The 144,179-nt window shown below is 40.8% G+C and overlaps 1 protein-coding gene across 12 annotated transcripts; it reads right to left on the bottom strand.

Annotated features, from left to right (window-relative positions):
* Positions 1-74,163: 74,163 nt before the first annotated feature.
* Positions 74,164-129,761, bottom strand: LOC116268653 (semaphorin-6D). 12 transcript variants are annotated; one of them, XM_031662011.1, is made up of 20 exons: positions 129,428-129,761; positions 126,072-126,201; positions 87,989-88,151; positions 87,476-87,587; positions 86,857-86,917; positions 86,672-86,734; positions 86,461-86,562; positions 86,141-86,231; positions 85,567-85,686; positions 84,779-84,867; positions 83,812-84,029; positions 83,574-83,705; positions 83,075-83,230; positions 82,812-82,985; positions 81,853-81,993; positions 81,680-81,757; positions 81,161-81,261; positions 80,745-80,801; positions 79,089-79,256; positions 74,164-77,331 (listed from the first exon to the last, which is right to left on the bottom strand). In XM_031662011.1, exons 3-20 carry the CDS (start codon positions 88,095-88,097, stop codon positions 76,043-76,045), a joined length of 3,261 nt encoding a protein of 1,086 aa, XP_031517871.1. In that variant the 5' UTR covers positions 88,098-88,151; positions 126,072-126,201; positions 129,428-129,761; the 3' UTR covers positions 74,164-76,042. The 12 variants fall into 12 exon arrangements, with proteins under 12 accessions (XP_031517871.1, XP_031517872.1, XP_031517873.1 ...); XM_031662012.1 differs by lacking the exon at positions 129,428-129,761 and adding an exon at positions 128,303-128,849; XM_031662013.1 differs by lacking the exon at positions 129,428-129,761 and adding an exon at positions 128,076-128,293.
* Positions 129,762-144,179: the final 14,418 nt, after the last annotated feature.

Genomic DNA, 144,179 nt, shown 5'->3' with positions numbered 1-144,179 from the left:
GCCTTTAGCTCTATGCCCAAAGAGTAGTTTAAAGCCATGGAAGAATCTATCCTTGTCTTATTTAGAAAGGATTTCTCTCAGATGAAAATGGAGGGCTCTTTCTTTCTTTAACTTTATTGTTTAATACACTCGCTCATGCATGTAAGCATTGATTCATCCAGTAAATGTTATTTCTGCACACCTACTTTATGCCAGCCTATGAGGAGAGTAAACCCCATACTATGTCCTTACTTAGCTCACAAAGCAGCAAGGGATACATTCATCAAAACACTAACTTCATGACAACATGACAAATTAGGTAGTGGACAAGTGTGCTCAGTGTCAGGGGTGGGCGTGCTGAAGAGGGAGTGACGAGCTCTGCCTGCCTCCCAGAAGAGATGGTATTTGAGCCAGGCCTTCAGGAATGCTGTGCACTTCTAGAACTTGGCAGAGGGTGAGGGGCTACAGCCTAGGAGAGGGAACAAAGAAGGAAAGCACAGAGAATGTGTGGGAGCGACAGGTGGTATGAAGTGACTGGAGCTGAACTCAAGGTTGCAAAAGCCAAGAGTGGGCAGGTTGTGAGGAACATAAGGGCTGGGTCTGTCCTGGGAATTTGCCTACTTCTTTCTTGACCTTCAGGATATTTTTAAATTCTAAGTATAAAGATGGAGATTAGAAAGTCTTCTGCAATGTTGGATTAGAAAATATGAGAAACAATCAGGCTACATTTTGGTGGTGGTAGCCACAATAATGACGACCTCCTCCTCCTCCTCTTTCTCTTTCTCCTCCTCCTCCTCCTCTTCCTTCTCCTCCTCCTCCTCCTTCTCTTTCCTCCTCTTCTTCTTCCCCTACTCCTTCTTCTCCTCAATTATCTTCCTCCTCCTTGTCCTCCTTCTCCTGTTATAAAATAGTAGGAATGCATGATTTTGTTGTAATTTTGCAAACAATGGTGCATAGAATGCCTGGACATGGGGAAATTTGGGTGCCACTCTGTACTAGTTTTCTATTCAGAAACAAGATGCAGTTATCTCATACACATAAAATGTTAATGAGTTGAGGCTCTGTGCCCACTGTGAACTACCCATGGCCTGGATCTGCTGTGGAGAACTCTGGAGATTGCTGGGTAGAATGTCAGAATTCAAGTGCCCTCAAAGCCCTATTGTGACCAAATGGCTCTTGGTATGAATAGGGATGTTCACACTCAGGCCTGTGACCACAAAGTAGCCAGCCCACCATCCCTAGATGATTTTGCAGTCTTTGCACACCAGAATGGCCATAGGCTTGTTTTCTTCTGGACTAAGCCTGCAGATCCTATGAGCGAGTAGAAAAATCTAATGTGAAAATATGTGCCTTGCACAGGTTGTGATATCCAAAAAGTTACCACAGGGGAAAACGACTAATTAACCTTGTTGAGTCTGGAGAGCCAGTACTTAGATCCTAAGAGCCAAGACCATGTTAGTTTGCCAGGCAGGTTAGACTAATCAGAGTTGGCCAGGATACTTTGCGCATTCAGACACAGCCTGGATCCCCACAATAGTTTCTTGGCCTGACTTTCGAAAAGCATTCCCTGTACATAGGGTTACTTCTGAACCTCCATTGTTGACCTAAGCAGGTTACTACTCCAGCCTCTAAAGGACCAGTGCAGCAGACATCCAGCCTTGCAAGCTCACAGTCATAAACATTTTTCTGAGCTCACATAAGCCCATCCCAGAAACACCTTCATGCATTTCATAAAAGGATATAAAGGATCAATGAATTGAATTTTGGCAAACCTAAGCTTCTTATACTTTAACTATTTTCTCTAAACTCTGTCTCAGCTTTCTGCATTCATCTATGACAACTCTTCATCTATCATCAGATTTCTCATTATTGATCCCCACTCCACCCCTACCACTCAAACAAGTTTGTTACTTTCTCTGTATGTGCTCAATCAACTTCTTTTTTCTTACCTAAATTTATCTCCCTCCAGCTCTTGTGGCTCTGGCTTACTTTTTATATTCTCCATAACACTTTCCCCAGTAACCTCTAGAAAACACAAATATCTTCCCTTTTTTCATTTGCATTTTAGTAAATATTTATTGAATGTATATTTTATGTCATTATTATGTGCTATGAAGAATATAAGGGCAAGTTAGGATATTTATGCTCAAAGAGCTTATGGTTTAAAGAAAAAACTAGTTAGATAGACAAGGGAAAAGGTGACTAACAGTGACTAGAGGGATGAGACTGCAAAAGAAATTGCATTTGAACAGAGCCTTGGTGAATGTGAATTATCGTTGATTTCTGACTGTGTTTACCACATGTTGTATCTTGTACTATGGCATGTAATTACACCTAATGTGACCATCCTTTAAAACATACAATTTATTTCATGCCCAATTTTGTCAACTGTGGGTGGGATTGGTCTCCCTGGAAGAGAGTAAACTCCTTTAGTGCAAGCCCTGTCATCTTTTTCTCTTGTATTCTTCAGGCATACGTCCTGTGCTTCATTAGTCCTAGCTGGATCATGGACATATTACCATCATTACAAATATCAATAGCTTGTGATTACTTCAAACAATCTGAAGTTGAAGGACCCCAGATATCCTTTAAAACAGGGTGTGTTGTACAGAATTATAATAGTCTTGGTAATGACTGAGGTCAGGAAACTTTGGCTTCCTGATTGATGATTTCCCCCAGGAGTTTTTATAGCCAATCTTCTTGCTTGTTGGAATGGCTGGGAAGTAGGGATTACCATTTGTGAGCAACCCAAATAGTGATGCATTTCAAAATACTGCTGTCCTTCTTAAAGCTACTGTACCACTAGAGTCTGCCTAATGCCTCCAAAGGATCCTCTACAGGGGCCTCATTAGAAACATTGAGATCTTGAAACCTAAATTTAGAACTAAAGTAATCTGATGTTGGTGGCCACATATCAATCTCTCCTAGAGCACAGTTAACTCTGCCATATGGCCTAGCATAATCAAAGAGGAGGAGCCTTCACACCAAGCTGATAGGGCCCACATGGGAAATGTTGGCCTTTCATTTCTGTTTTTCCCCATAAACTCGGTATTTAAAAAATGCTTGTACTGTTACCTGGTGGCAGTTCATGGCCTTAGGAAACTCTGGTTTCTTGATTGATGATTTTCCCCAGGAGTTTTTATAGCCAATCTTCTTGCTGGTTGGAATTGCTGGGAAGTAGGGATTACCATTTGTGAGCAACCCAATACACGAGGCAGTGACTTCACATTTGGGGTGTCAGGGTTACCCATTACTTTCCTGCTGGAAGCAACATTCTTCTCAGGTGGTTCCGTTCCTGTGTCACCTCCTTCAAGCTTTAGAAGTCAGCAAAGCCAAAATATTGGTTTATCAGACATCAACATATGCTTATTCCTCCTGCCTCTCCCCCTTACCCAAGAAGACAGAATCGAGGGCTAACCACTTGAATGTCTCTGTGTGGCACTGCTTTCAAGATTTCAGCTATCACAGTCATGCAGCAATACCTTTTGGATCAGGAAAGCCTCACTGTCTAAGGACTTGATTTTCTGGACTGTTAGCTTGTGTTCAAGGATGTTAGTTTCCCAAGCATGGCACTTAGCAGTTTTAGGAAATGCTGATACAACTGTAGCAATTTTCCCCAATTTGTTCCTGACGAAGAAGTCTCTTCAAAATTGAGTTGGCTTCTTTTCTTTTATTCAAAAATGCTGGTAAACACAATTAGCCTCATTAACCTCAGTTTCTGTTTCATAACCGAAAATTAGCCTACAATCACTGGTTTGCTGGAAAGCACAGTTGTAATTAGTCTTTAACTGACTGATATGAAAAATCTGTCTCTTCTTTAATTTCTCTGACATCTCAGTGAATATGAAAACATGTCTGAACTCTCCCACATTGGCACTGGGGACAGGAATAAAAATAAATCAGAGATTTAAATCAAGGATCTCAAGCTGAGACATGAAAACCGATATTCTTGTACGTAGAAATTGGAGACAAGGGGGCGTTCGTTGGGGAGGTGATAAGCAGAAGGTAGAAACTATGAAGTCTATTCTCAACACCATTTCTAACATGTCCAAAGGAGGTTACTGGGACACTGACTTCTATAGGCAAAGTTAAATGATGGTCTGTAAAAAAAAAGACAGGGAAAAAAGTACTTGCTCTCTTGGCACAGGTGAAAAATCACTATCTCAGCCCTTGAAATCAATTTTGTTGACCGGCTTTAACAACAATGCCTTTTTTGTGAGCAAGATAAGAAAGTCACATTTCCTGAGCAATCTTGACATGTGCGTCGTTCTCAGGCTAGCACTTAAAGATGCGACTTTTAGGTCTTGTGACCAGAAGAGCTGAGATCATGAGTTTAATCAAGAAACCCTATGGTCATCATTCCTCCAGTGGCTGGTACCCCCAGAGAAAATGTCCAGTGCAGGAAAGATGAGGATGTTCATTTCCTTTAGCTCAACTGTTAATCTGCTAAGGCAAAGAGAAAGTAATATGAAGTAGTTCAACTAGGTGTTTAGGTCTGAGTTTAACAGAGTGTGGCCTGGGGAGCCATGCAGTGACTGGTGTCCATTTGGTGAAGTTCATAAATCTGGGTTAGTCACTGAGTAGTCTTAGTCCATTCAGGCTGCTATAATAGAATATCATAGACTGGGGAGCTTATAAACAGCCTATGATATTCTATTACAGCAGCCTGAATGGACTAAGACAAAGATCAAGGCAGATTTGGTGTCTAGGGAGGGCCTGCTTCTTAGTTCCTAGATGGCAGTCTCCTTGCGCAGTTCTTGCTCAAACATGGTGGAAGGGGTGAGGGAGCTCTCTGGGATCCCTTTTATGAGAGCACTAACCCCAATCATGAAGGCCCTGCCTTCTTGCTCTAATCACCTTTACAAAGACCCCACCTCCTACTACTGTCATCTTGGGCTTAGGATTTCAACACATGAATTTTGGGAAGATGCAAGCATTCAACTTACAGCACTGAGATGGCTAATTAAGCATGCACACTGAAGTGTGCCCTTTCACACCCTCTGCTCTTAGAAAGATGGCATGATAGGGATGAATATCTCAAGTATGAGAGTCCTTAACGCAGACATAATCCCTTTCTTTGCCACTTCATCCCCTCCCACACTGCTTTGTTCTCTTAACTCTCAGTGAAAGGTTTTAATTTCCAAGTTGTTTCTCTATAGATTTGGATGGTGATCCCTGACATGCACCCCCTCAAGGCCTCTGAACTGCCTCACTGTCAGTGTGGACTCTGGTTTGAGGGCTGTGAAATTGAGTCGAGTCGTTCTGTCTCGGTGCCCAAACTGCAAATGAGACATCTTATAATTCAAATTGAAGTTCTCCTGCGTCATTCCCTGCACCTCTTATCAAGCCTCATAAGAGTGAAATAAAATAGTCACTAAATCAGAAAACAATCCAGGGCAGTAAAATAGCTTTTATTAGGCACAAAAGGCATTAGGTACAAATAAAATAATGAGGGAAGACATTAATATTACTTCCTCTGTGCTTGTTGGAGAAAGTGGTGTGTGACACTTGACTGAGTAGCAATACCTATGAAGCATCTTTCTTTCTCTCTTCAGCATTGTTTATATCAGAGGTTCTGTCTATGCAATAGCCAGGTTGGGAATAGCCATACAGTTGGGCAAGGAAACTGGATCTAATTATTCAGAGTCCCCGATGGAAGTGTCTGAGTTCTGTTTTAAGAGAATTCTGTTTTAAGAATTCCCAGGAATGTGCCATTTAGGAACCACTGTATTCCAAAGAATGACACAGAGACTTTTACTTGGAGAAACATGTTTGTGCTTAGTTGTCCCCCACTGTGCTCCGCTTTCTCTGGCCTTACAGCCATATGCTTTCTCCATTTTATTTTCTGTTTATTTCAAACAAGCATCGCTCATCCTACACAGAGAAGAAAGAGCATGGGGGTGGTTATTCTGATAAGACATTCAGGGATAGAGAATGCTCTTTTCCCCTGGCATTCATTTCTTGTGTGTTTCTTTTGAGTAATTAAACACAGAAAGGTCACCTAGCATCCTGGCAATAACAGGAAATGGGAGGGGGGAACGTAAAGTAAAAGCAAACAATCAATATGAGGAAGTCAACACTGTGTTTTTGTTTTCCTTCCAGTTTCTCTAAAAAGGGTTTAGCTATGTATCGATTATTCATATGCCACCTACTTCCCCAAAGATTTTTGAGGCAGTCCAATTTGATAGCACCTCAGTAACACCTGCAAGTTCCTAGATTTAATTTCTTGGCAGAACAACAAGCCGATACAAAAATCTGATTTGAATGCTTCTAAATTTCAGTGAAATAAAAAATTGGTCTCAGCTAAAACACCTGTATTCACTCGTTCCAGTTCTCCGTTCCACCATCCAATCATGTTATTTTCATTTCAAGAAACTATTTCCTTTCTTGCCCTGCTCAGAAGCATGTGTTAAAACAGGAGCAATTACAAGATTTGACTCTTTCCATTTCTTGCACTTATTGGCCCAGTCCAGTGAGGAGTGCAATCTGTATCTCCATAGCCCCAGCACTTAGGGGGCCCAGTGTCAGAACGAACCCTCTTTCAATAGAGCAGCTTATCTAGAGAATGACCACTCTCTGGATCACTTCCTCTACTTGATACCATGATAGGAGTCATTTTCAAATACTGAACACTTTTCATTAAACTGGGTTGTTGCCATTCTGTGAAAATACCTTCAGCTTTCTCACTCTATGGTATTATTGATGTTATTTTGGCCTGGACCTCTATTTAAACTCCCTGATACAATCTTCCTCATTCTTCATGGCTTTGCTCAAAGATGCTTGTCTCATCAAGCCTTGGGTATCGGTTATCAATTGTCGCAATAAAGCTGCATAACAAATAACCACGTTTTAATAACATACAGCAATTAACATTTATTTATTTATTTTTTGCCTACAAGGTAACTGCATGGTTCTTACGATCTCAGTTGGTTTCACCCATGGATCTGAAGACAGCTGTGTGATGGCAGGAAGGTCTCTTGATCTTGGCTTGGCTCTCTCACATGTAAGGGGTTGGTTGGCTGTGAGGTGGCCTAGGATGGCCTTAGCTGGGACGACTATGCTTTTTTCACATGACCTGTCATCCTGTAGTGGGTTAACTTAGGATCGGTCTCATGGTGGAGACAGGTTTGTGAAAGAAGGAATGGCCTTGCCATTTCCTTGAGGCTTAGGCTGACAGGTGGCACACCATCACTTCTGCTGCATTCTGTGGCCCAAAGCAAGTCACAAGGCCAACTCAAGGCTTAGGGAATTTGACTCTACCATTCTATGGGAGAAACTGCAAAGTTACATCACAAAGGGTGGGGAGAAATGAATAAAAACTTGGAAAAATGTTTGCAATCATTCTACTACAACTTTTGTGATTACCTGTCTGGAGTAGTTTTCTGTTGTCCTTCATTTTTACTTTTTTTGAAAGCAATTTAAAAATAGGATGTCATTTGGGCCCTTGTTTTATCTCCATCTATGACTCCTTTAAAATCAGAGGCTGTGATTCATTTATTGTTTGGTCCTCAAGTTGCTTAATGCAGTTAAACAGGCATATGTCAGATTAGAAACATTCTAAAAATAAGGCAAAATAGAAAACATAAGCACACAGAATTTAAAATCTGGAGTAACTTCAAAAGTTTATCTAGTGCATTACCCTGTGTTGCAGTAAGTAAGCCACCCAAAATGAAAGGCCAACAACAAAAAAATTGCCTCAAAATGCAAAGAAGGTCCTTCTCTAATCAATGCTGATTGCAAAGCAAACACTATTCATGCACACCAATACTCCAACTTTAATTTTTAAATTTCTTAGCAGACAGGGAAAAGCCATTTTTCTGTCTTCATCTTAGCCTTCACTGTCTGCCTTCCTCTTCTCACTGTGATTCAGCTACACACTTCATCAGTGACAATGACATCTGCTTAGCGTTCAAAGATTGGAACAGTGCCTGAGCACCAAGAATAGTGCTTTGCTCAGTAACTGCTTGTTGAGAACAGAGATGCAGGAGGGAATTCCTTCCACCTTAGTGTCTCGTGGTCCTGTCTAATAAAGGATTTTCCTGGAGGGCCACCATGTGATCCTGCAAAGGATTTTGGCTTCTCTGATGTCTTTTCTCATCTCCCTTCCATCCATGGCTCCCCAAGAAGTCAGTCCACCTCAGAACTTCAGAGCAGGCTGAGGCACCATCTGCTCAGCAGCTTCCATCCAGTCTTTTGGTCAGAGCTGTATTTTAGGACAACAAAGCCAGTCCAGTCTAAGGAGCGAATTCTGCTCCGAAAGAGAAAGGGAAGATTGGGTTCTCTATTGCTTCATTCATGTTGAGAGCTCTCCACTTTACTGAGTGAATTCAATTAATATTTTAGGTTTTTAATGAAACTTGTTCTCACAGTGGCTTTTCTTGTCACCATTTATTTGAGTCCTGCATTTCTAGAAGTTTTGTAATCAGTATATGCCAGCATGGTTCTCCAGATTTGGTTTAACTCCCCTGTCAAATCACTGAGAAAGAAGAGGCTGATTTTGTTTCACTTGGAAAACAGTTTTTAAGGAAAGACACATTTAGCCTATAATCCTGTGCCCTTTATTGTTATAGTCTAGTATGTTCTTAACCTCAGATTATAATACAGTGTATCTTTCAGATTCATCCTGAATGATTTTCTTTGCATCATTCGCTTATCATGCTATGACGATGGCTTTGTGACTTTAGGACAATCTGATCTCTAGTTCCGTGTAGTCATTTAACCTCAATTTCCAGTGTTTCCCCATTAACAAGGTAGTCTAACTGATAGCCCTGACAGCCTCCTTGCTTCTCAGGATGGTCAACTCTTCTCCATGACTGTCAAGATTCTGTCTTTCCTAAATTTGAGCCTTCCCTGAAAGTCTTTTTTATCAGAAGGGCATAGCTTTTTATTTTGCCTTTACAAAAAGGAAAAAAAAAACTTTCTCTACAAAATCATTTATTTTCTTCTCTGTAGTCAGAGTCTATTTGAAAATTCATAAAGTACTCTCTTAAGAGTGGCTAGAAATGGGTACGAGACCCGCAGATTTATAGCCTGCTTCAGCCAGACAGATTGGGTTTCACATAATCCTTTTGAATAAAAGAGATCAAACCCCAACTCTACTTCAGGCAAAAACGGAGAGGGACAGTCGGATGCAGGGACCTGATCATCATCAGGTATCCCCCCCTCCCAGATAAATATAAATACATAGAATAGGCTGAACTCAGTACAGATGAAGTAGGAAGAAGCTTTATTCTTCTTCATCACTCTCTTGCAAAACCGCTCTGTTGACAGTTATCCCCTCTAGTCAAATCTTCTGCAGGATCCAGAGCTTTTGCTATTCCTTTCAAGTAATAAAATGTCCAGCTCAGCCTAATAACAAAACCCTAAACCTTCATCCAAATTAAAATGTTTCCCCATCTCGAGCTGAAACACGTACAAGGGCAGGGAGGGCATGCAGTTCTTTTTGTCTTCCTCTTCCCCCTCCTCCTCCTTGAAAGGACTGAGCCCAAGGAGCAAAGACTGTAACAGGAAAAAGTGCACCATGCCCTTGGTCCCTAGGGTTTGTATTTTCTGAGTGTGGCCAATGTGAATGTACTGATTCTTTTGCTTGTAGGATATGTCTGTGGTTTCCTCAGGTACTTTTCCCATGAGGCCTCTGACTACAATTCCCTGAAGTGCTGTCTCCCACTGGACACTGACAGCACCCCATCAACCCAAGGCTTTCAGGAGTCCAGGCTGCACCGTCCACTCCTGAGTAGAGCCAGGAACTGGGGCAAGGAGTTGGTGGAGCCGGGGGCACATGGCACATGGTCTAACACTCTCCTCACTTTCAGACCATGCTCCTGGAACCCAATCTCCTGCCCAGTGTTCCTGAACCTGCTTCTAAGGCTTGAGCAAGCTTCTCCCTGTGTCCCTCTTCCCGAAGGCAGACTGCTTCTGGTGTCCATTCGCCTGATCCAGTGGGTGGCTCTTTGTGGGCATGGAATGGAGCTTAGACATGCAGTGGGGGTAGCTACAAGTGTTGTCATAATGAGGGATGGAGTCAGCTGGGGGAGAAGAGGAGAAGAACTACATGGCTCTTCATCATGGCCAAGAGACCAAAAATGAAGAGCTTGGGCTCTCTGCACATCACTTTCTAGTATAGGATACAGTGATGACTGAAGAGTCTAAATGCAAACCTAGATTTCAAGATACTGATGAAGGCATATCTGTCAAGATAAGGGGATGGAACCCATTTTACTTATGTTAATTAGCTTTATGTATAAATTTTATTTATTTATTTATTTTTATATAGAGATGGGATCTCACCATATTGCCCAGGCTGGTCTTGAACTCCTGGGCTCAGGCAATCTTCCTGCCTTGGCCTCCCAAAGTGCTGGGTTTACAGGCATGAGCCACTGTGCCAGGCCCAATTTTTAATGTTTAGAGTTATATACTGTGGGCCTCAAGGCCTCAAAATTGTTAGGGGCAGATAGCATATAGAGCCTGTTGGGTTATGTCGCCCTACAGTATTTATCTGTATAGTTCCTGCAAGATGACCTAGTCTGGCTCCTTTCTCTAGAGTCCTTATCTGGACCACAAGAAATACTCATTTACCTACCTTTGGTGGAGACACATCCATCTCCTATGCAGGCCTCTTCTCTCTTTCTTCTGCCCCCTTAGGCTGATGGAGCATTCAGAAGTTTTTAGGTGTAGGTTAGGTGCCATCCTCTTCATCTCTCAAATTCCAGAGGACGTATATCAGATTTTCTGAGTGGGTCCTTTCAAGCCCTTCTCACTTAGCTGAAAAAGAGGGGGGTGTACCTCTGTCCTCAGAGAGGAGGTTATGAGGGAATATATGGCACATAAACTGTCTCTCAAAATATCTGTACTAGCACTTTTACAGCTTCATTGAAGCATAATTGATGTACAAAACAACTGCACATACTTAAGATGTATAATTTGACGGATTTATCATACACAAACACACATGACCAAAACTACAATCATGATAACGACATATCCATCACACCAAAAGTTTTCTCATGCCACTCTGTGCTCCATGCCTCCCTGACCCCTGTCCTTGGGCAACCACTGATCTGCTTCCTCACTTTGTGTTTCCTAGATTTTTGTGTCAATGAAATCAGTCTGGTTTGCTTTTCTGTTTTTCGGGGGTGGGAGGGTTGACTTGTCTTCTTTCATTTAGAATAATTATTTTGAGATTCGTCCAGGTTATTTCGTGTTTGGAAAGTTTGTACCTTTCTACTGCTGAGTAGTATTCCATTGTACGGGTGATGGGTGTACCACACTTACATTTAGGTTGCTTCCAGGTTGAGGTTATTACATATAAAGCCGCTGTCAGAATTCACATACAAGTCTTTGTGTGAACATATGCTTTCATTTCTTCTGGATGAATACCTAGAGATGGAATGGTTGGGTTGCATGATGCCTATATAGTTAACATCTTAAGAAATTGCTGAACTGTTTTCCAAAGTGGTCGTACTGTTTCACATCCCTTCCATCAGTGTTTAGGAGTCCCAGATGCTGCACATCGTCACCAGCACTTTAACTTGAGTTGCTCTAGTGGGTGTGTAGTGGTGGCTCATTAAGGCACTACAACTTTTGGAACCCTCAATGCATTATTCGCCTTCCTCCCTATACAACTTATATTTGGCAAAATGTGTTTTAAATCTCCTGAGCTGAGGAACTCAATAAAATGGGGTTGGAGGAGGGTTTCTGACATCTGTTTTATTAAAATTGAGCCTTGGGGTCTCTAGTGAAACTTAGAGAAATAGGGGAAGTAACCCCTCACTTCCTACTGATCTTGCTGAGAATGTATAATGTAATACACCTGAGTGGGCATACAAATTCATTCACCCCTACCAGCTGATATGGTTTGGCTCTGTGTCCCCACCCAAACCTCATCTTGAATTATAATCCCCATAATTCCCTTGTGTCGAAGGAGGGACCTGGTGGGAGGTAATTGGACTATGGGGGTGGTTTCCCCCATGCTGTTCTTGTGATAGTGAGTTCTCACAAGGTCTGATGGTTTTACATGTTTGACAGTTCATCCTTTACATGCTCGCTTTCTCTTGCTTGCTGCCATGTAAGACATGCCTGCTTCCCCTTCTGCCATGATTGTAAGCTTCCTGGGACCTCCCCAGCCATGTGGAACTCTGAGCCAAGTAAACCTCTTTCCTTTATAAATTACCCAGTCTCAGGTAGTTCTTTACAGCAGTATGAAAATGGACTGATACACCAGCTTTCTCTGCCAAACTGGAACCCTGATTATCACCAGCAACTATTCTCATTTTCCCAGATTCTCCAACAAGAAGAGGCTTTATTCCCTTAGCTCTAATCTGAAAACATTCAAGGCAGGACTGTGATTGCCCTTGTTTAGGTTACATTCTCATCCTTGATGTCTTAGTTTGGTTCTCCCCCAAAGCAGATTATGATATAAGGGTTTGAATGCAAGTCGTTAATTTGGGAGCATTGTCCCAGAGAGCACTGTGAAGCAGTGGAGCGGTGAGGCAGGAAGAGGATCAGTACAGAATTTGGTAATGACATTGGCATCCACAGCTCAACCATGCTGAGGACCCTCTGAGTCTGTGAGAAGTACATCTCAGAATTGCCCCCAGCGGAGGGTGTAGACACTGGGCTATTAAGCCATCATCTTCCATTCTCACTGGTTGAACGTTTCTCTCTAGGGACACTACCGCTCAAGCATTCCGCTGCCTGGGCACTGTGGCTGGACCTGTTCTGCAGCCAGACTCTTGCTTAGGCAGGGACTACAGCAGGCAGTCAGTGTGAAGGGCAACTGTCTGCAGGAGTCTTTGGAGTAGGCTGAGCAGTTGCAGGTGGGCTACCACTAGCGATGCTACATCTGGATATCCCAGTAGTATGACTTCCAGCCTAAGCTAGGACCACCTGACTCAAGTGGGTGGAGGGGGAAAGAGACCAGGGAAATGCATTTCACAGAAGAATGTGTAGGAGTTGTTCTGGGTACTTTCATTGGTATCTTCTAGGAGTTTTACAGGAACCATTTATGGTGGTAAATTGCTGATTAAAATCTTTGCAAGTTTGTTTCAAAATGTTTTAAAATGAAATCCTAAAAGGTAGCCTTAATGTAACTGTTTACTCCATAATTATTTATTCCTGGTACTCTCCCAGAGATCTCAACTAATAATAGACTCTTCCCTTTTTTCTTTATTTGCTTTTATCCTTTGGGGGGAAACTTTCAATCTTCAGATAGTGACAAAAAACGTATTGAGCAACTACCATGTGACTGGCTCTTGTATCAGGTACTAAGGATGCTAAGACGAATGCCCTCAGGCTGTGGAGGTAAATTCTGTGTGTCTTCCCACCAGTCAGATCAGAAGACTGAGGTTCCCGACTAGGAATGTCAGATGAGACTTTCCCTCTTTCTTCTTACTTCCTCTGATTCCAGAATGATGTTTTGAGCACAGCATGTTCATCTCTTTACAGAGTAAGAACAGCTTCTTGTCTTTAGGATGCAATTTTAAAGAGAAGTGTCGCTATTTTTTCCCTGCCAATTTTGAACACTAGGCTATGATTTCTCCAAATTTGATGCTTTATCACATTCCAGGTAGTATAATCTTTATATTATCAACATGTGCACTCCCTTGCTTTTTCTAGCTGTGCTTTTTTTTTTCTTCCTGGAATTTATATTTCTGTCTCCCATCTGCCAGCCTTTCCCATAAACTCTCAGGCACAGAATTTATTTCAGTTTTCTGTAATCTCACTTTCTAACACCAATAAATAATCCACCTATCTCTGAGGCCCTGCTGACCTTTTGCTTCTTATCAGCTTGATATATTTTTACTTTTTGTCTTTCGTTTTTACATATTTTCGCTTTGGTTCTCTGATCTGGCCTGCTTTCCCCCAGTTTTATACCCTGGCTATCTGGTGGTGGCCTCCCAGCCCTTACCTTGTCCTTCTTTTCCTTTGCAGGGATCCCCAGCTGCAAGCTCTTACACTACCCACTGATGTGTCCTCTGTGCTCCTGCTTTTCTCACTAGGGCTGCTGTCTGCTTAGCGGTTTGGATTGCAGCTTCTCTTGGACTCTGGTTCATTCGCCTGCTGTGCCCTTCTCCTCTTGCTTCCCTGGCCTGTACTCACTGAATTCCCTTATCTTATCTGACTCTTCCAAATGGGGAATTTGCAGAAATTGGAAAGCATCTTTACCCAGCCAGCAAGACTGTTAGTGCCCATCACCCACTCACTGCAATGGAACAGTGGAAGTTCACAAGAGGGTTGATTTTGTTGGGTGATACTGTGAGAAATGCTGACGATGCCTCAAGGCCTCTCTTCTGGCACAGTGCCCCCCTCTGCTCCACTGGACCCTCCCTCCTCTAGTGGCTGCTGTGAACCTATTGTGCCGTGCTAAGAGATTTGTTTAATATTTTATTTTGACAGTTCCAAATTAGAGAAAAGTTGCAAAAAGTGTACAAAACCCTCCCATGTGCTCTTGTTCCTTAGTCTTCCCTGACCTCCATGACCCTGACATTTTTGAAGATTGTAGACTAGTCATTTTGTTGAATGTTCTTCAATTTGAATTTTCCAAAGTTTCCTCATGATTAGACATCAATGACATGTTTTGGCCGGGCGCGGTGGCTCAAGCTTGTAATCCCAGCACTTTGGGAGGCCGAGACGGGCGGATCACGAGGTCAGGCGATCGAGACCATCCTGGCTAACACGATGAAACCCCGTCTCTACTAAAAGATACAAAAAACTAGCCGGGCGTGGTGGCGGGCGCCTGTAGTCCCAGCTACTCCGGAGGCTGAGGCAGGAGAATGGCGTGAACCCGGGAGGCGGAGCTTGCAGTGAGCCGAGATCGGGCCACTGCAATCCAGCCTGGGCGACAGAGCGAGACTCCGTCTCAAAAAAAAAAAAAAAAAAAAAAAAAACAAGACATGTTTTATGGAGGAAATACCACAAATGCTGTGATCTTTGCAATGCTTTCTCTCAAGTGGCACACGATATCTGTCATGTTACTGGTGGTGTTAAGGTTGATCACTTGATTGAAATGGTGCCTGCCAGATTTCTTCACTGTAAAATTACTCTTTGTTATTAATAAATATAATATGGGTTGTACTTTGACACAATGTAAAATCCCATTCCTCATTTAGCTTTTACCCATGTTTCTTTTTTTTTTTTTTTTAAGTTCCCAGCCAAGGTTTATTTTATTTTTATTTTAAGTTCTGAGGTATGTGTGCAGGTTTGTTACATGGGTAAACATTTGCCATGGTGGTTTCTTGTACCTATCAACCCATCACCTAAGTATTAAGCCCAGCATGCATTAGCTACTTTTCCTGATGTTCTCCCTTTCCCCGCCCCTTCCCAACAGGCCTCAGTGTGTTGTTCCCCTTTCTGTGTCCACGTGTTCTCATTGTTCAGGCCCCACTTATGAGTGAGAACATGAAGTGTTTGGTTTCCTTTCCTGCATTAGTTTACTGAGGATAACGGCTTCCAACTCCATCCATGTCCCTGCAAAGGACATGATATTGTTTCTTTTTATGGCTGCATAGTATTCCATGATGTGTATGTACCATATTTTCTTTATCCAGTCTATCATTGATAGGCATTTGGGTTGATTTTATGTCTTTGCTATTGTGAAGAGTGCTGCAATGAATGTACATGCTCATGAATCTTTATAATAGAATGATTTATATTCCTTTGGGTATATGACTAGGAATGTGATTGCTGGGTCATATGGTATTTCTGCTCCTACGTCTTTGAGGGATCACCAGACTGTCTTCCACAATGGTTGAACTAATTTATGTTCCCACCAATAGTGTAAAAGCATTCCTTTCTCTCCACAGCCTCACCATTTGTGATTTCTTGACTTTTTCATAATCACCATTCTGGTTGGTGTGAGATGGTATCTCATTGTGGTTTTGATTTGTGTTTTTCTAATGATCAGTGATGTTGAGCTTTTTTCATATGTTTGTTGGCTGTACAAATGTCTTCTTTTGAGAAGTGTCTATTGATGTCCTTTGCCCACTTTTTAATGGGGTTGTTTGCTTTTTTCTTGTAAATTTAAGTTCTTCGTAAACTGTAAATACTAGACCTTTGTCAGATAGATAGGTTGCAAAAATTTTCTCCCATTCTGTAGGTTGTCTGTTTGCTCTGATGATAGTTTCCTTTGCTCTGCAGAAGCCGTTTAGTTTAATTTGATCCCATTTGTCAATTTTTGCTTTTGTTGCCATTGTTTTTGATGTTGTTGTCATGAAATCTTTGCCTGTGCCTATGTCCTGAACAGTATTGCCTAGATTTTCTCTAAGGTTTTTATAGCTCTGGGTTTTACATTTAAGTCTTTAATCCATCTTGAGTTAATATTTGTATAAGGTGTAAGGAATGGATCCAGTTTCAATTTCCTACATATGGATAGACAGTTCTCCCAGCACCATTTGTTAAATAGGGAATGCTTTCCTCGTTGCTTGTTTTTGTCAGGTTTATCAAATATTAGATGGTTGTAGATGTGAGGGTTTATTTCTGTGTTCTCTGCTCTGTTCCATTTGTCTTTATGTCTGTTTCTGTACTAATACCATGCTGTTTTGGTTACTGTAGCCTTGTAGTATAGTTTGAAGTCAATAACCACATGTTTTTGCACTCATCAATATGTTTCTTGTCCAAATTAATGATTATTGTGATGGTTGCTAAATGGTTATTTTCCAATACTGTCATTCCTTCTACATTTATTAGTTGGCTTCCTGTCATAAGGAAGAATTTTCCCTTTTCACTGATGAATTTATTCATTTCTTTATTCATATCAGTCTAGACTCTTGGCTTTCTAGTTAATTCAATGGATTATAAATAATTCTTATTATTTATTTTGATGCTCAAGTTGCCCAAGTTTGGTCAATAAAAGACCCTATGTATGTGAACTCCGGGCATTTCCTCATCGTTCTTTGACCATTTCCTTACTTTCTGTCCCAAAAAGTTTTCCAGACTCACTTTCAGACATATCCTGTTCTTCCCCTGACACCTGAGGATCAGTCGTGTGTGTGTGTGTGTGTCTATGTAGATAGTATTCATTCTTTCATTCTTTACTTTTCAACTGCAGTGAAAATCATGAATTCTCACTGTTACTTCCAATTCCAATCCAATACCACAGGGTCTATTTTAAATTTTCTCCTTTTCATATTTGTACTTCTCTTCCTTGACAGTGAGAAAGCTGTCACCCAGTGTTCCCACTACCTAAGTCTTCCGGTATGTAATCAATCTCTTGACCCCACCTGGCTGCCCCCCTCCTTGCTTGCAAGCCCAACCCCTACTTGAGCCTGCTTACTTCAGATCACCTACATATTTGGGTCTGCCTTAATGGCTTTTTGATACAGGAAGGAAGGAAACCAATTTACATTTTTTAAAGAAGAGAAGAGGAAGAGAAAGCAAAAAAGTAGTGCCTAGGAGATTTTTTCCAAACCACATTTGTTATTTCCATCTCTTTTTGAGTTTACACAATTACTTCTGTATCACTTATAAAGTTATTCTAGACAAATAAAACATATATTTTTGACTATTCTGCTCTGATATTTTTATTTTTTGTACAGTATATGGACTGTTTATACAAGTAGTCACTACTCAATTATTTTTGGATGTGAATAGAAATATCAGATACACATTTTAGTGCTGTGAAGAAAATAAGTTCTGTTTTGATCAAAATGGGTTAGGTTAGACTTTACAAACATCCCTGAAATCTCAGTGTCTTAGCCCAATGGAGCTTATTTTTTGTTCGTGCTATATTATTGCCCAAAGCAGGTGAATGGATGGGATTCTCAAAGGCCGAGGCTTATGGAGGTTTCATTCTAGATGTGTTCCCACAATGACCATGATTGTAGAAAGAGACTGTTACTAATTGTACACCAGCTTTTAAGTTTCTATCAGAAAGTAAAACACATTATTTATGCTGCTATTTCATTGGCCAAGGCACATCACATGACCACACTTCCCAGGAAGTGGAAAAGTATATTCCTACCATGTGTCTTGAAAGAGGAAACTCTGAAGTAGTTGGAGAAGAGTACTGACTCCCAGAGTGCTTTGGCAAGGGACACCAAGGCTCCGAATTTGGCTCTCACTTTTAGTACTAGTCTTATCTTGTAACATTTTTATTTCTTTCTCTGCAAGACAGGAAAAGCTAGTTCATGAGATTATAAAGAAAAAATAGTACAAGTGTTTCATAAAATGCAAAATACTATAGGAAGATGAGAGCATCATGACTATCATTTCTAATAGTCATGTCACCAAATGGCAGATAAACTTCCTGGGAGCTGTGTTCATTTCCCCGGTGGATTCCATATTCCAAGTGGTGATACAGATAATCTTTTCCAGTTATAATAGTAATAGATGCTCAATGTTGATAATTTTCCCAATACAAAAAATATATATAAATAAGAAAATACAAAGATCTATTATCTTAAAATAGAACAATATTTAACTTTTGATATACATACTTGGCAGTTGTTTTCTACATAAATTTAAGTAGCTGAAATTATATGTAATATTTTTCTAAATTTTTACATAACCTTCAACTATATGTTTTCTCATATAATTGCAGATTCTTTTAAATATTATTTTTAAAGGCCACATAATATTTTATAACCAATTAACCATTTACCTGTCGTTGGCCACTTAAGTTGTTTCCATATACATGATATTCATGATTATTTCACTCTGCTGACAAAGAGAGAAGAATGCCTTGCATCTACACTGTACCAGTCCTGGACCTTAGATTCATTTCTTTCCTTTCTCTGCTCTTCTCCACATTATCGTACTTAGGGTCAATTGGCTTCTGGCTGAATTTACCTAGTGGAAGACACTAACAGGAAAATTGCAGAATGGGGAAAGGAAGAAGTCCAGAAGTATTTCTCCCCTCACACTGTGCCATGGATGGTTTCTTTGGCAGTAGCTATGCCTCTGTCTTGGTTCCATCTCTCACCAGACAGGCCCTTCATGGTTCCAGAACCCCAACCCCCAACAAAACCCAAACCTTTGGTTCCAGTAACACCCCCTGCTCTCTTTGTCCCTCTAGACTAGGTGTGATAGTGACTTCCTGCTGTTGCTAAACTCTGGGTTTCTCATCATCTTCTGACTGGTGCTCAGCTCCCTTATCACGTGGGTTACCAGCTTCCTGCATTAAATCCTCTCTGTTGGAAATGCTCGAAGATGTTGATGTTTTCCTGGCTAGACTCTCATGTATTCTCACATTGGGCCACTGTAGCTTCTATCAGAATTTTCTTTCTCCTCAAGCCAACATGAGCTTGTCTTTATCAGAGAAACTTAGTTCCTAAGAAACAGAACCTCATTAAAACTTTTCAAACAAAAATGTAAAAAAGATACAGTCATTGAAAAGATAAAAAAGCAGCACACATTACCAATAAGCAAGAAGTACAACTAGGAATCATGAGGGAGTTAGACTAGAAAGTCCCTCCCCTTCATCCTTCCTCTCTGCAGAAGAGAGTAAATATGAGAGAAAGCAGTACCCTCAGCCCCAGTCCTACATAACTTCTTAAACCCAGTAGCCAAGATGAGCTACTTAGATCTCCATTTTCCTATTATCAAGTCCTGCTTGTTTCAGGTGTCTAAGCTTCATGTAATCAGCTGTAAACAGGAGTGGGGTGTGCATTAGGTCAAGGCTCTGCAGCTTGCTGTGCTGGAGAGGGTGGGGCAGCTTCTCTGAGAAAGAGCACGTGGGTGGGGGCACCTTGATGAGCAGATCCCCTACAAGCCTATTATTTAGTGATCCTAAAAATATACAGACTTCCTGTTTCTAAAAATTTGACACACTAGTGTGAAAGAAATATCTCTTAATATAGGACACATAAAACTGTGGGATAAATTATAAAACAACAACAACATCTTTTTAGTTCATGACTGAGCAGATAGTAGAGTTAGGAAAACCACTGGGGCCTGAAATGAAGAAAAGTTTCCTCTATGAATGGAGGGAAGTGGGGAAACTGGATCAAGGGATGAATATCAAGTACTGGCACTAGGGAAGTTTTATTATACAGCTGTTCCTTGGTATTCCATGAAGGATTCATTCCTTGTGGATACCAAAATCCCCCATACTCAAGTCCCTTATATAAAATGGCACAGAACTTGCATAACCTATGCACATCCTCCCATATACTTTAAATCATCTCTAGAATACCTAATACAATGTAAATGCTATGAAAATAGTTCTTGTACTATTTTTAAATTTTGAATTTTGTAATTTTTAATTGTTTTTTAAAAAATATTTGTAATCTGTGGATTGCAGAATCTGCAGGCAGATACTGAACCCATGAATACAGAAGGACAACTATATAAGCTCGTTAGTGAGTATAAGTGGATTCATTTTGTTACGATTTAAACTAAGTTAAATATAAATATATGTATATATATGCACATATAGTATATTTCATAAAATAACTTTATTTAAACTGGAAATGCGTCCAAATCTGTCTATAATTGGTCAAAGCTTAGTTTTAAAAGAATATAGGTTTTTCAAAATATGTTCCCTGCTCCCTATTTCTGTTATTGCTGCTACAGAGAACCATATGCAGCTGTAAATCTCTAGGCTTTCCCCACTCTAATATGAAAATTCGTTGCAGAATGATTGCTGTGAAACGCCTCTTTTTCTTTACTACCATGGTAGGAGATTACTATGAATTTTCTTATCTTTTTGATGGAAAGAAAGTAATGTATGAGACTCTTCCTTATTACTCAAAGGTGTTTTGAGCCCACGGTCCTTTCTTGTGGTGTAACGTCAGCGTGTCCCTCGCCACAGCAGGGGTGGATGATACATATCCACTTACCTTCTCACTGGCGTTTGTGGTTTAACGTTCAATTCCTACTCCGGGTGAACTTACTAGTAGAAGATACATCCGTGGGTCCCGAGGCTTCCTGAGTCGTTCCCTGTCGGTCTCTACTCTGCTCCCTTTGTCTGCAGTGTCAGTGTCTATTCTCTTGCCCCAGCCTATGAGGTCCTCCAGTTTCCCATACAGTTTCCTTTTAGAATTTTCAGGTGATAGTTGCCTCTTCATCTTATCAGTAATTGGAGTATCAGCAGACCCTCTACTCTTAAACTAATTTACCAGGACAGTGGGTTTATCATTTTCAGTGTTGAATTTTTGGCTTTCCCATCACTCTGATCTGCACTTCTGTGTATATGAACCATAGCTGGAAGTCAGATCTGACTCTGAGGTCAGTCATGGTCACTGTTGCTCCAATTTGGGTGACCAAGTGTCTCTCAAAACATGGCATCTTTCTAGTGTTCCTGGAAACAATGTTTCCCTAAGGGTTTATCTTTGGCCACATGTTTTCATGTGACATTTGCAGTGGTGTGCTGGAGGGGCTCATAATAGCTAATGAGAGCCCACTGTCAAATATTCAGGAATTTTGTGAGCCAGTTTTTAAATCACAGTTTAAAATCAGCCATGGTGGCAGTATGCACACCATGGAAATTGACAAATACTATAAATCAGGGCTTCCCCTGCCCAACCTGAAATCAGTTTACCAGCACACCACTGCATTTGGGCAACTAAAATTAAAATAATAAAAATAAAGAGATATATTTAAAATCATAGGTAATCTGGCATTTTTATTATTGAGAACACTTCTTAAATTTTTTGTTTAAGATTCAGCGGAAAAACCACTCAAACAGGTAAGTGAAGATTGCCTAGAGGAAATGAAGAAATGCTACATATAAAAGAAAAAAGTTGATAAACTAGACTTTGTCAAAACTAAAAAATTCTCATTAAAAAGTACTGTTAAGAAAATAAATAGGTAAGCCACAGACTGGAGAACATAGTAGGACTTTATCTAGAATGTGTAAATACATCTATAAATAACCATAACATAAAAAGATAATAGCTCAACAATGAAATGGAAAAAAATTTGCATAGAGATTTCTCAAAACAAAATATGCAAATAGCCAATAATCACATGGAAATAGGATCAACATCATCATAAGGGAAATAAAAATTAAGTCTGTAATTGTGTTAGTCCATTTTGTGTTGCTGTAAAAGAACATCTGAGGCTAGCCAGGTAATTTATAAAGAAAAGGGGTTTATTTCGGCTCACAGTTCTGCAGACTGTACAAAAAGCGTGGTGCTGGCATCTGCTTCTAGTGAGGTCTCAGGAAGCTTACAATCATGGTGGATGGTGAAGGCGGGGCAGGCGTATCATATGGTGAGGGAGAGAGCAAGAGAGAGAGGGAGGAGGAGATGCCAAACTCTTTCAACCAGCTAGCTCTCACATTAGCTAATAGAGTTAGAACTCATTCTTTACTGCAAGTAGGGCACCGAGCCATTCATGAGGGATCTGCCGCCATGACCAAGGCACCTCCACTAAGCCTCACCTCCAACACCAGGGATCATGTTTCAACATGAAATTTGGAGGGGACAAACATCCAAACTACATCAACAACGAAATGTCATTTCACATCTACTAGAATGGCTACCATCAAAGAAGGCATCAAGGATGTGGAACAACCAGAGCTCTCATATTGTGCTGGTAGAAATGAAAAACGTTGTGAGTACTTTGGAAAACTGTTTGGCAGTTCCTTTTAATGTTAAACATACGTCTACTCTTTGATCTTGCAATTCTACTCCTACCCAAGACAAATGAAAACATACCTACAAAAAGACTTGCATAAGAACCTTTATAGCAGCTTTTAATCACAATAGTTCCAAACTGGAAACTCCCCAAATGTCCGTCAACAGTAGGATGAATATACACATTGTGTTACATGTATATAATGGAATAGGACTCAGCAATAAAAATGAACAAATCATTGGGGCATACACCAACATGAATGAATATTAAAAACCTGTGAGGCAAAGGAATCAGACACCAAAGACTACATACAGTATGCTCCTGTTTATATGAAGTTCGGCAACAGACTGAACTAACCTTTGAAATGGAAACAGTGGTGACCTTGCAGGGGATGGCTTTGGTTAGGAGTAACTGGAAAGGAACATAAGGCCACTTTCTGGGATGATGGAGATACTCTATGCCTTGATTAGGGTAGTGGTTTCACGGGTGAATATATTTTTCTAAGCTCATTATTTATATGTACATTTAATTCAGTAATAATAAATTTTAAAAATAGAAATAAGCGCCCACCCCCACTCCCCCCCCCCAAAAAATAACAACTTAAAGAACCAAAATAAAGTATTTACTCAAATCTCAGGACAATGAGGAAGTAACATTTTATGTGGTTTAATGATAATATCATACAGAGTGTTAGACTGTAAGACAAAAAGAACAGATAGCAGAAAGCAATTTAACCTTGTGCTATTATACATTTAGCATGATATTACATTAAAGCTCTCCACCAATCATTTTATTTTATATTAATGATTTCCAGGGAGAAGTAGTTTCACTTCTGGTTTTTAAAAAGTAGTTTGGCCTGTTTACTCATATTAGTAGAAACAATAAATTCAATAAATCATCACAGTCTCCCACACTCCTTGGCTGGCACAAAGCTGCTGACTGACGGTGTAGCCGCCAGGCTCTGCAGGACCTGCACCGCCAGGCTTGCTAATTGCTACACAGCCAGGGAGATGTGAGGAGAAGATTACAGGAGAGGAGGCAGGGAGATGAGGAAGTGGGCCAGGAATTATGGAAGACGGGAGGGACAGCCGAATCAGCATTTCTGAAACTAGGTGTTTGTCTATCCTGGTGTGCACGTGGGCACCATTGTGCTCACAGAACAACATGGTTTCTATGTTTTTCATCAATATGAGCAGTGTCTGTGGCCACGTGACACAGTCTTCCCAATTCCCAGCCTTCTGGGTTCACTTTGGCTTAATTATTAAAGTAAGATAGCTTCAGCTCATTCCTCATTTTGATGACCATGCTTTTGACTGTTTTGGGGGACATTTCTGAGAATTCCTAGATGGTCCCCATGTGTCCTGGTATCACCTGACAGCATTCTCCCAACCTGGCTCACTTTCTCAGTCCTCTCTGGCCTCTGGGTCCCCGTGACCTGCAGTGTGAGCACAGTGTACCCAAAGCAGCCTCGTCACCAGGTGGATCCTAAACTTAATGGCTCTTCAAGCTCTTTTTAAGGTGTGAGGAAAGCCGGAGAGTGATTGTAGCATTTGTTGTCTTAGTCTGTTCAGGCTGCTGTAACAAAAATACCATAAACTCAGGGGCTTGTACGCAACAGATATTTACCTCTCACAATCCTGGAGGCCGAGACATTCAAGATCAAGGCAGATTTGGTGTCTAGGGAGGACCCACTTCCTAGTTCATAGATGGCCATCTTCTTGCTGAGACCTCACATGGTGGAAGGGGTAAGGGAGCTTTCTGGGGTCTCTTTTATAAGGGCACTAACTCTATTCATCAGGGCTCTGCCCCGTGATTTAATCACCTCCCCAAAGGTACCACCTCCCAATACCATCCCAGCGGGGTTGGGATTTCAACACATGAATTTGGGGGAACACACATTCAAACCACAGCAGTTATGCAACGTCATAGTTGCTGAGTTCTCAGTATTGGCACATCCCCATCATCCTGTCCTGAGAGCACCTTCCTTGGGCCCTGGCTTCCTCATCTTACTGCTGGGACCTATGCTTTCCTCATTGAATCTCCTGTCCACTCTTCTCTTCCCTACCCTGTTACTGAGACTGGAACAGAGGAAACGAAAACCTCATTTCACATGACAGCAAGTTCTTGTTATTATTGCCTTACTGTGCACAGTAATTTAGGTTCTCTTGTCTTAAGAATCCCATTCTTGGCCATACCCTTACCTCCCTAACCAGGAATCCTTTAAATAAAAGTGTGCTACCTGCCCTCACTCTTAATCTTTGCACACATAGACACCCTACTCATTATACTCAAAAAGCTGCCTTCAGTTTCAGAAAATAGTATTTTGGGCTCCCTTTTAATTCATTTTTTATGAAATTTGACTTTGTTTTCCTAATACAGGGGATATTTAGGTTAGATGTTTGTGGAAGTTCAGCATTCTATAGAACATAGTTTAGCCTACAATAAGAAAAAAAGGAGAGTACACAGCTCAGAGCCATCCTGTCTTCATTTGCTTCTTGCCTGGCTGTGTCGCCATTTTTTGTTTTTCTTTTTTTATTTTTCAGGTGTTACTTTAATTTTTCTCTATTATGGGCACTGAGGTTGGATAAGCATGGGTCTGCCTCTGTCACTGCTTCCTCCAGGCCAGCAAGGCCCATGCAATCAAACTGAGCTAACAGACAGCAGTTCTGGCCACAAAGATGACCCCACTCAGCAGCCAGCCCATGATGAGCCCGCACATTCATATTCAACACTTTACCGCTGGCTGCTTGCTTTTACACCAGCTCTCCTATCTGATCCCAGATGAAGAGGCTGGTGGAGGAATCAAAGTTCTCTGTACCACTAAGTTTAGCCTTATCCAGTGTTTCCTGACCACTGTTTTTTGAACCCTGATCTCCCCGCAAAATAGGCCTTGCCAATTTTTTCATATCAAATAAGAAAACTCCAAGGCCACTTGCTCTTAGCTCTGGCCTCCACTGCCTTGGTTTTATAATGTAGCAAACCCTTCTTCCACAAGACGCCTGACCCCTGGGTGAAGCTGTTTTCAAGGAACAGGGTCACACATGGCTGCTCGGCCTGGCAGGCCTGCAGGCTTGCTGGCTGAGGCCAACTATAACAAACCTGGATTCGCATTTTTAAACAGGTTTCACCAAAAGGATAACTATTTGTCATAGAAGAAAATACTACTGACTGGAGCGCACTCAGACTGCCTTTAGACATTCTCCCACGCCTGTGTCCTACTTTCCTGGGGCAGTATTACAATATTTACCATAAAGCTGAGCATGAGTGTGGGGCCTGGGAAGTTCTGAGTTTCCTGGCCTACTGTCTTTCTTCCACTGCAAGGGATGAAGAAACTGGAGCTGAAAATGAAAATGTTCACTCACATTTGCTACACCAGAGGAGACAGCAATAGATTCTTCCTTTTTTTAAAAAAAGTAAATACATAGCACAAAGAATTGCAGACAGCCAGCTCAGCTTGGACCAGCTTTAAAAGTCCACCACCAGACCCCCACCAAGATAAGCAGCCCCCACACGGAGGAGACCCACCATCATCTCCGAGAGATAACTAGGAAAAAAAGGAGGATGCTTTTACAAAAATAACATAATTTGGCTCCTGGAGAAAAGGAAGGTCAAAATGCAGGTGGTGTTCCTTCTTCTCCCCTTGCTGGCTTCCCCAGGTACAAGCATTAATAGGCTTAGGGCTTATTAAGGTGAAATCAAAAGGAGAGAAAGACAGAGAAACTGTATTAACAATGGTGCCAGAGACTCAGGGTTTCCAGCAGGCTCATTTGTTTCAAGGAGGAAGATTTAGGGAGGGGTGGATCCCCCTCTGTCTTCATTCAGCTTCAAATGGAAGAAGAAAAGCAGGAAGTACACAGTTGATGTAGAAGGTATGATCCAAAATGATGAAAACAATTCCACCCTTTCTTGCATAAACATTTCTTGAATGCGTATTACGTGGCCAGCACTGTAATTGACATGGGTGATATTAATAAGATTCAATCATCGAGATTATCTTTGTGAACTGTGGAGACCGCCTCTGACGATTCGAATGGATCAGATGCTAGCCACAGTTCAGATGTCCTGTTGTGGACCATTTCTGAGCCTCTGTAATGGAGTTGCTGCAGTGATTTCAGAATCAAGCCAACCCACTCAAATTTTGGAAGCATTTATCTTTGCCTTTTTTCCCCCCACTTTCTAACATCTGAATTGTTTGCACCACACTGATATCACTTATGTGAAACGCTAACTAAATTTCTTTCCCACATTCGACCTCAGTTTCTCCATATGTGTTGTTATAAAATCATCTGGTTCTGAGTCATTCAGTCTCTTGGCAGATGCTCAGTGCACTTGAAGCTAGTACGTGCTTGTTTGAAGTCCTTATGGTTCAGGCCTCCCTGTCTGTCAGTCAAGTGTATCTGCTTAGTATCTCTATATGTTATGTCTATAAACATGCCTGTTGAAAAAAGAATCTCCTGAAATACCAAGCTGATAGTATCTTTTCCAGCTATTGGGCATCGTTTTCTGTTTAATGAATAAAAAGTTTTCAGAAATGTGCATTTTAATTTAAGTCCAGGACAGACTGCTGTCAGAAAGATCTGCTGGAATGCTTTCCTTTGAGAAAGAAGCTGGCAATGTAATACAACAAGCAGCTGTAGGTGGCCACATTATCTGCATTGTCTTTTTCAAGCCTAGCCATGGGGTGTGTGTGTGTGTGTGTGTGTGTGTGTGTGTGTGTGTGTGTGTGTTGAAAAGTTGGAATGGAAATGAAACGAGGTATTTTTGCAGAAATTAAGCAAATTACTATTTGCTGATGTAATGTCAATTCATAAGTGACCTCTGAACAACAACAAAGCACATTACTTGAAAATTAAAAAATGACCCATTCACTGAGCAAGCAGATGTCTTTGTTTAGGTGAAGCATCCAAGAGTTTCCTGACCCCTCCCGCTAACCCGGACTGCAAAAGATGGGGCCCCATGTGCCCATCGGCCCGAGGAAGGACTCTGAAAGCTCTATCGCCTACAGCCCGTGGGTTCTGACAGCAAAGTGAATCACTTCTGGGGAAGACAATGACTTGTTTACTTTTCACTGAATTGAAAATTGAAGATATTTCATAATAGGATCTGGGAAAATTTACCAGATGTTTCATCGCACTGTGTTCTTCTGTCAGGTCCATAAGATATAATGCTGAGAAAGGCTAATAAATCAAGGTGGGTATGAAAAGCTTAGCGATAAAATTCATAAAAACGTGAATTGCAGGAGGACACCTTTTCTCTAGCTGCTAAAATATGAAATTTCGTGACTTTTTTGGTGCTTCATAGACAAGCTAATGTAAACTATACTTCTCATTTTTACTCGTTTCTCCCCGCTTTCCTTCTCTTCCTTTCTGCTCCAATTTAGCCAGTCTAACGTCTAAATACAGAATAGAAAAACATGTCTTCTAATTTACTTTAAAATGATGACTGGATGAACATGTAACCACTGCTTTGAATACAGCGTCAACTGGAAGACTTTTTCACATGACCCAGGGAAAGGCACAAAGAAACAAACCTTGTGATGCTCTAAAATAACAAATTCATTTGGCCAATACCATGCACAGACCAGAAAGCTTTTGCCTCATTTTTCTTCCACACCCCCTGCATCGCCGCCTTCAGATTTTCAAAGTGTTTTATAAAAGCTAGTGCTAATAAACTGTGGCATTAACTAGAGAACACTGTGGTGCAGACTTTACTCTGGTCATCTGTTACTTACTTCGGGCCACTGTCTGTGTGATAGGAACTACAATCCCAGTTGTCTTAGTTATCTTAGTTGTTGCATAACAAATCATCCCAAAACAAGAAATACATATTATCTCACGCTTACTTTCTGTGGGTTAGGAATTTGGAAGCAGCATAACTGGGAGATCTGGCTCAGGATCTCTTGTGAGGCTGCAGTCGGATGCTGACAAGGGCTGCAGCAAATGACGCCTGACAGGCTGGAGGATCTGATTCCAAGATGGTGCACTAACATGGCTGTTGTTGGCAGGAGGCCTCAGTTCCTTACAGAGCGGGTCTGTCCACAGGCTGCCCAAGGGTCCTCATGCCATGGCAGCTGGCTTCTCCCAAAATGAGTGCTCCAAGTGAGAGAGTGAAAGAAAACTAGCAGGAATCCACAATAAGCTTTGTTACCTAGTCTTTAAAGTCACACACTGTCACGTCTGCTTTATTCTATTTGTTAGAAACAAGTAATGAAGTCCAGCCCACATTCAAGCAGAGGAGAATTAGTCTCCAACTCTCATAAAGGGAAGAATATCAAATAATTTGTGGACGTATCTTAAAATTAGTCCACGGGTTGAATAGAATTTTTATTTGATGCAGTTGACAGTGAGATCTCAATCAATACCATATATTGAAGAAAAGGAAGAAGAAGAAGAAAAGAAAGTAAAAGAAAAGCACAGCTTTTTTCAGGCCACTCCTTATCCTGCCTCACGAAGTTCCATCTCAAGTCCCACCACAGATCTGATTTCATTCTGACACTGCTCGTGGCGTTCACTAACTTCTCCCTAACTCCAGTTGTTGATTTGTCATTAGTAAATCTCAAGAACATTCCCAACCTGTCAGGAAAAAATGAATAAATAAAAATAAGGCAGAGGCTCAGGTACCCCTGAAGCCCGGAGTCATAAGTAAACTAAAAATCTATGAGTTCAGAGGACAGGGGTAAAGTGTGTATGGAAAGAGGAGAGAAATTCTCCACAGATGGGAATCTTTTATCGGATGCATCCCAGAGCTCTGGGAGGTGTTGCTAAGGCACACCCAGAGGTTTCTCTTGGCTCCTCCTAATGCCAGGGTAGGCAGCTCAGCTGTCCTGTGTGTGTCCAGCCTAGTGGATTTCTCACTGGTCACTCCCCTGCAGCTCCACTGGGCTTCCTGGGCCCAATGCGTGTAGCCTCTGTTCAGAAGTAATCATGATACTAAATCACTCTCTGCCCATTGTCATCCAGAGTCTGTCCATGGACAGCTTTATCTCCCACCAGGAAGTCTGTTCTGATCAGCCTTTCACCGACTTCCTTTCATGCTTACAAGGGGCAAGAAAAGTGGCTTCGGGGACTACTAGCTCACAGGGCGCAGTCAGTCCTAATGGTCTTCTCACTCGGCTACCTGCTCCTTCTTCCCAAAGGGAGCACCAGTTAGTGTATCTGAGCCAGAGAGTCTGGCTGAACCATCCTATTACTGTTTTATATAAAGCACTTACAGAATTCCTCGAGGGGAGAGAAGTCTCCAAGGGGAACTTGTCTCATTAAACTGCGGCCTGCTTTCCAAGCAGCCAGAGAGGCTCTGAGTTGGGAGATGTGACCTTTGGAGCTTGGTCATGCTAATGCACTAACCTCTGGGCACACGGACAGCATAATGGGGGAATCGCTTCAGAGGAGAAAATGGGAAATGTGCTTTTCTCCTTTGCCCCATTTAATGGTATAGATGCTTCTAGGTTCCTATATCTAAAAACTCTTTATGATTTGTTCTATTCTTTCTTTATTTTTTTCTGGAAAATTCTCCTCTATCTCTGCTCTATATTATTCTTTACTTAGCCCTAGATAGATTTTTTAAAAATGGCTTCTGAAGATGTGGTCTTTTAAAAGGTTGGAGAAGAAAGACCAAAAATTTATTTAAAAGGCCTCTGGCCACAATGTCTTTCGTCTTTGATTTATAGGAACCATTCAAAGGAACTCTCTGGAAAATAGCTTTTTGGTTTTTGCTAAGAAAGCACCACAGAAAACAAGCCAACTCCCAGGTTGACAGGATGCTCTCTGCAGAGGATTTGGGGATTGCATTTGCAAAGCCTTCCAGAGCAGGCTGATGAATCTGGAGATGATGTATTCTGGATGCCAAATCATTAGGGAGTTCACCTCTACTGGCAGGGTTCAGTTTCAGAAACAGGAGATGTAAACCTTCAGCACAGTGGGTGATATGTCAGGGTATGACTTCTGAATACCATCCTGCCCCACAATGGGGCTGGCAGGCTTCTACTTCTGCCCTATCCAAGCTGCTTAGCCCAGAGAGGAAGAGCTCCATTTGCCTCTCTCTTAGATGGGGATTTTAGACAAGTGTTTACACATTTACACTAGGTGGCCTGAGTCAGGGGCAGAGCAGGTGGTAGTGTGTCATGCACCTGTGGCACACCACCTTCCAATATTAGAGAACATCTGGATAGCTACAGCGACCTCAGAGAGGGCAAGCTGTACTCGGCAAAACTGCTCTACTGACCGTCTTTCCCAGGATAGGTTCTTCCTTTAGTGACAGTGCATAGAGCCCCAGTCATTAGAGCTGTAAGCAAATATTCTGCTCCTCCTTCTTTAGGACTTCTGGTAGAACTATTTCTTTCCCCACCTCCTTTGAAATAAGGTGTGGCCATCTGACTATCTGACTTGCTTTGCTCACTAAAATGTGGGAAGAAATGATTATGTCACTTCTGTGTTGAAGCTTTAAGAGTTATTACATAATTCACACTTCTTTTACCTGCCAAGGTGACTGGCGATGGTTTCGGTGATTGCTGCTGCCAAAGGGAGGATGACTTGGATTACAGGCCCTGCCAACCCTTGATGGACATGTAGGGAGAGTGAGAAATAAGCTCCTACTGTTATAAGCCACTAATATAATTGGCTTGTTTGTTACTGCAGCACAGCTTGTTCTGTTTTTCCTGATTCTCACAATCGCCTCTGGGAAGACAGGGATTTTCCTTGCCAATGGAAGTGCATTTCATGGAAATAATCTATGTTTATAGGAACATCTGTCCAGATGAGGGTTTGAAAAGGTCTCATCTCCAGTCCAGGGAACTATGGATTATCTAGGCCCCAGGAAAGAATCAAGTTTTATACAAATTTAGTTTTATATGATTGTGCCAGAAAAGGATAGGGAATTAACCACTTTTTTCAATTGCTTTATTAAAATGTATGATTAGATGAATCTGTCTTTCTTCCTAGGTTTGTGTGCAATCTATAACCTCTATAATATAGCACATATACTATTCCCCCTCTTTATCTGAATACATTTTATCCCTTGAATAGGATTGGGGTAGAAAATCATGAGCTAGTCCTACTTAAACAGTAAGAAATCCGGCAGCATTCTTGTCTAGAGCATAATTATTTTCTTAATGAGCACTTACATCTATCATCCACAGAAAAGACTTTGAAATAGATCTACTTTAGCACCAATAAGAATAAACAATGTGTTACAGGCAGTGGCTTATCACAATTTTATTTTCATGCAGGGGGCAGTGGGAGGTATTGTCTTTTAACAGTTTGTATAGTAAGGTTCGGTATACATGAGCTATGATTATGATAACTTTACAAACAGAGAAAACTCTTGGAAATGTATGGAATCGTTAGCCTGAGTTCCCCAGAACAGAGCTTAAGGAAGAGTTTGAATGTTAATGCTTCCTTGGGAGATACAAGTCCAGGGCATAAAGAGTTAGTCAAGGGAAGTTGACACAGTAAGTCAAAGGTGGTGGTTTCTGAGCCAGCCATAGCTACACACACACACACACACACACAGCCACTTGCTTGGAGGGCTCTGGAGGTAGCACGAGGAACCACTGCACCTCAGAACTACCTGTCAGCAGGAGGATAGGAGTAGAGTTTTCCTGTTGGCTTCTTTCTGCCTCCTACCTCTTACTAGTCAGGACTCTCACTGAGGTAATTACCCCCTCCTCCCCTCTGTTGGCAGCCTGTGTTACTCAACCTGTTTGGGAGAAGGCTAATCCCCAGCTCCATGGTTGGTTTCATTCACTTCCCCAAAATAAGGAGGTCCCAGGCTTTCATGGATCCAGTAAGGTCTGTATAGGATGCCTGAGCTGCTGCCAGTGGTGATAGGAAATGGGGAGACCGTAGCCAGGGATCTCCACTGAGCAAAATCCAAGACCTAGGGACAAGTAGGGCAGAGTGATCTGGGGAAGTATTAATACATAATCTGAATCCAACAAAGGTACTTGGTTTCGAATTGTGAGAGGTATATGTCTATGTGGAGGAGATAATTGCAGTCTTTGAAATTTTATTATATATGGGCAATTAAGTGCTTGTAATTATAGATGGATGTCAATCTGTTTTGGAGAGCTGTAGAGATTTTCAGAAAAAAAAGAGCTTGAATAAGTCTTAAGTTTAAGACCAAGAGATTACAGGCTGTGTCAGAACTGCTATACCTTGAATATTTAGATTGTTGGAAGTCACAAGGCCCCGTTAGCCTGCTGAAAACTTTGAGAGGGTTTGAGATTTGAATTAGTTCTACAGGAGAGTGATCAGTATGTTCTTTATGGCAACCTTTTCAAAGCCAAAGGACTAGAGATGACACTCCTCACACTGCAACAAGTAGGGTTGTCAGCATTCATGCATACACAAACATGCAAACAAAACCAAGCTATTAGATTACTGATCACTGAAATAGTTGCAATAGCAGACTATGCCTACTTGGTCCGAGAAATCATCCAAATATCCAAACTGTGGGTATCATATACACCAGTGAGTCTGCCTTATTGGAATGCTTTCCAAGATGCAAGGTGATCTGGGAATAAAGGGAGGTGTGGTCCAGTATGTTTGGAAATCCTAAATGCAATGCCTAATCTTGGAACACTTCAGCAGCATCCAAGGCTCCAAGATGTCTCATTGTAAAGAAGCCTGCTTACTGCAGCATTTCCCAAACTTAGGCCATGGGAAACCATTCATTTTTCTATAACAATTATCCCCCCGCCTTGAAAACTTCCTGTGCACAATTCTTAAGAAACACTGAGGAAAACTCTAGACCATTTTGAAGGACAGTGTGATGTGGTAGGAATTCAGGCAGCTGAGAGCCTAAACAGGGTGCTCTGGGCCTGCTTTGATGTTAACTCTCGGTCACTTAAAAATCAAGTCATACAACCACACTTTGCCTCAGTTTCCTTCCAAATACAAATGATAGTGTGTTATGATGCTGCCAGAAGGACCAGATGAAGAAGGAAATGTGAAAGCATTTCGAAAAGTTAAAAGGAAAGGAAGAGCAAGTGAAGTCTCCACTCTTCAAATGAACAATGTGGTCTATGATTGATTCAGTGAGCACTTTCGTTTTTACAAATGAGTCCTGCACTGATCTGAGCAGGTTTTGTCTTTTGCAACAGACGCTGACATAGTTTTATGAATGCAAACAGCCAAGGAGAGCAGATGTTGAGTGGTTGCCAAAGTGAAATGAGGAAGCCCTGCTGCCAGCTTCCCACCAAAAAGCAGGTGCTTAAACCATTTTATTTAAAACCAGCTCTTTGAATGCACTATGTGCTGAATAAATATCACTAAAGTATGTGTGTGGCTTTTCTGCTTTGGAGATAGGAAACAGATAATTGAGTTTAGGGTCCACTCTGTCCACATGTACCCTTCCCGCATAAGGGCATGTCTTTCTGCATGTTCCTTCTGGATGAAAATGGAGAGAAGAATATGAATCTTAAAGTCCTAGAATACCCAGCAGAACATAAAGAGACTTTAGGCTTCATCTCTGCCCTCTCTCCACTTGACAGAGAAGTCAACTGTGACCCAAGATATACATCAACTGACTCCTGGTCAAAATGACCCTTGAGAGTAGAGCTGGACTCAGTTCCCTTCAATGCCAAGGCATACTCTTTCTACTAGTCTATGCTGCCTCAGGTTCCTCCTCCCAGTGATCTACAGATGTTACTACCAGAAACCCACTAGCCCTTTAAATATAAATTAACCACAGACAAATATTAATAGGATTACACAAAACCTCCAAAGGGCAGCTGTGCAGCAAAGCAGTCTGCCTGCCAGTGAAAATAGCTTTTCTACAAGGGGGTTCTATGGAATCACAGACTGAAGAGAGATGAGCTAAATTAGGTTGGGTTCCTTAGAAGCAGAGCCTGACACAGCAGAGGGCAGTGGGAGAAGCATAGCAAGGATCTGGTCTTGGGTGAGGCCGAGTCTTAATCTGATCCATGGGAGGAAAGTTCTGGAGCCCACACCACACAGAACAGCTATCTCCTTATAAGAGTTTGGCCTTTATATCCCATGTCCCTTAGGCATTGGCTGTGGGCATTGGGGGAATGATGCTGGCAAGATGGCTCCTGTCCTCTGAAGGCAGTTATCTGGAGAAGGGGGAAGCTGTGAGCCAGTAGCACTTACCCCTCACAGCAGGTAAAGTCAAGTCACCAGCCAGTTAAAGGGATTTGGGTCTGGCATCTACAGAGTCTACCCCAGGCACAGAGCATGGGTGCAAAAGCTGAAAAAGGTTTAGCAGTAGAGACAACAAATGTCAGGCCTCTTATTGTCTTAAAAATGGGTGTTTGCTCAGACCCATCAGGGCTGGACAGAATAGGCAACGATGTGAAACCATCAGAGGAATGTGTTTGTGCTTATCACTTTCTGTGGTCACGGTGAGAGAGCTGTGTCCTTCTCAGCTTCACATTTCCTTTAGGGTTTCTCTTGCATTTCAATTGTAATGATAAGCAAAGACATCCAGGAGAAAGGCAGGTATGATGACACCTGATGACTTGTAGTCATCCTTGACCCCATGCTGTTCAGAGAATCATCCAGAACTTTCCTATTCTGCAGAGGGGGAGGCTGACCTTGCCTAAGACTCATGGAGTAAAAATAGGTGTGGTGCTCCTACCTTGATAAATTCCCCTTCTCATCCCCCTTCTCAGTTCTCTTTGGTATGTGAACTTGCGTTCCAGGCCATATGAGTCAGTAGAGATGGGAATGTTCATTGATTTGTACAAACATGTGTAAATAGTACTCTTAAAAACAAACTCACTCTTCTTATCATACTGTGAAGAAAATATGAATTCTTCACTTTAGAGAGATTGGGACATGAAGTCCAACCTCTTGCATTGCGTTTCATTGTTTGGAAAGGCCTTACGAATACCCTTGTCCAATTTCCTCATGTTAAAATGGAGGACCCTGAGGCCCAGAGAAATGGGAATGATTTGACTAAGAGCACACAGCTAATTAATGGCAGAAACTGTAAGTATTGATTTAAAAAAATAAAAACCAACAAAAACACCTATGAGACTTCTATTAGGTGCCTAGATGGAGTGCAATTTCTGAAGCAAAGTCACAAAAGACGGTGTGGTTTCTAGCTTGTGTGCTTGGATCACTGGCACTGGGGACAGTGTTAAAGCTCATACTGGGAGCCAAGTATACCAAGCTGAGCAGGAGCAACGGTGCACGGTGACCTCCCCCTCTCGGAAGCTTGTGCTCCATTGAAGCCTTCAAAGGGTATGGTGTCGGGGAAGGGGGTGTTGGGAGGAGATACTGGAAGGTAGATGTCATGAGATTGGCCTGGGAGAATTTGAGGAAGTCTTTATAGATGAGGATGTTTATGTTGGAAGTTAGAAGATGGATCAAATTTTGAAATTCAGGGAAGGGAGGAAGAAAGATGAGGAAGGCACCACTGGAATAAAAGCAGAGAGATAGGAAGGAGAGGCATTTCTCAGGGCAAGGCACAAATGGATGTGAGTAGCTGTCCAGGAGAGCTGGAACAGACTCTGGAGGAGAAATGGTATGTGAGCTCTGGGTTTGGAAATCAAGCTGTGAATAAGGACATAGGAGACAAAGGGATGAAGATTAAGCTCCCAAAGCAAATTATATCAGTGGCCAGTGACTGGAAAAGCAATGATTAGGGCCTCTTAACTACGAAATCTCTCTCTTGTCCTATCTAGTACCCTTTTCAGCCTTGATGCTTAAAATTCACTGTTTAGGATGTATTCCTTTGGGTATTGAATACATCTTTGCCTTAAATATGCCTTATTAAAATGTAATGCCTCTGAGTGAGTTAAGTGTGTATAATCTATCAGGTAATGCCTCCAGGAAATTTGTTGACAGTTAAATGACAGCTAGCTGAAAACAAGATCTGTGAAAAAAGAAAACAGAAAAGGCACCTGGGAGGGCAGGGAGTTGGGTGCCGAGGGAGGGGAAGGTGCTGAGAGGGGAGGTTTCCACAGGGTGTTTGTGGCTGTCCCTGCCTGTGGATGGTATGTGCAGGCCAGATATGGGGTCAAAAGGAACTTTATCTGGAAGCTGATGGGTGGTGTTCAGGCCTCCAGTTTTGAAGGGAAACACAACATGTGTTTAGACAGGGAATTGTCCCTTCAGCCAGCAGCCTCCAGTAGGTAGGATCACACATTAGAACTTGATTTGAAAGGAGAAAGAGGGAATGCTGACTCAAGTGAGACTCTAGTTTCTCTTCTGCTTATGGGGAAATATGATGGATGTGACTCCAAACTTGGATACTCTCAGTCTCTGCTAGGGACCTGCTTCTGCATGTGGCATGCCTACAGACTGGTGCAGGTTTTACATGAAACTTGTTTTAGTCCTCTCCAGGATATGCACTGCATTTATCTCCAAATTTTGATATATTGTCTGCCCATTCTATAATAACAAAAAGAGCTACTAAGTGACTGAGAAAAGCCTTGAAGCTGTTTCTGTTATTAAACCATGAGGACTATCTGCCTGTGGTGGGCGGCCTCTGAGCTGGCCCAGGATTCATACCCTTGTTAGCATCCTCTCCCACATGGAATAGGGCTGACTTCTGTAACCAAAAGGATACTGCAGAAAGGATGGAGTGCAACTTCTGAAGCAAAGCCATAAAAGACAGTGTGGTTTCTAGCTTGTGTGCTTGGATCACTGGCACTGGGGACAGCCAGTTGCCCTGGCATGAGGACTGAGGCAGCCTATGGGTAGGCTAGGGTGGTGAAGGTCTAAGATCTCCTGCCAACAGCCTTGGGAGTGAATCGTATTGGAAGTGGATGCTTCAGCTCCATCAGGCCTTCAAATGACAGCCCTTTCAGCAGGTACCTTGACACAAGATAAAGACCCTTTGCCACTCCCAAACTTCTGACTCCCCAAAACTATGCATAATAAATATTTATTGTTTTTTGCCTCTAAGTTTTGGGGCAATTTTTTACAAGGGACAGACACCTAGTACACTATACAATGAAGTTTGTGATAAAATGTGAGAGAGCACTAAAAACCAATATATGGTACTCTAAACTATAGGAAGGATATGCATTTCTGTTTGTTTTTTTGAGACAGAGTCTCACTCGATTGTCCAGGCTGAAGTGCAGTGGTGCAGTCTCAGCTCACTGCAACCTCCGGCTCCTGGGTTCAAGCGATTCTCATGCCTCAGCCTTCTGAGTAGCTGGGATTACAGGTGTGCACCACCATATTCGGCTAATTTTTGTGTTTTTTTATAGAGACAGGGTTTCATCATGTTGGCCAGGCTGGTCTTGAATTCCTGACCTCAAGTGATCTGCCTGCCTCGGCCTCCCAAATGCCGGGATTACAGGTGTGAACCATCATGCCTGGCTGGATATGCATCTAAGCAATGTCACAATCCTAAAAGGTTTGCTCAACAATCTAGGGGCCTGGATGGGTCATCAGAATAGTGAGGAAATGTATCAATATGGATTAATTCCTCATCAACGTGATAGGTAGATATAAAGGAAAAAGTGCTCAGGCCCACGCAAGGGTCTGTTATGAAAGGCAGACTGCAAGAAATATGCTCAGATGACAGAGAAAGGGAAGCAATAATCACACACTGGGTCTTTGAGATTTGGGTGCCTTACCGTGAACTTCACTGACTTCTTGTGTTCTCAGAAGGTGGAATTACTGAAAACAGAAGAATGACTTACCTCTGGGGAGGTGTAGCAAATTCAGTGAGAGAATCATCAAGATAGCACATTCCGACTAAAACCATGAACTTGGCCAATTCACTCGTCCTCCGCTTCTAGGTGATATTCCAGCTGACCTCAGTAGAGACAGCTTCATTCAAAGATTGTCATTAAACAGAAGAGAACCCATGTAGAACGTAGGCATTGATTCTTGTGGTGAAAAACCAGGGAAGAAACATAAGCAAAGGAACACAGTCAACATGTTCCTTCTCCTAAATTTACTGGTAGTACCCACTTTTTGAGCTGGGAACTAACCCACTCTCATTTCATGTGACTCCAATCCCTTTCCCCTACTTTTCCAGCCAGAAGTATGTAACCCAAATCTGACCAATCAAAACAACCATTTGCCTAGTCAGACGATACCTTCAAGAATGGGCATGTGACAAAATCTGGGCCAAGCAGAGTCTTCCCTGGAATTTCTCTATCAGTGCTCTGAGAAAAGATGCTTTTTTCTTAACTGGGTTGCTAAGCAGTAGAATGTGAGTCTTGGGTTGAGAGCAACCATCATGGCTACCACTTGTAAAGAGCTTAAGAAACAGTGGAGATCTCAGATGTTTCCAAAGCTACATTGCCTTAGGACTTTTCAGTGCAATGAGCAAATGCAAACCCCTTTACACTTAGTTACTTTGAGTAGAGTATCTAACATAAGTACAAGTCAATTTATTATCACAGAAAGCAGAAGAGTTCACCAACTAGTGCCCTAGAGTCTTAGAAAAATGAAAGATGGCATGGACTTTCTGAAGTTAAAGAAGCTCAAAAAGAAAAGAAATGGGAATATCAAAGAAAAGATGGGGTAAGACTGCTTAAAAAGTTGAAAACTGAGCTGGAAGAGCATAGAAAAGAAATGGAAGAGAGAATAGAACTATTGCAAAGAGGAAGGTCACATAAACAAAAAGTAGAAAAAACATTGGATATAAGCATTGTCAGAGCCATTGCTTACACACTTGACGAAATTATCTTAAGTAACAATAAAAATTTAATTTTAATGTTGAATTTAAAAAATAAAGTAATAGCAACAAAATGATAAATATGGAAGGCAGACACATATACGTGATATATATGACTTATCTTATGTATCCTACTCCTTATAAGAACCCTATGAAAGTAGGTCTCCATTTCATAGGTGAGGAAAACAAGGCACAAGGAGGTTCGGTAACTTATCCAAGATCACATTGAGATAAGTGGCAGAGCTGAGATTTGAAACCAATGATCTGGCTTCAGGGTCCATATTCTAAACTTCTGTGTTATACTGCCTCTCCTACGTGATACAAAACAAAAGGAGTCTTAAAATACTCAAATAGAGAGCCGGGCGCGGTGGCTCACGCCTGTAATCCCAGCACTTTGGAAGGCTGAGGCGGGCAGATCACGAAGTCAGGAGATTGAGACCATCCTGGCCAACATGGTGAAATCCCATCTTTACTAAAAATTCAAAAATTAGCCCGGCGTGGTGGTGGGCATCTGTAATCCCAGCTACTCGGGAGGCTGAGGCAGGAGAATGGTGTGAACCCAGGTGGCGGAGTTTGCAGTGAGCCGAGATCGTGCCACTGCACTCCAACCCGGGCGACAGAGAGAGACTCTGTCTCAAAAAAAAAAAAAAAAAAAAAGTTCATATATAATCAAAGAAAAGCTTATGGAGATGTTAGTAGTTTAGTAGTAATAATAAGATATTATGTGGCACTTATTGTCTGGCTATGCAAAACTCTATGTCAGCCAAAAACAGATACGAAATTTTCTATATCCAAGTAACTCACACTACAAGGCAAGAATCTTATGGCATTCAAGCAAATCATAACTACAAGAAAAAAATATCTAAGTGACAGCATTCAACGATAAACCACAACTGACAACTCAGGGGAAAATCCATATGAAAAATAATTTTGATTTTTAATTTATATGTCTACTTTAATTTACACTTTGGTTTTAAACATATTCATGTATTATATGAAAATTACATTTTATTTTGAATGCTTTGGTTTATTACTGCCAGTAGAAAACAAATTATGTTAAAATCTCAATTATAAAAACATAATATGTGATTTTTCTAAAGTACAAAAAATAAATACGTAATACTTGGTAAATTATGTATATCTTCATTTTATTACTGAAACATTGAAATACATCGGTAGGATTAAAAATAATTATATTCGCTTCTCTACAATATTTCCCAACTTTTAACCATGTTAAAAAAACTATCATTTTACGCATACACGTGTTTTTCAGTTTTGTAATTATAAAGGTATATTTGTCAAGGTAGGAGGATAAAGTGTATTTCATTTAACAGTTAGCATTTATAACATTTAAATGTTAAGGCATAGGGAAAGTAAGTTTTCATTTTACCGTTGCTACAACCTCACAAATGTTAAAGCCAGACCGTAGAGCATAGAACCAATAATAATCATCAGATGGAGAGAGCTGTGTGTTAATTGCCTTATAATTTATTGCAAGGATCAATAATCACTGCCTAAGTCAAAATAGGGATTTTTTTTTTTTTTTTTTTTTTGCAAGACAGTCTTTCTCTGTCATCTGAGATCAAGTGATTCTCCTGCCTCAGCCTTGCAGGTAGCTGGGATTACAGGCTTGTGCCATCATGCACAGTTAATTTTTGTATTTTTAGTAGAGACAGGTTTCATCATGTTGGTCAGGCTGGTCTCGAACTCCTGACCTCAAGCGATCTGCCCACCTTCGCCTCTCAAAGTGCTGGGATTACAGGCATGAGCCACAGCACCCGGCCAGAATAGGGAATTTACAAAAAAATTATTCTGTCTCTTAATGTTGTCCATAATCTTCTCTTTCAAACTGTAGGCATCTTTTAGAAACTTAAAACACTTTTATGTGAAGACCATTATACTTTATCTTACTTTATTTGCTTATACATTATTAACATTTAGATAAATGAAGCTTAATATATTTTCATAAAAATAGTTTGCACAGTAACTTCATTTTTTGTGAAAATGCTTCCTGACCTCCTTCCTTTCGTCTGTGTATAGCTAGCCAGAATCATGGTCCCTAAAGTTTCCTAAAGCCTCTGTGACAGGCTCTTTAGCTGGGATGCCTCCCCATGATTTCCTTTCTTTGCTCTGTACTCCTTATTGCATGAATTTTTTTCCATAATCAGCTATCGTTTTTACAAATATATAAAAGTGAATGTGTCTATGTGGGAAAACAAAGAAAATCATATCAGCTTCACTTACCAGGGGCTAGTGATTATTTGGCAGTTTGTTTAATTGAGGTTTCCCGGCTTGATGGTATCAGCCAATGTCATCCCGTTCAGGTTCCACTTGAGGTGATTTGCAGCATCCTTACTTATTTGCATAGCACCATATGCTGCCCTGATGGAATCTTTGCACAGTATGAAATAATTCCTTTTGACAGGATAACCGCTATTACAGCAGGTAGGCCAAACTGAGGGAAGATAGTAATCAAATTAAGGAAACAGTAAGTAGGCAATTATGTGTACCCACCACCAAATGCTGGCACTAATCTGTTCAGGATGTCTGTAGAGCATTTGGCTGGGAACGGCTTGAGGGCCACTTAGAATGTTACTGCAGTGTGAATGTGGGACCTCCTGAATGAACTGATTCATAAACTCTTTAGGACTTACTGATGGCTTTAAGTCCTGGGTTTTGCCATATTTTGAAAAACGCACATGTCAGTCCATGCCTCAAAACCCAAAGGTATAGCCCCAGGACCAAGAATGCAACTACAAATAGGCTTTCCTGTTTAGCCTGATGGCCTCATACATTAGTTTAATAGTCATGTTTTTAAATTTTAGTGTCAAAAGTTAATGTTTAATTATCTGACAGAGAATACAGCTGCAGAGTCTGGAATGTAGTGCTCAGAGGATCCTCCCTACCCTCTGACCTGCCACCTCCTCTGTCTCCCTTCTTTGCTGCCAATGAGCAACCCACTTCAATAAGTTGCAAAGCAAGGATGTGATTTTACAAAGTATCTCATAGAGAGATCTGCTGAAGTGAGCTGGCCACGAGGCACTAGGAACCTCTTTACATTCTGAAACCTCACCCTTTCCTTGATCGGCATGAAGGAGTTGACTTCTAGATGCCCTAGAAAATTGCTGCTTTTTTTCTCCTCCCTAATGTGTGATCCTGAACAGAGCAAAGATACCCCCCTCTTACCCCCCGCAAGTCAAGCTGAAATGTCTGAGATGAAAAAGTCACTCTGGAAATAACGGGATGTGAGAGGGCAGAGTTCTATTGGACAGCTCCTCTGGGAATGAACACAGCTTTGTTCTTAAGGAGGTCAAATGATTCCAAAGGATGCCACTGAGGCAGGAATGCTTTTTACCATCTCCTGAAGTTCCAAAGTAAAAACGCTTAAAGTGTAATTGTGGAGTCTGATGGCGTTTTTATAGCCTGGGTCTTTAGGAACAGTCAATTAAAGTTTACCTGCTGGAGCATTTTGCAAAACAAATCAATATCTCATTTATTAAAAATTAAGAACCCATAAGCTTCTAATACATGACCAAAAAAGCAGGGAAATAGTGTGTCAGGGAAAGATTGCAAGATTGGGGGAAAAAAAACGCAACATACATTTCTGATTTTAAATCTACCACAAAGTTTGGCTGTTGTCATGCTGCACTGCATGGTATTAGCATAATCAAGTTTGCTTACTTTTAGTTTGTGAGCTGAAGACCGCAATGAAGCTTGATTTGCACTGTTTCTTCTAAACCACAGGCTCCAGTCCTGAACGCAGGCGAGTTTCTAAAGAAGTGGCTCACAGAGGCTGGAGACAGTCAGCAGGCTACTGGTTTCCTTCGAAATGGAATAGGAAACAGAAAACGTGGTAAAGGAGAGCTTTTTCTTACTGAACTTCCCATTCATAGATTTTGAGTGGGTTTCTCCACCCAAGAAGCCTCCCCGGAAAAAACAGTCTTGCTCCTTCTCCCTATACCATAACTTTAAGAACAACAGTCTATCAATATTTCACAGATGTTCAGCTAAATCCACTGATTGGATCGTCATGTCCGTACATCAGTCACAGGTTCTCAAACTTGTCTGTGCATTTGAATCACCTGGGGAGTTTTTTGTTTCTTTTTAGAGATAGAGTCTCACTCTGTCACCCACACTGGAGTACAGCAGTGCAGTCACAGCTCACTGTAACCGTGAACTCCTGGACTTAAGCAATTCTCTTGCCTCAACCTCCCAAGTAGCTAGGACTGCAGGCATGCACCATCATGCCCAATTAATTTTTTTTTTTTTTTTGTAAATATGTGGTCTCACTATGATGCCCACGCTGGTTTTGAATTCCTGGCCTCAAGTGGTCCTCCTACCCGGGCCTCCCAAAGTGCTGGGATTATTTTTGCAGGCATGAGCCACCACTCCTGGCTCACCTGAGGAGTTTTAGAAATCACTGATGTCTTGGTCCCACCCAAAAAAATTCTGACGTAATTGATGTGGGGTGCATCCTAGACAGTAACATTTTTAAATTCCCAGAGTGATTCTCACGTGCAGCCGAGTTTGAAACCACTTCTATAAGCCACTGGTTCTTAAAGTGTGGTCCTCGGACTACAGCATCAGCGTCAACTGGGAGCTTGTTAGACAGGCAGACTTTCTGGCCCCACCCCAAGCAGACTGATTCAGAAACCCTGGGGATAAGCCCAGAAATCTGTGTTGTAACAAGCCCTCCAGGTGATTCTGATGCATGCTAGTATTTGAGAGCAATTGCCTTACATAAAGCTTTGAGAACCCACGGTGTATCGACACTGTTTGTGTAGCTGCTGTTCATGTCTCAAATTGGTGTCTTTCTCAGGAAGCAGCAAGATATGATGGAAAGACTATGGGCTTTGGAGTCAGGCCAGACCTGAGTTTGAATCCCAGCCCCATCATTTATGGGCTGTGTGAGCTTAGACAAACATGTAATTTAACCTGTATGAGCTTCAGTCTCCTCAATTCTGAAACAGTGGAAATTTTATCTAACCCATAATGTTGTTGTGAAAATTAAATGGGATAATAGCATCTAAAATGGACTTGTAGAGTACTATAAATCAGATCTTAGTTCCCTGTCCTTCCTCCCTTCTATTCCAAATTTTAACAAGCAATAGAAAGAAGTAATGGGATATTGACATGAATTAGGCCTATTCATTTTCTTGTTAGTTCCTAAATATTCTTTTCTATCCTCTTCTGATAGCATCATTTCTTTGCACTTGAATCAGCAGCATGACATAGGACTTTGGCATCAGGTGACTTCCATGAGCCAGGCACAGGACCAGGCTCTGGCTACTGGGCCACTGAAAGAGAGTCCAGTTTTGGTCTTATCACTTGACAAGGACAAAAAGTAAGGTCAGGATACTCAAACCTGGCAAATCCTTCTCCACAGTCCGCTGAGTGGATGTATTCTCAGAGGCACGTCAAACTTTTAGAAGTAGTTACCTACTTAATTCAGACAAATTGCTCACTTTATTCCAATAATTCCCCTATTCTGACCCATTTATAGACTTTGTATTTTAACATCAAGGATTCAATTTCTCTCTTCTGCTTGAGGAAAAGGCATCCAAGTCCGCTCCGGGACAAGCGTGTCAGTGTAGTATAATACCTAACAGCAGTACCAACAATTGACATCTCACTAGATCATGACTGCTTAAACCCATACTCTGTTTAACTCCGTTTCAGTTTCACAGCCACTCAAGGAGGGAGGGTAATTACTATCCCCATTTTACAGATGAGAAGGCTGGAGCTCAGAGAGGTTAAATGACTTGCCCAAGGTCACACAGTTAGTAACTAGGGGAGCTGTCTTATATCCTAACTGCCATAATAATGATAATGACCAATAGTAACAATACAAAAACACAGAGCACCTGAGAGATGGAAAGAATTGACTGCTGGAAGACATGCACAAGTCTGATTCATGCATAAACAGCTGGATTCAGACCAACTATTATTATTAACAATTCTCTCCTCTCTACCCACTGCTCCCTCTACTGTTACTCCCCTGCCCTCCCTGACTTCAGCATTGTTCGTCCCTAGAATAATGAGATGGATTTCCCAAGAATACCTAACTATGTCTTCCAATTTTAAAAACATTTCCTTAAAAATGGAGAGAGTAACCCGCAGTGAAATGACCAGGTGTCCTAGTGCCATGCTTGTTGTAGAATGAGCGGCAGCAGAGTCACCAGGGAGAGACGCAGACTCTCAGGACTTGTCCCAGACCTCCTGAATTAGAGTCCAGCATTGAACAAGCCCCCCAGGTGACTGGTCCACACAGTCTGCAGTTCCTAACCAGCTCCCGGGTGAGCCCAACACTGTTGGTCTGTGGATTCTGCTTTAGCAGCAGGGTTCTAGAATGGACAGATCTTCCACTCCTCTGCCAGCACACTAGGCCTCAGGTCTCAGTGCTGTGGCAGAGCCCATTAAGCTGATCATATCCTATAGTCTATGCTGACTTCTTCTGCCAGCACCTTCCACCTGAGGGAAGGTGGGAGAGCAGGAGAGGCTCTTTGAATCCCTCTAGGCACCTGACCTGCAGAGGTACCTGGGATTTACGGCTTCAAAAGGGGTGCACTAAGCTTCACAGGGGATGTCTCTCAGTGTGCCTGCATGTGGCAGTGGGAAAAGATATCTGTGAAGCCGGTTCTAGGTGTCTCTCTGTAAAAACGTCAGGGCAGGGGATAACTGGGATAAGCTATGTCTCCAGTAGATCTTATGTCCTTCAGAAGGGTGGCCCTAGAGCTGCATCAGGTAAATATGGGATATTTTATAGAAGGTTGTATAGGACATCTGTCTGGGCATAACTGGCCTCTCCATGTTGATTCTGACATGCCTCTTTCCTCTCTGTCCTCTAAGCCATGCTGCAATCCCCTGTCAACCTGGCCTGTTTCCCAAGGATCTGCCAGCGCTTACCTGATCCGTGTCAGCTTTCCCCTGTAGCTCTGTTGTGTCCCCTGGTTTCTGGGTTCCTGGTATGGGATCCAATGCCCTGTGTCTGAGTTTTGCTCTCCTGATCCTCTGTCACCTAGGTGTCAATCTAGGTGGCTAACATGCTTTTTCTTGTTGCTTCCTTGACCCTGGAAACAAAAAAGGCAATGAAGTTAGAGGCAGTTGAAGGTCTTGTGTCCTGAGAAGGATTTAACTCATTTAAACCAGAATTGTTAATCATTCCACCGGGCCAGAATCTTTTTCTCCCTCATGGAACTTTCCCAATTCAGGATAAAGCATCATTACCCATGTAGTTGCTCATGTTGAAATCCCAGGCAGAAGTCATTCCTGAATGCCTCCTTCCGTCACACCCACATCCAGTCCATCAGCAAGGCCTGTCAGCTCTTTGTCCAGAATACGTCTTAGGTGTGCACACTGTGCTTCCTGTTTATCAACACTGCTCTGATCCACCATCTCTAGATTACAGCTGTCCCCGACTGGCCTCCCTACTACCAGTCTTGCACTTCACAAAGAAGCCAGAGTGATCTTCTCAAAATCACTTCTGAGATTATCACCGTAATCTCTCTCCTTCCCAATTTCAAAACACTCAAAATCCAAACAGAACATCATGAACTTTGACCTTTGTCTCCTTCTCTACCTCTATGTCTTCCTATTCATTCATTAAATGAATGAAAACTTCTCAACTCACTCACTCTACTCCAGCCCCATGGACTCCTCCCATCAATGGGCCTCATTGTGGCCTCTTCTCTCCATCTGAAACTCTCTTCCCCCGGAGGATAAGGTGGCTAACTTTCTCTACTGAAGCCTAATCTTTGAACAGACCTCAAAGATTTTGTCCAAAGAGAGACCCTCCTCTGACCACACAATCTGAAGCAAGTTGTTATACCAACCTTATATTATAATGTTCTCTAGGCCTATTGGTACTGGAATCATGTTGTTAATGTTTCTTTTTCTTTGTTCCTGTGTATATCACCACTGGAATATGAGCTTTAGGGAGCAATTACCCTATCTGTTTTGTTCATACATTATAGATCCTCCACAAATTGAAGAAAATGATGGCAGGAGATATGATGACTGCCATCTTCATTTCTGTGTTAATTCCTTTATTTTTATTTTTATTTATTTATCTATCTATCTATCTATTTATTTATTTATTTATTTATTTATTTTTGAGACGGAGTCTTGCTCTGTTGTCCAGGCTGGAGTGCATTGGTACGATCTCTGCATGCTGCAACCTCACCTCCTGGGTTCGAGCAATTCTCCTGCCTCAGCCTCCTGAGTAGCTGGGACTACAGGCATGCACCACCACGCCTGGCTAATTCTTGTATTTTTAGTAGAGATGGGGCTTCACTATGTTGGCCAGGCTGATCTCAAACTCCTGACCTCAGGTGATCCACCTGCTTCAGCCTGCCAAAGTGTTGGGATTACAGGCGTGAGCCACCATGCCCAGCCAATTCCTTTATTTTTATAATATTTAGAATGCCAAAGAGAATGTTAAAAACTATGAGGCAGGCACGGTGGCTCACACGTGTAATCCTAGCACTATGGGAGGTCAAGGCGGGTGGATCACCTGAGGTCAGGAGCTTGAGACCAGCCTGGTCAACATGGCGAAACTCCATCTCTACTAAAAAAATACAAAAATTAGTTGGGCATGGTGGCACACGCCTGTAATCCCACCTACTTGGGAGGCTGAGGCTGGAGAATCACTTGAACCCAGGAGGCAGAGATTGCAGTGAGCCGAGATTGCACCACTGTACTCCAGCCTGGGTGACAGAGTGAGACTCCATCTCAAACAACAACAACAACAACAACAACAACAAACACCTAACTATGCTGGTTGGAAAATGCCATATTAAGTGGACTCATGCTTAGACCGTGCTTGGGTCACCCATAACTCCAGCATGCTGGGGCAGCAGGTGATGCTGTGGGGAGGAATCAGGGCTATCTGCTTCTACTCTTGCCATAGTAGTTCAAGGTGCAGAACTCAAACTGCACACCTTACAGGTAATGAATGAGTCTGTGGTGTCATGTGAAACAGGAAGAAATGAGGTTTAACCAATAAAATCACTGATTTGCCCAAGAAAAGGAAAAATTTTTCTCCTGGTTTCATTTTTTATTTGGAGATAGTTCACTCAAGATCAGAGACAGTGTCCCACGTAGGCAGAGTGACCCATCTGGGAAGTCTATGTTCCTCACTTGAGAGCAAAAGCATTGGAGAACAGATTTCAAAATTATACTATGGGTTGTCCAAGTATGAAAGGATGACAAAAACAAGACAGCAACCTAAGAAATAAAGAGATGTTTCTGACAGTGACTTCCCTGCCTTCACCGTGAGTCCTCTTGCTCTGCCAGTCCCCTGTTGGCGTTCCCACAGGATTCTGTTTTCCTTTCCCTCATCTACACTCATCTACATCCAAGGTTTTTAAGGACTATTCACGTATCGATTGCTGCCTTCAATTTAGATTGTTTTCCTGTGCTGCAAACTTGTATCTCCACTTGCCAGGTAGTTTTTTTTTTTTTTAAATTAACAGCCTTATTGAGGCAACATTGACCTACAATTAATATCATATATTTGAAGGGTACTGTTGGATACATGTGATACATGTTTACAGCTAGAAAGGAATGACCATAATTGAGATAATGAACATAATCATTACCTCCAAGTTTCCTTGTGCCTCTTTGTCGTTCCTTCTACATCTGCTTCACATCCCCAGGGAAACACTGATCTGCTTTCACTATAGATTATTTTACATATTCTCAAATTCTGTAAAGGAGATGATTTAGTATGTACTCTTTGTTGTCTGGCTTCTTCCATTCAGCTTCGTTATTTTGAGATTCATTCATGTGTGGGTATCAGTAATTCATTTTGTTTAATTTCTTAGTAGCATTCCATTTTGTGGATATACCACAGTTGGTTTATCCAATCACTTGATGATGGACATTTAAGTCATTTCCAGTTTATGGGTTTTACAAGCAAAGCTGCTATGAAGATTTGTGTACAAATATTTCTATGATTTTATTCCTCTTAGATAAATACCTATGTGTGAAATATTTAACTTTTAAAGAAACTCTGAAATTGCCTTTCAAAATGGTTACACCTAAATTACATTTCCACCAGTAGCATCTAAGAGTTCCAGTTGCTTCCACATCCTTTCCAAAACTTTCTTAGGCCAGTTTTCTTATTTTTAGCCATTCTAGTAGGCGTACTTCCTTAATTCAGGGCATCATGACATCTTCCCTGAATCATTACAGCCTCTTGCCCTCTGCCCTCTTCCGTACCTTGTTTGTATGCTATACTTTAAGATCCTACTCAGGTCTGTAATATCTTTCCACGTTTCTTGCCACCCAAAAAACTATCACCTTCCACAGAATTTGCCATTCATTCTTCAGCACCACATCCATATTCCATAGCAGACATACCTTGGAGGTGCTCCTATTCCTGTACTTATCAGTTTACCTATCTCACTGCACTGTAAGGGTTTTCTGCCTCTTTCCTACCATAGATTGTTAGCTTGAGGTCAAGGGCTAGGTTCTATTCAACTTTTCATCCCCAATTCTTTTGACACTCAGCACAGAGCCTGACACATAAAAAGTACCTATTGTTTCTGAAGGATGGAGTGAAAGAAACCCCCAAGTTTCCATTTATGGTGAACTTAATATTTCTAATTATTACAAGACTCTTCAAAAACAAATTTAATGATTTGAGGATATGCTCTATGTCCAATTTTATCTATATGATGAATAACAATATTTTCCTGTTTTCATTTTCTTTTCAAAAGATGAATTAACTATTCATCACGTTATCTGAGAAATTTACTTTCATAAAAGGGGTGGCTAAATTGGTTATTAATATTTTCTTAGATATATGTATAAATGTGTGTATACCTGCATACACACAAATACATATACACATACACCACACACATTTACAGTTTTTCAATGTGCCCTCCTGTACATTGGAACATTTAGTCAATAAGACAGTCAATAAGATCTTTTATTTCTTTTACTAAAGAGACAGGGTCTCGCTCTGTCACTGAGAGGCGAGTGCAGTGGCACAATCGGAGCTCACTGCAGCCTTGACCTCCTGGGCTCAAGCAATCCTCCCACCTCAACCTCTTCCCACCCACCTCAAGTAGCTAGGACTACAGACACACACCACCACACCTGTCTAATTTAATAAGACCATTTTAACTCAATTTATTCTTTTCTCAGTGCTACGGTTGTTGTCTTTAAATAATACCTCTAAATATTACAGAATTTTTTGTATGAAAAATTTATCTTAAAAATGGGGAAGAAAAGCAAACATTAAACAGCATTGCCTCAAGTACACTATAATTCACAACTGTTATTAAAAGTTTTCACTTTATTAAGAGACAGTGAGTTATACCACAATTCGAAGTGAAGTTTAAAATAAGATGATCAAATAGCTTTTCTTTCTTTAATAATTTCTCCCCTTCATGAAAGTACCATTTATAGTGAAATATGGTATTCATATTTCTGAGAAATAAACCAGAAAAGGCCACTAGCAAGAAATGATTACACATGATGTTTCCATTAAGCATTTCCATTCCTTTCAAGTTTCAGATCTACAATTTAAGCACTTACAACCCAGGGAAAAAAGGAATTCTAGGGTTGCTCAGCCCTAGTTTACAGCATGAAGCAGGACTGTTGTGTGGATGCCCCAGGGACCTCTACAAAAGCCTCGTAACTGGAGCTCACGAATACTTACTACCACTCCCTACTGGGGCTGAAACACAAACTGTTTAAGTGAAGTAAAGTAGATGGAACAGAATAAAAGGGATTACTTTGCATCACTCTCCCGTAGTGTTCATCTTTCCTTTTGGTAAGTCAGGTATCAATAGCTAGCTGATGTTTTACTTTAATGTTTTTTTCACTCTGTGTGTGTGTGTGTGTGTGTGTGTGTGTGTGTGTGTGTGTATCATGCCTATCTCAGGCTTTACCAGCCAGTAAGCACAAATTTTTAACACCCAAATATCATTAGCTAATGATATATAATAATAAATTATTAGCTAATAAATATAATAATATTTAACTACATGCCCCATCCCACTCCAGGGTAATTGGACTTGTTATGCCTTATTATTTTCTTTTTAAGAGACAGGCTGTTGCTTTGTTGCCCAGACATGAGTGCAGTGGTACAATAATAGCTCACTGCAGCCTCAGCTCCTGGCTCAAGTGATCTTCCCACTTTGGCCTTCCAAAGCTCTGGGATCACAGGCAAGAGCCACTGTGACTGGCCTGCTTTTCAATTTTGTACTCAGTATTTCCTGGAGACTCTGAAGCCTTGCCCTGATGTTTCTAGAGAGAGACTGTTAGGATTCTAGAATATGGCTCCAGTCTCTACTACTGTTCCTCAAATCCTGCAGGAATTGAACATTAGCTGTTCTCCATGTCAATGAAACTGGAAGCCTACCTCAAGCCCCAATGCCAGTGATCCTAATCACCACTCTTGCAAAGTCAGAAGAAGAGGGTGGAAGGCCGGATTTCCTGCAGAAACTCAGCTTGAGCCTCAAAATATCACAGCAATTAGCAATCCAGTTCTTTCTTTCTCTCTAGGTGGTAGATCTAAGCCTGGATCAGTAATCCAAGACAAGCAGTTCCTCAGAGTTCTGAGGGCAGATATCTGCTCACATCACTATAACAGTGACTATCTCTTCACTACCTGAGGTTTAAAGTGGTGTACCAGACATGCCTAGGGCAATACTTTTGAAGTAAAAGGGGGAAAATGACTTCATTTTTAGTGTGGAAAGGAAGTTAGGCTCCCAGAGCAAGGTTGCATGAATAGCTCTCAAGTATTTAGAGATATATAATCATTTCAAGGTACATAAACATGCATGCACACATGCATACACACTGCCACTGCAGCTGGATGCAGCAGATTAGAAATGGTAGCAAGTTCTTTCACAGGCTTCTTTTGGAGAGGTGGGGGCTATTTGCTCTCCCCATGAATCTGGGCTGGCCTGTGAGTGTTTCATCAATAGAGTATAGTGCAAGTGAATCTATGTCAGATGTAAGCCTAGCCTTTAAGAGGACTGGTAGCCACTGCCTTGGCTTGTTTGAGCACTGTGCCTGACTAGTACCCTGCTTGAGAAACTTTGTGGAGAGGCTCTGAGGCTCCATGGAGAGGAAGAGGACTGAGACATGTGGAGTGAAGCCCATGTACCCTTCAGTCCAGCCCAGTCACCACTTGGATACCAGGGACCCCAGTCAACTCCACATGGTTCAAAGAAATCAGCCAATTCTGGACCCATATAAAATGATCCTTATTTTAACTTATCAAGTTTTGGAATACCTTATTATGCAACACAGATTCCTGGAGCCCTAGTTAGGGACAAATATTGTAGGGTCCTCCAGGCTGTGGCCAGAACTCCCATCCCCTTTTAAGAGCAGTTCTGCATCTGATCCTCCACTCCAGACTCTTTCCACTGGGTGCAGATCTGTGAGGACCTTGAGACCAACCAGCCTCATTGAATGAGTTTCAAGTTTTCCCCTACTAGATTCAATTACTACATGCAAAGGAGTACACTCAAAATAATGGAGCTCCATTCTCTGCCCAGCCGGGACACCCTGTTACATGTACTTTATTAGTTGCCACGATTGCTATTTTAAAGTTTTATAAAAGGTTAGGAGATGAGATTTGATCAGGAGAAAAAAGTACGTCTTTTCAAAGCTTTTCTTAGAATTTGAGAGGAAGGAATCATTCAAGGATGGGAAGTGCATGAGTAATTAAATTACTTTAGTCTTCCTTATTTTTTCTTTGTAATCATTATGTTTTCTCTTCCCCGAAGCTCACATCCTAAACCCTGTGCTGCATTTCAGAATAAATCCCAAGGTTCTCAATTATTAGTCTCTGTTAGAACTATTTTCTCCTCATTTTCTCTTTCTCTTTCCCTGCTAAAATTAGCGTTCCTACCAGGACTCTGTAGTTAACTTAGTACACCGTTCCAGCTCTGAGTCGGATGCCAAGAACACCTTTTCTGTCTGGCTCCCAGGGTGCCTGCATTGATGTGCTATGCTGAGGACATCAATATGATGTTCAGTGATGCATAGTTGTTTCTATTCTAAGGGATACATTTGACTGTTTATAGAGCAGCAAGAAACAGCCTAGTGTTCACCTGCTGACAAAATGAATGTGGATAAGATGCTTCTAGATTTCTGGCATAGATGCTTGTGAGCAGTGATCAGCTAAGTTTAGGTGTGGCTTATAGCAGTCAGGAACTTACTGAATCTCAGATTCTCAGATGACCTTTTCATCTGGGCAGGAAGACAACTTTTCTTAGCTGGGCAAAAGTAAAAAGGGTTCAGAAATTTGATGTGTCAAATTCACCATGACTCATTTATCAGAGTGGCGGGGGCTTAATTTTTTTTTTTTTTTTTTATCTTTTCATATCAAGTTTCAGGGTATTCTCCAAAAGCCCAAAAACAAAATCAAACTGGATGAAGAATTGAATGCATTCATTAGGACTTGTTCCTAGTTACACAAAAACTAGGGTGGCTGTAGTATTTATTATACAGACGAGGACACTTTAAGAGTGCAAGGAAGCACTACTAACAGTTACACCACGACAGCAGGTGTGTAAGGCAAACAGGGATGCATTTCTACCCTTGAAATAGCCCAACTCAAGTTGTCTTAAGGCAATAAAGGAGATTCACTGGGCTGCATTAGAAGAAATGCAAAGGTTAGGTGGGCTTTGAAACAACTCGACCAGTTTCTTTTAATGTCTCCATTTTGCCTTCTGGATGGTAGCCTTTTTATATATATAAATAAATATTTCCCTAGCAATCAGACTGAGCATATAGTAGTTTTATCTCAAGACTGGTTCTTCTTGTGGTCATAGGTGGATGCCAGTAGCAGTTGGCATGTTTCCTTTTTCACATTCAGCAATGGAAAGAACACCTCAATCCCAGCATTCTAAGCAAGAATTGCAAGGCTCAGACACGTCAATGCCCACTGCTATAACTGACAAGGAAGTGGAATGTCGCGTTTGGCTTCAACCAACAAGGGCTGGTTGGAGCTTTGAGTAACTTCCGTTTCTTACAAGTACTCAGGACAGTTTGGGGATGAGTGATTTTTTTTTTTCCATGAAAATTCTGGGTAATGTTTTTTTTAAAAAAAGAGTGGGAATGAATACTTGATAGGTAAGCAGCAAACATCTGCTCTATTGGAAACAAACCTGAAATTTAATAAAGTAGCTTTCTTGGTGCCCTGAAAGTTAAAAGAGAGGGACTCTGATGTCAGACTTTCTACGTGTAAACGCAGGTTTTACCCTTAATAACCACGTAACCTTGTACCAGTTGTTTAACCTAAGTCTCATTTCCTCAAACTGGAAAATTGGGATAATGCTAATAACTGCCTTACATGGTTGTTATGAAATTAAATGAGATAATGTATGCAAAGTGCTTATGACACTTATGACAGGGCCTGCCATATTGTGAGAGCTTAATACATGTTAGCCTCTATTACAATAGTCATTGAAGTGATTGTTTAGCAAAATGTTCATGAGAATCTGTAAGGAAATTCTAAGGTATCAGCAGTAAAGAAAATCATGTACTTAGTTGAGGGAGAAATAATGAAGGCAAGAATAAGAACTGAAGGAACTGGGGTATGAGGGCGGCATCTGGGAGAGAAGAATGATCCCAAGTAAGTAGATGAGTAGTTCAGAAAATTTAAAATTATTCCCGTCCAAAGTGAGTCTCTCATTTTTAAACATCGCAGCAGACTCTCTCAGGAGCCTTTTCTAGTGTTTCATGGTCAGGAAATTCTCCCTTATGTTTAAGATAAATCCCTTGTTGTCACATAAGCTCGTTTTATGTCTTCACACAGGATAAAACATAGGTAAAGGTTTTAGAGACACGGAGAGCTGAGATGGAGCTTTAGAGATGTTATAGGGGAAAAGTGACAAGGCTTAGTGACATCCATTTCTTAGCGACAGGGAGAAAAGGGTAGAGTCAGATGCAGGCCCATGATAGTGGGCATGAAAGACGAGGGAGACAATGGTATCTGTGACAAAGAGGGAGAGGGGAGAGGTTGGTCTGCTAGATAAGGAGTTGGATGTATAAATATAAGGTGATGATATTACCAGGGCTCTGATAATAAAATCAAAATGGTGCCAGAATAGTAAAGAAGACATTTTCTCTGCTTCTCTGTCCTCTCCTAGATAAGTAGGAAGCTAAAAAAAAAGGGGGTGGGGGACAGAAGAAGATGTTGCAATCACAACTTTTAGCAACATGTACACATTCTGGCAAGGTTCGATCATTAGAAGTACATAAAAAATGGATATAATCCAGTCCTAGTTTTTGGTGTGAGTGTAGCAGTGGGCGTGGTAGTAATGATTGGCTTTTCTTTGCCTTATGGGGGCTTTTGTAACAAAAGTGGCACTTTGCCCCAGTCGTCTATCGAGTGAGTCTTCTGTCTTACAAATGCAATCTGAATCATTCACAACAACCACATATATGCAGCAATTTTTGCTTTCCTGTGTTTTCCTATAAATTTTCTGTGGGATTGGATTTGGGTAGACTCTTGTATTTAAAATGAAATTATATTTTCTCATGATTGGTTTCAATAAAAGATAAACTAGATTATTCACATTTTGGTTGTTTATTAATGTAACTGAATTAAAGATAAGTTCTCCAACAATTACATACATTTTAATTACAAAATGTTATATGAGGTTTTATAAGTACTTAATTTAACTTGCTATACACTCAGCACCAGGTAATCTTTTTGCATTGAAAATAATGAGAAATAAGGATCCATTGTTGAAGCTTGTACTTTGATTTAGGAGGTGCAAATACCTAGTTGTATCACTGGTGAGAAATTGAAATTCTAGAGAGAATAGTGTCCCACTTAAAACAGATAATATGAAAATAATTTGTTTGTTTCTTGTGGTTTTGCTCTCCAAGCACACTTTGCTTGTGAGACCAATTATAGATTTTTCATATAGAACCATTATCTCCATCATCACATTGATGGCAAATAACTTGCTTTTTTTGTTCAAATAGTAGCTCCTCAAAGGATAGTTGCAACTGAATGAATGAATGAGTAAATAAGTAAATGTACCTATTATACTTGAGAAAATCAATTTAGAGTCCTGAATTTGTTCATGAGAAGTATCAAAATAGTATGTGTATTGATGCAAAGTTTTGGACACAATAAAGTTGCATTTTGTATTTTAAGCTATATCTGACCCTGATTTATTATATGTTTAAGAATTTAATTCTTGCTTAACTATTTGACCTACTACTGTCCAGTAGTCTCAATTATTTAACAGCTTAAACTGACACTTAATAAGTATGTAAATGGAAGGCACCCTAACACAATACAGGTATCTTCCTAAGTGCCAATTATATGCCTCAACATTCCCTTCAATTTCAATGTGTTAGTAAGAATCTAATTACACTGGTTTATAGCTGATGGAATTACAGAAGGAGAAGATTTCTCTCCTACATACTTATTAGACCTCAATAAGTGTTCCTTTGCAATCTGTTGCTATTCAATTACCAAGTAATAACTGTCTTAATGAATCTAATTGAAATGCTTATTTCAGACTCCTATCACACCAAAAAAAGAGGCTTCACTTGGAGTGCTGCCACTGGATGGGGCCTGACTTGTTTATCCAGAAAGAAGTGACTTTCCTGGGAAGAAGGTTGCATCTGTGAAAGCCTGTGCAGCATTTCAAGGACATTCATGTTTTCATCATTCAGGTATTAGAAAACGGAAGCCCCTACTCAAAAACCTTACTAGTCAAGCCCATGCCTGTGTGCGCACTTTTACAATCATTCTGCCTGAATGTTCCCCTCACCATGAGAAGCTTTTGTTTAGCTTTCCTTAATGAAGACAAAATAATAATAAGTAAAACATCATAGCTAATATCTGTAGGGTACTTATTAGTGCCAATGCTGCCTAAACACTAGTTTAATCTTCACAAGTCCCCTAAGAGAGATGCATATGGTTATTGACTCCATTGAACAGATTTGGATACAGTATAGTTTAGTCTTTGGCAGAGGGCAAATTCATACAGCATATCGGTTAATAAGTGGCAGAGATCATGATGCAACTGCAGGCACACTGGCTTTGGAGCCTCTCACCCGCCGGCAAAAACTATCACAAGAGCAAAGACATGAAATAAATGTGATCTTAGTTGATGCAACCTCTTGTTTCTTGGGAAACTGAAACTGTAAACTTGCATGGCAAATATGAAACTAGCTCCAAGTCTCCTGAGCCCCAGTCCTGTGCACATCAACCTACACCATGCTGCATTAAAACAACAAACAAACAAACAAACAAAAAACTCATTGAGCTCGATGTTCTATGTAATACTCTTTGCATCCCCATTCTTTGGTAACTTATTTTTGGATCCACAACTGGGACATAAAATGCGTTCATCTCAAGGTCATGATTAGAATTTGTTTGGAAGATAATGTAAGAAGACAGTTCAAAACACACTATTGTGTTTATTTCCTTTAAAGAAAAAATTTAAAGTTTTATTGGCCCAAACACAAAGTGATGTTATTTCAAGAGAGGGCAAATCACTTTGACAGGCACAATTTTTATGCAGATTCTGTGAGGCTCCCCATTTTAAAACCACCCCTGGAGATCTGGGCATAGCCATGAATCTGCTGATACAGATGGGCTCAACCCAGAGACTCCCTGAAAAGCCAAGTTATCCTCAGCAGTATGTGACCCTTCTTGAGTTGCATCCTCATTGTCAGGGTGAGGGATAGATGCCATGGTCCATCTTTGGGACATCTGCAACGTGGAGTTTCTTCCTCTCCAAAAATGATGATAATGTGGTCACTTCAGAGATTTCAAGGATTTCTGATGAACAATATCTCTATGGAATATACAAGGATTTTAGGTACAGTACAAATAAAGATTTGACAAGAATAAAAACAACCCTTTATATAAATTACCTAGGTTTGCTAAAGAGTCACCTTATCACTTACACAGGTGTGGTGTTCATCTTTAACCATTGGTCCTTTTTCAGTAATGATTGGTTTCATCACTCTATGTATGAACAGACAGAGTCGCTCAGGTCTGTTCCTGTCCCATTTTTCTCATTTGAAACTATGATGTTTCCCTGCAAACACCTGTTCTGGTCAGTGCTAATTGCAGGGGCTTAATTCCCCCTTTGCATATTCATTCAGAAACAGTTTTTTGTTTTTGTTGTTGCTGTTGTTTCCCCAGACAGGGTCTTGCTCTGTCACCAGGCTGGAGTGCAGTAACACGAGGATAGCTCACTGATAATCTCCAACCTCTGGGTTCAAGTGATTCTCTTGCCTCAGCCTCCCAACCAAGTAGCTGAGACTACAGGTGTGAGCCACTACACCGGCTAATTAAAAAATTTTTTTTTTTTTGTACAAGCAGGGTCTTGCCGTGCTGCACAGGCCGGTCATGAACTCCTGGCCTCAAGTGATCTTCCTACCTTAGCCTCCCAAAGTGTTGGGATTACAGGCATGAGTCACCGTACCAGTCTTCTAAGAAGCAGTTTTTAAGGAGCAACAGGTTCTTGTAGTTATCCAGTTAACACAGTATCAAAATTATGAGTCTGCCAACAGGCAAGAACTTCTTTTATATGGAAAGAAAACAATATGATAGAAGGGAGTTGTTTAGCCTCTTGAGGAAGCCCTGAGTACACCCAGCCAGACGACCTGATAGTTTTGAGTGCCATTAATTTGCTGAGTGCTGGGCAAGGTTCCTTCCCTCCCCTTAGGACTCGCAGCCTGGAGAACTACAGTTTATGATTGTTGGAAAACTCCCGGGAATGCCCTTATAATGATGTACATGGGAAATTTGAAGTGGGGAACAGAGAATAGACAATGGTGAAATGACAGTTTAACTTAATCCTGTCCTTTCTAAACAGAGAAAGCTCAGAACAAGAGTTCATACAAACATCCAGCGGGCAGGGACCAGCTCTTGCGGAAAGAGTAGTTTATGGAACAAAAAATGGACAATAATTTTTATGTCCAAAATTGATTGTTTTGAAAATGACTAAAGATTATAAGAACTTGAAATCTTTTATATTGAAATTTTAAAATATTTTAAATGTGAAATTGTGAAATGTGAACATATTTTAAAGGTGAAATCGTATAATTACAAGCAGTATATTAAATAGAGAATGTGAAACTTTTTCTGAAACAGAATAGATTGTAAAGTGTTTATGGAATATACACTACCTATGGTATTCCTGTTTAATTTTTTTCAAAATAGTGAGTTATTTGGTTTTAAATTTTTGCAGGGTTATTTATTAAATGTATTTATTATTTATTTATTTATTATTAAATTATGACTAGTTTTACTTTGTTGTTTCTTTAAGGCACAGGTCTTTGAAGATTTTGCATTGCTCTGTGAGTTACCAGAGGACTACAATCTTTAATGCAATTCAGACAGCAATTCACCAGGCCTTGCATGTGCTCAGGCCTGTTGCTCCTTATCAGAGGCCCACAAACAGCTCTCAGTACAGCTGCAGCCCTGGAGAATTTCCCTGTCTCCTCCTGTTCCCTCTCTCTCCTCCTCCTCCCACTTCTTTTCCCTGCCTCTCCCCCACCCCTATACAAACACACGTGCGCGCGCGCACACACACACACACACACACACTACTCCTTGGCTCTTTAATTTTCCTTTGAAGGCATCAAAATCAATTTTAGGACTCAATTTGGTACAAAGAGTTAATATGAATTTGATATGGATAGAGTTGACTGATCTCTACTCTGGGTTTGAAGATGTTGATGCAAATGGAAAGGAAATAATCCCAGGCTATTGTGACAGATGACATGGTGTAGAGGGAAGAGCACAGGACTGAAGGTGGAGAATCACTTGTTTATGCAACACATATTTCCTGAACGTCAAATACGAGGATAAAGCCATGAAGGAAACAGAGCCCTGTTTCTGCAGAACACACATTCTGGTTGGAGAAGACAAGTAGAGAATACACCAACAAATAAGAGAATATCTGATGATGATGAGTGTTTTATGAAGGGGATAAAGAGTGACTGTAGGGAGAAAGTGATTATTTTAAGTAGGGAAGGTCTTTTGTGAGAAGGTACTATTTAAATTGAGACTTTATAAGCTGTGCAACTTTGGATAAATTATTTAGCCTCACTGAATCTCTCAAGAGTAAAATTAGGTTAAAAGTACCCAGCTCTTAGTTATTGTAAACACAAAGAAGAGGAAAATGTATATAAAGTGGTTCAACAGCTAGTAGCTGTAACTGTTGCCATTGACGAAATTCTGTGTCAGTTAGGATCTGAGCAAGAAACTGACAACACACGCAAATGAGGATAGCCTGAGTGAGTTTAATAGAGAATTTATAAAACTGTCAGTGGGGTGTAGGGAAACAAGAAGGGAAGTGCATTCTCTGGGATCCAGTAAGAGCAGAGAGTGATGACCAACTGCAGACCCCAAAGAGAAAGGAGAGTGAGGCTACTGGCACTTGGAGGCAGAGAAAGCCATGTGGAGAGGGAGGCAGGGAGGCCGGACTGAGCTAAAACCTTCAGTCCGCTGGCCTTGAGCTATTTGAGGGTCTGTTATGTTCAGGATTAAGCTTGGCACTATAGAGGATCACAAAAGTGTGTTAGTTAGGGAGTCTTCCAGCAATAGGCTTGCAGTCAAGAATGGGAAACAACACGTATGCACGTAATTTGATTGAAATGTAAGAAGTCTTACGGATCATAGGAGGAGTTCAGATAAAGACTAAAAAGTTCTCAGGGGCCAGATTGCTACCAGCCGACAGATCAAAGGAACTGCCATAGAGGAGGTGGCTGTGTGTGCCCTGGACCTCAAAGGAGAGAGAGGATATTCAGACATGTAGCAGTGATGGGCAGAAGCACATTTTAAGTGGAGAGAATAAAACGGGAGAAGCAAATGGCTGGTGATTGAAAAACCCTGATTGCATGTGCAGGAAAGAGAAATCTTAGTTTGACTGGAGCCTCTGGCACATGAAGGAGATTTAGAGTTTGCTGTTTCTGGGAATCTGTCCATCTTCACCCTCATGCTGTTCTCCTTTCCTCTTTTAACTTGTATCTTCTCTCTCCTTGTTTTGTTGACGTTCTCTTTTTTGTTTTCCGTGGTCCTTTTTTATGAGTGGAGCATTTCAGTGCAAGGGCAAATGGGAGTGGAGTGGGGTTCTGTGGAATGTCAGAAATGCATGCTCAACCTAGATTTCCCAAGCTCTCACTCAGTCTTATCCCAGGGATCACTTGACGTGATGGGAAATGATGGGAAAAAAATAAACAATGTGATCCCAGAGCAATGCTTATTTACTTTATCCCTTTAACCCAGTTCTACTGCTTCTCTCTCCATTTCCCAAGAACCAGGGGCAGGAAACATGAGAAAGCAGAAGGGGGACAGATTTTGGAGAATGTGAGTTTGTCCTTTGTCCTTCCAAGACCAGAGGCCATGTCTGCCACCACCGGTTTCAGGCAACAACTGGTTCATTTCCCAGCCCCACCAATGTACACAACCTGGCTTGTTCTTGAGCCAGGTGCTTTCTCATTGGTGACAGAGCAGCGGTACTTTCCAGCACGCTATGCAATTACCCAGACCAGAGACCCTTCCTCTGCATGGATTGGCCCTGCTTAAGAAAAGATACGTAAACTGTCCTGGCCTATTCTGTGTTTTTCATTTTTGTTTCTTTATTCATCATCAAAGCCCAGTTAAAGTGGAAAACTTAAGCTCAAGGCATTTCCACTGATTTCTCTGGGTGCTCTCATGAGGCTCAACAGTACACACTCAATAAATGTACATTAAATAAATGAATAGTTGCAAAAGGGTATCTGGGTTAAAGAATAATCATCATACAAAATGTACTCGAGTTGCCATTCATTATTTTATCTTTGTCTTTCCAATAAGCCTTGACTCCATTGTGGAGAGAAATAATACTTTGATCATTTTTTAAATTTCCAGCTACTAGAAGACTATATATGGTCCATAACAGGCCCTCAATGCATACTTGTTTGAAGGAATGAATAACTAAATCACTGAATAAACAATCCTGTCTTCTAAGCCGATTTAGGGAAAGGATGGGAGATAGTAAGCGCCTTCCCAACAGGGAAGTCATGTTGGGAAGGGCCTTGTATATAAGACTAAGGATGTTGCATTTTATTATTTATTATTTTTCCTATAGGGGATGACTGAAGCATTTTAAGTAATCTGTGAGTGATTTAGTGGTCAAGGCTGCTTTAGAAAGATTATTCTGATGGTTAAGTGATGGATTGCTCTGATGATAAATCTGATGTATGTCTAAGCTTTTGTTGTTTTCAAAAAGTAACAGTGAAAACTTCAATGAACAAGGGGCTTTAAGTTCAAACATAGGTATGGTTGCCTTAATTCTATTGCTTACTGATGGAAACAAATATACTTTACCCAGCTTACATGGTCTAAAGGTGTTGTACAGTTTTAGAAGACAATGTGTCCTCATGAGATTAGTATAAGCTAAATGTGCTCAATTATTTGTCATTTCTGTAAAGTGCAAAGTCTCAAACATCTTCCATGTTCTTAATCGCAAACAACAAGACTATCTTCAAACTAAGAAAGAGAAATGTTCCCATTCTCATTTATTAAACATCCCTCTGAGAAAGAAACAATGCTCTTTAAAGTGCTGGACCTAAAATTGTAAGCTTTTTGTAGCCACTCTAAGGTTTGAAAAGTTAAACTTGTAGAAGCAGATTGTTTTGTTTGTTTTTGGCCATCTGAATAGCTGGCATCTAATGGTCACACCTTAACATGCTATTTTAGTTAATCACTTGGGATTTTCTCAGTCAGAACCAACTGAACTATGTTGGGCTATAGCTGAGAATAACTCAAATCCATCTACCCATGATTTTTTGCACCTCTAAAACCATTCAAACACCTCTTTGTTAATATATCATCATAAATATTGATTACTCATTGTGATATATACAGCTATACACTTTTTACAGCTCCTCTATCAAGCGGTGGAGTCCATTTCCCCTACTTTCTGATCTGGACTGGCTTTGTGACTTGCTTTGACCAAAAAGAGGTGGCAGATGTGATTTTGTGTGATTTCCAAGCCTCTTGTTAATGAGGCCTGGGAGCATCCTCTCTCATTCTCTTGGAACACTGCATTTTGAAAGAAGTCTAGGCAGCCTCTTTGAGGTTAAGAGATCACAGGGAGACAGTGAAAGAGACCATTTGACAATACAGATCCGTCTGTCCCAGATGTCCTAGCCAAGACCCAAGGTATATGAGGCCATCGGGGATAGCCAATCTCACAGACAAATCTACTAACAGATTGACTGCAAATGCACAAGTAAGCCTAGTCGACACTCTGTGGAGGAGAGGTAAGCTCTCCCAAATGAGCCCTGCCAAGTTGTTAACTTACAGAACTGTAAGGAAATAAATAGTTATTGTTGTCAGCCATCAAATTTGAGGGTATTGTGGTAGACAGATTCCTAAAGATTGCCCTTCTAAGATTCCCATTGCCTGGTTATTCAATTAAATACTAATCTAGGTACTGCTGTGAAGGGATTTTTCAAATATCATTAAAGCCCCAAGTCCGTTGACCTTCTAATAGGATCCTTATGTGATCTTATAAAATATTTAAGTGAGCACTTAAGAGCAACAAGTTTTCTCTGGCTGGTAGCAGAATAAAAGCTCATACAGATATGAAGAATAAGAGGGATTTGAGGCCGGGCATGGTGGCTCACGCCTGTAATCCTAGCACTTTGGGAGGCCGAGATGGGCGGATCACTTGAGGTCAGGAGTTCAAGACCAGCCTGGCCAACATGGTGAAACCCAGTCTCTACTAAAATACAAAAAATTTGCTGGGTGAGATAGCACGTGCCTGTAATCCCAGCTACTCAGAAGGTCGAAGCATGAGAACTGCTTGAACCCGGGGGATGGAGGTTGTAGTGAGCAGAGATCACGCCACTGCACTCTGGGCAACAGAGTGAGACTCCTTTAAAAAAAAAAAAAAGAAAAGAAGGATTTGATATGGCCTTACTGTCTTAAAGATGTAGAGGGCCACATGACAAGAAGTAAAACAGCCTCTGGATGGTCAGAGCAGCCCTTGCCGACTGCCAGCAAGAAAACTGGGACCTCAGTCCTACAATCAGAGGAAACTGAATTCTACCAACAGTCTGAGACAGTTGTGAGCAGATTCTTCTCCAGGGCCTCCAGATAAGAGCACAGTTCAGTTAACACCTTGATTATAGATTTGTGCAACCCTGAGTGGGGAACCCTGTCCAGCCGGCCCACATTTCTGACCTACAGAACTGTGAACTAATAAATGAGTGTTAAAAGTCTCCAAGTTGGTGCTAATGTGTTATGCAGCAATATGAAACTAATACAAGAGTTTGTTTCGTAGCGGTGGATGATAAATACACACATGAGCATTTGTATAATACATAGAGAAGACATAACACGGAGCAAGGGATTTCAACTCTGTACATCAAAATCTTTTGGAGACCACTTTTAAAATACCAATGCCTGAGCCCACCCTAGAGATGCTAATTTAATTGATTAATTATTCTGGGATCTAGTCCAGGCTTTGGTGGTTTTAAAAACCTCGCCAGATGATTCTAATGTACAACCAGGCTTGAAAAGCACCAATGTAAACAAATTATACAGGACAGATAAATAGATAAGAGAGAGGTGGAGATTTTCACCCCATCTTCCCTCCTAATTCATCCACTATGAGATGACCATCTTGAACATGTTGTTTACTCTATCTGTTAGGGTGCTTTTGACTAGAAGAAGCAATACCTGACCAACAATGGGACAAGAAGAACATTCGCCAGGCGCGTGCCTATGGTAATCCTAGCACTTTGGGAGGCTGAGGGGTGTGGATCCCCTGAGGTCAGGAATTCGAGACCAGACTGACCAACATGGCAAAACCCCGTCTCTACTAAAAATACAAACATTAGTATGGTGGCTTGTGCCTGTAATCCCAGCTACTTGGGAGGCTGGGGCAGGAGAATCGCTTGAACCTTGGGGACGGCGGTTGCACTGAGCCGAGATTGCGCCACTTCACTCCAGCCTGGGCAAAAGAGCGAGACTCGTTTCAAAACAAAACAAAACAAAAGCATTCATGTCTTCTGTAACAGGAAATCCAAACCTGAGAGTCTTCAAAGTTGGTTAGTTTAGCAGCTCTACATAGCCATTAAGGACTTGAGGGCACTCAATCTCTTTACTATGCCATCTTCAGCATGTGAACCTTTCCCCTAGCCTGCTTTCGTGGTATCAAGATGGCAGCTGCTGATCCATGCACCATCTGTTGCTTCCACTACCGGAAAGCAGACTTTTCTTCATGTATTCCCTCTTTCTTAGAAAAGACAACCTCCCTTAAAGCCCTCCCACACTTTTGCTCGGATTCTACTGGCCAGAATTGAGTCGCATGTCTAAGCTTTCACTGTAAGAGAGACTGGAAAAGGAAGTATTTTGCATTTTCAGGCTCTGTAGGTGGAGCTGACCACTCTCAGCAAATTAGAGCAGGGATAGGTGGGTGGGTGGTTAGTAGGTAGACAGCCAAATATGCTGATCCTCCACACATCTCTTTATCCTGATATAAAGACACAGTATTTGTGTGTCTATATAGATGTAGATATGGGTATGTACTCAGGAATGGGATGATATCATACACGCTCTTTACTGTGGTCATCCTCCCTGTCACATTCTGCTATTGTTATTACCATTTTGACTTCCTGCACTTTACTCAGTAGCATACGTTAACACTTGGTGTTTATCCTTTAATAATTTCCTCAATGCTTATATAAATCATAGAATATACATCTACTTATAGAATGGAAGTGTGTCATTATTTATTTACCAAAATAATATTATGTTGCATATTATGACAATCCTTTTAAGTGTGTAGAAACACTTAGGTACCTAGCTTACTAGTGTTGAAATGTTATCATTGCTCCCCAGCTTCTCCCAGTTTTCCTTCCTATTCAACTTTCCTTTCTATCTCCTTCAACATTTACCAAAGAGTCCAGCTAAGCATGAGTACGGAGCTTCCTAGCCTCCCTCATACTTTGTTGTTTGGGATGTCAGGGTAATGTAGTTATGAAGCAGAATGTTCTCTACGTGCCCTTCTGTCTTTCAACTAGTTGCTTGCTCTTAGAGAAGTTTTCAGGGTCTTCTGACATTCCCGTTTAGTTTCTAAGATCCTTCATTCTCTTTCTGTTTTCCCAATGAAAGCCTGTAATTAATTGTCCCTCCTAAGCTTCTGGAAGCTACCTTCTCTCCTGAGGGAAATATAAGACCTCAGAGTGATATTTTACATTTCCAAACATGCCACATTCCCCATGCTTTTTGCCACTCACATGGTGGAAGGATCCTAATTATAGGGCTGAAGGGGAATTCATTCTTTCTAGACTCCCTGCCTTCCTTTTTCAGTGTTTATTCCGACACTAAAGGGAGTTTTTTCACAAAGCTCTAAAACTCAACCATTCTGCCAAGAATTTTTGTTGTGTTGTTTTTATGAACGGTGACTTTTCCTGTTATGTTTTAATCAGATGTGAACAAAACCAAATAGTTGTTAGACACGTTTATACAGGGATTATCTTATAGATTTCTGTCAAACATAGTTAACCTGAATCTTTCTTGTATGTCTTCTAAATAACTGCCTAAATATACTGGTGTTCAAATAAACATGAGAGGAAAAGAAGCAAAAGATAATATCACTGGCAAAGGCATAAAAGATTCAAAGCGAAAAACTGCAAAATGTTGTAGCTCTTGGCTACCATCAATGCTGGCTCAGGGCAATAACTTTGTTAGGCTAGGGCCTGGCCTGATTCTCACCAAACGTGTATAAGGCCCAGTGCAGCAGGGGTCTCAAAATGTGACCAATGTGTTTTCAGTGTTCCCAGGGTACACATTGTAGATGCTGGAGATTTAGAAATTGTTCAACTGGGGAGATTTCATATGTACAGTAGAAGCATTCTAACTCCAGAGCTATCTCCCTGGCAGTCGGTGACTAATCTAAAACCAAGAGACACACGTCTGTTACAGGAAAAGGGTCCCGATCCAGACCCCAGGAGAGGGTTCTTGGATCTCTTGCAAGAAAGAATTCAGGGCGAGTCCACAGTGCAAAGCAAAGGAAAGTTTATTGTCTCGCAAAAAAATAAAATAAAATACGACGGTAAAGTTGTGAAAGGACAGCTACTCCATAGACAGAGTAGGGTGCTTCCAAAAGTAGGAGGAACACGTCCACCCTAGGTCCAATGCTTGTGTGTATATATACACACACATATATACACACACACATATATATACACACACATATATCTACACACACATATATATGATGAAAAAATATTATGGGGAGATGTGCTCTGCTACAAAGGTTTTTGATAAAGGTTTAATTTTCGTAAGAATCGATATATTATCTTTCAAGCAAAATTAGGAATGCTTTTGTTCTCAAGATATCAGGCTATTAGGACAATCCCAAGTCTGGGTCTGTTTAGTAAACGTTATCAATCTGTTCCCTTAACTGTAAATATCTAGAGGCTAGGAATGCCTAACTTTCTGGGAATGCAGCTCAGCAAGTCCCAGCCTCATTTTCCTAGCCCTCACTCAAAATGGAGTCGCTCTGGTTCGAATGCCTCTGACATGTCCAGTTATGCAATAACTTAATTTTTTTTCAACAATGGGGGTAATTTTCTCTATGGTGGCTTTATGCCTTTTGATTCCTAGGCTCATTTTCAGGAAACAAGATCTTCCTATTGAGTGGTCTTGGTATTGACATTCTTGATGTAAGTTGGAACTATGGAAACCCTAATGAAATAGTATGACATACAACCAGGCCATTAAATGCCAATTCCATTTTGCCTGGCTAGACTGGTTGAGATTACCCCAAAACATCTCTCTCCTTAAGGTAGTCCATAGCTACAACAGAAGGAGGAGCAGAGTTGCTTCTCCTAAAAGAGAACTTGTGAAATTGAGAAAATTTACTTTTTAAAAAGTAGGGGGAGGGGAGAAATTGCAGGGAACTTTGCAAAGGGGTGTGGCTTTCCTGACATCCTTAACTGGCATGCTGTCACAGAGGAGAGGAGTTTGCTCTGCTAATTATTTCATATTTTCCCAAGTTGTCATTACCATAATAATCTCATTGTCCTCAAAGCTACCTGCTCTCTTTTCACCTGCTTCCTTGCTTTCTGTTATTCTTGAATCTAGGAAAGAAAAGACAAAGGAAAAAATGGGGTTTTCCAGATTTTTGCGTGGTTGCCCTTTGAGATACAGAGAAGGCCCAGGCTGCCTGCCACAGCATCTCCATTCTGAGTTCCTCCTCTGGACGCTAGCCATGTACCCACACCGTGCTCTGCCATTGCCTGGCTATTCTGCCTGGGTCCTAGTTCTGTCCTGAGTTCTATCTTTTGGTTTTTTATAATTTCCACATTTCATCGGTTTATTCCCAGTATCTCAAGGAAAAAAAAAAAAAAAAAGAAAGAAACATTTTATTTAGACACTCTAGGAACCAAAGAACGTCAAGGTCGATCATAATCATTGATACCTTCCTTGTAGCAAAATAAAACTTTTGGGAGTTTGTTTTCAGTGGTAAATAAAGTCTTCATCTTTTCTTGATACTAGATAACTAAACAAAGTCAGGGGCTGTTTCCAGGAGTTTTTTTTCCTTTTTAAAACAAAGTTAGAATAAAAATGTACAGAGAATTTTCAAAAATGTGTTTGAATGAAGCATGTTTCAAAATATGTCAGTTTTAATGATTCTAAGCGGTTTTTAATATTTTTGTATGTTTTTTTCTAGACTCCTATATATGTACACATATTTAAAATAATTTGAACTCTATTGTTTTCTTCCATTTTAGTGTTTTGCTCTTTTCTCTCATTTATGATATTCATGCAAATTAAGCAAACCACATGATGTCAATCATTTCTACCTCTATGAAGTGTGAGTTCCATAGGTAGTTGGAAATAATAGTTTAGTAAGTCCTGAAAAACCGATGGAATTTTTCAGGGTGAAGCCTTAACTGGGCAGCCAGAAGAGGCTCTCATCAGATCAGATTGAATCTTAAGAATTGATCTCAATTTTATGAGTCACTCCAGTAACATACAGACCAACAAAACTCCAAACTGCCTGACTCTATCTCTGAACCTGAGATGTCATTGAACTTTGGAGCCTAATTCATACCCCAAATGCTCCCTAAAACTCTCTAAACTTTCACATTTGCAAAAGTGCTCCAAGGGTTCCATTTCTTTATTATACTTTCCAAAGCTGTCTCCCAAACCCATGGAATGCTCCTTTGAGAATGGTTAAAGAATGCTATAATCCTCTTATTTGAAAACCTGATTTGCAAATGCTAAGAAGGTCTATATGCTTTTACTATGCTTATTAGCATTAACAGTTGCAAATGTCTGGCAAGGCCCTGCCACCTGACTTAGGGTAAGATGCTGGGGCGATTACCAAATTTGTTTCTTCAACAGATGTTTTTTTTGTGTGCTTACTCTAATGGCTCACAAAAGGCTAGGCAGCTCAAATGATCAGAAAACATTCTTTAAGATAGTCCGACTCCTAAAGATCTCCCAACCATAGGGAGCAGTGGAAAAACTGTAACTGTGTTTAACTCCCAATATACAACCACAGCTCAATATGAAGAAATTGCAAAGTAAGAAATAAACAAATTCTCCCCAGAGACTCTCTGCCAGTCCGCAGGTGTAGATCTGGCAAGATGCCCAGAAACCTAGATGGGTACCATTTGGACACATCAAGTTAGTTTCTTGTAGCATCTCTGAATGCATCCTTTTGGTTGCTTTCAGCCTACACCTTGTCAATTCAGCCCATGGATTGTTTTTTCAAATAATTGATTTGGCATGTTCATTATGATGGCTCAGCATGTGACTGATGTCACTGAATGTTCTGTTTTTCATTAGAAGTTTGGCACGTATTCCTGGATACTGTAATTATTCTACCTTTTTTGTTTCTCCTCATTATACATGAAGTGCTGGAGAGAGGCCATCCTCACTGATTGAACACCGATACTCCCTTTTCAACCGTCTCGCAGAGGGTGTTAGCTTGTGCATCGGGCATGAGTGTGAGAATGTGAATTAGCCCTGATTTTTGAACTGACTGTCATTTACATGTCCACAGTTGTCACACTCACACTCATCTTAATTTCTGTACCTTGAAAATGGGAATGACAATCTTATCCCTTTCAAAAAGAAAAAAAAAGGCATGTTGGGGATTAACTGAATAGGGCTCAAAAGCACCAGGAAAATGTAAGAGAAGTCTGTCCACATAAGCCAAGCACTGATGCTTTTTAGCAGTCAATGGATGTGCTTATTATAGTTTCTAAATCAGAAAACAGACCTCAAACTAGATCTGTGATTGATTGGGCGATCAATTGTGAGTTCAACTCTCTGTGAAGCCCCAGGGTAGATACACAAAATGTACAAGGCATGTCTTATCTTTTAATCAGAGTTAAATACCTCATGGAATTGCTGTATTCAGAGCCACAGCCTGACCTCTTACAGTGGTGCAGCAGCAGGGGTGGCCTTGTAGATGGCTTTGCCCAGTGTAGTAAGTCCTCACAAATACTGGCCACATTTCAAATACTCAGTAACCACATACGCTAAGCTACTAGGTTGTACAGCACAGATTTAGAACCTCCATCAGCATGGAACATTCCACTGCACAGGGCTGCTTGACACTGACAAATTGTCCTTCTTACCACTGCTCTAACTGGTCAGAAGTCAGTCTTTACAGTAGCATTGGGTAGGTCCATCTCACACTAACGAAGAACGCTCACAAGTAACAGCGCATATATAACGCTGTATTTTCATACTTTACCCAAACCCTGCATATGAGGCTAAGTGTACTCAAGTGCATGTTAAAATGAGATTTATCAACCAGTAATCAATACCTAATTTTTAAAAAGAATTATATTATAAGACAGGGGCTAAAAATATGCTATTTTTCTTTACATATGAATTCTAGTTGATTCACTATTTGAATGACCAAGACATTACCTCCCCCTCTAGCCTTGCACCCTCCATCCCCTCAAGAATTAAAGATTGATTTTATTATAGTTCCATTCTTCTTTGTTTATGATATCACATCTACTTGATAAAAAATGCAACACTGGCAGAGATTTAAGTGTTTCACATGTTATATATGCAAAAAGTGTAAACGTCAAATATATTAGTAGATCCAAGGTAAATGGCTTAAAGTGCACTGTTTGTCATAACTTATTGTTAATCTCACATATATCTTATATCTAACAGGAAGCAGGCCTCATGCATCCATAAACATACTACCAACCAAGCTATTGAACTTGTAATAGTTAAGCATAGCATTCATAAAATAATAGAATTGCAGAGTTGACAGAGACCATAGAACTGTCAGAGAAATGGATGTCAAATCATCTCTTTACCAAAGTCAGGAGAGGTGGAGTGCCCTCAATCACTAGATGAGTGATGGGGTGAGGATTAGAACTCAGCTCCCTGGACCCGGACCTAGGGCTGCTTTGGACACTTTGTTCTTTTCCCTCCTCTGACAAGCAGATGAAGGAGACCAGCTGGGAGAAGATGAGAAAGTTGATCTCTCTCTGATGGCAGGAGGCTGAGTCCTCCTAGTGCCAGACCAGCACCTGGGTCATCATGACACTACCTGGCAGAAGAAGAGATGCCCTCTCTTCTTAGCCTGTATCAGCATTTCAAGTGTTGCATCTGGCTTCAAAGTTGCCCCTTCCCAGGGTAACCAAGTGCTTAGTCGATGGAATTTCTGGAACCAGAGCACAGTGCCTTGTCCTGGTTAGTTTATTGTATTTGTCCCATTACTCTCTGGTTTTATGTGCTCCCTTTGAAAAAAAATCCCAAGTTCCCTTACCCTATGTCTCTCAAATGGGATCTGAGCATTTATCTTGAGGATTCACAGATGTGATTTTAGGGGACTGTAAATGTCCTGGAGAGGAAAGGGAAATGCGCCTTTCAGTCCATAGCATTCATTAAATTATCAAAAATGTCTATGATGGAATAAGGCTAAGAACTTCTATAAGGGAGAAAAGAAAGGTGCATTTTTTAGAAGAGAAAAAAGTCGCTGAACTCAGAAAAACTAGTAAACAGGCAGTAGGTATAATAAACACCAAGTTAATGGAAACAGGCAATGCAAATGAGTGATAATGCAATGCTAAAGAAGCCTAGGAGGAGGCTGCATGTGGTGGCTCATGCCTGTAATCCCAGCACTTTGGAAGGCTGAGGTGGGCAGGTCACCTGAGGTCAGGAGTTCGAGACCAACCTGGCCAACATGGTGAAACCCCTTCTCTACTAAAAATACAAAAATTAACTGGGCATGGTGGCGGGTGCCTGTAATCCCAGCTATTCGGGAGGCTGAGGCAGGAGTATCGCTCAAACCTGGGAGGTGGAGGTTGCAGTGAGCCGAGATCCTGCCACTGCACTCCAGCCTGGGCGACAGAGCAAGACAAGGTTGAAGATGCATTTCCCTTGTGTCTTCTTTCATCCATTTGTTCAAAATCTGAGTTACAAATTGACTTCGGCAAGTCAGTGAGATAGGAGACACCTTCCACCCTCTTCTCCAGCACTATAATGGTGTGCAGACTTACACAGACTTCCTGCCAATGATGGGGTCATTTGGAAGGCCGAGGTCAGGCTCTCTGGCTGGTGGCACAACCTGTGGTACTGGGAGCTGTGAAATGGGGCAAATAGGTCATCCACTGGTCTTTCTCTCTCACAAAAGGATTCCTGCAAATTTTTCCTCATGTCTCTGGAGTATTGCATGCCATGATAGGAATAAACAAGGACTTCTGATACCACTAAATTATACTGAAATGCAGCACCCCTAATTAGATGACACTATCAGGGAGAGTAATACTCGAGACAGGAATATGGCCATTCTGCTGTTCAGCAAAGATGCTGCTGAAGGTCCTTGAGAAAACATGACCACACGGGAGCTGCAGATGGGCTTTGGCCAGGAGTAGCAGCTAGAACCAAAAGGGCAGGGATTCCTACAAGCACCCCTGTTGTCTTTCTCAGAAGTGGCTTGCCACTGTCAATATCCATGAGAAGCAATGACAGCAGCCACCAACTTATTAGGTGCTAAGAAAGAGCTGTAGAATCATGTTGTTACCTTCCATTTCAATGTTTAGATATTTAGATAGCTCCTAATTTATTCTATTTGTTTAAAACAAGGGAACTGAGAAACTCCTTATACCAAATTGCAAGAAATGTTCACGGGAACCCTGTTTGCCAGTTATAATTTTGAACTGAAATTATGTGAAATAGTTCATGCAGGAAAACAAATCATGAATTTTAAAAATGTCTGTGGAACTAGATAGATCTATGGATAATGTGAACCACCTCTGTTTGCCTAAAGCGTCTGACTGTTGATGCAGTACAGTTCAGCTGGTTTTCTGAGCAGTTTCTCATTTTTCTCAGGGGCTCTGACCTTCAGTACCAGCCTTCCAAGGAGAGAATGGTAGTGCAACCATGACTGGAGAGCAACTGTTCCAAGAATATTTTGGCAGATTTTAAAAGCAACTCTTAGCAGTGTTGATTGACTTGAAAATATTTAAAAAATTTAATACGTTATAAACCTCTTCAATATCAAGAGGCAAGATATAATCATTTGTATATTTTATTTTGACTTTACATGCGGTGTTAAAAACCCAAAGTACGTATTATTTACACATCCACAATACAAGTTTACAAGATATCTATACATGTTAAAGTACTCTATAAAACAGTATAGAGCCACTTCACTTGAGGGTTACTTTTTATGCCGTACCATTAAAAAAGATACAATCTGCATTTACCTTTGCACAAATGGATAAAGCATTTAAAAATTAAATTATCAGGATAGAGACTAGATTTCATGTTAGAAATTTCAACATAAATACTGATTGAACTCACATTACAAACTACAAGGAAGTACAATGTTACAAAATGTTATCTGGGGTCACATAGAGTTACTGTTCCGTTTTACACACGCTGGGATTAATATTGGTAAGGTGAATTCAAACACGTTTGTTGTTGGTGGACTGAGTAGTGTTTATCATTGGTTGGTTTAATTTATTATTAATCTGTAATATTTTAGTTGCAAAGCTGAAGTGTTTCAAGAACAGAAATCTTAGCTTTAGCGCCTCCAGGGATCACTGGAAATCATGTTCTATATAAAACAATGTTCTTTAAAAAAAAAAAGAATAGCTGTATCAGTATTTCACATTCTGTATAAAAATGATCTGGTCTTCTGCAACCTGTCCTCCCCAAAGTAATAGGTACCAACAGTATTGTCAAAAGAAATCCAGTCGAACTCATTTGCCTGACTACAGCAGGAGCATTCCTCTGCCTTGGTACTTTCTAGATTTGGTTCACTAAACAACTGTGTGGTCTGCAGCATATTAACTGAAACAGTCAGCAGGGTTGCGCATCATCAACTGTAAGTGGTTTCTGCCAAACTACGCATAAATGACGCTCTATAGTTTCTGCAGGTGTCACATTACCCAGGAAACCTCATTTGAGTTCACATTATCACTGTTTCATCCTTAGGAAAGCAGGAGTGGAATGTTTATCATGGCAAAGAATGTAATGCTGCTCTGAGGTTGGATTATGTTAACAATTAATTGTTCTAGATTGTTTCTGTGATTTTTTGAAAAGAGTCTTTTTCAGGTGCTGGTTGAAAAACATTTACAACTGGCACTCAGTAAATAATGTGCTATACTGAAAACACTTGACAGATTTTAGTACTTCTATCATTCTCATGAATAAGGCACAAAATGCACAGATTCAGGTAAACTCACATGTGGTATTTACAGTATATTGTCATTACCTGCATGACTTAGGAGAAAATTCTCACATAACACAACACAGACAACATGATTGCACCACTGTTAGTCTTCACAGACTGTTTCTGTTAAGCCAATTACAATTCCTTTCATATGTCTTTCTTTCGTCTTCTATTTTTTGCTTGTTTGTTTTTTGTTTTTTACCTTGGGGGGTAGGAGGAGTTAAAGGAGGAGAAATTTTACTATGCGGGAAAAAACCAAACACAATAAAAATAAAACCTTATTAATGTGTCTAAGGTTAAATAGAGTGACTCAGGCTTTGATTCACAGTGGACAGGAAAATTTTACTACTGAATACTGGAAAATAAATCAAGGATACCTCTTAATATCTTGATCTCCTTAAGCTGGCAAGACTGGAATAGAAGTTTTAATGAATAGCAGCACAAAATCACTTGCAACTCTTACATTCTGGCATTGGGTACCACCTAAGTAAAGTTCATCATTTTGATGGTCAAAGGAGCCTCGATTCTATTCCTCTTTCAAAGCTGAACGCAATGGACTCCTGTGGGAAGCAGTATTGTCTCTCGTTCAGTCATGCTCAATGTAAACAACTCCATAGCACAAAAAGATGCAATGGGCACCTAAACAAATCCTAGTGGGTACAGCACACACACACACACACAAACACACACACACACACACGCAACAAGTTTGTTGGTGGCATGAAAAAAATGCCACACATGAAAAAAAAAATGCTACAGCTTGGGTCAAAGATTGAATTTTTAGCAAACTGCGTGGTAATCTTACAAGTTCATTTCTTTGAGACATTACCATCTTTTTTCGACATTTGTGCAAGAGGCAAGGTGAATGCATACATATTAAAACGTTCACATTTAATGGGAAGACCACACATAATGGCAGTCAACATTGAACCCATTTTCAAGTATTTGTTCACAGATTCTTCTGAGTACTGTTATCAGCTCTTTATACTGGTAAGGTAGCCCCTGGGAGCTACACATCTCTTTAGCTTCAAACAAAAGAAATGGAATGACCAGCACCTTCCTTTGTTTTCAGGCAAGTACACAGAAGCCTTGCTGCAGTAGCTACATGTGGCGAGTTCTGATGTTGCCAAAGTTAGAAAGAGTTTCTTTGGCCACTTGGTTCTCTTAAAATACAAGCAAGTCTCTTGTTTTAAGGTACCCTTACAACATCATCCTCTCAAAAACATGGGCAGGATAAAGCCACATGGGAATAGCACACTTGAGGCCTAGTATGTGTATTTGTTCAGTGGTCTGACAGATGGGGTTTGAGGAACAAAGGAAGGCTTTGGTGGCACGTCAGGTTTTAAGGACGGCGTCCTCTTTAGTCCCGTCCTAGGAAGAGTGCCATTACTGGTGTAGCTGCTCTGTCTGGAGAGGGAAGGCTGCAGATGAACACTCACTGGTGTCCCCTGAATATAGTCCACCTTCGCCCCAGTGGGGGTGGGCATATATCCTCCACGGTTCATACTAGGCTGTCTGGATAACAAAACGCCATTTGGTGAGTTTAAGTTTTTAGGCATAGCAGATATAGAGTGCCTCTGGGAGGAATTTTTGTGATAACCCCTTTGTCTTTCCAGAGAAGTCATTGGGACTCCAGGAGTGGTGGGGACATCCACTCGCTTGGTTGGGCTATTTCTGGGGAGAGTTGAAGGAGGGGAGTATAGCGATGCCTCCCGGTTAGGGACTTTAGGTGGGACCTCAGACATCGATCCCACGGGATCCAGCATTAAGTTCTGGTGTGCCATTTGGATGTCTCCCATGATGGCTTTGGGGTTACTATTTGGGTCATTCAGATGCTTCAGGAGGTCATTGAGGGTATTTCTGGAATCGACAGAACGCCGGTGCTCTCTCTTACTGGATGACTTTGTAAGAGGGTGATCAATGTTTTGAAGCTTCTTTTCAGCTTTGTGAGCGTTGGAGTTTGAGAAAGACGTGTTGTAGTCATGGGTAGCATTTGGAAGAACAATGGCGCTGGGGATATGCCCATGACTTAATGGGGAATGAGGCGGCGGACTAGAGGGAAAAAACTGAGGGGTTTCTTTCCTTGAAGCCCCATGGCCATGGGCCTTTTCTGAGTGGCTCTTCATGGCCTGCAGGGTCTTCTGGTGAAGCACGGGTGTAGACTCAGGAGTGGGAAGAGCAGCCAGCTCTGGAGGTTGCCCTCGATGGTCCATTACCATGGATTTAGTATCTCCATTGGGTGGGAGCTCTTTCCGACTGGTCAGCAGGTTACTATACAGTTTAGGAGAATCGATATTCTGTTGGTATTCCTTGACAGGGCTGTCAAAGAGACCATTCAGTTTGGCAAAACTTCCACTGGAGTCTGTGCATGACTGGGCGGACTCTGCATCTTTATGGATCTTTCTGTTTTTCCGAACAAACATGTCTCGATAGCAGTATACTGCCACACCTGCAATGAATGCCCCCAAAACAAAAGCAGCAAAGACACAGGTGATGAGGACATTCATGTGGACCATCTGGTTGGACTCTCCAGACTGCACTTCCCATCGTACACCTGCAACAGACACATGGGACGTGTGAATGAGGTGCTTTTTAACAATAATAATAAACAGCAAATGGCTTTCAGTGAGCCAACAAGACCTTCACATGGTTCGTATGCTTAGCTTGGAGGGTCAAGTAGACTCCAAAATTCCTTGTATATTTTGTCTTTAATCAAACTAGGATCCCCAGAGACATACAGGATTGCTGCAAATGCCAGGATAACTGTAATCTCCCACTGATCTGTATTCTTCTGTTCTTTTCCTCTAATCCCTCATAAATAGTTGTTATATGTTAGAAAGTTTAATAAGAGTTTCGATCTAAAAAATAGTTAGAGGTGCATAGTTTCTGAATAGCTAACCTTAAACTCATTATATGTTTTGTGGCATAATTTTCTCTTAATTCAAGATTAAAAGGTAGCTGTTAGGATATAGGAAACTGTAATAATTAGCATAAATATATATTATGCTAAAATAATATCCCAATAAAATTATACTAACTTAAATAAGAACACATAATTTGTTCACAAACCAAAAATATCTGCTTGATCACTATTAGCTATAAAAAGAGACTTTCATGTTTGCTTGAATTTTTTTTTCATTCCATCTTGGGGTGAAGCACTCTTGAATGACCGACTATGTAAGAAATCCAGACAGTCTAAGGAAACATACTACGTATTAGTTAAGAAAATTGTCAAATTATCCGAAGATATTTGAAAATATTTAAATTAGACCTAGAAAAAGAAGAGCAAATTAGTTTATAATTATTGAAATTAAACTTAACCTTTTAATGCAACCACAGACATCTAACAATTAATTAAAAAATGTTAGTTTAAGAGGTATTCAAGTCTGTTACATGCTATAAACACAGCTATCCCAGAGTAAGGTAAGTCAGAGTGATTTTGAAGATTCTGTTGCTTTAAGTTAGTGCTAAGGCCTTTGAACATTAGTTGTTTTTAATTAATGTTTAATTAATGTTATGGAATTCAGTGGCACTGTGAAAGACCAAGAAAGAAAAGGAGAAAAAAATGGTATTACTAAAGAAAGCAAAGCAGAAAGAAGAATGAAGAATGATTATAAAATTGTTTACAACGAAAACATATAAAATGAAAATCAACCGATATAAATCATAAATGACAATGCGCTGCCATAAAAACTGATTGGAAACCTGATACCATAGTTTAGTAAGCACTAAAGAATAGATTTTTTTTCCTAGAGTAATATATCTAATAAGCTAACTCAACAGGCAGCTATTTTATAACTGCTCCTATTACAGGCTGAAAATGATAGTTATGGACAAGCATTCTGTTATGTTTTATTGCTTGTGGCATTCAAGCAACTTAGCATCTCACATATCCTTTTCAGATCGCATTTTGAATGGAAGCTAAACAAGAGGCTGGGAAAGGTTCCTAGACAAAACATCTGATATCAGGATATTTGCAATTAATGAGTTTTGTTTTTTGCTGCGGTGACCCTTGAAATTTCCTGAAATCCAGCACGCTCTCTGCTTCTTCAGACAGAAATCAACACAGATTAGATTGTCTGAGTGGCTGCTTCAGCAGCCTTTTCTCCAACAGCTTTCCACCTCTTTTATCTTTTAAGGAATGCACTCAGATATAACCACAGAAAGCCAGAGAGACTGTGGCTAGGGGCGGTGGAGGTACAACCGCAGAAGCTCCAGTGAGGCTCACCTCTGGAGAACCACATACTCCTCAGTGATATTAAGGATCAGGTTTCCATGCAGTTAGAGATGAGGTCCCTGCTGAGGCCTTACCCTTTGGGATACCCGATAAAGGATCAGTAAAATCAGAAGTGTTTGGATCATCTTGAACTACAAATTTCCGAGAGCTTGTCAGTTTAGGTCTCCAGGTATCAATCACTTTAGGTGTGATTTCTGGGATACTTGCCATTGTGGTAACAGAAGATGAAGATACCTCCATGTCTGTGGTGGCAAACAGATTTTATTAATATGGATAATGTCAAGATTTTTTTGATTGGTCTGTTGCATTTTTAAATAAAGTTTGAGTAAATTTCATGAGAACGTTTGCTCTAGGATTTTGTAAAAACATGCCTGAGGAAGCTACATCAAATTCTTTCCTTTCAAGGGAGTGAATGAAAACTGAAAATTAACAGTAAAGACATATTAAGCAGATTTCAAAATTAAAGATACTCGAAAGGCTCTTAGGAAAGCCCCTGTGGTTACTAATGACACTCATGAAAAAGGTAATATAATTCCCAGGGCAGATTAGTTGCTGTTTCTTCCTTCTCTTGTGAGACATCATTTCATTTCTTTTTATGCATCCTAAAAAGCACTTTCACAGATGGTTAGAAAATCTATAGTCTTTATTGGGGAAGAAGCTATGATGGAATTTTGTCAGAAAATATCTGGTTAAGTCTATGAAGAGACTTGATTTTGGATGTGATAAACCAGCTCTGCCTAAGAGGTTGTTACTAGTGGCCTCCTGTCCATATGTAGATTATTCACTACACTGAGGCTCTGCCCCCGACAGTAAAACACCGAAGGAGGGACAGACTTTGCCTGTACTCTCCAAAACTGCTGGGGAGTTTCTTCCAAAGAGTTAGCAGAACCTAATGCAAAGGCAATGGCATTTACAAACTGAACGAGGATATTCTGATACATAAGGTCTGCCATCTTTTTCTCCCCCTGAGGAAAGGAATTGCTGGTGAGTTTTAGAAGCAGCAATAGGACCGGGAGTAACTTAACCTTTTAGCATGTCTAGTACTGATTTCCTCCAAATAGATTTTCCCTCAAAATGTAAGCCTACGCTTTTAGGCTAAAACCTCAGAGACTGCAATTCTGACTGGTGCAACGATTACAGAAGAAGGTTCCAAAACAGGTACAGAGAGGCTTGGAGAGCCCACTGAACATCTTAATACATCAAAAATCAGCTTCATTCCACTGAAGCCTTTTTCACACGACCAAGACCACAACATTCAAAGATTCGCAGGATGAGCGCAAACCATTCAAAGATCTCTAAAACTTTTAAATACACATTTATGGGAAATGTGTATTTGTTTACTAGGTCATAGGAAAGGTGAGGAGAGATGGGGAAAAATAATGAAATTCCGCCATCCATTAAATACAGATGACCAGAAGAAACATTCACAATGCAAAGAGGTGAGAAAGAAGAAAGCTTGGGTGGGCGTGCGTGCAGCTGGAATGCAGTCTATGTTAGCCCATTTGAATTTTCTTAAAGGATGTGGCTTGGTCAATGATGAAGTGTTAACATGCTATACAAGGGTGAAGTGCTCAGTAAGAAAAGTCTTTTGGTACCATCAGTGGGATTATGAGTCAAAGCGGAAAAATGAAGGGCTGCCAAACTGCGCAAAAGGAGGGGAGAAGGGGCTGAAAATGCTGAACTGAAGGAAAGAAAAGGTTGTTAATTCAAAAAAATTAAAAAAAACTAACCAGATGTTGGACCGCCAAATATTTTGTAATCTGGTGTAGTTGAAGTAGGCAAAATTTCTAAAAGAATTAAAGGAACAAGTAATCAGTGAAAAGTAACCAAAAGAAAGCAAAAATTTATGAATTCCAATTAACTAAAAAAGTAAAAAAAAAAAAGACTATAAATTAAAAAGATTAACCTACTGGTTAGACTATCTCTCTCTAGATTTCCTACAAAATTGTAAATGGTGAAGGAAAAAAAAGTAAGCCTCTTTTCTAATGTATCCCCATGATCAAACAGCTCAGCTTTTGCGAAGTTTAAGTTAAAATGCTAGGTGGTATGTGTCCTGAGTCATTAAAAAGACTGATTGTAAAATAATGTCCACGTGCAAAGGTGGTCAAAAAGAAGCTCCAGGTGGGAATGGAAGATTCTGTCTTACCATGGCAGTCCCCTAGATGAGCTGTGTTGCCGAATTCTGTGTCTTGCTCATATCCTTCAGCACTGTGGTTATGGAAAGCAAAGAAGTCTTCGGTTAACAGCCTTCATAGGAACACAAGTGACAACCAGAGCAGAACCAAGAACACAGACTCATTAGTAAGAATGTGCAGAGAGAAAAAAAATATTAAACATTTTAACATAACTTGCTAAAATGGCTACTTCTGTTAAAAACTAGTGAACTAGAATGTTTAAGAGAACAGACTAGAATTGGTTTTTTCTCTCCATCCATTTCCCTTAAGTATTATTAGGTCTACCATTTCCCTTAAGTATTATTATGCCCTTCCTTCTCACATCTCCTGGTTTTCATTTTCCTGTTTCTTCCATAACAAAAAAACAAAAAGAAAGCAAGAAAGCAAGCAAGAAAGAAAAAGTAGTGTAATTGGAAGTTTTCCACAATTTCTAGCTTTAGAGACCCTGGAGAGGATAGTTCATCCTAGCTCACATGAGAAAGTGTACTTACAGCATCCCTGGGGTCACTCTACCACAGGATCCCTGGCTTAACCAGCCACAATACGGGTCACGAGATGCAATACAAGACCTGTATAACACCAAACAGAATGTAACTCGGATTTTCTCATCATCAAAGGTTTTGATGCTGCAAGACCCAGGGTAAGTAAAGAAACACGAGCTTACTTTTTACATGATCCATAACGCTCACAGCGACTGAGGGGGATGCGGACAACGCAGCTAGAGAATGCCACATATAAAGCGTGGTGATCTTTATCCAACTGTAATGAGATGACCTTTTTGTCTTCCTCATTCTCAGCACTGCACCTATTTTGTGGGATACATTTTGAAGCCATATGTTTAGTCAGTCAAGTGTGGTTTGGTTTAGCAATTACTGAGAGCTGGGAAATCATAAGGAATATTCTTGGTAACAAACCAGGCAAGTACATAGTTTGGGAAATAATAATTACGTGATTCATCTTCTACTTCTCTGCATGGTTGGTTAAATTTCAGGCTGGACAAAGGGTTTTTAAAGATTGCTTTCCTGTTATGATGATAGAAATGAATTGCATTTGTGAAGGCCACATTTGACTATAGAAATAAAAAGGATCGTGTTTTAATGCATTTAAATTTTCCTGTGTTAGATGGTTCTGGTTCTCTCCTTAGTCCCCTTTGCTCCATTTCTCTCTTTTATTTCTTGTTTTTTTAAAAATGGTCTAAATATTCTCTTACATATTTATGATAGGAAGGAAATGCTTAACTAGTATTACATTCTGTGTATGTATGTGCGTGTATATTTGTGTGTGTGTGTGTGTGTGTGTGTATGCAAGCTCACAACTGTCTGCTGCATGTAGCATCTTGGAATATATCTGCAAGATAAGAGAGGTGCTGTTAAAATGTTCTCATAGTCTACAGGTGAAAAACAAGGGCTGAATGATTTTTAAACTCATCAACCGTTCACCCTCCTTGCCCTAGTAGGCTCGGGAAAAAAACAAATCCAAGATTTATTTCAATGAGAAAAAAACACAAAACACTATTATGCCAAACCATGGCTAATTTAGAGGGCCAAAAGGACACGACTAGATGAAATACACGCCGGAAATTTTTGAGCAGTACTGAAGGGCATTCTCGTAACATACACCTACTTTGCATGGTTGTAGGCTTCAATCTCTTCCAGTAACACACTGTCGTTCAAAGAGAAAGGACTGGTCTTTGCCAGAACTTTAAGTACCACGCCAGCTTCAGAGCCAACAAAGATGACTGTGTAGTTCTGGTAGGGTCCGGCAGAATGGTCCACTGCGATGGCTGTCAGTCTGTACCTACGAGAGGCGGCAGCACAGATCAGAAGGGGAGGCCAACGGGCAGAGAAAATGTTGGATAGGAAGGAGTGTTTCCCATACGATCTCACCTGACCCGAGTCTTTGTGAACCAGGGCTCATCGGCAATGGGTGGAACAGCAGAGTCCATCAGAGGATGAGATTTGATGAATGACAGGGTTTCATCCGGGAAATCGATGGAGGTTTTATAAGCTTCAGCGAGGCCGTGTTTTGCACAACAGCCAGGCCTGAAAGGAAAACAGCGTTCTTTTATGCTCTTGGCTGCCCCTGCCACACCATGTACTGTATCTAAGGAATAAGTGCATATTCTCAGAGAAGAGGTCAAGGGAGGAAGGAGAGTGAATGAAACTAAAGGAGCAATGCTATGCCCCTGAACTCAGTGGGCTCTCCATTCACACTCATGAGCTTGCAGGTCACAAGGCTATATCCACTGGCTCCATCTGAGATGCTGCAGAGAGACAAACCCCTTCCTGGTGTGGGAGGTTGGCCAAGCTGCTCCCTGAGGAGGGCTTCTTCCAGCGACCGGAGGGTTTTGTTCAAGACAAAACCCTTTTCGACTTTTTTATTTACCTTGGCTTTGGGACTTTGTCTTCGGGAACTGCTGTCCAAACAGAATCTGGAGTTTTCTGTTCCTTAAACCGTCCTTTGAATACTTTTTCAATGTCATCCATGCTAAAGGCACAGACAGCGGAACCAGGGATGCTGAAAAGGAAGAAAACCATCAGGAAGAGGCTGGCGACACGGAGCCTGTCTTGGTTCTGACAGGCATGTGCAGAACATCTCTGCAGTGCCGGGGTCCTGCGCTCACCTGTTGAGCTGTGTGGTAAACACCCCGACCACAGTGGGGATGCCATTGATTTGTATTATGTCTGTAATAGACTGCAGAACATCAAAGTAGAAAAACGAATCTCCAGGGACAGAACAGTTCAGCCGAGCCTTCAAAAATGAAGTCCAGTGTTTCTCCAGGACCCGCTGGGAGCCACCCATGTCGTTTTTACAGATGCGGGCCACGCGGGAATACACAGCCTGCCCAACAGACAGAAGCAAAGCGATGGGGTTGTGAGCATGGAAAGGAATGGAAACAAAATGATGCTATTTAAGGGAGGGACAAAAAATGCTAAAGATACATCTGGTTCAAAAGAATCTAGCAGTCTTCTCTCTAGGGGTCTGTCCAGTAAGAAGGTAAACTGGATTCACCTATGGAAAAAAAAAAGAGCCACTGTTTTGCTAAACATCCTCCCCAAGGAGTGAGCTGTCTATCTGCCTTGCTGAATGAAAACCATTCCAGCACTTGGTCTCCAACTCTGCTTCCTGTATTGTTAATGAAACGTGTCGTCTTTCAACCTGGCATAGAAGGGGTTGCAATACTTTAAAATCACATGGGCCTTCACTGAAACACTAAAAATTGAATGGGGTCCCTACTTTCTATCCTGCCTTTTGACACTGAGAAAGAAGAGACTATGAATGATTTTCTAAAGAGTAAAAAAAAAAAAAAGCATCCATAGCTCAAGGGTACCTGTAGAACACTCTCTGTGGCTGCAGGAAAAAAAAGGAAATCTTCTCAAAACTCAAGGCTGGTGTTCCCACTCAGGTTATTGTTCAGATGTTTTCCAGCAATTATTCTCATGACAAGCAACCCACCTCTCTGCAGTTGGCCCTATGTACACTGAATTGAGAGCTGGAAAACATGCCAAGGGAGCATCCTTAACTCTATCACAGTGGTCTCAATTTCATGCAGTACAAGTCCATGATTCAAGCCAAATGCATACACTTGCCTTGCCTAAATTATTATGTTCGACAGCAATTTCTCGAAAGAAGAAATAGACATAGTTTCCGTATTCTATGGCATGAAGAAAGTGTGGCTCTGAAAGAAAAATTAAAAACAAACTGGTTCCTAAAGGATAATTCAATTAGCATAAGACCCCGACTGCAAGGCATGACTGAAAGATGTTGCACAGTTACATTCAAGCCAACAAGAACTCCAATCTGCCAATGATTTTGAGGAGTCCCAATATGGGTGTGTTCAAGCTTCAGGGAACCCGTTGTCTCTAAAGTCAGCTAATGGACTGTAAAAAGACCTACAGGGAACTGAACTACAGCAAAGGTCTTTGTTTCAACAGATTTATTCATTAACCTATTTAACTAGGGAAGAAAACCTCTTACACTGAAAATAAAAAATCTTGATTTCTAGACTCCGAAGAACAAAATGGCTCTCATACGGACTAATCAATTCTCTCTGTTAACTTTCCAAGATGGGTAAATGGCAAATAGTATTATGTGCATTTAGAAGGTTAGACAAATTGGTACACACAGAGATGAAATCTCCCCCTGCTTTTTTTTTGAGGTCACCTGGGATAAACACCTGGATGAACTTACTCTCCTTAGGCGGCTACTAGTCTCCTCATTCCCTATCAATGCTCCTGTTCACAACCAAAGCAGTGTTTACGTGTTCTAAATAAACAATATAAAGTCATGTGCTGAACCTCTCGATGGCTGTGGCTGCTGTCCCCACTTGGGCCATCCACTCTCCTGGTGACCCCACGACACTGCTCTTCAAAGGTACCTTTTATCCATTTGGAATCATATTTTATTGTGCGGAGGGCAGATCCATCACCCATGCTTCGATAAATAACGGCATCACTGGCCAAGAAGTCAGCCACTGTGGCAGAATACAGCTTCCCATCTGAAACCAAAGTTATAATTTTGGTAAGATAACCATAATTATCCCGCAGTGTGTTTGCTTCAGTAGCGTGCTATGCCCTTTGCAGTGCTCTCACCGGTATTACCATTATCTATACAAATAGGGCTGCACCTGATACTCACATCAATGTGTGACAGGTCAGCCATGGGATTATCTAATTTTACAGATGAAGGATCTAGGCATCAAAAAGTTAAGCAACTTATCTGGAGTCACTGGCCTAGTTAACAACAGGGTGTCATAATACTTATAGTGTGCACTGAAATATCCTTGTCCTTAATTTCTTCTTTTTTTCTGGAAATTTGTGCATAGATTTTAGCCTTTCGAACACTTAGATCAAGGTGGGTATCCAAGTTATTAACTTTTACTCTTCCATTACATTCCTTTTTTGCCTTCAATGTCATTAATCATTTATATTCATTAGGCTAGAGGATCTTACCAGCAAAGAGGGCAACATTGGTTTGTCTGGCATCAAATGGGCATCTTGCCAGGCCACTAATTTCTTCCCCATCATATTCTAAGGTACTCAACTACAAAAGAAAAATAAATAGCCAGTGTCATATCTATTCAATGTGCCTGTCTGAAGGCAATACTGTTTTATTTGTATTAAAATTCCATTTGAAGAATTCTGTCTTTATTCTTTCATAGCACTAGAGATAAAACAAATTACTGGAAAGCAGAAAGGTTTCAACTCTAACAGCATACCAGTGAAGGGAGAAAAGTTGATCAAAAGAAGCACATCGCATAAAGTATACTTACCCTGTAGTATCTACACATGGGATTGAATGCATTGGTACCACAAACAAAAACCATCTCATCGTTTCTTGGAACAAATACTTTGATAAAGTTGTGGCATTCATCCTAAAGAAAGTAGTAGTAACATTAATATCAGACATTCAAACGTGCTGGCACTGTGGTATCAAGCCCACAGAAAGACTAAATCTAGCAAACATTTGTCTGTTTAACTCACTTTATGCTTGCCTTTCATAGCACAGTTTTCTCGATCCTGTTGTCTTGATCGCCATGTCAGTTTCTGTATTAATCAAGCAAAATCAAAGTTCAGTTTTTAAATGGGAACATTTTTGGGGGAGGGAGTGGAAAAATTAATCAGGTTCAGAGGGAATGTAAATAAATTTGCCAACTACAGTTGCTCACCTTGCTTGGTATTACCTCTGTTTTGGGCATTTCATTTAAGTTTACTGTATAAACTTGATCCCTGTTGGAAATAAGGCAATAAAGCATATCATGTGAATACATAAAAATGTTAAGCTGCTTCTTATTTTATTTTTACAGATCTGCCTTTATTGTGTTTTAGAGATCATCTGGATTTTCTCTGTCTCAAACAAAGTCAACAAAGAGTACTTTTTCATTAGTGAGATGCTTTTATACATCACTGTAGTCAGAGAGCAAAGAAAGCTCTTCTCTCCAGGCATGGGTCAAACTGCTACTTGGTATTAGCATAGACATATTTCTGATATTTGCTTGAATAATTCTAAGTTAAAAACGCATAAAGAAAGGTTTTTTTTCCCTGCTGCTTTAGGAAAAAAGAATGGTGTATGATTTCTTGATGGCAGTAATAAAATAGCACCGCTGAAGGCTTGAGCTTTGTATTTTGTTCCTGGTACACAACACTGACTCTTCTCAGTGAATATTTCTGGCTACTTGCAATTTTTGATCACAATCACATATTAGTTTTTCATGAACTAGACACATTAATGCAAGCACCACTAGAGAAAAGAATTTTAATCTAATAAACCAATGAAAGGAAAATTACCTGCCAGCAATATAAAGTGTGTCTCGAATTTTCAACATCAGCTGAAAGTCCAGCCTGTGCTGCGATTCATTGCCTGAAGGGCGTCCTCTAAAAACCGGATATTGCCTTGAATCTGCAAGTAAAAATGGGCTAAACCATCATTCAGGATTATGGAGCTGAGGGATCAATAAACAGCATTGATTAGCCGTATATACTTGTTGTAGAAGGGTTTTAACTAAATTCCTCTCTTAAGGTCTTGAATATAAATGAATAAAAGGCAGTGAATGTCAGCAAATGGTCTTTTTCTTTTAACTCCACATATATAACCTATATATGGGTTGCTATAGAAAAGCACCCAACAAAACTGTCCCGTTTTCTCCAAACACTAGGACATGATTACTGATAAATTCAGATGCAAATTCATGTTTAAGACATAAAAAATCTCTGCCTCTTTCTGAAAATGAACATGCTTAGAAAATGAAAAACAGAAAAGCTTCCTTCTCAGAATAGAAGACTGTTCTTGAGACGACTTACAGTGATAATCGACAGTATTAAGGGGTTCATCATCTTCAGGAAAGCTGACTGCCCTCAACTGGGAAACCATCAGCAGCAGTATGTAGGCACAAAGCAGGAAGACCCTCATGGTGGGCCAAGGTGAAGTCAGGGTAGCCCCTGCTCAGAAATGCCACTGAGCTACCTGGAAAACAGAAGCAATTTGGAAAGATCGCTATGCTGCAATGAAATAGGTTTCTTGTTTGTCATCAGCTCAGTTTTCACCATCAGCTCCCTCCAAATCCCCTTTCCCACCAGGAATGCTGGCAGTGGTAGATCAGGTATCGCCAAAAACACAGGCAAAAGATGGCAGCATGCCAGTCCTGATTAAAGCATCTGGTCGAGCATATTGAAGTTTTCAGCAAATTCACAAGAATTTTGGAGGTAATCATATGTCATCACAGCAGAGTCACCAGAACCATGAACAGAAATGCTAGCTGCTGACTTGGCAAGAAGATGGGCAAAGTTGGGATGAGAATTTTAATTAAATTCCAATCCTCTTCCCTTCCCCCAGTCCTGAAATATATCTAATACAGCTTGTCTCTGCCCCCCATAAAATGCTCAAGCTGCCTCAAAAATAGCCAGAGGGCTGATGATCCTGTCATAATCCCTCCTCAGCTCTTTGCTTATGGTGTTGCCAAATTCCCAGCATTACCCAAGCATTAGCTCTAAATTCTTAAGTCGAGTATTTCCCTATGCTTAGCAAGACCAACATGGAGACAATGACATGAATGACCCTGAATCAGTGTGAAAGGGAATTAAAAGAAATACAATGATTCCACGATAACCAATCAAGCAAAGCAAGGCAGGGATGAAGTGGCACAGCTGACACCAGGCCACTAGGGAAGACCACGTTTTTACATAAAACCATTTGGACACAAACCAATACCCTAAGTACACCAGTCCTTTTAGCTTTATTGAACTTCAGAGCTGTAGGGGTCCTTAGGGACCATCTAGTCCAACTCCCTCATTTTTCAGATGAAAATCCAAGGGCCAAAAATAATTAAAGGGCTCATTGAATTGTGTGGGGCTAGTTAAGGCGAGATTGGAGTCCAGACTCACATAATCTGGGTCCCTGTCCAGGCTCCTTTTCACCAAATGGAAAGGGGAACATAAATGACTGAATTTTTTTTCCTTCAAAAATACAGCATTACAAAAACCTGTTTGGGAAAATGGATATATTCATCATTTTTATTGAAGTGATGTTTCATAGGTGTTAAATTTAATCAAATTGTACATTAAATACATGCAATTTGTTATATATCAATACCTCAATAAAGCCATCAAAACACAGCATTAATTGCATTATAATAACAGTAAAAAATTTAAGAGATCTTTAAATGTTATTAGCTTATCAAAAAGATAAATGAGGGCCCTGTTGGGCCAATGAGATGGATATTTTTGTGAAGCTGTAAGTGTTCTACTTTGCAACAATAACACCCCTCCCTCAACCAAAACTGTCACTTCCAGCTACTGTTCTGAACAACAAAACATTTACTTTATCATCAGTCTTACGTATCTAAGAACTTTAGGAGAGATCATGAGAGTCACTCCAAATTCCAGGGGAGTCCAACCACTAAATCAGGTGCTTACTGTGCCTTTTTTATGGACTTCAGGTGAAGCACACAGATATGCATGCTATCCAATGCTCTAAATATTTCTCTAACTAAAGTACAAGTCAAGTATATGTGAATTTTAGAGTCCCAGTTTTTCAAAAAGAGAATAATATATTGCAACAGTTTTTTTTGTGGATGATCAACCAGCAGTATGTTAACATATTTAAACTGCCTTACAAAAAGCAGGTGGAATGGAAACTGTGGTGGCATCATTTTGTACTAAAGTTAAAAGAGTGTGGACTTTGGAGTCAGTAGGACTTGGGCATGGATGAAATTATACCACATACTAACAATTGGCCTGGGAACGTTCCTTCAATCTCTTTGAGCATTAGTTTCTTGATCTGTAAAATATGGATAATAGCACCTTCTTAGAGTGAAAAGGAAGCTAATGCCTGGCACATAGGAAATTCTGAGAAAAGTTAGACCTCTCTACCCATTTCCTACTAGAAAATCCTGGGTATGACTAGATTGACTTTAAGAGTCTCATCAGGGCTTGGGGAAAAGATATCCTAAAATATTAAAGTTATTTGGCCAGTTATTTTTCACAACTAGTTATTTTAAAACACTAAAGGACTACTTATAGAATAAATTTTACAACATGTGCCTATGTATTGGACCTGGAAAATAAAGTAATAAAACAAAACAAAAAAGCAATCACCGATAATCCTACTATCCTACCCCAACAACCACAATGATTTGGTTCTAGTTTTTTACTACCTCTACATGGTTTCCATTGTCCTGACAAGACGGTTTTTCCTTGTTTACCCCTTTTTCTGAAGGAGTGTCTTCCTGTCTTGCTTTTCCATACTGTTTTGATCATTTATAAATACCTTCTAAAGTTGAAGTAGTATAAAAGTATAAAATGTTGCCCTAAGAACTAGCTTCTGCTTTGACACCGGTCCCAAACATCATCATTCTCTAGATGGAAAGTCACTGAATCTTTCTGTTGGATATCAGGAAAAAGAATTAGAAATACCAATTAATCCCAAAGACGTGCAGAAACATCTGCATTGAAACAAAAAGATTGTTCTGTGTCTCCTTCTCCTCCGTGACAGGTAACTGAATGGCTCACATCAGGTAAGCAGAGCCTCCATGTCCCAGACAGTGGGTGGGGAGGAGCCCTGAACAGGAAGAGTGTCTCTCAGCTGTGATCCCAGCACTGGGGCTGAGGATGGAATCACTGCTGACTCACTAGCAAGCACCAAGCTGCTGGCTGAGCTATCATTTCCTATAACTCATTCATCTGACACTGCAGAAAGCAATTTCTCCCCATGCCCCACCCCCTACCACTCTAATCCTCCCAAAATAAAGCCCTACCACTAACTGCTTCCTGTCTCTGCATAAAGCTGTATTTTTGAAAAAAAAAAAAAAAAACATTCAGACTTGCCATAGTAGTTACAAATGGAGGCATTTAATGTGATACATATTTCAAAGGCTGGGTCGGGGAGGGAAGAATCTGGAAATACCTGAAAGCAATGTACCAGAAAGGGGATGTCTTTGCATGTAAATCCCTCAGACTACTTAGCTCTGACTTTATATAAGAAGACGTATCAGGAGTCCAGGGGTCAATGAAATCATGATACTAGTTATGTTGAAAAGGGCAGGCCAAGCAGCAGGATGAAATGTTGGGAAAAAAACATGGATCTTGAAGATTAGAAAAATCTGAGTTCAAACTTGTTTGTGCCATTTACTTCCTGGCTCTTGGGCCCTGTTTAAATTAACTTCATCTCTTTAAGCCCCAGTTTCATCAAATATGAAATGGGAAGAACTATCTTTATTACCTCATAGGCTCTGTTTAGGATTAAATGAGATAATCGGTACGAAGCATCTAACACAGAGCCTGCTCCACAGTAAGTCTTTAGTAAATTTTAGTGAATATCATCATGTCTATTCTGGTTACGTCCTGTCTCACAAAAAGGTGGAAAACAAAAGCAACGTTCATTCCTTCATCTTGTACAGATATTTGCCAAACTGTTTATGTATACCGTCCTAACAATGACAGGAGCATTCTTGGAGGATAAGGCACAGCTTCACAGAGGGACAGGCCTCCTAAAAAGAGGAAACCGTCTTCCTCACATGCAAGCTTAGGGTAAAGAACATTCCTACATGAAGTCATTCCTGTTTGTGACACAGTCAGAGAGCAAGAATGCCTGACTAGGTATGTTTATTCAGTTTTTGGTATTTTATATGAACTTCTCCCATACACTGTTAATGTTAAATACTAAATATGATGAGGAAAGCTCTTAATGGGAGTTCAGAGCTGCCAGAATAACCAGGGCGTGAGTGACAGGATACTTGGGAAAAGGGAGGTACATGGAGCTTAGCCCCAAACTCAGCATTTGATTTTACCTTATGGAGATTTGATGATTTTATATAATATTTACGTTTATATTATTATACATAATATATTATATTTATATTATACTGTTACATTTTTATAATTTTATGTTTGCTAATTTCATAGAGCTTAAGGCTCTATAAAAATGAGAGTATAGCTATAAAGAAAAGTCAAATTTCTGGCAGTCACAAGTTTTGGACCCACCAAGAAGGGAGTACCAGTAAATAACCAAAGGCTATCATCTTGCCCCCTGACAAGCTACACTCTAGAAGAGGAGAAAAATGTGAGGTAAACCATGATTTACAAAAATTCCAATCCAATCCAGTAAGCTAAGTCCCAGACTGAATGGATATAATCTCCCACTCCAGCTGCTTGCCGGAAAAGATAACACTTCTTGAGAAAAAGATAACATCATCCAGAGACTACAATTATTTACATACATTGCTCAACATTCAAGTAGAAATTATCAGAAATTCCAAAAACTGCAACTGAGAGAGAGAGAAAAAAAAAAAACAATAGAAATAAGCCCACGGGTAACCCAGATATTAGAGTTACCAAATATATGTTTTGAAAATAACTGTGCTTTTTTTATCCAAGAAAAAAAGATGACAAGATGGAGAATTTCACCAGAGAACTGGAATCTATAAAAGAGAATTAAATAAAAATTCAACAACAAGGCTGGGCGCGGTGGCTCATGCCTATAATCCCAGCACTTTGGGAGGCCGAGGTGGGTGGATCACTAGGTCAGGAGTTCAAGACCAGCCTGACCAACATGGTGAAACCCTTTCTGTACTAAAAATACAAAAAGTAGCCAGGCATGGTGGTACACACCTGTAATCCTAGCTACTCAGGAGGCTGAGGCAGAAGAATCACTTGAACCGGGAAGGCAGAGGTTGCAGTGAGCTGAGATTGCACCACTGAACTCCAGCCTAGGTGACAAAGAGAGACTGTCTCAAAAAAAAAAGGCACAATAAATAACACATCTTCTTAATAGATGTGTTTAGCAACATATTTGCCAGAGGTGAAGAGAAGATTAGTGAGTAAGAAGACAAACAAATAGAAATTATCAGACACAAATATGGAGAGCAAAAAGTTTGAAAAAGACAGACAAGAGAGTAAGAGACATAGGATTTTGTGAAAGAATTAACATACTGGAGTCCCTGAGACTGCAGAGAGAGAAATGGACAGAAGCAATATTTTACAAGATAATGGCTGCGCACATTTTCAAAACCGATATAAGATTATAAGCCACACATGAAAGAAATTCTAAGAAGTTCTAAATATAAGGAAATAACAGTTAAGACACATCATACTCAAAATGTTGAAACAAGGAAAAATTTTTAAAATATTGAACACTAAGATATATTACCTTCCAAAAAGCAAGAATAATATAGACAGCTGACTTATCAGTAGAAACAATGGAAGCCAGCAGGCCATAGAATGACATTTTTAAGTTGTTGAAAGAAAATAAACTTCTAGCCTAGAATTCTACAACCTGTAAAAATAGTCTTCTAAAACGAAGGCAAAATAAAGATGTTTTATATAAATAAAAACTCAAAGATTTGTTGTTACCAGATACAAACTAAAAGAAATATTGAAGGCGAGTTCTTTGGGCAGGGGAATTTATAGGAAGGTTAATGCAAATTTTTCAACTTAAAAAAAATTTATTTTGTACTTTTAGTAGAGATGAGGTCTCACTACGTTGCCTAGGCTGGTCTTGAACTTCTGGCCTCAAGTGATTCTCCCACCTGGGCCTCCCAAAATGCTGGGATTACAGGCGTGAGCCACCATATCTGGCCACAAGTTCTTTTTATGTTTACAGCATAGTAGCCAAATTTGAAATTAACAAATCCCAGATGGAGAAAGTGGTACACAGTCTTTGTCTTCCTGAAAACTAGATAGCTCAAAGGAAATGAGAATGTAGAAATGGGGTAGACCTACTTTATCACTAGCCCAAAGAACCCAGAGAGAAACCATGTTGATTTGAAAGCTATCCCTTAGCTCTCGTCCCAAGATGTCACTATGCAAAGAGGATCTGCTTAGACTCTCCTACTCCTCCTGCCTCAGGATCTGAATGTGGAGTTGCTTCCTTTTAGTTTCCTGATGAGTCTTCCAGACCTTGGGCCTCCATGATCTTACAAAAAGTCTTTGGTATAAGTCCTGCCCCTCCTCCTCTCTTTTACCTGATAGTTTCCCAGTCATGTTCTCTAGCTTTACAAAGACTTCACCGGCCTCAGCCCATGGTTCCATATGGGGATTTCCGCCTCAGAATCATAAAGTAAAGCATTGTGTGCTCTGATGCTATCCTCTTGTTCTTCCAGCTTGCTCATACTGCTCTACTTTCTTCTCATCAGGACCTTCAGCCCACTAACTGTTCTCTTCTCTGCTGGTCATTAGTCTTCTCTGATCTTGACATACCTCTTTATCCATCTTAGGTACAATAGTCAATAGTCGATCATGTCCATTATTCTGCCTGTGCTGCTGACTTCTCCATCCTCTGTGTCCTTGTCAGCTTTTCTTGCAACATCTTAACCTCGAATGAACTCTGCCACTCACCTTCTGCACCTTCCCCAGAGCAGCTGAGCACTAGTTGAGACAACCACACTCTGGGACAAGTCGCTAGTAATAGAACAGAATTCTTTGTCATCAACTACAAATAGCATCAAAAACTCCATGGAGATCCTATGTTTCTCAATTATATTAGACCACTCCCCAAATCCATAAATGTAAACTTCCCACTTTCTTTAAGGCCCTGATCTGCTGTCTCCATACTCTGCCACTTACATTCTTTCCTCCTGACCCACAGCTTACTTCACATAGAACATGAAAGCTGTAACATGGGAGCTTCCTCCATTTTCTCCTTTCCCATTGCCAAATACATCAACTCTTTTTCATGTGCTTTTTTAAATTTTTATTTTATTATTATTATTTTTTGGACAATGTCTTGCTCTGTCACCCAGGGTGGAGTGCAGTGGTGCAACCTTGGCTCACAGCAACCTCCGCCTCCTGGGTTCAAGCAATTCTCCTGCCTCAGTCTCCCAAGTAGCTGGGATTACAGGTGTGCACCACCACGTTCAGCTAATTTTTATATTTTTAGTAGAGGTGTGGTTTCATCATGTTGGCCAGGCTGGTCTCAAACTCCTGATCTCAAGTGATCTGCCCACCTTGGCCTCCCTAAATGCTGGGATTACAGGTGTGAGCTCCTGTGCCCGGCCCCCCATACACTTTAAATCCAATCTCTTCACTCTTTTCTGGAATAAAAAGACGCTGATTATATTTCTCTCTTTTTGGTGTTTTCTGTAACTCTTAACCAATTAAATACTGTCCATCAGCATTGAAATGTGTCCATGTCTCCCTCATCACACACACAAAAGGAAAATACCTTCTGTAGCCCTGAGCCCACTCAAGCTATCACCGGGGTCTTCACTGCTCTTTACTGGCACTGAAACAAATTTTGCTCTTCTGCTATAATTTCCTCACCTCCTGCTCATTCTTCTACTTTCTGTGTTCTAGCTCCTCTCTCAGTAGAGACTGATGATCTACAGGTACCTAAAGGCAATGGACATTTTCCAGTCCTATTTCATTTGACTGCTCAGTAGCTTTAGATGCAGTTGACAGTTCACAGCTTTTCCAAACACCGCCTTTCCTTGCTTTTCCTCATACCACATTCTTCTGATGGTTTACCCACCTCTCTGTCTGCCTGTTTATCTCCCATTCGTTTTCTAGATACAACAAGAATGATCTTTTCAGAATATATACCTAATCACGGCATCTCATAATCCTCCAGTAACCTTCTATTACTCCTAGGATGGAGCCCAAATCTTTTAAATGTGGCCTTCAAGGCTTTTCAGGTTCTGAGTCCTGCCCCCTCTCACAAGGAGTCCTGTCTCACCTTGGGCCTCTATCCCTCTTTTTCCTGTGCTTCTACCACCCTGCCTCTGTTTTGAGCCCTGGAATATGTCATGCCACCTACCAAGCCTTGCTCCTGCTTTCCCTCTAGATGGCCCTTTCTGCCTCCCGTCCTTGGCCTAGTTAAGTCCCTCTAACTTTTCAGAAACTAGGGAAGATTTTTTCAGTCCCTTGGGTCAAGTATATCTCATAGTTGTCAATTCCCAAGACAACTGTGAATCACCTGTGAAAAAAGGAATAAACAGAAGAATGAACCACGTGTCCTGAATCACCACATCCCCGCTGAATCTCTTAGTGCAAGGTTAGCATTTTGGACTCCAGTCTAATTTAGATTGATTTAATACCGCTAAACAAACAACAGAGGACAGCAGACCCAGGGGGGATGGGCCCCCGGCACTTCCACTTCCCAAGAGCGTGGACTCTTTTAGCTGAGAATGCTGTAACTAACTAAAGGAAGAAGAGGGGGTGGAACTAGATCTGTGGTACAAAGAGCACCATTCACTCTGTAGTCTAGGACATTTCAGGGGGCACTGCTCACACTGTAGTCAATGAGAATGATGGCACCTGGCATTACAGGAATTATCCATTTACCAACTATGGATCACGAGAGCCTCCTGAGACTAAACAAAAAAGGAGCAGTGGGTTTAGGTAAGTTGAGAGCGAGCAAAGAGAAGCACGTTGATTGCTATACCTTGGAGCCTACCAAGACAAGGAGGGTTATAACTTAAGATCAACTATAAAAGGGAGGTTTAGGTTTATATAGCATTCGTGTGCCTAGATTCTAAGCAGTGTGTTCTGGGCAGGGCTTTAGAGCTTAATGATCACTGTCAGTATTTAATCAGAATGGTATAACAGCTTGGCTGACACCACAAGCTTTGGAATAGAAGAAGGTAATATCCACTGAATTGCAGGCCTTCTTTCACCTTCCATGCGTGCTAAGACGACTAGGTTATTAATCATCACTATATATAAACAGATTCCAGGAGACCCCTAAGTAGAGCTGGGGCAGGCTACCCTGGGCCCTTCTGAAAAGCATGGGTGCTCCTTGCCTCCAGGCTCACCAAGTAACTCTTGGCTGATGTGGTGTTTTAAAGGAGCAGAGGCTTTTCCATTTAAGAAATCACCACTGCTACTCCCCCATTCCCACCCCTACCTCATGCACACAGGTTCTGTGTGCAGGTGCCACGTCTGAACAAATACATACATCCTCTCTCACTGTGGGCCATAAGGAGATTGCTGAAAGGCCCTTGACTCTGAGACCCTTCCTCCTTCTGGGAATGTGAGTTCCCAGGTTAGAGGAAGAGGCTTCTAGCACTGTTATGTTACTGACACTTTATAATTAACCATCTAAAACTCTGCCCCATGGCATGTGGAGGAAATGATGAAGCAGCTCTGTGACTCACCTTCCACACAGCTGAAGCCCTGCTGACACATCAGAATCTGTGAAGATGTGCATTCTGATGGGAGCAGTGGAGACTCACACCATGAGGAACAAATCAGGGATGATTCTTCTCCCACCGACACTGGCAGCGAGAGAGGAAAGAGGCCAAGAACTAGGAGATCTGGGGTCACAGACTGGCTAGGTGGCCAGAGACAAGTCACTTCACCAATCTGGACTGATTTTATGCAATACAAGCGGGCTGCTAAATTACAACTGTAGAAACCTGTTTTTTCTCTAAGAATCCATGTTCTCCTGACAGCTAGAGGGATTCCTACTTCCCCTATCTAGTGGGATACACATCCTGGTGTAATTCGCACTGCTCCAGGGTTCTTTCTCCTCAACATCCAAGCATTTCGAGTCACTATCATCATAAACAAACTGCCATTCCCCTGACCTTGAGGCTGCCTCTGCTTTCTCTCTCTCCCACTTCCTTTGTCAGCCAGGCTTCTTTGAAAAGAAGCCTGAGTCCATATTCTCCATTTTCTCACTTTTCATTTTATTTGTAGCCTACTCTAGCCTAACTTCAATGCCTATGCATCAACCACCTAATTGCCAAATCCAAGGCAATCCTCATTTTAAATCTTCCTTCATCTCTTTGAGGCATTTAATCTCACTGGTCATTCCATCCGATCTTCAAACTCTACCTCTGACTCCCCTAGTTCTCCCCACCTCTCTAGCTGCTCCTTTTCATCGTCTTCCCAAATTTGTCTTAACATGCTTGCCCGTTGGATATCGTTCTTCCCAGTTCCATCCCGGGTCTCCAGAGATGTGCTCACATGACACCTACCTTCTTCACTACCACCAGTTCCCTAATCTCAGATCACACGTCCAGCACACACCACACTCCTCACTTCCAATCCAGCTGTCCAACTCCCCGCTAGATATTTTGACCTTGGTAAAATATAGGCAATTTCAATTCAGTAGTCTAAAACTGAACTTAAGATACTTTGCCTTGATGTCTCCTCCTGCTGAATTTCCTGCAGAGCATAGGTTTAGAGCTCGGAGTACCTGGCTTCAAATGTAAGCACTACCATTTACCAGCCATGTGACTTGGGGCCTGTTACTTCACTTTCAAACTTTCTTGTTTTCCTGGCTGCAATGAGGATAATAATAGCACTAATATTATTACGATGATTGAATGAGATAATCTATATAAAGCATGTAGTCAAACCCCTTGTGCCTGATAAGAATCCAATAATTAGGTTGGGTGCGGTGGCTCATGTCTGTAATCCCAGCAATCTGGAAGGCCGAGGTGGGCAGATCACTTGAGGTCAGGAGTTCGAGACTAGCCCGGCCAACATGGTGAAACCACATCTCTACTAAAAATAAAAAGATTATCCAGGCATGGTGGTGTGTGCCTGTAATTCCAGCTACTCGAGGGGCTGAGGCAGGAGATTTGCTTGAACCTGGGAGGCGGAGGTTGCAGTGAGCTGAGATCGTGCCACTGTACTCCAGACCAGGCGACAAGAATGAAACTCTATCTCCAAAAAAAGAAAAAGAAAAAAAAGATTTACAACTATTATTATTGTTATTGCTATTTTTCATATCCTTCTCAGGCACTTGTGTTTTAAGCCTGGGAGTCTTCCTAGACGGCCCCCTCTCCATCATCCTCTCCTTTGAACCTGTCAGTATGTCCCATTGCTTCTATCTCTTCATTGGTCTAGAATTGACTCTTCATTGGTTTCTGTTCTCCTAGACTTCTAGTGCATTCTCCACAATGCCACCAGAATGATCTTTCTAAAACACAAATGCTATCAAGTTACATCCCTGTCTAAAAGCACTTTAATGGTTCCTGAAGGCCTATGTGTAAAGTCTAAATTCATTTCCAAGATTTACAAGATCCGTCACAATTCTATTCTTGCCAGCTTCTCCATTTCACCTACTGATACGTCCCCACCTGGATCCCAAAGCAGTGTCTTCTGCACACGCTGTTCTTTCTAAAATGTCCTTCTTGAAAACTGTCTATTCACCAGCTCAAAACTTACCTGGCCCTCTCCCCTTTCTCATTCTTCCCTCTTCAGCCACACTGCTCCGTTCAGGACAGCTAGTCATACTATGATATTGTATAAATACTTCTATTGCAGAACTTATCACTCCACAGCAATGTTACTGATTTTCACATTTTCTCTATTGGGCTGTGCTACTCAAGGGATCATTTTCCTCTTTACTGCCAGGATCAGACGCAGGGCCTGGCACCTGGCAGGTCCTCAGTAAATACTTAATGAATGGAGGAATAAAGAAAGAAGGCAGAACACTGACAGGACTCTGTTGTGGCACACAGGCCACATCAAAATGAACAGCTCTCCACCATCAACCCAACAGCAAATCTTGAGTCTACCATCATTCTCCTGCAGCACTGGCACGGCATCCTCATTAGCCTCCAGTTCATGAGCTTCAGGTGCTGCAAAACCAAGAGGTTCTCTATAAAAGGCAACAGATGCCTCTTTTCACACCTACCCATCATTAACAAACTGCGCACCAGAAATGGGCAACACAGGCCAAATAACTAAATGATTTCTGTCAACCACCCCACTTCCACTACTGAAATTCCTGCTTACTTTGCAGCTTTCCCAGAGCAAAGGGAAGAAAAGCAGGGCTATTCCTGAGATTAGAGAGTGGGTATATGGGACTGGCAGAGAAGGATCCTATGTGACTCTTCACTACCTAACAAACAAATATAAAATGAAAATCAGCTTGACTAATGGCTGGGTTATGCCTGAAATTCTGCAATGGGAAATTCTTTTCTTTGGCCAATGGCCTTTTTTCCAGTTATAAATTAAGTAACGATAGAACATACCATAAGCCAGAAACCAGTATGAAGACATTTATAAGATCTGATCTTACCCAGCGAATCAGAACATGCTGGATTCTGACAGAAGAGAAAAAAACGCAGGTGGCAGTAGATACCATGGGAGAGAAGAAAGGGGAGGCTGAGGCTATGGAAGTCTGGGTGATCCTTATTAATGCCTTGCTCTTAAAATCGTGTCTTACTCAAAGTTGGGTCAATTTTATTTGAGTTATATTTTATGTACATGATAAAGCTGTCGACTTAAGTTTTCTGAAAATTAAAAACCTCTTATGCAAGGTTTTCACTTTAAGTCTGGATTTTCTTAAAGCAAAGCACATGAATATCTGAATCAGTAATACTTTGGTCACATATTAATAATTCAAAAAGGAACTGAACTTAACAAGAGTTGGGTAGGAAGGGACAGAAAACAGGATCTAACCTGTCTTTGCCAATTCTAAGCAAACCTGGACAAGAATCCCAGGATCTGACCTCTGATCAGAACCATTGCTCTGGGGACCACAATTCTAGCGACAATTTGCCTACAAGTTTTTGCCTGTCTGCCCTAACTCAAATTGAATAACATTCATTTTAAAGCAAAATTGTCCTAGAAACAATCCTCATTAAAAGTGAAAATAATACAAGAAACTAATGAGAATATGAGCCTGATACATAAGCAGAAAATCTGCTATCCAGGAAGATGACAAAATATATCAGCCTCTTAAGATATCAAGATAATAACTTGCTTTGTGAAAATATAATGCATAAGGAACCTTCTACTATATATATATATATGTAGAATGCGATAACCTATGTAAAGCATGTAGCCAAACCCCTTGTGCCTGATAAGAATTCAATAATTAGGTCGGGCGCGGTGGCTCACGTCTGTAATTCCAACAATCTGGGAGGCTGAGGTGGGCAGATCACTTGAGGTCAGGAGTTCGAGACCAGCCTGGCCAACATGGTGAAAGCACATCTCTACTAAAAATACAAAACTATTTTGTATTTGTGTATGGTATGTCGTTTACACCATTTGTAATGTGTGTGTATATATGTACACACATACACACACACGCAGCAGGAGATTGTTGTGGCAGAAATGAACAATGGTGTCTCCTTTTTTCAGGGGAACTGAAGGGCTTTCAAGGCTAACTGACAAGAGAAATTAAAAGCCTTCTTTTTTGGTTATCTGCTCCATACACATATCCCAGCCAGGCCAGGCTCCTCCCCTTCAGCCTCCAGGAAAAGGAGCCATTCTAGACAAAGGAAGGGCTCAAGGTTCCAAGGGATGACCCAGATGCCAAAGGACTCAGCCTGGCTGTGGAACACTGGCCTATTCTACTAGATGACCTGCTGAGGCTGCCATATGGCCTGCATGTGACAGTCTGCTCAGGATAATAGGGCCTGGGTCTATGCCTGGTTCTGCCCTTTGGGCTGGGATGACAGAAGTAGAATATGTTTGTTCTGATGCTAGTGACTTGTCTGATGCAACCACCGTGTAGCCATAGCTTTCAATGTACTCCATGGAGCCTTTTCAGGCTTTCAAAGAAATGAATACCCTGGCAAAGAAGGACTGAGGATGGGCTGCTGCTCCTATTCCTGTCTGACAAAGGACAAGCAGATAAATTAAGAGACTCACGATCCAGGAGTGGCGAAGCCAGTGCAGAACCCAGATGTCACAACAGAGTTCAATGATCTATGTTAGCCTCACTGCCAACAACGAGATTTCATTCTATTTTAAAAGGCTCATGTCTTCAGGCTTGATATTCTGCAAAGTGCCTCATCAGGGGTTCTCAGGTGATGTCATGCTTTAAAACAGTTGGTGATGAGTTTTCAGAAGGGTTAAAACTCTAACGACCCAGAGGAAGAGAAGTGAAATTTTAAAAGCCAAGAATGTTTAGTCCCAAGTCCTTTGGTTTTCGGTCACCAAAAATAAGGCCTTTGTATTAATATTTGCCTTCTGTATTTGAAAGTACAGTAACAGTTGCCCGTCTCTAACAAATGCAGAGAAAGATTACTGATTGCTCAGAAGGATCTAGAGCATTAACCTTATCAGGATTCTGTAAGTCAATCCTAACTTGTTTTTCAAAATGTACTTCTCGGGTGAAGGGGACATGGAACTCTCTGTACTATTATTACAACTTCTTGTGAGTTCATAATTATTACAAAGTAATTATTTTTTAATATATTTTGTCCTACTGATGGAAATGTGGCCCATGATCATTTAGGTTCCATTTGATAGTTCTGGACTAAAGATGGAGCTGTGACCAAGAATGAGAATAATAAACAGCCCAGGTGAATTTTATGTCCTGCGAAGCTCAGGGAAGGCCCAGGCTAAGCCTGAGTCAGTACACCTGTGCCTGCCTGCAGCCTTTTGTCTAGGCTCCATATCTGATGGACTATGAACTTCTGAAACCTCTGGGTCCACAGAGGCAAAATGGGAGTTTAGGTCAATCCATGCACGTTCTTAAAATCTCAGTTCCTAATTTTTACTAAATCGATGCAAGACCAAGAGGGTATTAAGCAAACTCAGCCCTTGCTGCTGCCAGGGATGGAGCGTTGGGCAGTGGAGTATGGGGCAGAAAATGTGGCTCTGGAGCCAGGCTACCCAGGTAGGTGCCCCAGCTTTGCTGCGCAACCAGTGATCTGACCTTGGGTGAGCGAGTTCACCACTTGGTACCTCCATTATCCTGTACACTGGGGACGGGATCACACTACTAGCAGCTGCCTCATAGAGTTGCTGAGGACTGAAGGAGTTCTTGAAAGAGTTTACTAGAGATCCTGGCACATGGTAAGCACCATAAAAATCACTATTAGACGAGGTGAGTACCAGGAAGCCTGTTCAAGGCAAAAGGTACAACCTTGAGGAAGGGTGTGTGGTTCTAATGCCAGAGATAACTATGCTTCAAACACTATTATATTACCCTTATCTACATTTATTCTCACCTTCCTTATGAATCACCTTGGAGGATGTTAGTCTTATCCCAGACATTAAACACACCTGGAAATAACAGGGAGGTAAAAAATCTGGGTTCTACTCTTAACTCAGCCTCTAAGGATCCGACAGACCATGAGAAATCCAACTTGCCTCTTCCAGCCTCGGTTTCCCAATCTATACAATGAGAACACAGGTGATCTCCAAGGCCCCTTCCAAGTTGTGACATTTTATGATTCTGAGTTTGGTGCCTGGGTTGAAAACGGTTCTTTACTCAAAGTAAAATTCCTCCCAATTCACATGTCTAAGTTTTTTGCTGTAGCATTGCCGTTGCCTAGGATACAAAGTACATGTGCTCCCTCTGTACCCTGAGACAGGAGAGCGCTGCGATCGCTGCCTCTGATCTGTGACGCCGAACCACAAATGGGCTTTGTACTACAAACTGACTGATGCCTTGAACAGCGACCGAGCCTCCGCTGGCACTTACGAATGTGGACTTGGCATTCTGATGGCGTCCCAGATGAAATGGCAGAGGGTGCACTTTTCCCCCACAACCATGTGGCCTTGGGAAATACGGCCTTTAAGTGTCTCCTTAAAGGAGACACAATTGTACGATGTGCTGTGGGAAGCTCAGTTCACATACACTCAGGACCTCTGAATGGTTTCTTAGCCCCTCTCTGCATTCCCAGTGTACTTTGCAGCTGAGATTTAATAAACTTCTGTGTGTGGGTGGGGACTGGGGTGCCTAGCTCTCATCGATATTCAGCCTAGACCAGGGTTTGGGGGAAGAGCTTTTCACTTACAGTGTTTTATGCTCTTCAAAGCAAATATGTTTTATCTATTCTAGTCCTTAAAGCTGCCCTTAAGAGGCTTAGGGCAGAAGCTATTTTCCCCACTGAACTTCGTGTCAGCTTCAGGAGAACAGAAGTCGTGTCTGTCTGTTCTATACTTTATCTTTATTACCCACTATAGCATCTGGAACTCACTATCTACTTGGCAAATATTTGCTGAATTAGTAAATAGATGCTTTTCAGACAAGGAGTTAAAGAACTGCTGGAGGTCATACTGCTGAGAAGAGGCTTCTGGGTTATGTGTCTCCAGGCCCACTGCTCTATGACCTCCACGGCTAATCTCAGAGAGGCTCAAAATGGATTTGCATTGACAAAAATCAAAACTAGGTTCCACAGTGACATTCAGCATTGGTCTTACAACTATGAGGCCAAGAGGGACCAGAGGACAGCGTCTGGATGCCACTTCTCTGAACACCCTATATTTTGGGCATGGTAAAGCACCCCCTCATTCCAGTGCAAACTCAGCTTCTCCTACCTTTCTGCCTTTGGATGTGCTGTCCCCATCACTACCTGGAGTGCTCTTCTTGTCCCTTCCTCTTCATGACTGATTCCTCATGAGAAATCACTTCCCACCAGGATTTTCCTTCTTTTCCTTCTTCGGCCATGAAAATCTGGGCTCACTTTCATCAGAGCACATATCACATGATAGTATGTTCCTTCTTTTCATAACTTACTCCCCTGCACTGTAGGTTTCTTTGAGTTCAGGAACTGTCTTTTATGTCCATAAATAAACTCCCAAAAAAAGTGGTTAGTCCACAGGGTTTTAATAGTTCTTGTTGAATGAATTTCTGTGTGAGACCCTGTGCCTTCTCAAGGAAAAAAAAAAGTTGAAAAATCTCCACAGAGCCCTTTACCCACTGATGGTGAACTGCTAATGACAGGTCATCCACAATCACCAGTAATGAACATACACACACACCAACATATTAAATTATGCATTAAATTATTAAATTAAGCATTAAATTATGTAGCAGTATTTCTGGTAGGCATTTGTCCTTGCAGCTGCAGATGTGACCATAGTGAGATTTGGACTTCCCTTGATTTTGAAATTGCTGGAAAGGACATATAGGACTTAGCAGTGAGCCAGTGATATTGTCTGGCCCATTTCCTAAATCGACCAATGCCTTGGACCTAGAGACCCAAATTCTATTCTAATCACAGGAGGCATCCTGGGGAGGTACAGAGAAAAAAGAATGTTGCTTTCTGTAGACACGTAAACAGGCTAAACATTGGTGAAAAGATTGAGAGAAATTAGCCTCATTATCTTTGGAGGGAAAAGTGTGACTGGTTTTCCTTTTCCCCACCTACTCTCACTCTAGAGACTTGCAGCTCTTTGACAAAAAAGAAAGGATTACAAAACCAGGAAACACAAAGGGTGTGGGGTCCTTTGTATGAAGGATACAGGGACAAGGTAGGATTACAACCAGAGTAAGAAAGGCGCTCTAGCCGGACTGGGGGAAAGAACTGGAGGGACCTGTGGGTTTCTTCCCGAGGGGCTGCATCTATTCCAAGCTGGGGAGAGAGGTAGAGCCGCCTCTTTCATGTCATGTGTGCTGACAGTCCCAGACAGCCTTCAGATCAGTGGACATTCAAGAAGTAGACGCAGCCTGGCCTGGTTTATGGGGTGCTCTAATCACCAGTCCCCAGGCCCTAGGCTCTATCTCAAGTGGGTCGGTTATACCTTCTGCTTACTGTCTTTCAGCAGCATCCAAGCTGCCCAAGGGAGAAGAGGGAATGGAGGCCAGTGTGAAGGACAGGAGGGATCCCTCCAGCACTGCTGGCTGCTCCCTCCTCCCTCCTTACCTCACCTTTTCTGAGATGAGGTAAGGATGCATCTGCTGACTCCCTCTTTCACCATGGTTTTTTTTTAAAGGGACAAGTGAGAAAATGTGAGTAAAAATACTTTATAAATTGTAAAGGTGCTATACAAGTGCGAAGAAGTTGTATTATTATCACTGCTTTATTTAGTCGCAGTTTGCATCACCCTGCTATACTGACATCGCTTACACTTTTGCTCAAATCAGTATTCACAAGCTTATTTCTACTGCTGCAGTTCCTCTGTGAGTGGCCAGCTCAGCTGAGGCCTCCTGCCCTTAGCTCCTGTTGTTCTCTGCACCTGGAACACCTTCTGCAGCTCCTCTGACTGGCAAATTCCTAGTCATCCTTAGGACCCAGGGCCACTCTGAGACCTTCTCCATCCCTCTCTCTGCTCTCCTCGCAGGACACTCTATCCATTTCTACTGTGGATTTGCTACAGTGGGTAGAATTGCTCCTCTACCTCCTGTCTTCCTCTTTAGACTGTGAACTCCTAGAAGGCAGGATCTATGGTTTGTCAGTAGGAATAACTTCCCAGGCCCAAATAGAAAATATTTCACATGCCTGCTCTACTAAGAGAAGAGTTTGCTTGCTAACCTTCTTATTTTGTTTTTGTTTGTTTGTTTGTTTGTTAGACAGAGTTTCACTCTTGCTGCCCAGGCTGGAGTGCAATGGCACGATCTTGGCTCACTGCAACCTTCACTTCCCGGGTTCAAGCAATTCTCCTGCCTCAGCCTTGAGTAGCTGGGATTACAGGCATGTGCCACCATGCCCGGCTAATTTTGTATTTTTAGTAGAGATGGGATGTCTCCACGTTGGTCAGGCTGGTCTCGAACTGCCGACCTCAGGTGATCTGCCCGCCTCGGCCTCCCAAAGTGTTGGGATTACAGGCGTGAGCCACCGTGCCCGGCCTTCTTATTTTGTTTTCATGGGACACACCTGGAATTAGGTGTAATACTTAGATGTCGCAGACTGGAAAATTAGAGCTGATTATAACAAGCCAGGGTTGCATGCTAACAAAGCACCAGGCATTATGCTAAGCACCCCCTAGGAGGTTGGTGCTATTTTGCAGATGAGGAAATGAAGTAATTTGCCTTTGGTCACAAAACTAAATAATGGGGCTTAAGTCAGTTTGACTCCAATGTCTGTGATCTTAATCCCTGCAGCAGAAAAAGGTAACACAGAGGAAAAGGAACAGAGAAGACAAAGAGGAACTTAAGAATTTATTAAGATAAGAATACTGTCATAGTTTTTTAGCTTGATTTTTTGATGGTTATTTTAAGACATGAACAGCACTATTTCCCCCTTCTAGACTAATAGTCTAGCAGGTAACTGTGTCAGAAAAATAAATAAGTAAAAGTTTCTATGAAAAAGTCAAATACAAGAGAAGATTCATGCAGGGAGCTAGCGAGGATCCTGTCTCCCTAAGTCTTCCTTATTGGTTGCCACCTCTTCCTCCTACCTTTCTATCTTTGAAGTTAAGGGACCTCAGTGGTCAGAGGCCTCTTCCTTATCATCCTAGACCTAACTTGAAGCCTTTGTTTCCAGGCATGACAGGGCAGTGGTGCAGCAGGGACCTACCCCAACGTCAGGGAGAAGAGTATATTGGGTACCTCCCTGCTCAGGTGCTCTAGATTGGAAATAAACTGAGGGCCCACGGCTCGCTCCTCTGGCTCCTGGACCCTTCCGAGTTAAAGAGAGGCTCCCTTTGAAACCCTTCTTTTAAGTATCTGGCTGACCAGGGAGAGTGGATATGAGGGAGAAGTACATCAGAAGGCAAGTCTCTATCTCTGGAAGGCTTGTCTACATTTCTCTGTTTGTTTTGTTTTTTGAGACAGAGTCTTGCTGTGTCACCAGGCTGGAGTGCAGTGGTGCAATCTCGGCTCACTGCAACCTCCACCTCCTGGGTTCAAGTGATCCTCCTGTCTCAGCCTCCCGAGTAGCTGGGACTACAGGTGCATGCCACCACGCCCAGTTAACTTTTTGTATTTTTAGTAGAGACAGGGTTTCACCATGTTGGTCAGGATGGTCTCGATCTCTTGACCTCGTGATTCACCTGCCTCGGCTTCCCAAAGTGCTGGGATTACAGGCGTGAGCCACCATGCCTGGCCATGTTTTTTACTTTCTATTTTCAACTATCAACAAAAATACTGTAACCCAACCCCACAAAATGGCTGAAAAAGGAGTGGCAATGCATGACACCCTCGGGAGTTCCTGGATGATGGTCATCCTCTCACCACACTGGAGGATAAGCACCCTCATATAAACCAATGGGAAAGCAGGCTCTACTTTATGAATATTTTGGCTTTACCACCCGCTAGCTGTTTGATCTTGGAAAAGCTACTTCACTTCACATCTATTAAAAGTAGAAAATAACTGAAGCTATCTAAAATGGTTATTTCCAGGGTTGCAGACTTAATATATGGAAAACTTAAACTTATGCAAATAAGTACAATTGGTATTAGCTATTATTATGGTTATTGTGTTGACATTATTATTAGCCTCATTATGCTTCCTCTCTGCTGTGTTCCCTGCCCTGTCATATTCCAACCTTTTCTGAAGACCACTCTGATGATTTCAACATCTTCTTCTATGTTCCAAATTGTCTCTTGGAATATTCTTTGGAAGACTGGACCAAGAAACTGCAGTTCAAATAATTTCCCTTTTCCTAGTAATAGAGACACCTAAATCAACCACTCAGAAATCAGGTGGGATTCTCATACATATGGCTGTCAACACATTAGAAGTTAAGCATCTTGCCAGTGTACATGGACCAAATATGCCTCATGTCATTATTCTTCTTGAGATGTATCACACGCTCAGACCCACCTCTAAAATCTATCTTAATAGGAAAGAGCAACTACACAGATGATTAAAAGCCCTGAGACCTGATTGCTTGTGTGGGCGGGGGGTGGTGGAATACTGCAGATTCCCCACAGTGCAAAAGTCAGTCCAAGAGACAGTTGGCCGAATTCTTTGTTGTGGAAAAGGTAGACTAGGTTAATGGAGAACCCATCGCTGGACTCTGGAAAGCAGAGGTGGAGGTTGGTGCTATAATATCTACTAGCCCACTGTGCTCCAACTATCTAGTTTTTCAGCTTCTCAAAGGGCTGAAAATTCTGTATGGCAGTTTATAAACACAACACAGTCTCTAAGTGTTTTTTATATTGTTCCCATTCAGAAGTGGGTGTATATATCCTCCCTGTGATTCTGGGCTACAACTGTTTGAATAATAGAATGTGGTGGTGTGATGCTATGCCAGTTTGGGGCCCAGGACTTAATACATGGGCAGCTTCCACTTCCTATTTCTCTGGACACTTGTTGGAACCCAGCTAATGAAGTATGAAAAAGTCAAAGTGCTTGTAAGACGTCCTCATGAAGTGGCCCATAGGGAGAGGAACTAAGGCTATGGCTCTCAGCCCTAGCTGAGCCCTGAGCTGACAGGCAGCACCCACTGGCCTTCCATGAGAATGACCACCTTAGAATTGAACCCCCCCTCACCTACTGGAGCCACCTCAGTTGATACTACACAGAGTAGTGATGAGTCTCTGCTGAGCTCCGCCCACATTGTAGATTCAGGGCTAAACAAATGATCTTGGTAGTTTTAAGCACTAGGTTGTGGAATGGTTTCTTAGGTGGCTGGGTAAATGAATCCTTCCCTGGATCCCCTCAGCACTCTCTTAATCCTGAAATCCTGCTTCCTTTGCTCTTTCCTCTCAGTCCAGCTGAAGATTGAAATTAGCTGTCAGAGCTGGAAATATTGCAGGGAAACAGAGTCTTTGGTCAGAATACAGATGTTATGACAATTCCCTAGTAATAGTCTTCAGGTTGCTTTTCTATGTGTCAAACAGTAGAAACTTGTCCCTAAAATGTCTTGTCCCAGTCTTAAAAAATCAGGCTTCTTAGCACTATTTACAATAGCAAAGACATGGAACGAACCCAAATACCCATCAATGATAGACAGGATAAAGAAAATGTGGTACATATACACCATGGAATACTATCTATGCAGCCATAAAAAGGAATGAGATCATGTCCTTTGCAGGGACATGGATGAAGTTGGAGCCATGATCCTCAGCAAACTAACACAGGAACAGAAAACCAAACACTGCATGTTCTCACTCATTAGTGGGAGTTGAACATTGAGAACACATGGACACAGACAGGGGAACAACACACACCAGGGCCTCTTGCGGGATGGGGGCTGCGGGGAGGGAACTTAGAGGATGGGTCAATAGGTGCGGCAAACCACCATGGCACACAAATACCTATGTAACAAACCTGCACATTCTGCACATGTATCCCCCCCTCTTTTTTTAGAAGAAATAAAAAAAAAATCAGCCTTCTTGATAGCAATACCAGAAATGCAAATTGTCACAAAGGAGGTACAATTTTACACTGGTGAAATTAGCTTCTTTGTTTTAAAGATAATACTTAATACAGGTAAAGTTGGGATGAAATCAATACATTGCACATGGCAGGGTAAATTAGTACAATCATTTTAGAAAATAATTTGGCAATGTGTAACACACATGCTCCCGTACACACAACACACACTTTCAAAACCAACCTTTGACTCAGTAATTTTACTTCTGGTTATTTACCCTTAGCAAATAATCTAAAGTAGGAAGGAAATAAATGAAACTTATTTTATAATGGTGAACAAACTGGAAACAGCTTAAAATTGTAAACACAGAGAAGTAGTTAAAAGTATATTACACTAGCCTCATGAAATATGATGCAATCATTCAGATAATAATAATGAAAACCAGTAATCTTCAGCTTATGATGCAATACTAGGAATGAAAAAAAATCAAAATATAAGGTTGTATGTTCACTGATCACAACTTTATAAAACTGGAGATACATATAGACAAATACTAGAAGGAAATAGATTTTTAAAAATTTAAGTTATTTTAGATTTTTTCCCCTTTAAAAGTAATACTTTATAATTTTTTTAACATTTAAAAAAGGGAGCATGGGAAAATGCTCCACTAAAGAACATTAAGTTACCTTCCATCCAAATAAACAGCTCCTTTTCTTGGTGAAGACAGTTATTGTCTGTTGAATCAAATCAAGAACTAGTACTGGGGTTCTATGGGATATGATTTTTGGAATATGTAATTTATTCTAGAGGATAACTTCCTAGAGAACAAGTCCTTGATTATGTTTTGTTTAATTTGTACTGTGGGTGTACGCTATGAAAACACGAAGGTAATTAAGAGATTTCAGCTAAATTAGCATATTATAATTTCTGCTCCCTCTTTCCTTCTTACCTCCTACTTTTTCCTTTCTACCTCCTACTTTTTCCTTCCTAAGCTTCTGAAATATAAAGTGCTAAAGTAAAATTAGCAATAGCAATTGCTATTTTTAGAGTGAACTTTAATCTGATTTTCACAAAGATCCATGCCAATTCCAAATCACTGCTGTTCACTGCTGTTCTCTTGGTGCTGGTATTACAGGGATTGTCTTTTGTATTAAAAGTTAAAATTACAGTCACACAGGAGAAAGAAAACCTGGCTTAAACTTCTCAGTGGTCAAATCTACACCAGTAAAAGCAAACAAAAAACTGATTGCAATTGTGTACTTGAATATTTAAAGCCAAAAACATTTATATCCCAGTTGTTCAAATACTGGCATTTAAGATCTTCCTCAACTCTGAAACATGCACAGAGAAATGGAGAATGAAGACCTGGCTTATTTAAATTCCAAAATCCCGCTTAAAGTCCTGTGTGTATGACAGCAGGAAGTAAGGACATTTTCTGTGCCAGCCTTCTTGCTCTTTGCTGTAGTCATCACCCTACATCACCACCATCCAAATAAGCAACAAACTAAGCATTAAGTAAATTCCTATCTGAATATGTAGCAAAACAGTAAATCTGTGTTTTCACAAACAAATTTCTACATATGACTTGTTTATATTTTACTTTGAAGATAAATAGCTGCTTGGAACACTGAATCTATTTCAAAATTTGGTCACATTGAGCATTTTTCTCAGTCATAAGATAATCATAGCAGATAAGGGTGATTCCGCAATTCTGCCTGGGCTATGGCAAGGAGGAGTCAGACTTCTCTTATCTCTGTGGCTCTTTCCAAATCAGCCCACTCAATGCTAATACAAATGTAAACACATTAGTTAGCCAACCATTAGGGGCTTGGGAGCTAAAATGTAAACTCCCTCATTTCTTAGCAGGCTTCTAAGCTAAACAGCCTACTGCTACACAATAAAACAGACCAACAGACTCAAGTCAGAATGTTCTCCACCAAAATAAAATAAAAATAAATTAAACACAATTAAATTAAACTAAGTCAATAAATAAACAAACCCCACAAACTGGATAACAAATTTTAAGAGGCCCAAAGACAGCTCTGGAAAGTAGAAAAGACAATCACTCCCTTTCTTTCCTTCTGTCTCTTACACACACCCTAAATCACTTGAGTTGTTTAAAATAATCTGCATTAACACCTCTTGATTAGTGTCAAAGTAAAAATTGCTTAATAGTTAAGTGATGAAATGTGTAGAACTAAGCATCACAGGTTTGATCTTAATTGGCTTGATACTGTGACTTACACTGGAGTTGTTTGTGGACTTTTACCATTATGGAAAAGCTCCCCATCTCTTCCATCTCTTCAGGCCGACAGCAGGCTTGTAAAGTGGAGAGACTAACTTAATGATGCAAATGTTTAGGCGGGTGATTAGAGACACTCTGAGCATTGCATTCTCTTGTGATCTCAAATTTGCTCAAGGAAATGATGGCTTCAAGCAGAACTGAAGGTGTATCTAAAAATGATTGCGGAATCTCAGTTAATTTGAAGTTGTTTGTTTTCTTTGAAATGTCTTTTATCATTTCCATTTGTCCATGACCTTAAGTTGATGAAAAACAAGTGTATCTGAAGTCTGTGTCTGCCATTGAAGAGCTATAACTTTTAACACGCACTTTGCAGCAATGCTTGCAGAGGTGCAAGCTGACTGAACTAGGAGAGATCTTGGTTCCCACACTGAATCAATACAGACTCACTGTGTTTAGTGGTACCTCTTTCTTGCATCTTGGAGAGTCTGGGTCACTGGAGAACAGATATTTGGGCCATGATGACTATACTGTAGTGCCTTCTCTAAAAGTTATCGTTGACATGTAAGACTGTAGGGCTGCCAATCACTTGGTACCACATTGTGGGGTCTGTTTTGATTGGTTAGCACCCATGCCAGAGGGCTGGCAACATATTTTTTATTATGATCTCCCAACACACAAAACTTCTTGGGCTGAAAATCAGAAGATCCTCAGGGATGTCAATATTTGTATATTAGAGTTTTAAGGTCTTGGCTATAGATTTTTTTTAAGTGTGGCAAAAGTACAGGAGTGAGTTAAGTCTCCCCTGGGAAATTAGCATTAAATCTATAGAAAAGAAAGGACAGATCCAAATTAAATGAGCAGAATAATACCAGTGCTCAATCAATTTGATTTTATATTTTAAAAACCACCAAACTGCATGTAGGCCTAGGCTAGAAGTCAAAGATTTCAACTACACAGCTCAACTTTCTCAAGAAGAGTGCTAATTTCCATTTTTATTTTGGCCCCATAATGCCCATAATCCCCGTAATTTCTAGTTTTGAAAGTAGAGTCACCACACTTACAATTCAAACCCAGGCCTGGCATTATTTTACCTGTGTCTCATTCTCCTAAGGTATCAAGATTACCAGCTACGTTCTTGGAGACTATGTGTAGTCTGCCTTCGTTTACAGCTGAGAAAACCAAGGGCCAGAAGTTAGGTAGCTTCCTGAGTATGAGACACTGTGGAAACTCAAGACCCAAAGTCTATGGTTCTTTTCAACTCATGTCTGCTTACTCAGCTCAATACAGAGTAAATGTCATTGGTGAAAAGAAGTCAGGACCAGCTACGTGATTCGCAGGGCCTGGTGTAAATAAAAATGGGATTCTCTTTGTTTGAAAAAAATTAAGGATTTCAAGATGGCGACAGCAGAACATTCCAAGCATGGGACCAAGTGCAGCTGCAGGTCACATACCCAGGAAAACTGATGCTGCATGTAGTTGTTCCATGATTTACTGGCCTTTGATGCTTTGAAAGCAAAGGGGAAGAAAAGCTCTGTGAACACTGAAGATGCTCTAAAATCATCTGTTGCATGGATAAATGAATAAATGTATAAGTGAATAAGATGATTCTATACCTAGAAGCATCTTAAAAATTACTACTAAGACTGAGGGTCAGGTTGAGCTAATCCAGAAAGTTACTATGAGTACTTAGTTCATCCTTTAAGTTCCAAAATTCATCATCTGAAAACACTTCACAACATGATAAACCTTCCCAACCCACCACAAACAAGTCTCCAGAATCAGCTTCAATAATGAGTGGCCGTGTATATATGTGGTGCTGCTTCTGTGCTCTGATGGGCTCAAGAAATGCCACATGCAGAATTGTTCTTACATTTTCTCTGTCTCTTTATGCTTTTAGAAGTAGCCATGCAAATACATTTTCTGGGGGAGGAACCAATCCATGTATAAAATCCATAAGCCTTTCATAAAGAATGTTTCGTATATTGCCAAACATCCTTGATTTGAAAATAGTAAATATAAAAACCAAAACTACTATAACTTACTGAGTTTATGTCAGATACCATGCTAAGTGCCTTGCATATATGTCCTCCTGAAGACCAATAACATCCCTATTTGGTAGAAATACTATCCTAATTTTCCAGTGAGGAAAACTAGGCTCTGTGAGGTTAAGTGGCAGACTCAGAATTTGAACTCCAGACTCTCTGGACTCACAAGGATGCACAGTTGGGAAGGAAAATTATGCAAACTGAATATAGAGAGAGTAGCAAAGCAAGGGTTATTGCTTTCCCTTAAGGAACAAGACTTGTATTCAATAAAGCCTGAGTGAAGTTTTACCTTGGTGAACAAAAACGCAACTATAAAACACTGAAAGTAGAAATTTCAAATATTGAAAATTTAGGTGATTAATTTTTACAGCTTCTTGCAAAGAAATATCAGCTGTACAAAGAGAGGTAAAGGAGAAGCGTCCTCACCCGTATTTTATGATGTCTTAGGACTGATTTATTGTATTATTGTACCAGGAAAAGAGGTTAAACAGGACAGGGTGAAGGAGACTCAGAGCTAGGCCAGGAGTTCCACTCAGGTAGTCTGTAGTGTATTTCATTAAGTGATAAGAAGGATTAAAAAAAAGTGAGTGGGTACGTGTCCTCAGTAGATACAGAATTTATCACATGTAACAGAAATACTACAAATCTTTAACTTTAGAGCTTTAAGGGTTAATGAGCTTTTTGAAGTAGGAACCATGAGAAAATGTGAATTTATAATCATGAAATGTCTTACAGAGTTGAAGAGAATCGAGTTAGCATTTGTGTCTCCACCTCTCAAGAGATAAAAGTGCCTTCATAATTATGGCTTGTGTTTACTATGATGTTTCAAAGTGTTAATCTGGCAGGGGTATCTTATTTCTCATTTAAAAGAAGCTAAAGCAAAAAAAAAATATGAAAGTATAGTGAAAGTAAAATCGTTTTATGAATCCTGCCTACATTTTTGTAGCATTTTCTTACAATGTCATATCTTTTATTTTTTAAATTACCTAATCAAATTCAAGTTCTGTTCCAAGTATGCAAAATTTTCAAATCATGCAGAAAAATATTGCTGGCCAAACACCAAACTTTGAATAGTTTAAGCACATTCACAAATGTGTTTAATGTACACTGTGTATAGGTAATATGTATAAATAACAATGGTATAAATAACAATGTATAATTCTCTATAACAAAGTGGTGATTTTGTTTATGTATCCACTGGTAAGCCAATCTCTCCCATTTGGGTCAACTGAAGTGGTCCCATTCCCCTGACCAAGACTGCTTTAGGCTTCATACATGAGCAGGTGACATGACGTTATCCAATGAGAGCCTGGGGAAATCTGTTAGTAGGAAAGGTTTCCTGGGAGAGTTTGTCTCTTGATCTGTTGGATTCTCACCTGGAGTGTACCGTCTTACTAGGAACATGAAAGGAGCTAGCAAAGGAGAAGATTAACAGGCTGAGAATGGCAAAGAAACATGGAAAACACCTTAGTCTTTGATGACTTTGTTTAGCCAAAGAATTAACCAACTTTGGAGCAATCACATTTCAGGACTTCTTATTATGTGACTTAATAAGACCCTAATTGTTTAAGCAATTTTAAATTAGGTTTCCTCTTACTTGTAGTCCAAAGCATACTAACAATGGAAACCCTACATGATTGAGCACCTTACTGTGTTCTAGGAACTGTGACGGTCAATTTCCATGCATTATCTTTAACTGACATCACATCTCTTTAAGAATATTTTCTCCATTTTACAGAAAAGGAAACTAGACTCAGAGGTCTCGTGATATACCCAATTTCTCAACTCTGTTAAGCAAACAGCATCGGTTTCCAACCTACGTCTGTCTGATGTTGAAGACTATCATTTAAAATCTCTGTAGGGGCACATGTGTGGTGTATTATATTTTTATATATGTCTATATTTACATATACCTATGTATAGCATGGACAAACGTACATACTTACATATACATATATGTGGAGTGAAGGCGATATCTATAGTAGCACAATCATTTACCATATATTTTGAATCTTTGATGGTTAAAGATAGCAGGAATAATTGAGGAAAAAGGCAACAAAATAAATCAAATGGCAAGAACTGGGTAAAGTAATAATTGCCAAGATTTTTTATGCATTGGAAGTTACTTATCTGCCTTCCCATGGATCAGATAATTGAAGCTCTGTTCTTGCAGCTAGCTGGGACATCACTTCAGATGACATCTGCATTAAACACTTATCAACCTGTACAAAGACCATGCTCACTGAGGGCTACCATACACTCTCCCTTTTTCATAGAACACTGCCAACCTATGAAGGCATTCTCTTTCTCTTTGACCTTGGATGCAGGCCTACAAATTTCTGTAGCACAAGCTGCAACAGCCACTACCAGTAAGTCAGGTTTGGCTCTCTACTTTGAAACTCATTTGCCCTCTCAGTTCTATGTATTCAATGGCAGGGAGGGGCAGGGTGGCTCTTTGGAGATATAACTGAAAATTACTGGGAAATTGTGCAATGGTAACGCATCAACCCCAGAGAGCTGAATGAGGTGCAATTACTGCTAACTGAAAATATTATCTATGTATTTCTGAAAATTGAGTCTAAAAACTATATTAGCAGCAATGAAGTTTAAGTGATCCCAAAAGAAAAGGGCAAAGTGTTATAAAATGTAAATGGCAATAATAAATTTGAGAAGTTGGACTATCTGTGTGTCTGTCTCTTTTTGCAGGTAGCTACGTGCAGGTTCATAAAGTAGATTCATATTTTCTAAAATCAGCATGGTATGTGATTGTACTGCCTAGGGGATTAAAATAGGAAGATAAACATAGCATGAAGGGATCCTACTACTAGAAAGAACTCTGGAGGTCATATAGACTCTCTCCCGCCCATCACCACCTCTCTTTGTTCTAAGGAGAAAACTAAGGCTAGCAAGGCCAGTCCTTGTCCACAGGTAATCTGGTTGTCTAACAGTTCAGCTAGGCTGTGTTTTTCCAGACTCTCAGCTCTGTGTTCCTACTCCTTTTTCAAATTGCTCTGACAGCCTTTTCAGTAATGAGCACACATTTTGAACTTGAAAATTACATTAAACCTCAGAGATTAGCTAAGTGTGTGGTGAAGAGAAGAGCGGGAGAGATGGGTAAGAGAGTGAGGGAGGGATCTCTGATAACTTTCTACAGTTCTTTGGAAACCTAGCAGAATACAGGCTCCTGACTGTCTGATTGGTCTCTGTGGGTATCAGTCCTCACAGGCTGGAAATGGTCTTGGCTATCAGTGGATGGAGTGGGCTGGTCTTACCTGACAAACCCCATCCAATCTGCCAAGGGGCAGTGTGAGAGCCAGAAAATGATGGCCCAACTGCCCCTGCCATCCTTCTTCAACTACCCTTTGCTGAAGTAGTAGTTCCATCAAAACACATTCCTATAGACCTCCAAAGTGGTCCCTTGGCCCCCCAAATGCTCCTTGTTCCTTCAGTTATCCAGTGAAAGACAAATGGATTCAGGGATCCCTGTAAATCTGGTTAATTGGATAAACAATATACACGCTGAGAAGAAATAAATGAATGACTCCACGTAGTATGCTTAGTACAAAGCAGGACTTGAAGATCAGGTCAATGTTTGTGTTGTTAATACTATGATGATTATATTTAAAAGTCCCCAATGGATTATTCTCAAAGCAACAGGGCTTTCCTCACCACTCACATTCTATAATTTTATTCTTTCCTTCACTGATTACATTGAAGGGTTTATAGTGAGTAGTTGAGATGGTGGACTTTGAACTGACAGCCTTGGGTGTGAATTCTGACTCTGGTAGCACGCTCCTAGCAAGGTACTTCACTGTGGGAGGAAGAATAACGTCCACACCCCTAAAAACAAAGATGTCCATGCCCTAATCCCTGGAATGGGTGAATATGCTGCCTTACATGGCCAGAGGGACTCTGCATCTATAATTAAGTAATGGATATTAAAATAGGGAGATTCCTGGATTATCTGAATGGTCCCAAGCTAACCACAAGAGTTCTTTGAAGATGGAAGAGAGAGGCAGAGGGTCGGAGAGGGAGAAGTGACTACGGAAGAAGTCTCAGTCATAGGATTGCTGGCTTTGAAGATGGAGGAACGGGGTCACGTGTGAAGAAATGAGGACAGCTTGAGAAGCTGGAAAAGGCAAGGACACATTCTGTCCTGGAGCCGCTATCCGGATTTTAGCTCAGGGAAACCCGTTTCAGACTTCTGACCTCCAGAACTAAAATTCTACATCTGTGTGGCTTTAGGCCAGTGCGTTTGTGGAAATTCGTTACAACAGCGATTGGAAGCTAAGTGATGCTCCTTGAGCATCTGTGTCCTCATCTATAATATAGGAAGTAAAAGTATGTGCCCCAAAAGGCTGACATGAGCATTAGATGAGAGAATGTAAATAAAACTTCAGTGCTTGGCACAGATTAAGAACTCAATAAATGTTTGCTGTCATTATGTTTATGATGTCACCACACAGAGTGTGAATTTACATATGGCTGATTATAATAAAGTGATTCCACAAAGTATATTTCATTGTATCATAATAATACTTTTCACTAGAGCAACAACTATCTGGTTTTTATGAAGCACTTTTATCCATATTGTCTTATTTAATGCTCATTATAATTGTGCAGGGTCAGTAAGGCATCCACAGGTGAGGAAACTGAGTCTCCATGTGGGGAGTGCTTCCCCTAAGTAACTCAGAAGCTCATTCTGTTGGCCAGGGCTGGAGTACAGGGCATCTGCTTCCAAATACAGTATGCTCCCAGCTTCATTGTGTGGCTTATAGAAATACATACATACAGTACACAGAATCTTAATATGACATAAAAATGCTAAAGCCAAATGATGATGGGGGTTGTTCATCGCAACCCAAACCATTTCCCATATGATCTCAGCCAGCGGAGCTTTCTGCTGGGCCTCCAGCTCTTCCAAGCACGGCTTGAGCACTCTCTCTAATGCATCTAGTCAATTGTGCAAAGCACAAGGGAAAAAATTCCATCCTGACCGCAGCAGGCAATCACCTTATGCCCTGAAGCATGAAGTTTGATTACCCTTATCTCAGTTTATCATTAAATCAAAAACTGTTGCTATGAATACTGGCCCAGGACTTCATTTATGAAATGATATAGGCCAGTCAGCAGAAATAAGTGAGTGCCCTTTTTCTTTCAAAATTTCTGTTCGCTATAAAGATCTTTTGCAAACTGGGAGGGTGGGAGGGGGGAAAGCCACTTTAGCTCTGAGCAGATTTTATTACTTTCTTTAGTCTTTCATGAGCTAGCTGGGATGTCTTTGGCTCATAATCATTCTCCTCGCACCGTAGGCAAGAGGTCTTAGATCTACTACGGAGTGGCCTGCCAACAGTAACCCTGAGGTCTAGCACTTTGCTTGGATGGGAATCTGCATTTTAGCAAGATGCCAGGCAATCTGTAGGCACACTGATGTTTGAGGAGCTCTGACTAAACTAAAGCACCATTTCTCAAAATGTGGTGAAGGGACAATGGGCACAAGTTACCTGAAGTGTTCCTTAAAAATGCAGACTACTGGGCTTCATTCCAGATGCAGCAAAACAGACCCACTGGTGTTGGGGCTCTGGGAATCTGCATTTTAACCCTATATCATTGTGATGAAATTTAAAGTTTGAAGACTCCTGGTAGAGACTGAAGATGTGGGTGATGACAGAGATGGTCAGGAGTGTGCTTAAATTTTTATGACATTATTCACATTTTTAACAACCCTGGGGCCACCAGCATAGAACATGTGCTAATTATCGATATTTTGTCCTTCAACAGAACCGATAGCGGAAGCCAGGCTTTTGTCACCACAATTCTGAAACAGCTGACCTCAGGCTTAGGGATCTTCAAAAAGGTGCCAAGGTCTAGAGTAAAATCTCCAGTCCACTGAACCTCTCCTTCCAAATTCCCCTTTCCAGTTTGGCTGAATGTGTGGCAAGTATACCGAGTGGGAGTGCAGGGTAGCTGTTGTGGAACTGGCCTTAAGGTACATATATTGGTTAAAGAGATAGGATAAAATCACATGTGAAAAGATAGCACAGTACAAGGGCTAAAAGCATAGGCTCTGAAGCCAGCCTGCATTTATTTTTATTTAACAGACACTGATATATTTATAGCACTCACTACATGCCAAGCACTATTATAAGTGCTGTTCAAATATTAATTCATGTGTGTCTCACAATACCCCTAGGAGGTGGGTACCACCATCATCATCCACCTTTTATAAGGTGAAAATGGGTCTCAGAGAGGTGATGTAATTTGTTCAAAATCACACAGCATATGAGTCACACTCCAAGACTCACACCCCACAACAAGCAGACTCCAAGAGCTCATGTTCTTACTCACACTGCCTATCATGGGTCCAAGTTCCCTGGTTCCACTAGTCACTAGCTGTTTGACCCTAGGAAAATGACTTCATCACCCATGACTCAGTTTCCTCCTCTACAAAATGAGAATATTCACAATAATATTACTCATGTCAAAGAATGCTGATTAAACGATTTAATACATGTTCTTAAAAGTGTATCAGGCACATAACAAGCACTCAATATATGTTGGCTCTTGGTTAGCTATTAGTCCTATACTCCCAGAGGTAGAGTGAGGATTAAATTAGATAACATATTTGAAGTGCTAGGCACTGTGCCATGGCACATGGTAAGCACACAGTAAGTGCTAGCTGTTATTATTAGTCTAGTTGAACCAGGCCAGTTTATTTTAGATCCTGTCTGTAGGCAAGTGTGCTCTGCGCAGGGGGAGGCAGCCTGCCCTTCACTTCGACAAGCAACTGGGTGGGAGCCAGACCAATTACTAAACTAAACAGGTTATCTGCTTTATGTCACTCGAATATTCCTGAGAAGTTCCCAATATTGAATTTGTATATGCTTAATCCTTTTTCCCTACTGACCTATTTTATAATTTCTGATTGATCTTTAATTGGCAGTGATTCTTCAGACTTAAGATTCGTCTCTAACACAGTCTGTCATATAACGATTAACTTGTAACAGACTTAAATATACCATAGAAAATTGAACCACTGGAGCAATTCTTGGCAAAGCAATTGACTTGATCATTCCCTAATGTAACTGTTTTCATTCTATTTTTCCTTTATTATGTGTTTTAATAAGCATACTTACACTACACAGAACTTCTGGTCTTTCCTCTCATGAAGCTTATTACCTCCACTATTAAACTTAACAATGGATTGATTATACTTTGTGTTAATCAAAGGGTTAACGATGGCTTGGAAACTCTAATGTCCAAACAGGTTATCTTGGGTGAGGGGGTTGAGTATGGCAGGACAAAGGGAGGTGAGGGAGGTGGGAAAGTGGGGGATTGGGGACCATTAGTGGCAGATGAGTTTATCTGGAAGACTCAGGCCCTGAAAGAGGTATGATTTCCTCCTGGGAACCCTAAAATGAAAGTTTCCAAAAGGAAGTATTAAAAACGTTCCAAGTCATTTCCCCTTTCTCTATTAGGAAAAGGCTGTCATAGCTCCAACCTCATTCCTTTCCATTTACCAGCCATGATAAGCTATATCTGCAATGTAATGAAAAGTTAAACTCAATTAGTGCATTTATTAAAACACTTGCTGCATATCTACTACGTGTCACTCCCTCTGCTAACTTACAGTGATGAGCGCGCAATATAGCCTCAAAGAACCTGCAGTCTAAGCAGCAACTAGAGTCCAACTCATATGAGCATGGTTTCAATTTGTGTCTGTCCTCTCTTCCACTTCCTATCTTCACATTCCCTTATCTCCCCTCCAAAAATCCTCATATACATATGCAACATATTCTTTATTATAGAATCTATGTCTAGAACCTTTTCAAGTTTCAGAAAAAAGATGAAGCCAATGAAGCCACAGCCTTCCAGTTTGGTTCTGCTAAACAACTCTATGAGAGGAACTCGATGCTGGGTAATTTGAGGCAAATCATCTTATTCCTTGCAACGTTCATGTGTATCACTGAACCAGTTGGCAGCTGATGTGCGGGTTTTAGTCCTGATCACGGAGCAATCTAGTGAATTGCCACAAGATTGATCCTATTCATTCTGATGGCTTAAGCCGTAGGGCCATCTGCTGAATGGCTAAGTATAGTAGACCAGAGATGCTCAATAAATATTTGTGGATTGTATGGCAAACTGCCTCTTCACACCTGAATTACAAGTCTGTCGTAGGTAAGGGCGTAAATATGGACAACTGATCTAGACCCTCACTCCCACCCCACCCCTGGGCTTTTGCCTAAGCTGTTCTGTATGCCTGGAATTCCCTCCCTCTCAACACCCCCCCCCCCCCCCCCGCCGACCACTCCTCACTGTCCACCTGTCCAAATCCTACCTAGTTCAAGAACCAGCTCAAATATCAGTGACTCCACAGAGCCTCCCCTGATCACCCTCACCAGAAATAACCTCTCACTCTTCTCAATTTCCCTAAGACTGTGTATATCTTTTCTGGCACTTAAAACACACAGCATTTCAGCTATTTGTACACCTTGTTTTTCCTACAGCACTCAGTGAGATCCCTGACCTCGGGAATTGTGTGATGCTCCTCTTTGAGCCCTCTCCTGCTCTGTACCCACTTGTACAGAGTAGACCCAGGGTAAAAGTTAGCCGAATGAACAAATGTTAGTGCCAGCAATGGCAAGAACAACTGCAACATTCTTTATTCCTTCTTCTGCCTCCTCTTCTCCCTCTGTAGCTTTTAAAAACATCTTTATTTGATCCACCAATTACCCAGAGGAGGCTTGAGGACTTACTGATAAATAAAGACAACTCTGTAGACCAAAAAAAAGCTTGCAAAGACCCTTATAATAACAAGTGAGGCGTAGGCCAATGGAGAGGGGAATCTCAGTCCCTGCTTTCCTGACAGCCTGCTCCTGGGGAGTGGAAGTGTTATTTTCTCAAAGAGCTTCGTCTGCTCTGGTTCTCATGTGCCAGTTCCTCAGCTGAGTAGAATCTCCTGACGTTATTTTTAAGTACAGACTCCAATAATAGGCTAAGTAATTGCAGATCTTCCTGAGGCCTTATTATATATGTACCAACATATTGGGCTTTAAAAACCCATATTCCTTCCTGTAAATATATGTTGAGAACCTTACATTTCAGTATTATGTGTAGTGGTCATGCATATTTCCCTTTGTTTCCTCTCATAGAGATCCTGAATTAAAAAGAACAAAAAATAATGCTGATGCATGAGAGAGAATTTCTCAACAATGTATGTGATTACTCACATAGATTGAAAGATTTTCCCTCCATCATAACTAAGAAAAATGTATAGTACAATCTAATAGAGACTTTAACTTCAGTAATACACTTTCCATACTGGTGTCACTAATGCTTGAACAGCTGCAGCTCTCACTGTCTTTGCTGATGGGGCCCATAAATACTCCTGGGAAATGGGACAAAGATACGTAATGGATCTTCACCTGCCAAGATCAGGGAAATGAATGTCAATCGCACCCGGACGCAGAAGCACTTTTTGGTGGAGAGTGATGAATATTACCATTTGTCCTATGCCACTGCAATCTTGGACAGGAAAGCCTAACATGGAGAAAAATGGTGGGAGAAGATACCGTTCTAGGATGCTTGAAAAGAAGGGCGTGTAATAATTATATGGCCAATTGGAAAAAAAAATTAAAAAGTATAACAATATGATTTAGATGAGAAAAAAGATGGTGCTTCAAGAGCATATCCACAGTGTACGTATCATTTCACTCAGTATGCAATCTTCCCCCAAATCATGACTTTTTCATTGAAAAACAAATGTCAGAAATATTAGGAAGTCAGAAAATTGCAGGACGGTCTGTGTTCTTGGAAGCAATCCAGCGCAGTGGGGAAAAAGTGGGCTGAGATGTCGGGAAGCCTGAATTCAAATCCTGTCCCTACCACCTTTCCATCGTGTAACCTCAGGGAAATGACAGCTTCTCAGTACCTCACTTTGTTTCCCAATAAAGCAGCAATAATAACATAATTCACCTTATAGAGCTGTCTGAGCGTTATATGATATAATCAATATTATAAAGATCTTAGGATGGTGCCTAGAATTTAGTAAGCTAACATCAAGTGTTTAGTATTGTGGTTGCTGCTTTCTCCTCTTCTTCCTCAGCCTCCATCATCGTCACCATCATCCTTCAGATGTTTTGTGGCTGATTTCACTAGTAAATGTTATGGAGAGAAGACTACATGCTAACTCACACCCAACATGAGGCAGTCTCCCCTTGACACATCAATCTCCAAAAACTAGATTCCTAATTATGAAAGTTTAAACATCCAAACAAAAAAGTTTGGCAACAGAATCTACAGATGTAGCCAGCTAATTCATGTTATTCTTGCTTTAACAAGCAATGGCCACTATAACAGATATCTTATTGAGTAAAAAGAAGAAAACAAAACAAAAAAAAAGGTGACAGAAAGTATTGGGCACTAGTAGACAAGGGCCCCATATTTAGGTACATTGCATGTTCTTTGTGAAAAGGGATATAGCAATAACATGCTCAGTTCACCAAGAAACTAGGTAGGTCTTTTTCTGTCTTCAGTCATTTGGGATCACAGGCTGAAGGCTACTTCATTCCTTTCTTCCCCTTTTCAAGTAGACTTAAGTTCTGAAGGTGTAAGATGAGTGGTGGCTGAATGACTCCTTCTAATTCTGTGATTCTGGTGGTTTGATCTTACAAGCCTCAAGAATCTTTCTGTGGTGGTATAAGGTTGGGGCAAGCCTCCTTTTAAATGGAACACACGATTGCAAAGTGGCAGGGTCTTTCAGCAGGTGCCACCCCAGAACTGGATGAGGGGCCTGGGACAGGTTGCTAAACAATGGAAACTTCCCGTTCTGGGTGTTAACTTTAGTTACCACAGCCAGACAATACTGCCAGTGGTGTGGAAGAAAAAATTGCTGTAGCCAGCTGTGCTGTTCACAGTCGGATGGATTCCGTGTAGCTCCAAATGGTGATGGAGCCAGCAGCCTGTTGTAGCCAAGGACGGGATGATGGATGATCTACATACTGTGTCCAAGTAGAGAGAATGGCAGAAGTTCACTTCAGGGTTGTTAAAATGCTAATCTGGGTGAGTTAACAAAAGCTTAATAGAAAAGGAAAGTTTGAGAAATAAGTACACCTCATGTGGTATCTGTGTGGACCACTGATTTGATCGCCCTTGGTTACATAAATGGTTGTTTTTCAAAGTAAGAACGTCTAGTAGTTTTCCTGTTGGGAGAAATGCAAGCAGCTTCAATTGTCAGTGGCACTGCCAGTGCTGTCAGGGTGTGAGGAGGAAAACTCTGCCCGACAATAGCCACCTCAACTAGAAAGTGTTATGGTATGTTTAAAATAGTTATGTGATTTTTATTCTCTCCGTGTGTCATGGGAATAAATCAGAACATTTTTTTTTTTTTTCCCAATTGGAAGTTGGCAGCTGTTCACAGGATCAGCGGCAACCTAAGACACTAGCTTTGGTAGATATTAACACTAAGTCTCCATTCACATGAGCCACAGAAAGTGAGATCTCTCACTCTAAGGACAGATCCAATGCATGAATTACACTAACAGTACATTGAATCATTCACTACTGTTAAAGGCAGGTAGGCTGCACCACTGCAAGTATCTGATACGGGCAATCTTGCTTTAAAATCTCTAGGATAAAATACTACACTTCTAAAGAAAGGAGCATATCTACATTTCTTGTCAAAAGGTCTGTTTTCCCATCCTTTATTTCTTTTTATTTTTGCTCAATTGAAAATACAAGAGAAACATATCTGGCTCACCTGGTGTTGGAACACTGGCTAGCACAGCTCCTTGCAAATGATAAATATTCAATAAATACTGCCTGGTTGGCATACCCCAACCGCTTCTTGCTTCCTCTAGAAAGGCATCTAGAATATGCAGGCTTGAAGTCTATTAATTAAAATAAAAGACAATATTTTATCTCGCAATATGCCAAAGAAAGAATTCACCTCCTATGGTTACACTACTAATGGTTAGGCATTCAGCCAGGCTCTTAACTCTGCATAAAACGCATCAAAAGGATGAAAAATGACCCTATTTCAGATGCATTTTTCACTTTTTGTATCTTAGTGAAACTCACATGCAAGAACAATGACTAAGCTAATTACCAAGGTTTATTATGATGGAGCAGCAAGAAGTGAAGAACTTCTCCAGTTTCAGTAAGTCTTTAGCAATTATGGCCATCTTTGTGAATCAAGGCTCTGATTCCTGTTTACTTGCTTGTGGCCTTTCAAGCAATGGAAACCCCGACATTGATGTAGGGGCCTGCTTACCCCAATCACAGTTACTGGACAGAGCCCTTCTGTGCATGCAGCAAGCAACAGAACTGAAGTCTTCTGGATTTCTAAGCTGCCCTCACTCTAAGGACTAAGGGATTTACATCACAGCCATCTTTCAAATCCATCAACCCATCAAACCAGGGGAGACATGACCAGATGGTGCTATTAAAGGGCACCAAAAGAAAAAAAGAGAGAAAGAAGAGGAAGAGGGCAGAATGCCCACAAATCTAAATCAAACTCAAGTTAACCAGCTGTCGGTGATGAAGAAGTCACAATATTTCTGGCATACTCTCCTGAATCACAGAAACGTTCCAAAAAAAAAAAAAAAAAGGTTATCGATATAGCATCCCTACTAGAAATAAGGCCAGGTAGGAATATTCTGTAGGATGCAGTAAGAAATAGTTGCTGGCTGTTAATCTAACAAAATGTGCCAATGGAAGAAAACAGGCTGCTCAACAACACATTTTGGAAGCCTTGGGGTTATCTATTTAACTGTCTTTCTGGAAGTACATTCTAGAGACCTAAACCAAACAAAGCACAGGCAGTAACTATAAAAAACAAAACTCAGCTATGACTGAGCTATGGTTTATTTATCTCTAGATGTTTAGGTTCATGGTAATATAGACCCAAATCTCAGGGCTTATCTGGCAATTTCTATTTATCTAAACCAGAGTAAATGTTTGTGTAATATCTGCCAGCTTGACAGAATATGCCTGTCACTCACTACATTAAACATGACTACACACAACTTAATTTCCTGAGTTAGACACCTAAGAGAGTAAGGGGATTTATTTTTTAACAGCATGAGTAAACCGGTATCAAAACCTATTGTTTTAAGCCACCAAAGGATAGTAAAATCCTTCCCTTGAGCGGTCTGAGATGAGATTTCTTAATACTACAAGGAAGAAACCTTGAAAATTTTCTTCAAACAAGTATTTTTCCTATTCTAAGGGACAGAGATCAAACCAGCTTAGAAAAATGTTAGACCTTTCCCTGGGACTTCAGCTTTGGAATCAACAAAAGAATCCACTTCATAGCCCCAAATATCAAGCAGGGGGAAGGGCAACCTTAAAAAGCACCCATAATTTTTACTACAGACTTAAAATTCTTAATGGCCAGAAGTTTTGGGGAAAAATCGTCCCACTCATTGCCCTTTCACCCCAAGTAACAGGAAACACTACAGTTATTTTTAAAGGAAAGCCCCGCTGTAGTGGCAGACAGAAGGTCCAATGACTGTTGACGAAGTCTATATATCTATAGTAACGATGTGCTGCGCCTTCTGTGTGAGATCACCCAGCTGACGGCGCTGAGGGCTCGGGATGCTGGAACATCAGTTACCGACTGGTTACCCCAGAACACAGAGTATTGCCTTAAGTTCCTCAAACGCTGCGATTTATACCGGGACTTCAGTCCCCCTCCACACCCCCAGACCCGCCAGCTCCCTGACATTTCGCCTTTTAACAAGTTCAGGATTTAAACAATCACCTGACAGCAGTGGTCCCAAGAGTGGATGGAACACAAATTTTTCAAACCCAATTCTCGTCCACACTTTCAAGTCCTTTATGACCTTTCATTTCAATCCAAGAATTACACACGACAGAGGAAGCTTCAAGCCTTCCTAAATTACCCAAGGAAGGCGGCTGCTGTGTCAGTTTCTGCAGACCAGGGAAGAACACCGCCGCTGTCAAGACGGGAAATAAAAGTTTCCCTACCTTCCTCCTCACCAAGCCCCTGCCAGCGGCTGCCGGCGCGAGCGGCGGCTCCCTCCCGGCTGCAGGACGCCTCTTGCAGCCGGAGAAGGGGCTCATGCAAAATTGACTCTTCCTTATTTGTTTCCATCCATAATTGATGGGGAGATGAGAACGTAACACATCTCAGAACCGAGCTCTTGCCGCCTGGCGGAGACCCTATCCAAGACGCTTCCGTAAAGCATTTCCAGCCGGGGAACAAAGCACGGAAAGTTGCTGGGGAGAGCGGCCGGGAGGAGACACCGGGCGCCGGGTGGGAGGTGGGGTGGGCGGTGGGCAGCTCCGGGCCCGTGAGTCCGCCCGCAGCGCGCTCTGCCAGCAGGGGGAGAGGGACGGTGGGAAGTGGCCGCCCTCCGGGCCGGAGCCGGTGCCCGGGCCCGGGGGGCTGGGGATGGGGGTGGCCAAGTCACCCGAGTCCCTGCCCCTCGCCGGCAAGCACTACCCGGGGGCCGTGCAATCCCGGGGCTCACTGACAGGTATCCTGCGCCCGCGAGGGGCTGCTCCGGCCTCAGCTGCAGCGCTGCGCCCCTTCTCCAGGACGCAAGCGAATAATGCTCGCCCGCCCGCCCGCTCCTAGCCGGGCCGGAGCTGCCAGACCCCGGCCGTCCCAGCGTCCGCTCCAGGGCCAACGGGCGGGAGGGGCGGCTAAGCCTGCAGGCGGCTCCTTCGGCCTTGGCTCAGCTCTCTCCGGCTGGCTCGAGACGCCGTGCCCGGCACCGAAGCAACCCCTGCTCCCCCCAACTATGTGTAGGGGACGCCGAGCTGGCTCTGCCTGGCAAGAAACTTTTACTTGGTGCCCCCTCCGCTTTTTTTTTCCAAGGGGGTGCACAGTGGAGGAGGGCCTCCAAGTCCACTTGCCCCTCCCCCTAAGCCGCCAGCTTTGCCAGTTTTGACGCGTCCGCCAAACCTCTGTAGCCCTTCGCGCGTCCCTTACACGGCAGGCAGAGAGCAGCTTGGAAAAGAAATCAACCGTCCACTGGCCACACACAAACACACACAAACACACACACACACCCGATACGGGATCTCAGGTTCCGACCCCCAGCGGGCGCCACAAGAGCATTAGCAAATTGTTGAAAACGGTCTTACCTCATTGGGGGGAGGCTGGTAAGAAAAAAGAAAAAAAAAGAAAAAGCTTGCCACGCGCAAGGAAGAAAAAAAATAAAGAAAAATATTGTAAAAATAGATATCCCTCTGTCTCCTTAGGTCTTGCCTTTCTTGATAGAATCCTGAAACTCGCCACCACCCCTTACAGCAGCAGCAGCAGCCGCCGCCGCCGCCGCCGCCGCCGCCGCCGCCGGACAGAGCAGGAGCAAAACAAACCGATGCACGGCAAATGGTGTAATTCGATCCATCTCCAAGTCAATCCATCGGGCGAGCCGGAGCCTGGCTCCCTCCACGCACTAGGCAGCTCGCGGCGCGGGTCCCACCCCCGGGTACGGACGGCAGGAGGCGCGGCCGGCCGGGCGCGCTGGCCCTCGCGGGTGAGCCGTGGCCAGCGCCGCCTGGAGGCCCCCACCCTGGCGCCGCGGCTCTGCTGACCCCTCGGTGGCCTCCGCGTCCCTCCTCTCCGGCGCTCTGCTGCGCACCCTCCCTCTCCCCACCTCTGAGGAGCTGCTCCTTCCAGCAACTCCCAGTGTCTCAGTCATCCAGCTCGCGGTGGGTGCTGCAGCCTGCGAAGCAACCTTTTCGATTCCCTCCCTCTTTCCCTCTTTTTCCCTCTCGCTCACTTCTTTCAGAGCTTTCCTCCAGACACCCAGAGGACAAATCACTGCAGCCCAGGAGAGCTGCGGACGCAGTTGTTTCGTGAAGTTCTGCCTTAGTTTTTCAGTGTAAGATTTATTTTTTAAGCACATCTTTACAAACCCGCCCCCACATTACCTCCCCCCACTCCATTTCTCTTTATAACCACTAAGCAAAACAGCTGGGAAGAAGCAATCAAACATTGCTTTATCTTTATAAAATACAGAAATTGCCTACTAAAAATCCCATTTCTACTTTGAATGAAAGCCATTCTGTACAGTATAATTTTGCAGGCTAATGAGCCGGTTTTACAGGCAAGTGTTTCGTGTAATATGTTGTGGGAGAAATGAAAATGTCCTTGAAGTGGCATCATTTAAAATTGACTGTCACAAATGAAAGGGGAAAAAAAGTCACCTATTCCAAAACAAGAGGATTTTAATTCAAACTTCATTTCCAAGAACGGGCTGTGTTTTATTAATTTCCAGTTGAATTATGGATCACTGAGGGCTCTAAATGGCTAGAATGAACCATGATGCCCCTGTTTAAAGAAAAAGAAAGAAGAGAGCTTTTTCCGCCAAACTTTTAATTTTCATTTGAGTATGGTTAATTACCGTGAAACAGAGAAGAGAGGGACGCAGAAAGGACTTCCTTTCCTCAATGGTTCCTGCTTTCTCCCAAACACAGTTACATGTTTACATTTAGGAAAAATACCCTGGTCCTCGTTGTTTCTGAAACTTCCAAGGACAGCCTTGAAAAGGAACTCAAAAAAGACACCCCCAGCAACGGCTGCGGGATTCATCCGGAGAACTGTTCCCTCCCTAGTTAACACTGTGTAAGCCAAGGAAGGAAGGGGAGAGAAGGATGAGGAGTCTTTTAAAATATAGACTCTTTCCTGCTGTTCTTCCAATTAGAAGAAAAGAGTAGGGGGCGGAAAGAACAGCTTTGGCAACACAGCTCTGTGATTTTTTTCCTGTTATTAGGTCTTTTGTTGGCTGGCTAGTTGGTGTTTTCTGGTTGTGCTGGGCTCTGACATCATTGCAAGTTACTTGGCAGTCAGGGCCCTTCCCCAGCCAACTTCTGACCCAGAAAGCTGTGCCTGTTTCCTGGCGTCCAGTTATTCTGTATTTTCTCCATCAAGGGAGCAAGCCTCTCTGCAGGCAGAGGATACTGTGCATTGCATAAAGATTGCAAGGGGGTGGCCATTGGCTTGATGAGGAATCAAATCACCACCCACCTGGAGACAGAAAGCTCTTGAGTTGTCCTGGGTCTGCAGTAGCAGCAAAGATGAAAAAAAAAAAAAAAATCAATTCTGGAGATTCCTAAATTCCTTGCTAAAATGCCACAATGACCAGCTTTCCAGGGTGCCACCCGAAGAGTGCAATTTGCCCCAGACTGAGTTCCTAAATCCAGGAAAAAGAAACTTTTAGATTGCAGAAGGATATGCTGGTAGGTCATTTCAAGCCATGGATTAGACATGTTTTCAGTCTACATATCAGTGAAGACCTCACAGTCAATCCCTATATTTGGCCTGCTGGGGGTGAGAGGTAGGGAAGTAGGCTCTTCACTGTGGCATGGTAAGAATGGTATCCTTTACCTTTTGGTCAAGTCCAAAATATTACTTTTAAGCATTTATCATTTCCCTGGTTCCAAGAATCTTGATAGGAAAACAGCGCTCCTTTTATTTGGATTTCAGTGGAAAGAAGTCTAAGAAGTGTCTTTATGCAGCTACCATTGTTGTGGTTTATTAGCATTTGGGCTCATCAGTTGATTTTACACACTTTTAACCTTTTAGCTTTGCCTGCTTCTCTAGCCTGACTCCCCACTCTCCCTACCTTACGCTTTAGATGCTAGCATTACCCAGAAACTTGCAGTTGACCACTGTGCCACACTGGTTCACGGTGTCTCTGCTTTCTGGGTACTCCATCCCCATATTGGTATGTAGTTTAATTTCTGCTTTTCTTGACTTCTAGCCAACAATTTGTTTAAATGTCAAAACTTGCCTCATCCCACTAGCCCCTGCAATGGGCGTAAGTGCTTCTCCTCCGTGTTCCCCTAACCAGTTCACTTATGTAATTAAGTAAATTGAAGGGGAATTATCGATTTAGCATGTCTTCCCCACTCGGCGCTCCTTAACAACAGAAATCTTTATTTACCTAGACAGTCCCAGTGCCTACCACAGTGCCTGGCATTTAATGGATGCCCAATAAATACCTGTTAAACAGATCTAATAATGGAACCTATGACTTTCTCACACTCCCTTATGTGCTAAACCAGAGAATATCGTCAGCTCTAGATTGGATTCTTCTCAATTTATTCACCTTGTGTCCCCAGGACTCAGCAAAGTACTGGCATGAGAATGTTAAATGAGTACAAGAAGGAACGTATGGATGAATGGAGATAATTGACCGTTTTCACCAGAAGAAATTGTAAAGGGCTCAACGCTTTACATGGTTAGTGACTATGCTTAAACATTATCTACATACATTTCCCATCAGTGGAAAGTAGTCATTTTGTTTACAGTCTAGTTTGAAGCATAACAGTCATCTGAAAATTACAGAAAATCTGTGTGTGTAATTGTTAATAAAAGTTCATCAGTCATCAGAAAGTACAACTTCTTAACTATTAGTTATTAAACAAAACATCGGTACTTAATATGCACCCAAACTCTGTTCTAAGCATTTTACAAATATTAACTTGCAACAGTACCACAAGGTAAGTACTATTATTATTATTATCATTATCATTTTTACAGATGAGAAAACTGAAGCTTAGAGAGTTTAAACGAATTGCCTAATATCACAGAGGTAGTAAGCAAGTAGGAGTTGAATTCTACCCCTTACTTAGTTGTAATAGTAGTGAATAGTGAAGTCATAGTTAATAGCAATAGATGATAATGAAGTCTTTGGAATATTAGTCTGGATTGAAATCCAGACTCCTCCTCTCACTAGACTTGTGACTTGGGATAATTTATTTAGCCACACATGCTTCGGTCTTCTCATCTGGAAAACAGGGATGATGATAATAATATTCAAATGGATTTTATAAAAACGGAATGTGGTAACGCATGTAAAGTGTTTAGCATCTGACCTGGAACAAAGCAAGCACTGAATAAATATTAAACAATGCTTTTATAGATTCTCTGAAGGCAGCAGCATCTTGGAATCCCGCAGAATTGAATTCGAAACTTAATCCAACCTCACATTAAATGTGAGATTAAGGGCAAAAGTCTGTGCTACACAATAGGTTTGCAATACATTTTTGTTCCATTCCATCTCCTTCATTTTCTTATCTATGTATATATGTCTATTAATTCTGATACACACACCACTCACTATCCAGTTGATATGAAATAACATTTTGTATGAATTTTAATGAATAATAAAATTTAGGATGTAGAATTTCATGTTTCAAAATAAAAAGAGGTATTGAAATTTCAAAGGTTGCTGCAGCTTCTGTGATTACTTTAATTTGGAATGCACATATAGTATTCCTTGCGTTTGCACATTATAGAAAGTGCTTTTGTGGCAAGGGATTGCTTTCAAAACTAATCTAAGCTCTCCATGACATGATAAGTCATTAATAATATAGACCCAAATCTCGGCATCTGCACAGGCACAGCTGGCCTCCTTGTGTCAATAGTCTGCATATGAAGTGACTCTGCCAAGATATTTCACTTTAATGAAAAATATTTATCACAGTAAATCTTAAGCCTCAAGATTTTACTGACATAATTCATTTCTATTATTATGTACTATGATAGTATACCACCATAGCAATGCTTATATGTTTAGAATGATAAAAATGTGCTTTTTAAAGTCATTTTGATTATTCTACCTCAGCATGAATAATTTTTGCTCTACACTCTGAGTAAAGGGAATACACTGTGCATTTATGGAACTAATAAATCAGTTACTTATCTAATTTTGCTAATGACTCTGTAGGTGTCACTGTGTGGAAGGACACTGAGTGCCCAAGTCAAATAAGAATCAGGCTTTAAAAAAGTATTGTTATTTCCATAAGAAAGATGAACAGCAAACAGCCTTTAATAACACTAGCTCTTTTGCAAACAGACAAGCGATATGAAGACTATCATCATTTTATCAAAGATCTTTTGAACAAACAGAAGCAAAACCAACTTTTTGAAGGGTGGGTCATACAAAAAGCTGGCAACTCAGTCAGTCACTTCATTGTGCTTATCTGTACTTTGAAAAGGAATACTCAGGATACTGGAATGCCAGCTTACATCCCAACAAAAAAGAACTGAGACTCCAAATTCCTGACAGACTTCTCTCTACAAATTTACAGTAACCAAGCGTCTGACCTTGAAGGATTGGAGCTGAATAATACCTGTCAAATATTAGAATGTCTTAACCAAGGAGAGAGATGATGAAACTAATTAAAAGTGGTAGAGAATTAAAATAGTTTATTTACTTTTAAAATTATATACTTAAAACTTGTTTTTTAAAAACAAATCCTCCCCACCTAATATTATTATTATTATTATTATTTGCTTGTGCCAACCTTAAAAATTCAAACCGACAAAAGGAGAAGGAACTGACTGGATACCTGTTTCATCCCAGATCCTGGCCAGATACAGTAGTATTAATTCTCACCACAGCTCTTTGAGACAGACATCATTTTACGAACAAAGAAACCTAGGCTTGGTTAAAATAACTATCTTATTAGGGTTTTCGGCCCTAGTAGGTGGTAGCCTAGATTCTAATCCAGGTTTCTTTGCCCCTCAATCCTTACTTTTTTTCTAGTATACCATTCTATGAAAAATGGTATAAGCACAAGTTTTAAAAACTATATATTGGATACACAGGAAATAAATGTAAAAACCCACAGATATTCAAAGCTAGACTACAAGTAAATGTGTGCTTCCATGTCAAAATTTTAAATAATTTTTGCGTGTCACATAAAATCCAGTGTAAGGACATCTGTGATAGGATTCATAGCATAGTTTAAACCTCTGTATATTATATACATTCTATTATTCATATAACTGTTCTTAATCACTTGTAAATAATAATAAGACCTATTTCATACCATGCAAATTTATATTAAAATAAACCTCTTTGGTTAAGCTATAAATGTTTCAATTACTGTTCAGGGCCATATGTTCACACCCTCCTCATCTTCCCCAAAATCTTAATCATTGAATGTTTTACACACAAAAACCCCTACATTACAGGTACAGAGAGCTGATTCATTGCCAGAAACCACTAGTGCCACCTACTGGTTAAGGAAAAGAGAACAGAATTCTGGGTAATTTCCATCTTTCCAAGTAAAAGGCACTAAATGAAAACAATCTTTTCTTTCCTGTTTGCCTTCTCAGATAGGATGTTTACCATTATGGACATTTTATTAACGTTTAATATATTGAATTTGTTAAAATTACACTGCTAATATGCAAGGGAGTAAAGGGTGGTGTGTGTTTTGGGGACAGGAAGAAGCTGATGTTCTGGGATAAAAATCAAAAGCATACACTGTTAGAGTTCAGCTTTAATAATAGGGGTTGTCTAAAGTCCAAAATGCCCTCTTAAGCTGTGGTGAAGTGGCAAGAAGTGCTCCCTCCACCAGTCCCAGTTACGGGGGCGGGGGGTGGGGGGGTGGTTCATTTATGTCCTAGAAGGAGGCTTAAGAGAAACTTAGTGTGTTTAACTTTTGTTTGGTTCCACAAAGTGTACTGCCCAAGTTCTGGTTCCCAAACCCTTCTGGCCTTCGAACCTAATCAATTGCCAGCCAGCAAGTAAAAATAATTCAGGCCTATACATTTTTACAACAAACTTTCTTAGTAGGTTGGCCCCAGCAACCAAGTTAGATTTAAACATTATCTGATTCATTTGACAATTGCTAGGGTGTATGTTCCTTGGTGGCTGTCTTCTAGAAGTTTGAATTGTGATATATGCTGAAAAGATCACTTCAAATTTATATTTTTAAGGAAAGCTTAAAACAGGAGCCTCGTAGAATTTGCCATCGTCTGCCTTTGTGTTTCACTTACAGTACAGCTAAAATGAAAACCTATTTGGCTGAGAGCTTTTCTGGAAAATCCAAAAAGGTCTAGAAGAACTGGTTAGAGGTTTTTAACAATATCACGCACCCATTAAATTGGAATATTTTGGTTATAGTTGTATTGGATGGCTGACTTTTCAAATGTTATTGCCACTATATCATTGCACACATTGTGTGTGTGTGTGTGTGTGTGTGCGTGTGTGTGTATTTTTCCTCCAAGAGTTTCTGTTTAAGGCTTTATGAATTCTTTTGCTATAATAAAATCTTTGGAATTATGTTCATAAACTAGCACAATACGTTCTGAATTTCTGGGTCATAATTATAAAATAAACAGATTTATTTCTCATCACAAATTTTAATTAAGAATTCCAGTTATGCAATTATTTGCTAATGAATAATACCTACTCAGTTCCAAGGCATACTATTAAATATGTTTACTCAAAAATTTGTTTTCTGAAGACAATTTCCAGGGGTCGGTTTCTCATTTGTAAGCCATCAACCTCAGTAACTGTCATATTAAAAGAAGAAGAAACGCTTGTCTCCTATATCATTGAGGTAGGTGAGCATTCAGGAGACAAGGATAATTTATAATTGATGGAAATAAATTAATTTAATATAAAAAGCTAATCCATTAGCCACTATTTCAGTTCCTCATAAATATCAAGCTACTGGATTCTTTTGAATCCAGTGATTTATTTTGTTTAGATCTTTTGGTTAGGCTATCCAATTGCCCAGTCATTGGCTAGGCTTTTGCTTGTAAAAGGGGGCAGTAGAGGAAGTTGTTTGCCTGATGTTTATTTATTGTGCTTTGAGAAAACTACCCCAGTCTGGACTACTGACTCCTTAAATATGATCTCGGTTCTCACGTAGTAAAGGAACAATCAATTTGCTTGCTTTTGACTTTGTTTTGGCCAGTTTTTATGTTGAAGAAGAAAAAATATGAATAAACAAATAAGTAACCTATTTTTGATATCAAGTAAATGTGCAGCCTATAGAAGGGGGATATTTCTAGAAACTGGAAACAAAGTTGGCCCTTTCAAGTTAAACCACTAGAAATATACAAGGGCTGACATTTCTGCAGATAGTCTAAGAGACGGTGAGTTCCAAGGGAAAAGGGGACCTCCCAAATCAAATCAGGGCATTACAAAATCTAATCAAGGTGACAAGGATATATCCCCAGCATAAGACTGTAACTAAAGTGGAAGGGGGCAGGATCCTTCACTCATTCATTCTTGCATATATTCATTTCGCCATTTGTTATTAATAGCAGCAATCTGCTTTGTGTAAAGTGCTACACAGAGATAAATGAGAAATACCTTGCATTTAGACAGCAACTTAAAATTTCAAAAGCAGTTTTATCATTTAGAGTTGTGGCAGGGAACAGATGGCACACTTGACTTTGGTAATTTAAGAAGCCTTTATTAAAGGGACTGTTTATTAAGGTGTGGGTAGAGTACAGGGAGACTATAAGGGCCTGTACTCTGGGGCCTTTACTACCTCTAGGTCCTAAGGAGCCAGATGAGGGAGGTAATTGCTCCAGCAGAACCTGGAGATATGAAGACTGTAGAGAGAACCCACTTGCAGCAGCTGTGTCTTTCAGTCAAAGGACTCTCTCATCCTGGGGTGACATACAGGAAGGGGATGGGGAAATAAATATCACCACCCATTCTCTTCCCTCTTTCTGATCCCCTGCAGGTGCTCTTCATTCGTTCAACCTCACTTGAAGACAAAGGGCAAGGAGGCCCATTGATGTAGCCCTTAATGGTCAACCTCTAGGGAGAAGGGAAGAAAGGATTAAGAGTAGATCTGGTGGCACAAATGGAAATTTACTATTTAATTTTGATCCTTATAGAGCACTATGTGGTAGGGGTGCTCCTTTTGCAAATGAGAAAGCTGAAACCGGGAAATGTGCTTATTATAAAGATAACCCAGTTATATAGCGGAGCCAGACCTTGAACCTGGGTCTTCTGAATCTAAGTCTGGCGCTTATCACACTGTCTCCCTATTCTTTGCCCTTTGGACTTCCTTATTACACTTATCTCACCATGTAACTTTATTAACATGTTTTATTACTTACTAGACAGAGCTCCCTAAGAGAGAGAACTAGGTCTTTGTGTCATTACTGTCTAGAATTAGAGGCTGAGATAGTAACCCAGGAGACTTCTGATGGATGGAATAACAAGTGAGAGAACATGCAACCTGACTGAGGAGACAGATGTGCAAAGAGTTAACATCACATGTAGCAGAATATTGTAAATACCAAACCCAGAGGTAGAGAAAATGTACTTTGGATGTATAGGACAAGGGGAAATGCGTAATACTGCAAGTTGTAAAAGCTTCATGACCTGGGGGCCTATAAGCTGAGTCACATGGGAAGATAAATGTCTACAGGTAGAAACTCTAACAGAGGTACTTTGGGCAGAGAGGGCAGCAGAATCAGGGGAGGGTGATAGGGCATGGTATACTGGGGCCATGATTGGTGTTCTTGGAGGCAAGTAACAGGAGATGTGATGGAAAAGACAGGAGGAGATCATTGTACCGAGTTCCTTAATTGGCATGTGTTAGAGTTTGAATGTTTTCCTCATGTGTTTAGAAGACAGATTTTTTAGGAAAAGATGATTGTAATGCTGTTGAGTGAGAGACAGCTCTCAAGCTGTCTCAAGCCAGAGGAGGTACAGCTTGGAGAAGCAAGAGGTTTCAGATGTAAGAATGCTAGTGTAGGGGTCAGGACAGAAGATAACATTAATGGAAGTAAAATCAATAGAAAAGTGGGAACATACAGCAGAAGACACAACAGAGTTGGTAGATGGTTGAGTGTCAGGGTAGGGGATGTGGGAGATTTTTCCAAGTTTCTTAGTCTGGCCAAATTTAAGAAAAGTTGAATTTTGATAAAAGGAACATGAGGGGGAAAATGTTAATGGGGGATAATTGAGTATGGTTTTGGGTAAATGGAGTTTAAAGGGCTGGCATAGTGTCCATGAAGTGATGCCCAGCAGAAAACTGGAAATTATTACACAGTTACCTCAGTAGACAAGGGGAACAATTTTTTCAGAAAAATACCAAAATCTACCTGAGCCACAAACATATGAAAAAGTAAGAGGAAATCTAGTTTTTATCCAGTGATGCGGGTTAGCCTATCTACCTTCTGAAGGCGCACGTGCTCAGGAGAAACTGCGCAAGAAACCCTTCATCCTTCACATTCCTAGACTCTGTCCTCCAACTTGGAAATCATGCAGTCTTACTGGTGGCTTGCAAACATAGGAAACGCAGACGTGGCAATTCATCATATTTTATCTACTATCTTTTTTGAGCTGACTGTTTAGTGATATCTTTTCAGCCTGACACTTTTACAGAAAATGCTGATAGATACTTTTAAAACTTTTAATGAAACTATATAAAAATCATTATTTCAGAAATTTTAAGAGAACTTTGGTCTTAGTGTGGTGTAGATGAGGTTGAAAAATTACCCAAATCAATTTGCTTAACCATTACCACTCCATGTAAACTTAGGCATCCTTAGGCTCTGATCATCAAGATTTGCTGCTAAAGTGTAAATGAACTTGGGGAAATACAATTCAGTAGCTTCTCTCAATTTTCTTGGACAACGTGAACATGTCATTTTACTTGATTTGAAATGCTAACATGAAACATAAAAGAGAGTGGATCATTTCAGAGGAAAAAGAATCACATCTTGACAGCCAGATGATAAAATACTATAACAATAAAAGATTAGATCACTTCCAATTCTCTTTACAAAAAAAAAAAAAAAAACACAAAACCCTGAAATATATAGGATATAATTTAATAATTTAAGCAGAGTTTTCCATTTTATTTAGAAAAGGAAAACTTATGAAAAGTGACTATGGATATCATAAGCATCACGATATTATTTAATGGTTAGGGTGCTCTGAGGTAGCAGCATGTTCAAGACAATTTATCATGTAATAGTTATAGGATTACAAAATGGGCACTTTTGTTTCTTATGGTGATTTGTTTCTTCATTCATATTATGTGGGTCATTTTAAAACAACTTATATAGTGTTCTCCTAATATCTAGAGGAGAGAGAGAAAAAAACAGAGAGAGAAAGAGAGAGAGAGAGGTCGAGAGACAGAGTGAAAAGGAAAGCAAATGAGAAATCTAATTAAATTTAATGGAACATTTCCAAGAAAAAGATAAAGTCTTTAGCAGCATCTGCAGTTTCAATTTGCGAAGTGTAGGTACTTACATTGCCAGGAACTTACTTCTCTTTTCTTTTTGTTTTATGATTTGTCATTAATGCAGAGAGAAGTAAAATAGATATTAAGTATTTGTTAATTTCATGCAAACCATTTCAACTTACATAGAATGTCATAGAATGTATGCTTAATTACATAAGCAACCTTTGTATTAAAAATATGACTTTATTACTCTCCATAAACATTTTATGAATCTCTTTAGTTTATGATTAAATTAAGAGAAAATGAAAGGCAGGAGTAAACTACAAAGGGTTTTTTCCTCATCTTTTAAACTGACTTCATTAAAACTGTAATTTAGTGCTATGTATAACTGAGCAATCCAAGAGTAGAGATAGGACAAATTTATACTTTTATTCAGTCAAATGTTGAAAAAATAGTGTTTGGCTTTTGATGAATATTTAATATGCCAGAGGGCTCTCAAGATCCCACTTTAGCAGTGAGATCTGGGGCAGTTTCCAGCAAAGACTGAATTTCTGATCCGGCCTCCTGAGTTCCCTCTACCACTTTCCTTCCTCTCATATTCCTTAAGTTGCAAAGAGGCAGAAAAACACAACATCCTTTACCCAAACAGTCTCTCACGTGTGCTCTGTAACTGAGGGAGATTAGGACCAGGGCTCTGGGACTGAAGCAGTCTTCATTCTGGAAAAGGAGCAGGCTGCCCTTGATTGGAAGCCATAGGAGTGTGGTTATCCACTGAAGGTGTTGGCTTCCTGGTAATGACCGTAAGCCTTGAGGGCTTGATAGAAAGCCAAAATTCTTCGTACTGCAGCACAGAGTTTGGCCTTGATTTGAGCACTTCCTCTCTTACCTCTTGATAGCACAAGTCACTGTGCGTCAAGAACCCGGGGAATTTCCTGGGGGACTGGTCTTAGATATCCCTGTACTTCAGAAGAATTGGGAAAAACACGGGTTGGAAAGGCCTGTTGTGATTAAGAGGTGATTCTCTGGTTGAAGGAGGAAATGAGAGAGATTGGGTAAAAAATCAGGGAAGAATGAATTCTAGATTCCACTGCCAAAAATTATGAATATTATTAAGCCATGTATTACATTTATTTAATTATTTTACAAGGGTAAGTACAAAGAGCACAAGTTTTGATTTTTGGCTCAGCTTTGAGCTCTGAACAATTCCAACTTTCAGTTTCCTCTTCAGTAATGTTGAGATAATGTTTAACGTGAAGTTTATTGTTAGGGGTAAAGTAAATGATGTTGGTAAAAACGTCATGTAAGCTTTATAAAGTGAAACTGTAAAACCCTAAATTAAAGTTAGATATTACCAAAGTCCAGTGTCCAATTTGGTGGTCTTATCAGAATCACTTAGGAGTGCTTTGTTAAACAACGTCTGCCATATCTGCCACCCTTCCTTCTCCATTACAATAAGCCCCTCTAGTGTCCTCCTCTCTCCGTTTGGTACCGTTGCTCTCCTGATCCACTGTTGTGCTGTCTCCCATAGGTGCTTCAGAGTAAAAGTAATTGCCTTCAACTGTGCTAGAAAGCGTGGGCCTTATATTTATCCCGAGTGCATAGGACAATGCTCAGCTAAATATGCATTTATTGAATGGATGGCTTGAGTGGTAACACGAAGATGCTCACCAGAAAAGTGAATGTATTTTTACTATTATAGAACCTTTCTAAAAAACTTTAAGTACATCTTGATTATAGCTCTTATACAAAACTAGAATAGGATAATTTTTTGCCATGTTCAAAATGTAAACCTCTCATTTCAAAATCCAACAGTTCTTACTGGTAAAATACAAGAATCCTTTTTTTTTTTTTTAAAGAAAATAAGAGCCATGGATATAAATCATCAATTGCTACTGTTATTTACCATTATTTTGAAGGTGTTATCCAATGCAGGAAGACAAGTTTTTTTTTTTTTTTTTTTTTTTTTTGAGACAGGGTCTGGCTCTGTTGCCCAGGTTGGAGTGCAGTGGCACGATCATGGCTTCATGGCTTACGGCAGCATTGAGTCCCTGGGCTCAACCAGTCCTGCCACATGAGCCTCCTGGATAGCTGGGACAACAGCCACATGCCACCACATCCAGCTAATTTTTTGTAGAGATGGGGTTTGGTCATGTTGCCCAGGCTGGTCTCAAACTCCTGGGCTCAAGTGATCTGCCTATTTGGATCTCCCAAAGTGCTGGGATTATAGGCGTGAGCTGCTGTTCCTGGCCCCAAAATATGAATTATCATGTATATTCTAAGATTGGCAGCAAAAACGCACTATTTAAAGTGATGGTATCCATTAAAACTATACAAAATATTTTAAAAATATAAAGTGATGGTATATATTAACATTTAATGTACAGAAAGATATCCACTGTAGGCCGGGCATGGTGGCTCATGACCGTAATCTCAGTACTTTGGGAGGCTGAGGAAGGAGGATTGCTTGAGTTCAAGAGTTTGAGACTAGCCTGGACAACTTACTAAGACCTTGTCTCTACAAAAAGTTTAAAAAAGGAAGAAAGAAAGACATCCACTATATACTGAGAGATAAAAATATGCTATAGAAGGGCTTATTTCATGTGCTTCCATTTTTGAAAAACAAAAGCAAAATGAGGACTGTGTATACGAGCGCATATGTATGTATGTCTGTGTAAAGCTATATATCAAAACATTAAAAATCCCTGGGTTTTTGCAACAGATAATTTTCTTTCTTTTACACACCCCCATGTACTGTGAAAGGTTTTTCTTTCATTAAGAGTAATTAATTTTATTAGCAGACAATTTAATCTTTATTAAGAAAATCTGAAACCTTGTAAAACTTCAAAATATTTCAACATCAGATGGTAAATACACACACAGCTAAACCTCCCCATCTCTCCCTGAAAAAGAGAGAGAACTGGGCCATTGTTTAGTATTGGACCTAACCATACTTTTTATCTCCATTATTGATTTAGATATTGCAGGGTTTTTTTGTGGTTTCTTTTGCCAGAATTATCTATATAATCATATTAATTTTCTACTTTCCTTTATGCAAATGCAAATTCAAAGAACCGGAACTGTTTTTCACAGTCATCATTTTTCTCTGCAGGAGTTTCTGGAAATTGTCACAAACTGGGTTGCTGCGTAGTGCATTCCTTTCATTTTTTTTTCCACAGGAATAGTGATGCACATGAAAATTTGCATATTGGACCAAAATACGTTGTTATTGATACTGTGGCATAAATCACAGTTACAGCCTATGTCATATATTTAACTATGCAAACGTGCACCTTTATATTTAAATAGCAAGCCTGTAATTCATGTCTTAGAAAAAAGCATGAAAATGTTTTTATTGATTTTACAAAAGGCCCCAAAGTACAATAAAATGAATGTATAGCCTATAAAAATATAATTTCACCCATGCCATATACTGCAGTGGTCTAAAATTAATGGGCTAGCTCGAGTAAACATTAAGCACTTGATGAACAACATGTGCACCTGCTATAGATTACAGAAATTCTTTTGGAGGGTTATTTCAACGGACCGTGTCTTTTTGAAAAAGGTGTACATGGAAATTTGAAATAAGCGTATTTTTGCTCTTAATAAATAAATTCATTTTCACATAGAGCTACGTACAAAATCTTTCCATCTATCTTTTTGTATAAACACTTACACACTGCATCTACATTACAGTTCACTATTTGTGCTGTACATTCAAGGAGTTTGGATGAATGCATAATGATATGTATCGACTGTTACAGTATTATACAGAGCAGTTTCACTGCCCTAAAAATATCTTCTATGTTCTGATTACTCATCCCTCCTTTTTTCCCTCTCAACCCCTGATCTTTTCACTGTGTCCCTAGTTTTGCCTCTTCCAGAATGTCATAGTTGGAATCATACAGTACATAGCCTGTTTATATTG

This window comes from Papio anubis, unplaced genomic scaffold (assembly GCF_008728515.1).
Source record: "Papio anubis isolate 15944 unplaced genomic scaffold, Panubis1.0 scaffold35, whole genome shotgun sequence".
NCBI lineage: Eukaryota > Metazoa > Chordata > Mammalia > Primates > Cercopithecidae > Papio > Papio anubis.
This window is presented reverse-complemented; position numbering and strand designations above follow the sequence as displayed.

What these genes read in the sequence shown, in the direction of transcription:
- LOC116268653 (XM_031662011.1), bottom strand. Translation starts at nt 88,097, where the DNA reads ATGAGGGTCTTCCTGCTTTGTGCCTACATACTGCTGCTGATGGTTTCC. An exon ending in GAAGCCTACAACCATGCAAA is followed by an intron (nt 81,994 to 82,811) that starts GTAGGTGTATGT and finishes CCCACAAAATAG; the next exon opens with GTGCAGTGCTGAGAATGAGG. An exon ending in CGTTATGGATCATGTAAAAA is followed by an intron (nt 81,758 to 81,852) that starts GTAAGCTCGTGT and finishes GGTGTTATACAG; the next exon opens with GTCTTGTATTGCATCTCGTG.